This window comes from Salmo salar, chromosome ssa23 (assembly GCF_905237065.1).
Source record: "Salmo salar chromosome ssa23, Ssal_v3.1, whole genome shotgun sequence".
Lineage (NCBI taxonomy): Eukaryota > Metazoa > Chordata > Actinopteri > Salmoniformes > Salmonidae > Salmo > Salmo salar.
In genome coordinates this window covers 12336310-12465201 of record NC_059464.1, presented here as the reverse complement: position 1 = coordinate 12465201, position 128892 = coordinate 12336310, and the positions used below count along the sequence as shown (strand labels likewise).

General features: G+C 42.4%; 3 protein-coding genes across 3 annotated transcripts in view; 2 read left to right on the top strand and 1 right to left on the bottom strand.

Moving 5' to 3' along the window:
* LOC106584068 (adenylate cyclase type 1) overlaps positions 1–19488 on the top strand; it is an 80153-nt gene extending 60665 nt beyond the window's left edge. The window contains exons 15-20 of the mRNA XM_045706355.1: positions 7426–7542; positions 9858–10004; positions 11984–12082; positions 14758–14872; positions 16041–16165; positions 16367–19488. Coding sequence (XP_045562311.1) covers positions 7426–7542; positions 9858–10004; positions 11984–12082; positions 14758–14872; positions 16041–16165; positions 16367–16672 — 909 coding nt within the window. The 3' untranslated portion in view covers positions 16673–19488. The remainder of the gene's footprint in view (positions 1–7425; positions 7543–9857; positions 10005–11983; positions 12083–14757; positions 14873–16040; positions 16166–16366) is intronic.
* Positions 19489–62879: 43391 nt separating this feature from the next.
* Positions 62880–65103, top strand: igfbp-1a2 (insulin-like growth factor binding protein 1 paralog A2). The gene is made up of 4 exons (NM_001279137.2): positions 62880–63380; positions 63635–63807; positions 64207–64335; positions 64940–65103. The coding sequence occupies exons 1-4, from the start codon at positions 63002–63004 to the stop codon at positions 65048–65050; spliced, it is 792 nt and encodes a 263-aa protein (NP_001266066.2). The 5' UTR covers positions 62880–63001; the 3' UTR covers positions 65051–65103.
* Positions 65104–73066: 7963 nt separating this feature from the next.
* Positions 73067–128533, bottom strand: igfbp-3a2 (insulin-like growth factor binding protein 3 paralog A2). Its single transcript, NM_001279157.1, is given in 4 exon segments — positions 73067–73192; positions 104226–104345; positions 105053–105327; positions 128170–128533. Coding segments are annotated over 4 exon segments (885 nt in total).
* Positions 128534–128892: the final 359 nt, after the last annotated feature.

Below are 128892 nucleotides of genomic sequence, written 5' to 3'. Positions count from 1 at the left end.
ATATGAGTATGTCCACATCACTGTCAGACCATTTTGTTGGTAAACCAAGTGGTAATGTAAAAGTTTTTTTTGTGATCCAATATGTAATATATTACACTTATCATACTTTTTCTAACCTCTATGGATTACAACAAAATTATCTAAATCCTCTACGAGGATGTGGAGGGATCCAAATTGTGGATTTAAAAGAAAACATGAATCATCAGAGTACAATGCCCTGGATTTCTAGCCCCTTGATATTATTGTTGGATCTGATTTTATTCCGATGGCCATAATAAATAGATATGCCGATTGTGGACAACTTTAATTTACTCCTCTTGACAGTTTACATTTTTCCACAATCGTTTAGACACGTTTGCTGAATCTTTGGGCCATTTTCCCAAAATTCTAAACACAAAACCGCAAACACAAAATGCTAAACTGTACAACTGTCAAAACTGTTTTATCTCTTCCAAATGTTTTTTTTTTGCATCAAAATGACACGCGTCATATGAATAGATCTGTCTACCAACCAACAACAATCACGATCTACTGGTTGATCGCGGAGTGCTTGCCAGTCGATCGTGAGATTTTTATTTATTTAATATATATATATATATAATTATACATCCACTAAAATTCAGCCACACAAATCAATGCCTATAATCGACAGTCCTCCATTCACAGCAATGTCTGAAAAGTCATGTGATTTACATAAAATATGACCATTCCCTGCCCACTTATTGACGTATGCCTAGTTAGTGCGGTCAGATGCCACCCGCCAACTCCAGGTCGAGGTCACGGTGATGCCAGGCAGGTAGCTAGCTAGCTAACTTTGTAGCCATATTCGTTCTTAAGTTGTGTGGTCAACAGCAGCAATAATGAGTGAAGGAAAGGATACAAAAAAACAGAAAACGTATCATTTCCACAAGGAATGGGAGGTGGATTCTATTTTTGTCATGTCAAACTCAAAATGTGTTTGCCTCATCTGCCATAATAGCATCGCTATCCCAAAGGAAGGTAAAAGAACAACATTTTAAAACCACACACAAAACCCAGAAAATAGATTTTCCAGCAAAGACTGAATTACGAAGAAGAAAGGTACAAGAATTAAAAAATCTACTTGCAGCGCAATTTTCACAAGGCCTGTGACCAAAGGGGTGGCGGCAACCATAGCATCTTATCGTGTGAGTCACGTTCTTGCTAAGCATAAAAAGATGGGGAGTTGGATCAAGGAAGCATTTATTGAGGCTGCCGACTTGCTGTTTGGAGATTTTAAGAATAAGACTGAAATTATGGCTGCCATCAATGACATTCAGTTGTCCAGAAATACGGTGACAAGAAGATGTGAGGGAATAGCGGAGAACCTCAAGGATCAACTGAAGAAGGATATCGACAACTGCGAGTGTTATTCCCTCCAGTTTGACGAGTCCACAGATATGGTAGATGTGGCATAGTTATGCACTTTCATCAGAATGGTATTTGACAACATGAGTACAAAGGACGAACTACTCACCATTTTGCCACTGAAATGACATACAAGGGGCGAAGATATTTTTCAAGCTTTTATGGAGTTTGCTAAGTAATTCCAACTGCCCTTTTGTAAGCTTGTCTCCATTACTACCGATGGTGCACCCGCTATGGTAGGCCGCGTTAGTGGGTTCATTGTATTGTGCAAACAAGATGATTCTTTCCCGGACTTTCTTAGTTATCACTGCGTAATTCATCAGCAAGCTTTGTGCAGGGAGATGTTAAACATGAAAGAGGTGATGGATGTTGCGATGAAGATTGTGTGTTCTATTCGCGCAAGAAGCCTACAGCGGAGGTTATTTCACGCTCAATCAGAAGAGACTGAAGCGGAGCACACAGACCTGCTGCTGCACACAGATGTGCGGTGGCTGAGCCGAGGGAACTTTTTAGAGAGATTCAGTGAGTTGTTGCCTGAAATCGAGGAGTTTCTCAAGGTCTCCAAACATGCAGACTATGCACAGCTAGAGGACACACAGTGGCTCCTGGATTAGCTTTTCTCACTGATCTAATTTACATGCTGTCATGAGAATTTTCAATCCCAATGATGATAACTAACAATTATTTAAGCTTTGTCCAATCCCCGAGGTTTGTAAGACCCTGGGTTTAATAATAATTAGGCAAAGACTCAGCTTCTGCAAAAGGTCCGTAAGGTTTATTCAGAGAATGTTCTAAAAATCATATAATGCGCACAGCCTTTTATATAACTCCTACAAGCGCCTACAAGTCTACAAGCGCATCTGTTCCTCCCTGGGTGGAGGAACTTTATCTCCTGTCCTTGGTCACACAGTACCAAAACATGTCTGTTGTACGTTCCTCTTTATCACACACAAACACAATGTTCCCACTGTCTCACAATATTCTAGTATTATGTCTAAACACATTGTCTAAGCGTCTGTAACTATTAGGGTGAAATACTTTAGTCATTACAATTAATGTCATTCAGATTCTCTTATCATTACTTTAAACATATACATTCCCTTATCACATGCTTAATGAATTGAATGTAGAGCTGCAAGGAAAAGGCAAACGTAATCGACATGATCAGCTCTGTGAACACTTTTAAATGCAAACTACAACTGCTCACAAGAAAGCTGCAACGTAAGGACCTGCACTTCTTTCAACACATGCATTCAGAACATGAACGCCAGGGCAAGGATACAGCACAGCTTGACAGTGCACGTTACGTGGAGCAAGTCCAGAGCATCTTATCTGAGTTTGACAGTCGTTTCACTGACTTTGCATCACTTGAGCCTATTGCCACTTATATGTGCTTTCCGTTTGGCACAGACATAAATGTGGAAGTCATTGCCTCCAAAATGGGATCACTTTTTCAGTTGAACACAACTATAGCAGAAAATGAAATTCTCACCCTTCAAAATGACATTCAGCTGAAATCCAAGGCAACCACTGAGATGAAGGAAGTGTTCTGGGAGCTACTGCTAGAGGAGAAGTATCCCAACATAAGAAAATGTGCTCTCAACTTATCAGCCCTTTTTGGATCAACCAACGTCTGTGAGTCTGCACTTTCTCATATGAAGATAATAAAGTCCAAGTATAGATCTACTATGACTGATGACCACCTTGTGGCCTGCATGAGACTTGCAACAAGCTGCTACAGCCCTGACTATGGAAAAACTACTTGCCTCCACCCAATGCAAAAAGTCACACTAAGGTAGGAAATGAAATTAGTTGCACTTATTTGTGGAAAACATGTTATTGGTCCACATATTTGGATGTCATAGCGGCAGGTCCATACTCAGTGGTTTGTTGCGTTTCATACATTGTGTTGGTTAGTTTAGATTTAGAGACTGGTAGATCTCATCATGCTGGCAAATGAAAAAGTAGATCTCACGTCAAAGAAGGTTGGGCACACCTGCTGTAGCCGGTTGTAAAAGATTGTTACAGTAATGTATACCTACTCAAATATACATAAATAAACACACAAAATGCAGTATTTTTGAACACTTGTGTTTTGTATGTAACACTTTCCATACCCAACAGGAGAAAATCAGGAAAAACAAACAGTAAGATAAAGTGTTTTCTGTACAAAAAACAAATATGAAAGTGTCTCATTCTTTCAAAACTGTAAACACAAAATGCAAAAAACACATACAAAATGTAAGAAAAAAGACATTAGGCTGCATCCTGCCTCATATTTTCGTCTGGCGATGTTCTCCCTGGCTAAACAGCAGAATCTTCTGGAGTGACGGATCCAGCCGCCGAAAGCCCCCACATCAACTTCACAACATGCATCTTCCATTGCCTGGAGAAGAGGCATGCGTGCGAGGGGATGGTGGTCATACACCTTCCATCGCCATTCCGGAAAAAAAACTCTTCAATTGGGTTTAGGAATGGGGAATATGGTGGGAGGTATAGAACAATAAATTGTGGGTGGTTGTTGAACCAGTTGCGGAACATAGAATCCTGGTGGAAACTCACGTTGTCCCAGATGACAACATACCTGGGCTGCTCTGGTCCACCCCTCTGCTTGGCTGGAATGAGGATGCCATGTGTGTCCAGGAATGTGATGAAAAGGGCGGTGTTGTAGGGACCAAGGTTGGCATGGTGATGGAGGACGCCTTGCTCGCTAACGGCTGTGCACATAGTGATATTCCCTTCACGCTGTCCATGGACATTCACAATGGCATGGTGGCCAATAATGTTCCGTCCCCATATTTTGGCTAGGTTGAAGCCAGCCTCATCAATGTAAATATAAACGTGCTGAATTGCAGCGGCATCCAGCTCCAAGACTCTCTGAAACAGACAACAAGACAATATGTGACATAGACCTAGAGCAGTCAATATGGTGAGGCACAATACACTGGATTACAGTACTGTAATGTGTCTATACAGTGCTGATATGATAGTAAATTCACAGTATAGTATTTACTTGCACATATTCATAGCGCTGTTCTTTAACCCTCTCTGAGTTTCGCTCAAATGGCACCCTGTAAACCTGTTTCATCCGGATTTGGTTGCACTGTAATACACGATCCAATGTAGACATGCCCAGCTGGTGAATGTTATTGAATATTGGGTTGTCTGCAATTATGTGGTTCTGGATTTCTCGTTGTCTAATGGTATTGTTTGCCACCACCGTGTTCACAATAGCAGTATCCTGTTCTGGTGTGACCAGCCGGTGTCTCAGTTCTGCAGAAGATCCACAAATATATGATTGATTACACTAAGCTAAAATAATCTATTTTCTTTCAATATGAAATTACATTACTGTAACATTGGCCAACAATCACTGAGTAACATAGGCCTACTGATATGTCGGACTGCAGTATACTACATTATACATACATAAAGAGCATAGTGTAGATGGTAGGTAACTTACCAGTTGTCATTTCTGAATGTACGGATGATGGATGCAACCGTGTAGCGGCTCAGGTTGGGCTGAACTCTCTGCCCAGCCTCCCTCATACTCAATCCATGGTTGAGCACATGGTCAACCAATGTGGCCCTGATCTCATCTGAGACAACTGTCCTTCCTCGTCCTCCTCTTCCTCCTATTACTCTCACTCCTTCACCTCTAGCTCTTGCTTCCATTTTTCTCCAAAACAGGAGAGCTCATCTGTGGCCTTTTATAGTGCTAAAGCTCGGATTTCTAAGTGAACAATTCAGCAACTAGTGTTTACACCTGTGAGGAGTGGGTGTTGCCAATTGGTGTGTAGAGCTTGGCATTGTGATTGGCGTTGCTTTCCAAAGGGACTACAGAGATTTTAATTTTGAATGTTGTGCCTAATGTAGAGAACTGTGTGTAGTGTTTTGCAAAAAGTGTGATATAGAATTGAAAACTGAGTGTAAAGCCGGAATTGTGCTTGAAATTTTGCAGACTTGGTTTAGGGATTTGGTACATGAGTTTCAGGTTTCGGTGATTGCGTTTCAAGTTCCAATTTTAGTGTGTAAACAATTGGGAAAAACTGTAATACTTTCTGAGAAGTAGCCATTATTGAATATTTTACACCTAGGGTTATTTTACACCTAAGTGATTCTCCAAAATGGAAATATTCCTTGCATTTATATAGAAGTTTGTCATACTTTATCAAAAGCCTTTTCAAAGTCAGCTATGAATACCAGGCCTGGTTTCCCAGATTTTTCATAGTGTTCTATTGTTTCCAGTACTTGTCTTATATTATCTCCAATGTATCGTCCATGTAAGAAACATGGCTGATTAGGATGAATAATATCCAACAATACCTTTTTTAATTCTATGCACTATGCATTTTGCATCACAACACTGAAGTGTAAGGGGCCTCAAATGTTTTAAATGGACTGGATCTTTATATTTACCTCTTGGGTCCGGCCTGTTTCAGTAGTAATGAAATCAGACCTTCTTGTTGAGTATCTGATAATCTAGCCTTTTTATAGGACCTCTACAGGATCGGTGGGTCTCCTATGGAACGGTTGAGCTAACGTAGGCTGTGATTAGCATGAGGTTGTAAGTAACAAGAACATTTCCCAGGACATAGACATATCTGATATTGGCAGAAAGCTTACATTCTTGTTAATCTAACTGGACTGTCCAATTTAGAGTAGCTATTACAGTGAACGAATACCATGCTATTGTTTGAGGAGAGTGCACAGTTATGAACTTCAAAGTGTATTAATAAACCAATTAGGCACATTTGGACAGTCTTGATACAACATTTTGAACAGAAATGCAATGGTTTGTTGGATCAGTCTAAAGCGTTGCACATACACTGCTCCCATCTAGTGGCCAAAATCTAAATTGTGCCTGGGCTGGCATAATACGTTTTGGCCTTTCTCTTGCATTTCAAAGATGATGCCCCCCCCCCCAAAAAAAACATGTTTTTTTTCTTTGTATTATCTTTTACTAGATCTAATGTGTTATATGCTCCTACATTAATTTAACATTTCCACAAACTTCAAATCGTTTCCTTTCAAATGGTATCAAGAATATGCATATCCTTGCTTCAGGTCCTGAGCTACATGCAGTTAGATTTGGGTATGTCATTTTAGGCGAAAATTTAAAAAAGGGGTGGATCCTTAAGAGGATTTATAGGACTGGTTAAAACATACTAATAAAGGTCCTCTAAGTACATCAAAAAAGGTTTGCTATACCTCAACTGGTATGCTAGCCATCCCTGGAGTTTTCACAAACTTAAGGGCTTTAATTGCATCAAGAAGTTTCTCCTCAGTAATTTGGCCTTCACATGACTCTTTCTGTACAGCTGTTCATTTTACATTATTAACAGAAAAAAAATCCATACAATTATCTTTGGTTAGTGGAGATGGAGGAGACTGAAACAAAAACATATGCTTAATGTACTTTGCTACCTCTTTCAAAATATGGTTTGGTGAATTGTAGGTGACTGTGATTTGTAACAAGTTTCAGTAAAATATTTTTAGTATAATTTCTATGTTGAAGACATATTCCATCCAGTTCACTTTATTTTTATAATAGACTACACTTGATCTTTCTTTAAGTTCCTCCATTGCTTTTAGTTTGTCCTCTAACTTATTGTGTGTGAGTCATTACCCCCCTCTAGTGATGAGGAAAAGCTATTACAGCTGAAATAGAATAATTGAAAAGTCCTCTCAGAGCTCCAAGTGAAAACGAAGCCCCATTTATGGAAATCTGTACAAACTTAAAGGACTATCACTCTGTTATTCTGTCTGTATCCAGATGTGTTGGTTATTTATTGGTTTATTCTTAGCAGAAACCCTGATGAAGGAAGCTCGCAGTTCCAAATGGCACCCTATTCCCTATGTAGTGCACTATTTTTTTTCCCAGAACCCTATAGGGGGTCCTGGTCAGTTAGGGGTTCTGGTCAAAAGTAGTGCACTATTTAGGAAATAGGGTGCTATTTGGTATGCAAACTAATACATTGCATCAGAGCAATAGAGATGTGGGGCTATCTTAGTTTTCACTCTGTGTATTTTGTGCAGGCAGAGGAGGAGAAAGGCGACATGGAGAAAGTCAAGCTGGACAACAAGAGGATCCTGTTCAATCTCCTACCTGCACACGTAGCCCAGCACTTCCTTATGTCCAACCCCCGCAACATGGTGAGTCTCACCCCGTCCCCCCTCTCCCCTGTTCCCGAATGGGTCCACCAGCAGGACTGGGTCATCTCATGTTTGTGTAGCGGTGCACTAGAGTAGCTGGTGTAGTTGGATTGTTTTGAGGTCGTGTTTGGGTTGTATTGTGATCGGACCGCATCATGACGTGGTCATGTTTTGAACAGGGTGTTAAGAATTGCTTCTTTGACCTCCAAGGTCGTACAGTGGTTGCGGGTGTGGTTGATGTTTGGTTGTTCTCTGTTGCTGTGTCCATTGATTGATCAATATCCATCTTACTGATGTCTGCCCCCCCTCTTCTCAGGAACAGGAAATTATGAAATCAAACATCCTGGAGACTTCCCAACCAGGAAATGTGTATTCCTGTTACAAGAACAGGATTGTTTTGTAAACAGTGGAACCAGGAAGTGTCTTTCCGGAAACAGTGATGACCCTAAGACCCTGGAATGTTGTAGGATCCCATGTATCCCTATGTCCATCAGTGCACTGTACTAATATGGCAGGGTGCTGTAGATGATACATTGTTGCAAATATAAGGTACACAGTGCAGAGAAATGCACAAGAAGGCCACATCAGTCCAATGTCCTAGAATATGTACTGGTAGCCTTAAACAACTGTCCCAGGACCAGTATGTTAGCCGTATCTAACTTACATACACTCTCTGCCTCTCTGCTCAAGGAAACTGTGCCCTGTATCAACTGTTCCTAGACCTGTGTATTAGCCCTATCTAACTACTAGTTCATTGTCTACCTCTATTCTTGAACATGTACTGTTAACCCTCTGTAACTGTCCCATGACATGTGTATTAGCCCTATTTAACTCCTAGTTCCCTGTCTACCTCTGCCTCTGTTCTAGGACCAGTACTGTTAACCCTATGTAATAACTGAACCCCACTGATCTAGGACAGGTACCGTTAAATCTGTAATAACTGTTCTTTTCAGGGTGATGAACCATCTAACATGAAGTTGTAAAATCCAGAACTTCCTCCTCAACCCTTTGTAACAAATCAAATCAAATTCTATTTGTCACATGGGCCAAATAGAATTTGTAGTAGATGTGTAGTAGACCTTACAGTGAAATGCTTACTTACAAGCCCTTAACCAACAATGCAGATTTAAGAAAAACAGTATTAAAGTATTTACTAAAATAAACTGAAGTAATAAATAAAAAATTGAAAAATAACAAATAATTAAGGTGCAACAATAAAATAACAATAGCGAGGGTATATACAGGGGGTACCGGTACAGAGTCAATGTGCGGAGGCACCGGTTAGTCGAGGTAATTGAGGTAATATGTACATGCACTGTAGGTAGAGGTAAAGTGACTATGCATGGATAATAAACAGAGAGTAGCACCAGCGTAAAAATGGGGGGTGGGGACAATGCAAATAGTCTGGGTAGTCATTTGATTAGCTGTTCAGGAGTCTTATGGCTTGGGGGTAGAAACTGTTAAGAAGCCATTTGGACCTAAACTTAGCGCTCCGGTACCGATTGCCATGCGGTAGCAGAGAGAAGAGTCTGACTAGGGTGGCTGTACGCACTACCCTCTGTAGTACCTTGCGGTCGGAGGCCGAGCAGTTGCCATACCAGGTGGTGATGCAACCAGTCAGGATGCTCTCGGTGGTGCAGCTGTAGAACTTTTTGAGGATCTGAGGACCCATGCCAAATCTTTTCAGTCCTGAAGGGGAATAGGCATTGTCGTGCCCTCTTCACGACTGTCTTGGTGTGTTTGGACCATGATAGTTTGTTGGTGATGTGGACACCAAGAAACTTGAAGCTCTCAACCTGCTCCACTACAGCCCTGTCGATGAGAATGGGGGCGTGCTCGGTCCTCCCTTTTCTGTAGTCCACAATCATCTCCTTTGTCTTGATCACATTGAGGGAGAGGTTGTTATCCTAACATCACACTGCCAGGTCTCTGACCTCCTACTTATAGGCTGTCTCATCTTTTGTCGGTGATCAGGCCTACCACTGTTGTGTCATCGGCAAACTTAATGATGGTGTTGGAGTCGTGCTTGGCCATGCAGTCATGGGTGAACAGGGAGTACAGGAGGGGACCGAGCACGCACTCCTGAGGGGCCCTGTGTTGAGGATCAGCGTGGCAGATGTTTTACGTACCCTTACCACCTGGGGGCGGCCTGTCAGGAAGTCCAGAATCCAGTTGCAGAGGGAGGTGTTTAGTCCCAGGGTCCTTAACTTAGTGATGAGCTTTGAGGGCACAACTGTCCCAGGGACTTGTTAATACCTGTTAATACTTGTGTAATATTCCTTTCATCTTAGGTTCCCTGTCTGAATTTGTTTCAGGACCTGTACTATCAGTCGTATTGTCAGGTAGGAGTGCTGTTTGCTTCCATTGCTAACTTCAACGACTTCTACATCGAGCTGGACGGCAACAACATGGGAGTGGAGTGTCTCAGGCTTCTCAACAAGATCATTGCAGACTTCGATGAGGTGTGTCCCAAATGGCACCCTATTTTCTAGTGCACTACTGTTGACCACTGTCCAAATTGTAGCCTTTTCCCTATATAGTCCACTACCTTTGACCAAGTCTATGGCATCTTATTTCCTTTGTAGTTCATTACTTTTGACCAAAGTCCTATGGGTGCTGGTCAAAAGTAATATATTATATTGGGAATATGGTGCCAAATGGGATGCAATCAGTGGCCCAACACCTCATCAAAGTTCACCTTTTACTGTTCCATGTGTACTGACAGTGTTAGCTGGTCAGAGATCAGAGTGGTGGTGTGATCCTAAAGTTAATCTCAACCTAGCTTCACCTGGAATGCTTTTCCAACAATCTTGAAGGAGTTCCCACATATGCTGAGTAATTGTTGGCTGTTTTTCCTTCACTTTGCGGTCCAACTCATTCAAGGGTTTTTCTTTATTTTTACTGTTTGCTACATAATAGTAATAGTGAAGCCATCAAAACTATAAAACAGCACATATGGAATCATGTAGTAACTAAAAAAGTGTTAAACAAATCAAAATATATTTTCTTCAACGTAGCCGCCCTTTGCCTTGAAGACAGCTTTGCACACTCTTGGTATTCTCTCAACCAGCTTCACCTGGAATGCTTTTCCAACAGTCTTGAAGGAGTTCCTACATATGATGAGCACTTGTTGGCTGCTTTTCCTTCACTCTGCGGTCCAACTCATCCCAAACCATCACAATTCGGTTAAGGTCAGGTGATTGTGGAGGCCCGGTTATCTGATGCAGCACTCCATCACTCTTCTTCTTGGTCAAATAGCCCTTACATAGCCTGGAGGTGTGTTGGGTCATTGTCCTGTTGAAAAACAAATGATAGTCACACTAAGCGCAAACCAGATGGGATGGCGTATCGCTGCAGAATGCTGTGGTAGCCATGCTGGTTAAGTGTGCATTCAATTCTAAATAAATCACAGTCAGTGTCACCGGCAAAACACCCCCACACCATCAAACCTTCTCCTCCATACTTCACGGTTGGAACCCCACATGTGGAGATCATCCGTTCACCTATTCTGCGTCTCAAAAAGACACGGCGGTTGGAACCAAACATCTCAATCAGGCCAAAGGACAGATTTCCACCGGTCTAATGTACATTGCTCGTGTTTCTTTGCCCAAACAAGTCTCTTGTTCTTATTGGTGTACTTTAGTTGTGGTTTCTATGCAGTAATTCGACCATGAAGGCCTGATTCATGCAGCCTCCTCAGAACAGATGATGTTGAGATGTCTGTTACTTGAACTCTCTGAAGCATTTATTTGGGCTGCAATTTCTGAGGCTGGTTACTCTAATGAATTTATCCTCTGCAGCAGAGGTAACTATAGTCTTCCATTCCTGTAGAGATCCTCTTGAGAGCTAGTTTCATCATAGCGCTTGATGGTTTTTGCAACGTCATTTGAAGAAACTTTCAAAGGTCTTTACATTTTCCATACTGACTGACCTTCATGTCTTAAAGTAATGATGGACTGTCATTTCTCTTTGCTTATTTGAGCTGTTCTTGCCATAATATGGACTTAGTATTTTACCAAATAGGTCTATCTTCTGTATACCTTGTCACACCACACCTGATTGGCTCAAACGCATCAAGAAGGAAAGAAATTACAGAAATGTACTTTTAACAAGGCACACCTGTTAATTGAAATGCGTTCCAGGTGACTACCTCATGAAGCTGGTTGAGAGAATGCCAAGAGTGTGCAAAGCTGTCATCAAGGCAAAGGGTGGCTACTTTGAAGAATCTCAAATATAAAATATATTTTGATTTGTTTAAGACTTTTTTGGTTACTACATGATTCCGTATGTGTTATTTCATAGTTTTGATGTCTTCACTATTATTCTACAATGTAGAAAATAGTATAAATAAAGAAAAACCATTGAATGAGTCAGTGTGTCCAAACCTTTCACTGGTGCTGTATATCTAATTTTCTCTCTCTCTCTGTCTGTCTGTCTGTAGCTGATGGATAAAGAGTGCTACAGAGACATTGAGAAGATCAAAACCATCGGCAGCACATACATGGCTGCAGTAGGCCTAGTACCTACAACTGGCTCCAAGGTGCACTAAACTACAGCATGGCATAACGTGTGTGTTTGCACAAGCATGTGAGTGTGCGTGCGTGTTTACATACAGTGGGGTCCATAAATATTGGCAACCTTGATAGCCTAGCAAGTAGCCTAGTGATTAAGAGTGTTGGGCCAGTAACCGAAAAGTCGGTGGTTTGAATAACTGAGACAGCAAGGTGGAAAGATCTGCCGTTCTGCCCTTGAGCAAGGCAGTTAACCCCCAACAACTGCTCCCCGGGTGCCGATGACGTGGAAGTCGATTAACCTGTTGGGGCTACAGGTTAGCAATGAACCCCGAGTCGGGATTGCTAACAAGGCTGGAAATTCAAAACATCAAAAATCTAATAATTTCAATTTCTCAAACAATCAACTATTTTACACAATTTAAAAGATAAACATCTCCTTAATCTAACCACATTGTTCGATTTTCAAAGAGGCTTTACGGCAAAAGCATAAAGTTAGATTATGTTAGGACAGTACATAGCCACAAAAGTACAAACATCCATTTTCAATTCAAGGTCAGGCGTCACCAAAAGCAGAAACCAGCTAGAATTATGCACTAACCTTTGTCAATCTCCATCAGATGACACTCCTAGGACATTATGTTATACAATACATGCATTTTTTGTTCCATCAAGTTCATATTTATATCCAAAAACAGCATTTTACAGTAGCGTGAAATTCAGATTTTTTCTTCTCTGAAATGCTTCCGGTGAACATAACAAAATTACTATTCGAAAACATTGGTAAATTATAATATTGTCATTCAAAGAATAATATATTATCATCTCGTAATTGCTACCGAATGGCCAGATCTCAAAATAACTTTACTGGGAAATCACATTTTGCAATAAACGGGGTGCTATGCTAAGAACAATAAGCTATGCTATACAGTTAGCATCATCTAATATCGATAATAACATTGTAAATATCCCCTTACCTTTGATTATCTCCATCAGAAGGCACTGCCAGGAATCCCAGGTCCGGAACAAATGTGGTTTCTTTTGACAAAGTTCATAATTTATGTCCAAATAACACCAAGTAGTTAGCGTTCATTATGCTCCCACAAAACGTGGTGGTGGGGGTGTAAAATCACGCCGAAAAGCTAAAAAAACCTAGTAAATAATCTATTTACGTTCGTTCAAACATGTCAAACGTTGTTTAGCATTAATCTTTTGGTCCATTTTTAACATTAAACATCAGTAATATTTTCACACAACCTATCCTATGTCTAGATAAACAATAATGACAAACTCACGCTTCTCAGATTTATGCGCAGGCGCAAAAGAATGAAGTGACGACATGTCAACTTCCTTGCATTCTAATTTGCTCTCTGTTTATCATAGACGCTTCAAACAACTTTATAAAGATCGTTGACATCTAGTGGAAGCCGTAGGTGTTGCGAAATGAATCCTTTTTCAGTATGGTATCTATAAAACAATGACACTAAATACTACAGTCACAAAATTCACATTTTTTTAAAATCTATTTTTCACAGGTTTTTGCCTGCAATATGAGTTTTGTTATACTTACAGACACCATTCAAACTGTTTTAGAAAATTCAGAGTGTTTTCTATCCGAATGTGTTAATAATATGCATATCCTAGCTTCTGAGTTGGTGTAGGAGGCAGTTAAAAATGGGCACATATTTTTTTCAAAATTTCTCAATACTGCCCCCGAGCCCCAACAGGTTTTAAGGCAGCCCCCCCACACGTCTCTGATTTAGAGGGCTTGCATTAAATGCAAAAGACACATTTCGGTTGCATACATTCAGTTGTGCAACTGACTAGGGAAACGTGTATAACTAATAAGTTGAATTCATTCAACCAAAATGTGTCTTCCTCATTTAATCCAACCTCTCCGAATCAGAGAGAGGCAGGGGACTGACTTAATCAACATCCATGGCATCAGCACCTGGGGAGCAGTTGTTGTTTGGGGTAAACTGCCTTGCTTAAGGGCAGAACAGCAGTCTTTTTTAATCCACCTTGCTGGTTCAGGGATTCAAACCAGCGACCTTTCAGTTACTGGTCTAACGCTCTAAATCTTTTTGAGATTTTTTTTATTACTTGTTAAACAAAATCTCTTTCTCTGAGCAATTAGTATAGTATATAAGTATAAAATAATATAATCTTCACATTTTTTTTTTGCATACAATATAGCTCAGAATTTGTATTATTTACTTAGTCTTTTTTGCTCATCATTATCAAGGGTCCCATTAATTATGGACCTCACTGTATGTGCATGTCTAAAAATGTATTGTTACCTCAATATAGACTACTTTATGAGTCCCAATTCTAAGGGTCTTCAGATACCTTTTTATTTGCATGCTGTCACATTTCCACTCTCAAAATTCTCCATGAGAGCAGAGAGAGAGAGAACGTGAAGAGAGCGAGAGAGCAAATGAGCGAGAGTTAACTGTTACTGTGGTGTCAGCATATCTGCCTTTTATAAAACAAACTTCTGGCTTCACGTTAAACCCTCTAAGGTGCTCAAACAAAACAGCCATTTTAAAACTTACAGGATGTGCAAGCTTTACGCGAACCTCACAGTTCGTGAGCCAGCATGACTTTTAAATCCTTATGGTGTTGACTGCATCAGCTGCATTAAATAACTTCTGTGTTAACTAATTTTTGACTTATTTCTCTCTTTTTGTCTTGTGATTCCGAGGCTAAGAAGTCCACCTCCTCACACTTATGCACAGTGGCAGATTTTGCTATTGAGATGTTTGATGTACTGGATGCCATCAACTATCAGTCTTACAATGACTTTGTCTTGAGAGTCGGTGAGTGAAAACACACGCACGCTACACATGCACGCACACTGACACACACACACAGGACCACACAGTTCTGATAATATAATGGAGCCAGAGGGAATGGCAGGCCGTTTTACGGGCTCCTGTCCAATTGTGCTATTTGGTGTATTTTTTGGCACTGATCTTAACTTTTTTTGTACATAATATTTCCGCCATAATTTCCTGTGACCGAAAATAACTTCTGGACATCAGAACATCTATCACTAACTCAATGAGTCGGAGATGAAAGACATATTGAGATACTGGGATGCGGAATAAACCACATCCCAGACACTCGAAGAAGGAGGAGATGTCGCTATAGAGGCCGAAGTGCGGAATACCTGACGAGACTACGTCGGAGAGTGGATAAATCACCTTTACCCTCCTTTCTATTCACTGGAGAATAAAATGGATGAGCTCCGTTCGAGACTATCCTATCAACGTGATCTGAAGAACTGTAATATGTTTCTCAGAGTCATGGCTGAACAAGAACATGGTAAATATAAATCTAGCTGTTTTTTCTATACATCGGCAGGACAGAACGGCTGCATTAGGGAAGGTCAGAAGAGTGTGTCTCTTTGTTAACAATAACTGGTGCGTGATCTCTAACATTAAGGAAGTCTCGAGATTCTGCTCACATGAGTTAGAATACCTCATGATAAGCTGTAGACCACACTATCTACCAAGAGTGTATCATATATATTTTTTGTAGCTCTCGATTTACAACCACAAACCGATGCTGGAACTAAGACCGCACTCAACAAGCTGTATAGGGCCATAAGCAAACAAGAAAATGCTCACACAGAGGCGGCACTCCTAGTGGCCAGTGACATTAATACAGGAAAACTGAAATCCGCTGTCCTTGGTTGCAGCTCTCACAACCGAGTTCCAAACTGTCTCTGGAAGCAACGTCAGCACAAGAACTGTTTGTCGGGAGATTGCTAATGATGCTCTTGTGGCTAAATGGAAGCAAGTCCCCACAGCAATGTTCCAACATCTAGTGGAAAGCCTTCCCAGAAGAGGGGAGTCTGTTAAAGCAGCAAAGGGGGGACCAACTCCATATTAATGCCCATGATTTTGGAATGAGATGTTCGACAAGCAGGTGTCCACATACATTTGGTCATGTTGTGTATCTGTTCTGGCATGTGTGGTGTAGGTGTTAACGTGGGTCCAGTGGTAGCAGGAGTCATCGGAGCGCGGAGGCCTCAGTATGATATCTGGGGGAACACAGTCAACGTGGCCAGCAGGATGGACACCACCGGACTACCGGGCAAGATACAGGTTCACTACCCCAAATACTCACACACATGAACGTATTCACGCAGTCGCGCACGGACACAGACGAACGAACACGCGCGCGCGCGCGCACACACACACACACACACACACACACACACACACACACACACACACACACACACACACACACTATACAGGTGAGCATTCAGTTGTTGTTTATCATGTGTCCTACATCACCCCCAGGTGACAGAAGACGTGCACTGCATCATCAGGGGTCACTATGACTTTGTGTGCCGCGGTAAGGTCAGTGTTAAGGGCAAAGGACAGATGCTCACCTATTTATTGGAGGGGCGGAACCTGGATTGTTCCCGGACCATTCGGTATAACCGTTCAGCCAATAGCAACATCCACACCAAACTGAGCCCCGCCCCCGCCGTGACCGCCTATGCCACTATGCGGAACCCCGGCACAGTCCCCGCAGCAACCATCTCCACCAACAGCACCATCCTTTACCTGCCATCTGTGGCTGATCCCAAGGCGAGTGCGTGACTTCGAGACTGTCTCCAAGGTGACCAAGGAACTCTCCTTGACAAGGAGAGAAGATAGAGATAGAGAGTGGAGTAGATAGGAAGTGACTAAAAGTGAAATATGGGTGAGAGGGAGAGAGGGAGGAAGTGGGTTCCACTTTTACTGGACTATCACTAGGTCCCCCTCAGAGAGAATGTGGTTCCACAGTGCAGACTGCTAGAGATATAGCCCTGGATCCTGTCCTCTTTCTCTCTGTGAGGAGGAGATGGAACTTAAGGAGTTTGGCCACTACCCAGCTGGGTGGTAGACAACCATTTCTACTAGACAAGGATCCAAAATCCGTACCATGCAAATTTTACTCGCTGGCGGGCTATTTTGACACATTTTCTACTAGCCCAGTCTGAAAAGTACTAACCTCATTGTAGCTGAATTTCCATCCCTGAGGAGGGGTGGATACAGTAGTTGAGTGAAGGGTTCTTCTGTATGTTATTACTATAACACTACAGCTTTTTGTCTGTGTGTGGACCTCTGGGCCTCAGGAAGACTTCCACACCTGGTCTGACTGGATCTGAGAATGGGATGGATCTGTCCCACCGGGTGTGGACTGGATCTGCATGTCCCAATCTTCTCCTTCTAACTAACTGTTTAAGTTTAACTAGCTAACTACAGGGTTACTACATTAACAGATCGCTCGATGTAACCTGGCTGTTCTCTTCTAAATAGCGAGGCCACGGATGTACTGTCATGTATTGTACTGTACTGCACAGTCAATGTTTTCACAGCAGACCCTCCCACCCTAATCCACAACCAAGATGACAACAAAAGCAACAGAGAGCATTACGTTTAACTACATTTAACTATCATTCAACTAATTACAGCTTCTACCGTGCTATATGCAACACACAATTCCAGAGTAAAACCAGTAAAAGCCAGCCTGTTACCTAACCTAACCATTAGTTTGCCTTACCTAACCTTCATTCCCTCTTATGCATCTTATATCAGAGCTGTTGCCTTAGCGACGGGCCACTCTACAGGCCGAGTTTACTGAAAGCTTTGTAATTATATTGCCTTTCAGATCAGATGTAGATTGCATCTACGTGTATGCATGTCACAGACAGGGCATTTCCTAGACCATATATTTCTCCAAAAGAAACTGCCAAACCACATTGTCTATTGCAAAGTAAAGGAGCCTTTATTACAGCTTCTTAAATGTACAAGACTTTGAATTTTGAGAAGGACAGCTATTCTCATAGAGATGGGGAATTGCCTTGTATCAGTTGGGATTCAGCGATGCTCACCAGTATTGTTGGATGCATGATGACATATTAGTGTCCAGTTTGCTGTGTGTTTTATATTAGAGTGGATAACTGATGCTTATAACTTCCAGAATCTTCCTTCCGTCACTCCGGTAAAAAATAAAAAACAGTAACATCAAAAGGGATGCTAAACAACGCCACAGAGGAAAGTGGACTGATCGAAAAAAACTATACTTCCGGGCGGCCAAGGCGTTTCTGTAGCTACTTCTAAATAAAAGTTCATACATTAGCAATAACACAGCTTGTGTTCTGAAACAGAACGTCCCCTTCCCTGCCCTGTCTGCATGCAGTAGCAGTGTTGACAACTGTTTTTGAGTGAGCATCACTGTTGGTTCTTTGATTTGTTGCTAGAAGTCCTTAGATTAAATGTGGACGTTGCCGCAACGTCAGCTGGCTCAATGTGCTGTTAACTGTAAGAGCATCCTGATTGGAGACCTGTTTGTTGTATGAGCATCCTTGATTGGATAGCGCTGTTAAAGAACATCCTTATTGGATATTCTTGAATGGAAAGTGACGTTAACTGTTAGAGCATCCTGATTCCTGATTGGATAGTGCTGTTAACTGGATCATCCTGATTGGATAGTGCTGTTAACTGGATCATCCTGATTGGATAGTGCTGTTAACGTGTAAGAGCATGGATTGCCAATAAACCAAGTCTGTATTTCTGTGCAAAACTGAAAACATGGCATAAGCTAGGTTTCCATCCAATTTGTGACAGTTTTTCATGCAAATATTCTAAAATATGCATGAAACAATATGCCCATTTTCCCACCAGAGATGTGTTTCCATCAAACTGATCTATTGCAGATAAAAGGCTGTGCGTGATGACGTAGTGCACATAAAAATTACTTTTGAGGTTAAATTCCCATGTACCGAATAAAAATACAAGTTAAATGGGTTTCCATCGCATTTTTAACTCTACTGATGGATTTGTGACAAAAATGTTTGCGTTATATAGCAAATGTGTCCACTCTGTTCTTGATATGTGCGCTCTAGCTAACATCTTGCAGATCCAGTGCAGATAGGCTACCTACATTATGAGATTATTATAGATAAGAGCAACATGATTTTTATTTGTCAAACGGCAACCAAGTATCGATCATCGGTCACCAAAATAAGACCCTCGATATTTATTGGACAGGAGCATCAAGCTCATCACCTTGCACATTCACCACCCTGTGAAGTTCATCAAAACTTATTTCATCTGTAGCCTGATAAACTGCATGCCTTCCTGAGTCGTAGTGGGAGGACCACACAACATATCATCGCGTGACTCCAAGTTTACTTTGATATGATGGTTATTATATCAATATTTGCGCTTAAAGGCGTTTCCACCACTATTTCTTGCATAATTAATTTTACAAACACAAAATTATCCCACCATGTCAAACAAACATTGTCTGTCCCAATTTATTAAATTGTACCGGCATTTCCTGTTTCCATCAGTCAGGTCGTGATTTGTGTTGAATGTGGTGAGGTTTCAGTTCTTTGTCAGTTTATATCATAAAGTTTTTTTTTTCAGTTTGTTTTTTGAGTGATATTTTTTATGAAAACAAGCCTGGTGTCCATCTCGTCTGTATGAGGTGAAGACACATCAACACAGATAGACCAACAGACACAACAGACAGACGCTATATTCCTTACTACTTCAGTCCACATGCATGCACAAACTAAGCTAAGGAAAGCAGTGCTCTTGAATCTATTGCGCTTTTGGGCCTGTGACTTATTTTGGGTGCGTTGTACAGTGGTGTGGTCATATGATCTACAATTTGATGTTTGCGGGAGTTGAACAAACGTTTGAAATTGACTTAAGTTTGTGAGATCATGTTGGATCTAACTGGAACATTACAAGATGGGAGGAGGGTGAGAGTTTGGTCATGATGATATGGAGTAGGTGATGAATCAATATGCCAACCTATTGTCATAAACATATCAAACATATTGGCAGTGTCTCAAATGGCACCCAATTCCATATAACGTTTTGGTCAAAAGTAGTTCACTATACATTGTAAACCCCAAGGCATTTTTAACTCAAATGCTTTTAGAAAGTTGAACTCAGTCAATGAAAAGTAATTATTACTTAAAATGTTTGTGGTCCTGACTCAAAACTAAATAAAAAGTCACATCAGCTAAATTAACTTTTTATCCAGCATGTTCTACTGCAGGTAGATTTAAAAAATAAAAATACATGTTTTTAATAGCTGTGTTTTTGCATGTCCATTGAGTGATTGAACTTGTGCTACACCAAAATACATTTTTTTGGGCAACTCCAGTCCTAGGGAGCCTGATTGGTGTCACACTTTTGCCCGAGCTAATACACTTGACTCCAATAATCAACTAATCATGATCTTCAGTTTAGAATGCAATTATACTGAACAAAATATAAACCCAACATGCAACAATTTCAACAATTTTACTGAGTTACAGTTCATATAAGGAAATCAGTCAATTGAAATAATGTCATTAGGCCCTAATCTAGGGGGAGGCAGGCAAAATGAGTTTTTTCCCCACAAAAGGGTTTTATTACAGACAGAAATATTCCTCAGTTTCATCAGCTGTCCAGGTGGCTGGTCTCAGACGATCCTGCAGGTGAAGAATCCGGATGTGGAGGTCCTGGGCTGATGTGGTTACATGTGGTCTGTGGTTGTGAGGCCAGTTGGACATACTGCAAAATTCTCAAAAAAGTTGGTGGCAGTTTTATGCTGTTTAATCAGCTTTTTGATATGCCACACCTGTCGGGTGGATGGATTATCTTGGAAAAGGAGAAATGCTCACAAACACGGATGTAAACAAATTTGTGCCCAATTTTTTGCAAAATAAGCTTTTGTGTGTATGGAACATTTCTGGGATCTTTTATTTCAGCTCATAAAACAATGAACATTCAATTCTCTGGCAACAGCTCGGGTGGACGTTCCTGCAGTCAGGATGCCAATTGCACGCTCCCTCAAACTTGAGACATCTGTGGCATTGTGTTGTGTGACAAACCTGCATATGTTAGAGTGGCCTTTTATTTTCCCAAGCACAAGATGCACCTGTGTAATGATTACCTGTTTAATCAGCTTCTTGATATGCCACACCTGTCATGTGTATGGATTATCTTGGAAATGGAGAAATGCTCACTAACAGGGATGTAAACAAATTTGTGGCCACATTTTTTGCAAAATAAGCTTTTTTGCATGTGGAACATTTCTGGGATATTTTATTTAAGCTCATGAAAGATAGGACCAAAACTTTTTATGTTGCGTTTATATTTTTGTTCAGTATAGTTTAATCAGCTGTGTTTGCTAGGGATGGGGAAAAAGCGTGACATCACTCCAGGCCCCGATGACTGGAGTTGCCTATCCCTGCCATACAGGGTCATAGTGACTCTTACCGGTTTGGGTAATGACTACAAAATCACTTTAAGTATCTGTACTCAGATATATTAAATACAACAGGTTTCCTCAAAAGTTGAGTAGAGACAGCACATTGGGGTTTACAGTGTATAGGGAGTTGGGTGGCATTTGGCATGGTCCCATTCAGTGCTCATCTGTAGCACCCAGACCTGTGGCTATGGGGTTTCACTGATAACTTTCTCTGTTTGATAAACGTCTGCAATTTTACTGTTTTTATTTGTCATTTATTTAAAGGAGCTCTCAGTGCTTTTGTAACTCAAAAGACAAAAACAAGTATGTAGAACACTGTAGCACGATCAATAATACATGTATTTTATTAACATTAAAGTAATTCTGCATATCATATCAACCAGTACACCTGAGTACACAGTATATCTGAGTGCACTTTCCAGTTCAAAAAGGTTCCTTGAGAAACCCCTGTGTAAGGGCTCTAACAGGAACCTTTTTGTGCTAATAATATATTGTTGGCAGCCTATCAGAAGATTGGAGGTGTGGCTTATTGGAGGCATGGCTTTCAGATTGTTATTTCTCACCACCCATTAGAGTAAATAACGTTCCTCTTCATCATGGTAAATCAGAACTGCACCTGCTGAGTTGGGCTGTGGTTCAAACTCATAAAAGAAACACCTGTTACCATCTTGGACGGCGGTCCAAATGATTAGCTAAGCAAGGGAAGTTTGTAGTTGAGTTTGCGAGTATACAATTATGTACTGAAACTCCCCATTATTCAATTTGCGACGATTGTACATGCGCTAAGAAAAATCCGCCAAAAATGTAAACCTCAACGTCAATATATGGAGTCACCATACAAGTGTAAGTAAAAACAAATGTAATAAGTTAGAAATTGTGTTACTAATGCACATGACGGGACATGCACGTCTCATAAAAGTCATGTTTTTGATTGGTTAGCTTTTGGAAATTGTAGAAATAAAACATTTTCCTTCTTCAGAAGTTCCAGCTAGGCAGGCTAATGTTATTTAGCAAATTAATTTTCTAGCTATCATACAGTAGGCGTATATTAATAATTGCATGTCTACTTACATTAAATATATAATCATAATTGTCTGTAGCGCATATAAGGCACCCACAAGCTACCGGTGGCTAAAAACACAATCATAGCGAGATGAACGAGTGACGAATTTCCGGGCAAAGGCGGTCCATTTAAAAATCATTCCTTCCTCCCTTGCCCTGCAAGAGTATACTCGTCAGACGTCATGATACGTCATCAGAAGTGTCCACTTAATTTGAGGGCTGAGGGGATAGGGTGGGTCTTTAAAGTGTTTGGACTGCTGCCTTGGTCTTGCTTTTTTGGCTTGCTCCTCAAGAAATTCTGGCAGCCATTACCAAAGGCAGTTGGCTTTTTTAAACATTTTAATCATTTAGCAGACGCTCTTATCCAGAGTGACTTACAGAAGTAATTAGGGTTAAGTGCCTTGCTCAAGGGCACATCAAAAGATTTTTCACCTAGTCGGCTCAGGATTCAAACCAGTGATGTTTTGGTTATTGGCACAACGCTCTTAACCACTAGGCTACCTGCCACCACCAAGACACACCACCAAGAGTTCAATAACTACAGGCAGATGTATGGTGAGATGGCAGAGGAAACTTTGAATAGGTCAGTAGCCTACAGATTATTATGAGAAGAATATGTACATATTTATGTAGATATTCTAAACAAAGTGTTTTGATATCTTTCAAATGTAGTAACAAGTCCATGTAGAATAAACAACCCATTAGATAATACCATAGAAGCAGCGTTCTGCTAATATAACAAATCAAATTGTATTTATCACATGCTTCGTAAAACAACAGGTGGAGACTTAATTACAGGTCATTTTTCAACAATGCAGAGTTGAAGATGAAATAGTGACATAAGGAATAAATACACAGTGAATAACAATAACAAGGACAAATAACATGGCTATATACAGGGAGTACCAGTACCGAGTTGATGTGCAGGACTACGAGGTAATTGAGGTAGCCATGTACATAGAGGTAGGGGTAAAGTGACTAAGAAACAGTGAGTGTTGAAGTGTGTGTGTGTGTGTGAGGGGGGGGGGGCGTCAGTATGCTTGTGTTATGTGTGTGTGGGTAGAGTCCAGTGTGTGTGTGCATAGAATCAGTGCAGGACAGTCAGTGCAAAAAAGTGTATGTTTGTGTTGAGGGGTTAGTGTATCAAAGCAAATCACATTATAGTAATCTAACAATTCTCCAACAACTACCTAATACACACAAATCTAAAGGGATGGAATAAGAATATGACCAACATAAATATATGGATGAGCGATGGCCGAGCGGCATAGGCAAAGTGCAATAGATCTTGTAAGGTACAGTATATACATATGAGATGAGTAATGTAAGATATGTTAACATTATTAAAGTGGCATTGTTTAAAGTGACGCGTGATCCATTTATTAAAGTGGCCAGTGATTTGAATCTCTATGTAGGCAGCAGCCTCTCTGAGTTAGTGATTTCTGTTTAGCAGTCTGATGGCCTTGAGATAGAAGCTGTTTTTCAGTCTCTCGGTCCCAGCTTTGATGCACCTGTACTGACCTCGCCTTCTGGATGGTAGCAGGATGAACAGGCAGTGGCTCGGGTGGTTATTGTCCTTGATGATCTTTTTGGCCTTCCTGTGACATCAGGTGCTGTAGGTGTCTTGGAGGGCAGATAGTTTGCCCCCAGTGATGCGTTGTGCAGACCGCACCACCCTCTGGAGAGCCTTGCAGTTGAGGGTGTTGCAGTTGCCGTACCAGGCCCGACAGGATGCTCTCGATTGTGCATCTGTAACAGTTTGTCAGGGTTTTAGGTGACAAGCCAAATTTCTTCAGCCTCCTGAGCTGTTGCGCCTTCTTCACCACACTTTCTGTGTGGGTGGACCATTTCAGTTTGTCTATGATATGTACGCCGAGGAACTTAAAACTTTACACCTTCCCCCCTACTGTCCCGTGTGGCTCAGTTGGTAGAGCATGGTGTTTGCAACGCCAGGGTTGTGGGTTCGATTCCCACGGGGTACCAGTACGGAGAAAACATTTATGAAATGTATGCATTCACTACTGTAAGTCGCTCTGGATGAGAGCGTCTGCTAAATGACTCAAAAGCTGCCGTTACTGTCAATACTACTTGCCAACGTGCAATCATTGGACAATAAATTAGACGAGGTACGATCATGAATATCCTACCAACGGGACATCAAAAACTGTAATATGCTATGTTTCACGGAATAGTGGCTGAATGACGACATGGATATTCAGCTAGCGGGATATACCCTGCACCGGCAAGATAGAACAGCACACTCTGGTAGGACGGACGGGGGTCTGTGCATATTTGTAAACAACAGCTGGTGCACGAAATCTAAGGAAGTCTCAAGATTTTGCTCGCCTGAAGTAGAGTATATTGTGATAAATTGCAGGCCACACTACTTGCCTAGAGAGTTTTCAGCTATACTTTTCGTGACTGTTTATTTACCACCACAGACAGATGCTGGCACTAAGACCGCACTCAGTCAGCTGTATAAGGAAATAAGCAAACAGGTAACCACTCACCCAGAGGTGGCGCTCCTAGTGGCCGGAGACTTTAATGCAGGGAAACATAAATCAGTTCTACTAAATTTCTATCAACATGTTAAATGTGGAACCAGAGGGAAAAAAATTCTAGATCACTTGTGCTCTCCCTCACCCTCCATTTGGTAAATCCGAACACAACTCTATCCTCCTGATTCCTGCTTACAAGCAAAAATTAAAGCAGGAAGCACCAGTGACTCGGTCTATAAAAAAGTGGTCAGATGAAGCAGATGCTAAACTACAGGACTGTTTTGCTATCACAGACTGGAACATGTTCCGGGATTCTTCCGATGGCATTGAGGAGTACACCACATCTGTCACTGGCTTTATCAATAAGTGCATCGAGGACGTCGTCCTCACAGTGACTGTATGTACATACCCCAACCAGAAGCCATGGATTACAGGCACCATTCGCACTGAGCTAAAGGGTAGAGCTGCCGCTTTCAAGGTGCGAGACTCTAACCCAGAAGCTTACAAGAAATCCTGCTATGCCCTGCAACGAACCATCAAACAGGCAAAGCATCAATACAGGGCTAAGATCGAATCATACAACACCAGCTCCGACTCTCGTCTTATGTGGCAGGGCTTGCAAACTATTACAGACTACAAAGGGAATCGCAGCCGCGAGCTGCCCAGTGACACGAGCCTACCAGATGAGCTAAATCACTTCTATGCTCACTTCGAGGCAAGCAACACTGAGGCATGCATGAGAGAATCAGCTAGTCCTGACGACTGTGTGATCACGCTACCCGTAGCCAACCTGAGTAAGCTCTTTAAACAGGTCAACATACACAAGGCTGCGGGGCCAGACGGATTGCCAGGATGTGTGCTCCGGGCATGTGCTCACCAACTGGCACGTGTCTTCACTGACATTTTCAACATGTTCCTGATTGAGTCTGTAATACCAACGTGTTTCAAGCAGACCACCATAGTCCCTGTGCCCAAGAACACAAAGGCAACCTGCCTAAATGACTACAGACCCGTAGCACTCACGTCTGTAGCCATGAAGTGCTTTGATAGGTTGGTAATGGCTCACATCAACACCATTATCCCAGAAAACCTAGACCCACTCCAATTTGCGTACCGCCCAAACAGATCCACAGATTATACAATCTCTATTGCACTCCACACTTCCCTTTCCCACCTGGACAAAATGAACACTTATGTGAGAATGCTGTTCATTGACTACAGCTCAGCGTTCAACACCATAGTACCCTCAAAGCTCATCACTAAGCTAAGGATCCTGGGACTAAACACCTCCCTCTGCAACTGGATCCTGGACTTCCTGACGGGCTGCCCACAGGTGGTAAGGGTAGGTAACAACACATCTGCCACGCTGATCCTCCACACTGGAGCTCCCCAGGGGTGCATGCTCAGTCCCCTTCTGTACTCCCTGTTCACCCACAACTGCATTGCCAGGCATGACTCCAACACCATCATTACGTTTGCAGATGACACAACAGTGGTAGGCCTGATCCCCGACAACGACAAGACAGCCTATAGGGAGGAGTGGTTGTGCCAGGTGGTGCCAGAATAACAACCTATCCCTCAATGTAACCAAGACTAAGCAGATGATTGTGGACTACAGGAAAAGGAGGACCGAGCACACCCCCATTCTCATCGACAGGGCTGTAGTGGAGCAGGTTGAGAGCTTCAAGTTCCTTGGTGTCCACATCAACAACAAACTAGAATGGTCCAAACACACCAAGACCGTTGTGAAGAGGGCACGACAAAGCCTATTCCCCCTCAGGAAACTACAAAGATTTGGCATGGGTCCTGAGATTCTCAAAAGGTTCTACAGTTGCAACATCGAGTGCATCCTGACTGGTTGCATCACTGCCTGGTACGGCAATTGCTTGGCCTCTGACCACAAGGCACTACAGAGGGTAGTGCGTACGGCTCAGTACATCACTGGGGCTAAGCTGCCTGCCATCCAGGAACTCTACACCAGGCGGTGTCAGAGGAAGGCCCTAAAAATTGTCAAAGACCCCAGCCACCCCAGTCATAGACTGTTCTCTATACCTCCGGCATGGCAAGCGGTACCGGAGTGCCAAGTCTAGGACAAAAAGGCTTCTCAACAGTTTTTACCCCCAAGCCTTAAGACTCCTGAGCAGGTAATTAAATGGCTACCCGGACTATTTGCATTGTGTGCCCCCCCAATCCCCCCCAACCGCCCTTTTTATGCTGCTGCTATTCTCTGTTTATCATATATGCAAAGTCACTTTAACTATACATTCATGTACATACTACCTCAATTGAGGTGACCAACCAGTGCTCCCGCACATTTGCTAACTGGGCTATCTGCATTGTGTCCCGCCACCCGCCACCCATCACCCGCCAACCCCTCTCTTTTATCCTACTGCTACTCTCTGATCATCATATATACATAATCACTTTAACCATATCTACATGTACATACTACCTCAATCAGCCTGACAAATCGGTGTCTGTATGTAGCCTCGCTACTTTTATAGCCTCGCTACTTTTATAGCCTGTCTTTTTACTGTTTTATTTCTTTACTTACCTATTGTTCACCTAATACCTTTTTTGCACTATTGGTTAGAGCCTGTAAGTAAGCATTTCACTGTAAGGTCTACACCTGTTGTTTTCGGCGCATGTGACAAATAAACTTTGATTTGGCCCGAAAAAAGGATCCGCTTCGGGAAAGTCGTATTCCTGGTCGTAATGTTGGTAAGTTGACGTCACTCTTATATCCAATGGTTCTTCTCAGCTGTATGTACTATCACTTAAGATTTTATGGGCTAACAATGTAAGAAATAATACATAAAAAACAAAATACTGCATAGTTTCCTAAGAACTCGAAGCGAGGCAACAATCTCTGTTGGCGCCATCATCATTCTCAGCTGATACAGATACAGTGCCTATCGGCATTTTGTCTGGTTGTAATGGAGCTAGAGTGGTCATACCTTCCTGTGTGGTGTCCCATCTACAACAGGGGTTCCCTGATCCTGGTGCAGATTACACAGGGTTTCTCACTCCCCATATTGACTGATACCATTCAGTTCAATAATAAAACAAGACAATACAAGTAAAAGTTGTGTCTAGTAAAAATGTTATGCAGAGTGCTAGGTCTCGCTCCATCTCTCTCAAGCCCGTATGTCAGTCTGGACTTCATAGTCTTGCAAGTCTCCAGGTGCTGGCTCCATACATGTCTCTCTGAACACATACACACATAATCACTTTTCTATTACCAATGGCAGTTAGGATAGGTGATATCTGACAAACAAACAAATATTATGTGGAAGTTTGAACAGGTCAGATAAAACCTACCTAATTCTGGTCTCCCCATCGTTGGTGAGCAGGCAAGAGTTGAGGATGGAGGTAAGGTCTTTGCCAGCGCCCAGTGGGCATAGCAGTGTAGATCAGCTCCTGGCCCCTTATCAAAGATACTGGCCGGTCACACACACACACACACACACAGATCACTGATTACATTATCAATGGTGGTTATGATTAGCCTTGTGAAACCAACCTGATCGCTGCGTTCACCTTTCGATTTCACTTCAGATATAAAATGTGAAGTGAAATAGAATGGTCACCACAGCAATCGGGCTGGTTCCACCAAGTCAGGTTATACCCCGGACATTATAGGCATCTAGGAAGTAGAAAATAAGCAACAAATAATGTCAGTTTATATAAATTATGTCTTACATTTGGGTTATCAAATGTATCAACGTAATGAAGCTTCTGTATTTGTATAAAATGAGGAGCCTGTGAAAGCTGTTGCCGCTGAGAGGTGAAGGTTGCTGGCTGAATACTTGCCAACATGTGGCTGACTGTTCCATACCTAGGAATTAGGGTTTCATATTTTCCCGGTATTTGACAAATGTTCCATCCCGAGAATAAATCACTTTTACGTATATCTCCCTCACTAACTGCTGTCAGATCAGCTTACCGATCGCTGCAGCTGTACATAGCCCATCCAACTACCTACCTCATCCCAATATTTGTTTTAGTTTTTCTGCTCTTTTGCACACCAGTATTTCTACTTGCACATCCTCATCTGCACATCTATCACTCCAGTGTTAATTGCTAAATCGTAATTACTTCGCCAATATAGCCTATTTATTGCCTTACCACCTTACTAAATTTGCACACACTGTTCATAGATGTTTTCTATTGTGTTATTGACTGTGTTTGTTTATCCCATGTGTAACTCTGTGTTGTTGTTTTTGTCGCACTGCTTAGCTTTATCTTGGCCAGGTTGCAGTTGTAAATGAGAACCTGGCCTACCTGGTTAAATAAAGGTGAAATATAAAAGACAGGTGTGTGTGCCTTTCCAAATCATGTCCAATCCATTGAATTTACCACAGGTCAACTCCAATCAAGTTGTAGAAACATCTCAAGGATGATAAATGGAAACAGGATGTACCAGAGCTCAATTTCGAGTCACATAGCAAAGGGTCTAAATGCTAATGTAAGTAAGGCACTTCTGTTTTGAATTTTTTATACATTTGCAAAAATGTCTTAACCTGTTTTCGCTGTGTCATTATGGGTTATTGTGTGTAGATTGATGAGAAAAACAAACATATTTAATCAATTTTAGAATAAAAATGGTCTTCAGCTTGGCGCAGTGGTCTAAGACACTGCAACTCAGTGCAAGAGGCATCACTGCAGTACCTGGTTCGAATCCAGGCTACATCACAATTGGCCGTGGTTGGGAGTCCCATAGAGCGGCACACAATTGGCCCGTCTGGGTGTGGCCAGGGTAGGCCGTCATTGTAAATAAGAATTTGTATTTGGAGCCAGCACAAGGAGACTGGCAAGATGTGTGTACTGACACGTGATTGATACTGATGTCTCTGAATAAGGAGAGACCTGGCACTCGGAAGTAAAATTTCACTAGACACGACCTTTACTTGTTTTGTTGTTTTTATTATTGAATGGTAACAGTCGATATTGGGAGGAAGAATCCCTTTTTTTCTGCACCAGGATCAGGGACCTCCTGTTATATATTGGACAATACAAAAAAATATATATTTCGTTTTTTTTTTGTCACTTACAACAGATAGGTGCAGTGAAACGTGCTGTTTTACAGGGTCAGGAATAGTAGTTTGTTACCCCTGGAGCAAACTAGTATTAAGTGACTTGCTCAAGAGCACATCAACAGTTTTGTTTTACCTTGTTGGCTCAAGTTTTCAAACCAGTGACATTTCGTTTTACTGGCCCAACGCTCTAACTGCTGTCCGCAGGAAGGTATGACCACTCTGACATGTTTTCCAAGGTAGCTCCATTACCACCAGACAAAATTCCGATAGGCACAGTATCTGTATCGGCTAGGAATTACAATGAAATATTAAATGTGTACATTGTTATATTAGCAGAACACTGCTTCTATGATATTATGTTAAGGGTTGTTTATTCAACATGGACTTCTGGCATCTCACCATATATGTGCCTGTAATTATTGAACTCAACCTGCAGGAGCATTGTTTCATGTGAATGAGTGGGGGGAAACAGCTGCGGGCAAGGTTCTGACAGATTGGTGTGACTTGGTGGTGGTAAAGACACACCTGAGAATCACCCACATCAAACCATACCCCCAAACCAACTCATGTTTGGCTTCGGTCATGGCCGCAAGCATTTCTTGAGGAACGAGCCAAAAAAACGTGTCCAAATCAGCGGGTGCAGTTCCCCTTTCTCTAAGAACTCTTCAACTAACCAAATGTGCAAATATGAACCATTGACTAGCAATGGTCCCTTGAGGAACTGCAGGGGTCCCTTGCGGATCCGCTAATTCTAAGAGTGTATCCTTAGGGGAACGTTCAAAACTGTCTTTCTCTATCAGATTTAATATATCTTCATATCATCATAACAGTTTCTGAGAGAAAAAACGAACATATTTGATATACCTTTGCTTTTGACAGCCAGTGACGTTGATGGACAGGTGTTCTATATTTCCTGTTAATTAGATATTGATATTTTCATATATGATACAGGTTGAAATATTGTGATATGTTTAGGTGTTACTGACTATGTGGAGACATTACATACACACCTGAATGATGATCAAATATTTTCAATGTTCAATATTTATTTTGGAAAATAAATAATATTGATTGATATGTTTTATGTGAATGTACATTTCTTTTGGAGAAACTATTTTACACTATAAGTGTTTTCACAGCTATGATGATGTTGATGTAATATGAAATACTAATCGACACAAGATCTTGCGTCAGTCTCCTCTACCCTGTGTGTGTGTGTCCATGTGTGTGAGGAAACCAGAGTAGTTGCATATGGAGAGGTTACTCAACTCATAACACATAAAGTTACATAATGCTCAGCCCAGCAGAAGAGAAAAATATATTTAAGGAGAGAGAGGGGGAAAACAACACAACATGGGGTCTGAGGCTATAGGTCATAGGAGGCCTCTCTCCCTGTGTTGTGGTTGGTTGTGTTGTAACAGTCGGTGGACTTCAAATGGGACAAACACTGACAACATAACAGGAATCTTGTCCAGAGAAGAGAGAAATGTCACTGATGTCACTGATCTCCATTAGCATAGCATGAATCTCCATTCTCACACCATACTATTTATGCCACTCAAGGGCAGAATTGCCAAGAGATCTGCAAATATGGGGATAAACAAAACACATAGAGACACACACATTCTCCATTTCTCTTACAAACACTCAAACCCACACTCTGTCTCTCTCTTTCACATGCACGTACACTTCCCGTATGTGGGGCAGAGCCAGCAGCTTGTGTGGTTAGGAGTGTGTGAATGGTGCCAACAAAGTGTTCCAGTTAATGTGTGCATGTGCATGTGTATGAAGAGAGCTGAGGGGATGTTTTTAAGTCCTGCTACAGGAAGAGGCTCCCTCCAAACATCCAGCACAGATTGGGAATGTTACACTTGCTGTGCGTGTTTTGTATTTCCATTCAACAGTCGGAATTGAACAGAATTAGGTCCTTCCTTCACCTACATTTTTCCTACTTCACCAACATTATCCCTCCACCTATAACTCCTCCACCTACATTATCCCTCCACCTACATTGGCTTGCGAAAGCATTCACCCCCCTTGGCATTTTCCTATTTTGTTGCCTTACAACCTGGAATGAAAATAGATTTGTTGGGGGTTTGTATCATTTGATTTACACAACATGCCTACCACTTTGAAGACAAGAAATAAGACAAAAAAACTGAACTTGGGCGTGCATAACTATTCACCCCCCCAAAGTCAATACTTTGTAGAGCCACCGTTTGCAGCAATTAGAGCTGCAAGTCTCTTGGGGTATGTCTCTGTAAGCTTGGCACATCTAGCCACGGATTTTTGTCCATTCTTCATGGCAAAATAGTTCCAGCTCCTTCAAGTTGGATGGGTTCCGCTGGTGTACAACAATATTTAAGTCATACCACAGATTCTCAATTGGATTGAGGTCTGGGCTTTGACTAGGCCATTCCAAGACATTTAAATGTTTCCCCATAAACCACTCAAGTGTTGCTTTAGAAGTATGCTTAGGGTCATTGTCCTGCTGGAAGGTGAACCTCCATCCCAGTCTCAAATCTCAAAGTCTGAAACAGGTTTCCCTCAAGAATTTCCCTGTATTTAGCGCCATAGTTCAATTCTGACCAGTTTCCCAGACCCTGCAGATGAAAAACATCCCCACAGCATGATGCTGCCACCACCATGCTTCACTGTGGGGATGGTGTTCTTGGGGTGATGAGAGGTGTTGGGTTTGCGCCAGACATAGCGTTTTCCTTGCTGGCCAAAAAGCTAAATTTTAGTCTCATCTGACCAGAGTACCTTCTTCCAAATGTTTGGGGAGTCTCCCAGATGCCCTTTGGCGAACACCAAACATGTTTGCTTATTTATTTCTTTACGCAATATTTTTTTTTCTGGACACTCTTCTGTATAGCCCAGCTCTGTGGAGAGTACGGCTTAGTGGTCCTATGGACAGATACTCCAATCTCCGCTGTGGAGCTTTGCAGCTCTCAGGGTTATCTTTGGTCTCTTTGTTGCCTCTCTGATTAATGCCCTCCTTGCCTGGTCTGTGAGTTTTGGTGGGTGGCCCTCTCTTGGCAGGTTTGTTGTGGTGCCATATTCTTTCAATTTTTTAATAATGGATTTAATGATGCTCCGTGGGATGTTCAGAGTTTCAGATATTTATTTATAACCCATTCCTGATCTGTACTTCTCCACAACTTTGTCCCTGACCTATTTGGAGAGCTCCTTGGTCTTCGTTGGTGCCGCTTCCTTGGTGGTGCCCCTTGCTTAGTGGTGTTGCAGACTCGGGGGCCTTTCAGAACAGGTGTGTGTATATATACACTGAGATCATGTGACAGATAATCTGACACTTAGATTACAAACAGGTGGACTTCATTTAACTAATTATGTGACTTTAAGGTAATTGGTTGCACCAGATCTTTTTAAGGGCTTCATAGCAAAGGGGGTGAATACATATGCACGCATCCTTTTTCCGTTTTTTCTTTTTTAGATTTTTTTGAACGATTCTTGATTTTTTTTCACTTCACCAATTTTGACTATTTTGTTTATGTCCATTAAATTAAATCAAAATAATAATCCATTTATATTACAGGTTGGTATGCAACAAAATATGAAAAACGCCAAGTGGATGAATACTTTTGCAAGGCACTGTAGCTCCTCCACCTTGATACATTATCCCCAATTCACCCCTGCTTTATCTCTGAGGATGCACAGACCTGAGTGACATGGCAGGTGGTTGTCATAGTGACACGACCTGACCTGATATCAGGGTTTTGTTATTCAGAGTCAATGGATGTGTTCCAAATGGCACCCTATTCCCTATTTAGTGCATACATGATTAAAAGTAGTGCACTACATAAGAAATAATGTGCAATTTGGGACAATTATTAACAACATTATATGAGTTCCCATTGACCATGGTTTGCACCAAGGGATGGGGTCTGTGATCCATTACAATAATAAATAACATTTCAAGAACATGCATGCAGACATGCACAAACACAGACACACACATTTTGGTAACACTTTACTTGACACCCAGCGTTATTTTATGTCTGGTTATGACACCTACATAAGAATGTCAAAACAGACATTTATTCAAATTAGTTTTTTCCCTGCCAAAAGTTGTGGTTTTTGCAACTTTACTTGAAGAAACTTTCAAAGGTCTTGAAATGTTCTGCATTGACTGACCTTCATATCTTAAAGAAATGGACTGTCATTTCTCTTTGCATATTTGAGCTATTCTTGCCATAATATGGACTTGGTCTTTTACCAAATAGGGCTATCTTTTGTATACCACACCTACCTTGTCACAACACAACTGATTTGCTCAAACACATCAAGAAGGAAAGAAATTCCACAAATTAACTTTCAACAAGGCACACCTGTCAATTGAAATGCATTCCAGGTGACTACCTCATGAAGCTGGTTTGAGAGAATGTAAAGCTGTCATCAAGGCTAAGGGTGGCTACTTTGAAGAATCTCATACAGTTGAAGGTCGGAAGTTTACATACGCTTAAGCCAAATACATTTAAACTCCATTTTTCATAATTCCTGACATTTAATCCTAGCAGAAATTCCCTGTCTTAGGTAATTTAGGATCACCACTTTATTTTAAGAATGTGAAATGTCAGAAAAATAGTAAAGGGTGATTTATTTCAGCTTTCATTTCCTTTATCATATTCCCAGTGGGTCAGAAGTTTACATACACTCAATTAGTATTTGGTAGCATTGCCTTTAAATTGTTTAACTTGGGTCAAACGTTTTGGGTAGTCTTCCACAAGCTTCCCACAATAAGTTGGTGAATTTTGGCCCATTCCTCCTAACAGAGCTGGTGTAACTGAGTCAGGTTTGTAGGCCTCCTTGCTCACACATGCTTTTTCAGTTCTGCCCACAAATTTTCTACAGGTTTGAGATCAGCGCTTTGTGATGGCCACTCCAATACCTTGACTTTGTTGTCCTTAAGCCATTTTGCCACAACTTTGGAAGTATGCGTGGGGGTCATTGTTCATTTGGAAGACCCATTTGCGACCAAACTTGAACTTCCAGACTGATGTCTAGATGTTGCTTCAATATATGCACATAATTTTCCATCCTCATGATGCCATCTATTTTGTGAAGTGCACCAGTCCCTCCTGCAGCAGAGCACCCCCACAACATGATGCTGCCACCCCCGTGCTTCACGGTTGGGATGGTTTTCTTTGACTTGCAAGCCTCCCCCTTTTTCCTCCAAACTTAACGTTGGTCATTATGGCCAAATAGTTATATTTTTGTTTCATCAGACCAGAGGACATTTCTCCATTTCCCCATCTGCAGTTGCAAACCATAGTCTGGCTTTTTTATGGCGGTTTTGGAGCAGTGGCTTCTTCCTTGCTTAGCGGCCTTTCAGGTTATGTCGATATAGGACTCATTTTACTGTGGAAATAGATACTTTTGTACCTGTTTCTTCCAACATCTTCACAAGGTCCGTTGCTGTTGTTCTGGGATTGATTTGAACTTTTCGCACCAAAGTACGTTCGTCTCTAGGAGACAGAACACGTCTCCTTCCTGAGCAGTATGACGGCTGCGTGGTCCCATGGTGTTTATACTTGCGTACAATTTTTTTGTACAGATGAATGTGGTACCTTCAGGCGTTTGGAAATTGCTCCCAAGGATGAACCAGACTTGTGGAGGTCTACAATACTTGGCTGATTTCTTTTGATTTTCCCATGATGTCAAGCAAAGAGGCACTGAGTTTGAAGGTAGGCCTTGAAATACATCCACAGGTACACCTCCAATTGACTCAAATGATGTCAATTAGCCTATCAGAAGCTTCTAAAGCAATGACATCATTTTCTGGAATTTTCCAAGCTGTTTAAAGGCACAGTCAACTTAGTGTATTTCAACTTCTGACCCACTGGAATTGTGATACAGTGAATTATAAGTGAAATAATCTGTCTGTAAACAATTGTTGTCAACATTACTTGTGTCAAGCACAAAGTAGATGTCCTAACCGACTTGCAAAAACTATAGTTTGTTAACAAGAAATTTGTGGAGTGGTTGAAAAACAAGTTTTAATGACTCCAACCTAGATCTATGTAAACTTCCGACTTCAACTATATCTAAAATATATTTTGATTTGTTTAACACTATTATTCTGCAATGTAGAAAATAGTGAAAATAAAGAAAAAACCTGGAATGAGTCAGTGTCCAAATTTTTGACTGGTACTGTATGTCTTTGTGAGAGATGGGAAGGAATTCCCTCTGATGGTAAAAATGATGCGACCATATCGAGGTAAGATACGCTAAATACCTGTGACTATACATATGATGTGAAAATTATACACATGTAGATGTCATAATTATATGCGTCACACAAAAGTGATATGGCATCCCAGTAAGAGGATGGGGGCCTACAGTATGTCCAAAGCCTTACAGTACACATTTGATAGCCTTCATTTTCCCGTTCAATAAAGGCATCATCAAGGTTCTTCTGGCCTTGGTGACGCCAAGAAAATCTACAACTACCAACACTCAAGAGCCAGGGAACTGCTTTGGGATCCTTGCAGCAAGATGGAGGATCTTGGGACGAGCCCTTGAGTTTGCCCCAGAGAACGCTAGGACCATTGTGAGGGCCTGTGTGGCCCTCTACAATTACCTTTGCACTACAGACACTGACAACACAGCGTCATCAACATAATATATCCACCCCACGTTTGTTGACCACTCCACACCCACTGGGAGGCAGCATCCAGGAGAGAGGAGACAGGTGGTACAAGAGGACACCAGCTTCCTGGACCCAAGAAACATGTCGGCAGACAGGGCAACCAGAGTTGCTATAGATGTGCGCAACAACCTTAAGGACTACTTGTATCTTTCATGGATGCTGCTATTACGCGTGGCACCCTGCAGTAAATGTTGACATGTGATTTGGAAAACGTGCGCACATATGTTCTCTTCTGGTTGCTGTTGGTTTGTATGTCATCATGTTGTGTTCTACACTTGGTTTTGCTGTTTTTCTTATTCACACTTTACAAATCACAATAAAGTCTACCATAATGACTGTCACTTCATCCTTGTTGTTTTAGTTTGTCATTTATCCTTTACCTAACCTTGTGTTGTGTAGTGACCTTTCAAAGAGGCCTTTCCTGCAATGGTACATGGGTGAGAATGGCTGTTCAACTGTAGACAACAAGGTTAGACGCTCAAGTCATTTACCTAATCAACATAACACAAGGTTGTACATGGTCATGTGAAGTGACCTTTCAATAGAGCCCTTCCTGCTTTGGTACATGGGTAAAAATGAGTTTCCAGTTGTAGACATTAAAGATAGACCCCCAAGATATTAACCTCATCTTTCATGGTTCCACCGGTCACCAGAGGGCAGCAGAGACCGTCTTAGAGACATTAACGACACTCAGGTGTGTCCTATTTACTCGTTATGATTTCCTTGTTAAAAGAGTATGTGTTTTCTGTTGTCCTTTGCAGAAGCTTGAATTGGTTACCATGTGCGGTTGGTCCATGAGTAAGGTGCCGAGACTTAGTCTTTGTTGTTTTTCAAGTGTACTGTGATCCTGTGGCTACCATTTTTCTGTAAAGTATTATGTTTATCCGTAACCACTGATTCCTTATCTAGTCTCTTCTCTGCACCTGGGTCCAACCTCACCACGTCACATCATCTACATAGCTCATGTACAAAGCAGTACTACTGAGTGACTGATTCAGAACAGTAATATTTTATGCCACAAGTACAAATAACCAGACAAATACATAGATATTTGTTTCGGAAAATAGTGCAATGTAAAACAATGTAATACACAGGTGAACAGTGTGATGAAAGGGGAAATAAGTGAAAAAAACACAAAGTAAACATCAGTAACATATGAATTAGGAAATAAGTAGATATTTTTTTTTTTAAAGGCGCCACCCTAACATGTGAATAAGAAGAGGACACAAGGTCCGGACCTCGGTGTCTTCATATGTAGCTACGGCCCTGATCAGAAATAAAGGTCAAAGTGACATTGAACATTATCAAACTGGATTGTGTTAACTACAGAGAAGAGTTAATGCGAAACAGGACTGATGTCACACACACACACAGCCACACACACAAACACACCTGTCACTAAAGGATTAGTTTCCATTTATGGTAAGGTAAAGTTTTTGCTTGTGTATGATGTAGTAGCGAGGGTATCTGATGACAACCACCCAGAAAAAAACTGATGATCTAACATCAACGCACACAAAAACATGCACACATACGAACATGGGCACACACACACACAGTCACACACACTAACCCTGACTCTAACCTTAATCCCTAACCCAAACTCTTGACCCTAACCCCAAAGGTCTTGCATAGTGAATTGTGCACTTAAATGTGTATGTATAGATGTGTGTGTGTGTGTGTGCCCTTATGTGTGATTGTACACTCGTGTGTGGGAAAACCGGAAAATCAAGGCTCCCATGCTCCAGCATGTGTTTGGTTTCCTCTCTCCCTCTCTCTGCCTCTCTCTGCAACAGCTCTAATCAAATCAAAAATGTATTTGTCACATGCACCGAATACAACAGGTGTAGACCTTACTGCGAAACGCTTACTTACAAGCCCTTAACCAACAATGCAGGTCAAGAAATATAATTAAGAAAATATTTACTAAATAAAGTCAAGTAAAAAAACGAATAATAATAATTCTAAAAGTAATGTAAATAGTAAATAGTCCAGGTGGCCATTTGATGAATTGTTCAGCATTCTTATGGCTTCTAGGAGCCTTTTGGTCCTAGACTTTGCGCTCCGTTACCGCTTGCCGTGCAGAAGCAGAGAGAACAGTCTATGACTTGGGTGACTGGAGTCTTTTGACAATAATGAGAGAATGATAGAGATAGACTGAGAAGAGAGAAAGAGATATTTATCCTTCAAGATGGAGAGAAATTATAAATCGAGACCTTAATCAAAAATGATTTACTCACATATAATTGATCTTTAGATGGTTCTTCACATGTCTATGAAGTTAGATTAGAAAAATAGAATATAAAAAAATATATTTTTACTACAAAGTTCAATCTTCATAAACCCGTTTGAACTTTGTGCTATAAGGTTCTATCTGAAATCCAATCACAAACCTGAACAAATACAGATGGACCAATCAGAAAATGTCTTTGCCATCTCCCTCTAAGTATGGTGTAGGCTATTCTAGCCAGCGATAATGGTACACAAGCAAAAAAACAACGCTGTCAGAAACCGTAAAGTAAATCATGTCACATCATGACAGGAATTTGTCTGATGTTTATAATATATTTCTTAATGTGATGATGTGTTCTGACTATCTTGGTAAAATTGTGTTATTCTATCATTTATGTATTCACATATCTACAGTTTTCTTAAAAACAGAACATGTCTAATTCAGAAATGTCAGCTAGAATATTTTGGCTGAACCCAGATTGACATTTCAGAGCCAGAAGTTTCTATCTGTGATTGCTCCCCCTTTAGAAAAACTGATTGACAAATGTTTCGGGATTTTCATACTCTGCACTTTAGGTTTGTTTAACGTGAGGACCTTAATGGGCTATGAAAGATAAATTCTTTACAAAACAGTTCTGAGATCTGGTATGTGAAAACATTGATGCTCAATATCTCAGAACTATGCTTGGCGCAGATATGACCTAATAGTCCCAAGGTCACGAAATGACACTACACCGAATTAAGACTACCTAATGCCAAATGCCTATTTAGACCCAATCACCATCTCTTCAAAGTGAGTTAGTGAATATAGTCCAGTTTGTAACACTCTATGAAATTGACTATTAAATTATGTGTCATTTAATGTAACCAGCTTTGAAACTATTGATGTATGTCCATTTTAACGTGGTTAAAATTCATTGAAATGTTGATGTGTTGAAGTGTTTGACATTATGTTCACTTTTTGAAAGTACTAATAATAATGGACGAAAATACCACAAATCTCAAAATTGATAGGTAGATGCAACAAAAAAAAGGCATTTCATCCTGTCGTGCATGGCCCAAGCATTCAACAAGAAAATGATTTTTGAAAAAGGTCAAGTTATTGCTGTAAGCCAGGATTGTTTTCCCACAACGCGGGTGGGCTGTGACGTTCTATCTGATACTGACTGGGAGCCGGGGTCTACCAGGTCACTTTGCTCAGGTTACTATGCTCTGGGTCTGGGCCCGGTTGCGAAGGAATTTAGGCTTAGGAGTGTTTCGGCAATGTATTGGAAAAAATTACAGCCAAAGATGTCACACCCGTTTTAGAAAACACCACACAGTGCACTCGTTGCAAAGTGAAACTTAACTGTATCGTTACAAGAGCTGTCCCATGCTGATAATGATTCCAGAATATAGGCTAGAGCAGGGGTTCCCAAACCTCTCCTCGGGACCCCCAGCCGTTACATATATAGCATTTTAACTATTCCACGGCTAGCACATCTGATTCAAATTACTAACTAGTCATCAAGCCCTTGACTAGGTGAATCAGGTGAGTTAGTTCAGGGCTACAACTGTGAAACGTCTGGGGGTCCCCAAGGAGAGGTTTGAGAACCACTGGGCTAGAGCTCACTGTAGCTCTTAAATAACTTACGGCTATTCAAAGTCATCTATTGTTTTAAAACACATTTTTCCATCAAGAGAATAAATGTTCTGTAGCTTATTATGTATTATGTTTGTGTATTCTAAGCGTTTTCTAGTGCTATTTTGCTTGATTATGTAAATTCTGCATTTCTTCAGTTTGTGTAAACTGTGAGCAAGAATGAATAAAGCCAAATTCAAAATCGCTGGTTCCCTCGTCGTCGCTATAGAGAATATCAATGATGACAATGGTTTCTTAACTGGGGTGGCAGGGTAGCCTAGTGGTTAGAGCGTTGAGCTAGTAACCGAAAGGTTGCAAGTTCAAATCCCCGAGCTGACAAGGTACAAATCTGTTGTTCTGCCCCTGAACGAGGCAGTTAACCCACTGTTCCTAGGTCGTCATTGAAAATAAGAATTTGTTCTTATTGGTTTGTCTGACAGATGTTATTTCTATGTAAAATATTCTATAACAAGTGTTGTTTTTGTGCTCAATGCTGGATCTATTCATAATTATTTAAGAGATGATGTAAAATATTCTGTAACAAAAAAGATTACTTCTATGGTGTGTGGTCATCCACACCCCCTCCCAAAATAAATTTTAAAAAAAGTTCAAAAAAAGAAGCTCAACAAATCATTGTAGCCTAATGGCAGGCAAGAATGGAGCTTCAAGTAGACCTACAGATGTTCTACAATGACTTTTTAAAAATAATTAAACATTAAGTAGCAAGTTAAACGACATTGCCATAGATCTAATATGTTGACCTTTAGGTTATTGGTTAGGCTACAGTGAAATGTGTGGGCTTTTAGATAATAGTAGCCTATTGGCCAAATGGGTACGAATATTGAAGCGGCTCGGATGGCTTAATACTACAGTACGTAGGTCTATCGATTGCACATACATGAAAGTGATGGCAACATTTAACAAATTATATAATAGCTAGATTATTAGGCTATCTCAGTTTTCTTAACAAAAAAAAGGTTTTCTTGCTTCGCTTGTTAATAACATTGCAAACTTTTTAGGCTATTTATATTCAACTATGACATTTTCGACAGTCACAGAGAGACTGTTGTCAACTTCCGATCAAGATGATCCAATCACTATTTGATAGAGATTTTGTCACAAGCGTCGTATAGAGGAGACCAAGGCGCAGCGTGTTGCGTGCTCTTAATATACACTGCTCAAAAAAATAAAGGGAACACTTAAACAACACAATGTAACTCCAAGTCAATCACACTTCTGTGAAATCAAACTGTCCACTTAGGAAGCAACACTGATTGACAATACATTTCACATGCTGTTGTGCAAATGGAATAGACAACAGGTGGAAATGATAGGCAATTAGCAAGACACCCCCAATAAAGGAGTGGTTCTGCAGGTGGGGACCACAGATCACTTCTCAGTTCCTATGCTTCCTGGCTGATGTTTTGGTCACTTTTGAATGCTGGCGGTGCTTTTACTCTAGTGGTAGCATGAGACGGAGTCTACAACCCACACAAGTGGCTCAGGTAGTGCAGCTCATCCAGGATGGCACATCAATGCGAGCTGTGGCAAGAAGGTTTACTGTGTCTGTCAGCGTAGTGTCCAGAGCATGGAGGCGCTACCAGGAGACAGGCCAGTACATCAGGAGACGTGGAGGAGGCCATAGGAGGGCAACAACCCAGCAGCAGGACCGCTACCTCCGCCTTTGTGCAAGGAGGAGCAGGAGAAGCACTGCTAGAGCCCTGCAAAATGACCTCCAGCAGGCCACAAATGTGCATGTGTCTGCTCAAACGGTCAGAAACAGACACCATGAGGGTGGTATGAGGGCCCAACGTCCACAGGTGGGGGTTGTGCTTACAGCCCAACACCGTGCAGGACGTTTGGCATTTGCCAGAGAACACCAAGATTGGTAAATTCGCCACTGGCACCCTGTGCTCTTCACAGATGAAAGCAGGTTCACACTGAGCACGTGACAGATGTGACAGAGTCTGGAGACACCGTGGAGAACGTTCTGCTGCCTGCAACATCCTCCAGCATGACCGGTTTGGCGGTGGGTCAGTCATGGTGTGTTGTGTCATTTCTTTGGGGGCCGCACAGCCCTCCATGTGCTCGCCAGAGGTAGCCTGACTGCCATTAGGTACCGAGATGAGATCCTCAGACCCCTTGTGAGACCATATGCTGGTGCGGTTGGCCCTGGGTTCCTCCTAATGCAAGACAATGCTAGACCTCATGTGGCTGGAGTGTGTCAGCAGTTCCTGCAAGAGGAAGGCATTGATGCTATGGACTGGCCCGCCCGTTCCCCAGACCTGAATCCAATTGAGCACATCTGGGACATCATGTCTCGCTCCATCCACCAACGCCACGTTGCACCACAGACTGTCCAGGAGTTGGCGGATGCTTTAGTCCAGGTCTGGGAGGAGATCCCTCAGGAGACCATCCGCCACCTCATCAGGAGCATGCCCAGGCATTGTAGGGAGGTCATACAGGCACGTGGAGGCCACACACACTTCTGGGCCTCATTTTGACTTGTTTTAAGGACATTACATCAAAGTTGGATCAGCCTGTAGTGTGGTTTTCCACTTTAATTTTGAGTGTGACTCCAAATCCAGACCTCCATGGGTTGATACATTGGATTTCCATTGATTATTTTTGTGTGATTTTGTTGTCAGCACATTCAACTATGTAAAGAAAAAAGTATTTAATAAGATTATTTCTTTCATTCAGATCTAGGATGTGTTGTTTAAGTGTTCCCTTTATTTTTTTGAGCAGTATATTTTAATGAAAAACTAACACTTATACAAAAGAAACAAAACGACAGCAAACTGTTCCGTCAGGCAACATACAACTAAACGGAGAACAACTACCCATGAAAACTAAAGGAAAAAAGGCTGCCTAAGTATGGGTTCCAATCAGAGACAATGATAGACAGCTGCCTCCGATTGGAAACCATACCCGGCCAAAACATAGAAATACAAACATAGAATGCCCACCCTCTATCACACCCTGACCTAACTAAACAGAGAAAAAACAGCTCTCTAGGTCAGAGCGTGACAGATTTGTTGCGTCTACACATGATAATTAAATGTGTCTCTTATCTGGCCACTGCGTCCGCATTGTGACCAGATTCCCTGGTTCCTCCATGTACTGTATGCTAATTAATCCTACCTGCCTTGGACCTCCCCTTATGACAAACTATAGTCCACATAAAACAGTGCACTTTCATAGTCAATAATTTTATACTTTCATCATTACAGCCTAGTTTTGTTATCCAACGATTTAAGACTGGTCGTAATACTGTCCCAGTAACCTCAACATGTCCACAGCTGTACAAATCAATATTCAGCGAATCTCATCCATAAAAAAAGTCACCACACAAATGAGAATATCTGGATGTGTGTACAAAAAAAATGGATGCACATTATAAATAAAAATTACACTTAGGCCCTAATGCACACAATAGAAACAGAAACAGGTTAAGTTGCGGAGTAGGTAGGCTACAGTCCATCTCCGAATGGTGCAAAGCATCTATCCAAACAGGTCTGGACAGGGTTGATCTTTACGCATTGATGTTGACATATGTTGTCTTTATATTACTGTAATCTTGTATTGTAAAAAAATTGCACTTTTAATGGCACTCCAATCGAAATTAGATAATGCAGAAATAAATATACACTGGAAACCGTGAATTTGACAGTAGCTTACAGGCAGCTCGTGGCAAGTAAAATTCAGTATTTCATATTATAGTACACCTACTGTAATATAAATATGGTATCAAAGAAAGTACTGTGTAATGACACAGTACAATAGCATAAAATTGACAGAATTATACTGTAAAAAAGTACATGCTACCATAAACAGAATTAATTAATGAATGGATGAATGAAATTTGATGAGGGAAGGGGACATTATTTTACTGTAATTACAAGGGATTGGTGCAAGCAGGTTGGCTGCTAGGCAAAGTGTTCACAAACATTACAGCATATGAATGGATATTTGTTGTTTTATATCACTTGTAGTTTTAGAGGCCTTTACAAAGCCTTCCAAATTAGCAGCTACTACAGGGCAGAACAGACCAAAAGAGACATGGACAAATTCTGTGGGGGGTATTTACAGTACTATTTGAAATACAGCAATTATTTACCCACCCACAACATTTTCACACAGTGCACCATAATGTACAATATTCTGCAGTAAAACATACTTTACTGTTGATAATCAAAACATTTACCGTATACAGAAATGTACAGTTTTGCGTTACAGTGCATCTTTTTATTTCGTTTTGTCATTTTTCTTTTTCGGAGGGGGGTTACAGGTACAAAAACAATCAAATAACTGACAGCATAGGTTTCAAGTATCATGCTAGATAGTCTTGGGTGTTAGCCTGGGAGAAGTTACAGGAGAGATTGTGTTACTTTCATCCCACCAATGTAAACTAATGACTTGGAATAAAATAAAGTTTAAGCACATGTCATTGTGTCTTGTACTTCCTATTGCTTTTATAATTTTAGCAAAATATCAACAAGTGACTGAATGTTTGAAAATTATATATGACAAAATTAGAATTATGCCTTAATCAATTGACTTGATCGATCAGCTTCTCACATAAGCTTTTATCGGCAGGTTTGTGGTTAAAAATATATCTTTATGATTCTGGGGGTCAATTACCTTATGTCAACCCATGGAAATGTGATAAGCATGATGAGTTTGCCGTTTGTGGAGAGAATAAAGATGTTTATTCTATCAAGACACGAGGAGCATGAATGACATGGGCCCATGATCGGTATGGCCTATGCATGAATAGTCATTCAAAATGGTGAAAAACACTCCTACTACATTCTCATTAAAGTGAGGTGAGAAAATTATGGTTAATATAGCTATTATATGATCCATTTTAGTCAAATTAATATTGTAAGGCAAAATATTGTGGTTGCGCAACATTGCAATGTTTGACGCATGGTTCATTTCCATAAATATCAAACCTATAGCATTAATTATTCAAATCGACACAAACATGAAATTATGGCTGATAGCACATTTGTTGAAAGTAACGAGCATTACAAACCAGAAGCATGGCGATAAGACAGATATTGTGCCCTTCTCGCCAGTTGTTACTTCTGTCCCAAGGCAGTGTTACCCGCCGGCAGGTACAAAAGTAACTTTGCCGGAGTTCTGTTCATGGTCTATTTCATTTCAACTCATTTACCCTAGAAATGTAATTATAGTCGTTAATTGTTGAGAACACATATACTGCAAGTAGTTTCTCATAAAATAGGGTGTCTCTAGCTCTATAAATTTCTGAGTAATTAGGAAAAAAGCTAAAAGTGTTACTTTTGTGCTGGTTCTCCCCCACAAGCATAGTGGCAGTGGTTGGAACCTAAATCATTTTCCAATCGTTTAGTTCTGAACAGAACCATTATTGTTGTTCATTTCGTTCCACTGTTCCGACCAGCAAAATAAAGTTCTTGACAGGGTTGAACGCCAGAAAAGTTATTACATTACTTCACCAATGGATAGAGCAGCATGGTATGGAGCGGGAAAGTTATTCAATTTTGCGGGTGAGAAGAGCTGGGCATGAAGAGCTGGGCATGTTGTTGTAATGACACTATCTGAATTAGGCCCACAGACTTATACCTATGGAGGAGCAGCTTCTATGAAGGCACTTTGAATGTCTTTGAACTTCAGAGAGTTGGCTTAACTAACGTTTGACCAGAGCTATCCCTTGATCATGACTAAGATCCAATACATTACACATAATGGCGCCTAGAGTTTGAGAGGTAGACCAGAGCTAGCTAACAAGCTAGCTAACAAACTTGTATGTGCAGAGCGGCACCAGAATTTAAATAAAAACTTGTCTTACCCTTTTGTACTTAATAAATCCAATGTGAAACATGATAACTATAGTATCCTTAACTAGCATTGAAAAAGTTAATCCATTGTTTTCTAATAAAAAATAGATTTCCCTAATTTCTGAATCACGCCTGTAACATCAGCAGAATATACATGCTTCAGAGAGAGGGGGAGGGGCAGGTAGCCTACACACTGGCAAAGACTTTCAGCTGGCATGCAGGCAGACACTGGAATATGTTTCTGAGTGACTGTCACGTCCTGACCAGTAAAAGGGGTTATTTGTTATTGTAGTTTGGTCAGGACGTGGCAGGGGGTATTTGTTTTATGTGGTTCGGGCTGGTTGTGTTAGTAGTTGGGTGTTTGATTTATTATTCCGGGTTTTGGGGGTTGGACTCTCAATTGGAGGCAGGTGTTTTCTAGTTGCCTCTGATTGAGGGTCCTATAAATAGGTATGTGTTTGTGTTAGTATTTTGTGGGAGATTGTTCTTGTTTAGCTATGTGTGCCTGACAAGACTGTCAAGTTCGTTTTGTGTTTTGTGCACGTTTTTGGTGTTTTTCCTTCTTCACATAAATAAAAGAAGATGAGTGTACATTTTCCCGCTGCGTCTTGGTCTCAACCCTACGACAACCGTGACAGAATCTCCCACCAAACACGGACCAAGCAGCGAAGGAAGGAGCAACAGGTGGACTATCAGGGGAAATGGACTTGGGAGGAAATCTTGGAGGGAAAAGGCTCCTACACATGGGAGGAGATCCAGGCTGGAAGGGATCACCTCCCATGGAGACAGGTGGAAATAGAGAGGGAGGAACGGCGAAAGTGGAGCGAAGACCGGGAACACGACTGGCGTCTAAACCGGAGAGGCAGACCCAATAATTTCTTTGGGGGGGCACACGGGTAGTTTGGCTAGGCCAGGCAGTAGACCTAAGCCAGCTCCCCGTGCTTATTATGGGGAACGTATGGAGTGGAGAGCGCCGAGGTATGCGGAAGTGCGCACGATCTCGCCCATGCGCACACACAGTCCGGTGCGAGTGATCCCAGCCCCTCGCAAGTGCCGTGCTAGAGTGGGCATCCAGCCTGGAAGGAGGATGCCTGCGCAGCGCATCTGGCCACCGGTGCGCCTCCTAGGTCCAGGCTACCCTACGCCTGCTCTACGCACGGCAACCATCAGGCCCCTGCACAGCCCAGTTTGCCCTGTGCCAGCACTTCGCTCGTGCAGGGCTACTAGTTCCATCCAGCCAGGACGGGTTGTGCAGGAGGTGAGATCGAGACCACCAGTGCGCCTCCACGGCCTGGTATATCCAGTACTAGCACCGCGCACCAGGCCTCCAATGCGTCAGCCCAGTCCTATTCAGCCTGTTCCCGCTCCTCGCACGAGCCTTAAACTGCATGTCTCCAGTCTGGTACCTCCACTACCAGCCCCATGCACTAGGCTTCCAGTGCGTCAGCTCAGTCCCGAGCTTCTGACGACAGTACTCCGTCCAGAGTGTCCGACGACAGTGCCCCGTCCAGAGTGTCTGAAGACAGTGCCCCATCCAGGGTGTCCAACGACAGTGCCCTGTACAGAGTGTCCGGCGACAGTGCCCCGTACAGAGTGTCCGGCGACAGTACCCCGTCCAGAGTATCCGGCAACAGTGTATAGTCCGGAACCGAGTGAGACAGCCTACAGTCCGGAACCGAATGAGACGGCCTACAGTCCGGAACCGAATGAGACGGCCTACAGTCCGGAACCGAATGAGACGGCCTACAGTCCGGAACCGAATGAGACGGCCTACAGTCCAGAACCGAGTGAGACGGCCTACAGTCCGGAACCGAGTGAGACGGCCTACAGTCAGGAACCGAGTGAGACGGCCTACAGTCAGGAACCGAGTGAGACGGTCTACAGTCAGGAACCGAGTGAGACGGCCTACAGTCAGGAACCGAGTGAGATGGCTCAACCCTACGACAACCGTGACAGTGACAGTTAATGCTTACATAGGTACCTTGTTGCATTTTTTTGTGGGACTGGAAAAAAATTCCCAGAATGTAAAATAGCGTTATGAACCTCTAAGCCATTGGGTGGGTACTAAGCTAACATATGGAATTGTTTTAAGATTATCATTTAGTTATTGGATTTAGAAGAAAATAAATCTGCATTGTTTGTAACTTATTTTGTACATAATGTTGCTTCTACCATCTCTTATGACCGAAAATAGCTTCTGGACATCAGAACAGCAATTTCTCACCTCACACTGGACAAAGCTTATTTATTTAATGACGCCGATGCAAAGGATATACTGCTTATGCGAGACCAGGACTAAAGAAGAAAAGATGGAGATACTGAGGGCGGAGGTCAGGGGGCCTTGTGAGAATTCATCAGCCAGTGGGTAAACCACTACTACCCTCCGTCTCCATCCAATGTGTAATCACTGGAAAATAAACTGGATGATCTATGATAAAGACTATCCTATCAACGGGACATTAAAAACCGTAATATCTTGTGTTTCACCGAGTCATGGCTCAATGACAACACGGATAATATAGAGCTAGGTGGATTTTCCGTGCATAGGCACGACAAAGCAGCTACGTCTGGCAAGACAAGGGGCGGGGGTGTGTGTCTTTGTCTATTTGCCTATGTCTAATATTAAAGAAGTCTCGAGGTATTGCTTGTCTGAGGTAGAGTACCTGATGATAAGGTGTAGACCACACTATCTACCAAAAGAGTTCTCATCCCTATTATTCGTAGCCATCTATTTACCACCACAAACCGATGCTGGAACTAGGACCGCACTCAACGAGCTGTATAAGGCCATAAGCAAACAAGAAAATTCTCATCCAGAACTGGCACTGCTAGTGGCCCGGGGACTTTAATGCAGGCAAACTTAAATACCTAATTTAAACCAGAATGTTACGTGCAACCACAGGGGAAAAGAATTATAGACCACCTTAACCCCACACACAGAGATGCATACAAAGCTCTCCCTCGCCCTCCATTTGGCAAATCTGACCATAATTCTATCCTCCTGATTCCTGCTTACAAGCAAAACTAAAGCAGGAAATACTGGTGTCTCGCTCAACACAGAAGTGGTCAGATGATGAGGATGCTACGCTACAGGACTGTTTTGCTAGCACAGACTGGAATATGTTCCAGGATTCATACAATGGCATTGAGGAGTATACCACCTCAGTCACCGGCTTTTTCAATAAGTGCATTGACGATGTTGACCCCATAGTGACTGTACGTACATATCCCACCCAGAAGCCATGAATTACAGTCAACATCCGCACCGAGCGAAGGGCTAGAGCTGCCGCTTTCAGGGAGCGGGACACTAATCCGGACGCTTATAAGAAAACCCGCTATGCCCTCCGACGAACCATCAAACAGGCAAAGGGTCAATACAGGACTACGATTGAATCCCACTACACCGGCTCGTCGGATGTGGCAGGGCTTGCAAACTATTAAAGACTACAAAGGGAAACCCAGCTGTGAGCTGCCCAGTGATGCAAGCCTACCAGATGAGCTAAAGGCCTTTTATGCTCGCTTCGAGGCAAGCAACACTGAAAAATACATGAGAGCATCGGCTGTTCCAGACGACTGTGTGATAACGCTCTCCGTAACCGATGTGAGCAAGACCTTTTAAATAGGTCAACATTCACAAGGCCGTGGGGCCAGACGGATCATCAGGATGTTTACTCAGAGCAAGCGCGAACCAACTGGCAAGTGTTTTCACTGACATTTTCAACTTCTCCCTGACCAAGTCTGTAATACCTACATGTTTCAAGCAGACCACCACAGTCCCTGTGCCCAAGAAAGCGAAGGTAACCTGACTAAATGACTACTGCACCATAGCACTCACGTCAGTGGCCATGAAGTGTTTTAAAAGGCTGGTCATGGCACACATCAACACCATCATCCCGGAAACCCTAGACCCACTCCAATTTGTATTCCGCCCCAACAGATCCACAGATGAAGGAATCTCAACTCCACTCCACATCTGCCCTTTCCCACCTGGACAAAAGTAACACCTATGTGAGAATGCAGCTCAGCGTTCAACACCATAGTGCCCACAAAGCTCATCACTAAGCTAAGATTCATGGGACTAAACACCTCCCTCTGCAACTGGATCCTGGACTTCCTGACGGGCTGCCCCCAGGTGGTAAGGGTGAGCAACAACACATCTGCCATGCTGATCCTCAACACTGGGGCCCCTCAGGGGTGCATGCTCAGTCCCCTCCTGCACTCCCTGTTCACCCACGACTGCGTGGCCTAGCACAACTCCAACACCATTATTACGTTTGCTGACGATACAACAGTGGTAGGCTTGATCACTGACAATGATGAGAAAGCCTATAGGGAGGAGGTCAGAGATCTGGCAGTGTGGTGCCAAGACAACAAACTCTCCCTCAATGTGAGCAAGACGAAGAAGCTGATCGTGGACTACAGAAAAAGGAGGGCCGAACAGGCCCCCATTAACATCGACGGGGCTGTAGAGGAGCGGGTCGAGAAATTCAAGTTCCTTGGTCCAAACTATCATGGTCCAAACACGAGACTGTCATGAAGAGGTCACGACAATGCCTTTTCCCCCTCAGGAGACTGAAAAGATTTGACATTGGTCCCAAGATCCTCAAAAAATTCTACAGCTACGCCATCGAGTGCATCCTGACTGGTTGCATCACTGCCTGGTATGGCAACTGCTCACCATCCGACCATAAGGCGCTACAGAGGGGAGTGCGTACGGCCCAGTTCATCACTCGGGCCAAGCTTCCTGCCATCCAGGACCTATATACTAGGCGGTGTCAGAGGAGCGCCAAGTCTAGGTCCAAAAAGCTCGTTAACAGCTTCTACCCCCAAGCCAGAAGACTGCTGAACAATTAATAAAATGGCCACCAGGTCTATTTATATTGACACCGCCCCCAGTTTTTACACGGCAGCTACTCACTGTTTATTATCTATGCATAGTCACTTTACCCCTACCTACATGTACAAATTACCTCAACTAACCTGTACACCTGCACGTTGACTCGGTACCGATACCCCCTGTATGTAGTTTTGTTATTGTTATTTTGTTACTTTTTATTTAATTTTTTAATTTAGGTAAAAAATTAATGCTGCTGCATTAATTGTAATTTGTCTGTGTTACCGTGTGCTGACGCTGTTCCTGTCTCGTTTTATGTCCGTTCCATATTAAATGTTTGACTCCCCATACCTGCTTCGCCTCTCTAGCGTCATCCCTTGACAGAATGCAGCAGCGGAGATCAGAGCTGGGGAACTGACAAATATAGGAGAGGTAATTAACAGGTGATGAGTGAGTCCAGGTGAGTCCAATATCGCTGATGCACGTGACGAGGGAAGGCAGGTGTGCGTAATAGATGATGGCAGGAGTGCGTGATGCATGGGGGAACAGCAGGAGCAGGCGTGATAACGTCCTACCGAAAGCACTCTCCACCAATCCATTTCACAAATAAACAACTGCAATGTCAGAATTGCCTCGTCCAAAGCAAGTGACATCACTTCCGCACCTTCAGTCTGTCCAAAAAAACTCCATAACTAGAACTTTGATTCTCCTTGCAGTTGATGTGTCTGACATTGGTGGCGGTGCGTGGGTAAAATCACTAGGGATGCCAGAAAAAGAAGCCGTATTACAAACTATGGGTTGTCATAATTGCGTTGTTTGCTCTATAACCTGTTAGTTCTCATATGCCTTGGGACCGTGACACAGTATATAAGCCTAAAGCCCGAGACAATAAGAAAGTACTGTTGCAGAATACATTCAACCACACCTTTGTTTCATCACAAAACCGGAGAGCAACCTCTGTCCAAACAGTTACATGATCTACAGTATGGTCAAGGAAGTTAATGTTTCCGACATTTTTGTACCACTAAACAACTATTGATTTCGAACCACAGAGTTACCACAAGTCGCGAAGAAAACAGGAGCTGCCTCCACTATTCCAGCACCATTTAAACTTCAAAATTTAAACACCATCAAATCACCTATGCTGAGTCTATTACAGTGACAACTAAAAGTTACCAAAAACTATTTAGTCCAATCAACGTAAGCTAAATATGATATGGCTGTCCATGGTTCTGATTTGTGTGTGTAAGTAGAAAAAACATGTTGACTCATACTTGCAGAGTAACGGCAACACCATCCTCCTCTCTTTCATGTTGACGAAACATTCTATCACTCTGTCATACAGTACACGCTTTTATTTTTTTGCTGTCCTAGGCTACCTGGCAAAAATGCTTGCTCGCTAGCCTAACTTCCATTGATGGGCAGCATTAGCTAGTTAACATTAACCTTCTACATCTAGCTACATATTTAACTTCCATCCTCTCAGGCCAGGGGAACAATGTATGAATTAATGGCTGTTGTAATCATTGATCAGTTCATAGAATTAATTAAAACGACAAGTTAAATTCCCTTTCTTCATCCATGGCTAATTTAGGAAGGCGCCAATTTTTTCTGGCTATCTAGCCTCCGGAGGACAACACAACAAGATGCAACAATTCAAGTTGTTTCTGTCAATGACTTATGCTCTCCATGTTATTTGATAGGAGTGAGAACAAAATACAAACTGGCTTTCCTTGACACGCAACACTTTTTTTGGTGCACGGGGACCATTCACAGTTGAGCTCACTCAGTTTAGCTCAATGCTGATTGGTTATTATTTCAAACGTTTTTAATAGAGGCCAAATGCTCGCTGGATTTGACGGCAACAATGTCATACTCTTTTGGACCAGACAGCATCAGATAGATGGCCTACACATACAGAGACAGAAGGGCTCTGTTTCGCTCGCTTGGATGCTTTTTCCGGTGAGATACATTGAGCATCTTGCAAATTGAGAAATAACAAGAAATAAGACAAAAAAACTGAAAACTTGAGCATGCATAACTATACTTTGTAGAGTCACCTTTTGCAGCAATTAAAGCTGCAAGTATCTTGGGGTATGTCTCTATAAGCTTGGCACATCTAGCCACTGGGATTTTTGCCAATTCTTCAAGACAAAACTGCTCCAGCTCCTTCAAGTTGGATGGGTTCCGCTGGTGTACAACAATCATATCACAGATTCTCATTTGGATTGAGGTCTGGGCTTTGACTAGGCCATTCCAAGACATTTAAATGTTTCCCCTTAAAACATTCAAGTGTTGCTTTAGCAGTATGCTTAGGGTCATTGTCCTGCTGGAAGGTGAACCTCTGTCCCAGTCTCAAATCTCTGGAAGACTGAAACAGGTTTCCCTAAAAAATGTCAGTGTATTTAGCGCCATCCATCATTCCTTCAATTCTGACCAGTTTCCCAGTCCCTGCCGATGAAAAATATCCCCACAGCATTATGCTGCCACCACCATGCTTTCACTGTGGGGATGATGTTCTCGGGGTGACGAGAGGTGTTGGGTTTGCACCAGACATTGCGTTTTCCTGGCCAAAAAGCTACATTTTAGTCTCATCTGACCAGAGTATCTTCTTCCATACGTTTGGGGAGTCTCCCACATGCTTTTTGGCGAACACCAAACATGTTTGCTTATTTTTTTCTTTAAGCAATGGCTTTTTTTTCTGGCCACTCTTCCGTGTATGGCTTAAAATGGTCCTATGAACATATACTCCAATCTCCGCTATGGAGTTTTACAGCTCTTTCAGGGTTATCTTTGGTGTCTTGTTGCCTCTCTGATTAATGCCCTCCTTGTCTGGTCCGTGAGTTTTGGTGGACGGCCCTCTCTTGACAGGTTTGTTGTGTTGCAATATTTTTTCAATTTTTTAATAATGGATTTAATAGCGCTCTATGGGATGTTCAAAGTTTCATATATTTTTTCACAACCCAACCCTGATCTGTACTTCTCCACAACTTTGTCCCTGACCTATTTGGATAGCTCCTTGGTCTTCATGGTGCCGCTTGCTTGGTTTTGCCCCTTGCTTAGTGGTGTTGCAGACTCTGGGGCATTTCAGAACAGGTGTATATATATACTGAGATCATGTGACAGATCATGTGACACTTAGATTGCACACAGGTGGACTTTATTTAACTAATTATGTGACTTCTGAAGGTAATTGGTTGCACCAGGTCTTATTTAGGGGTTTCATAGCAAAGGGGTGAATACATATGCATGCACCACTATTCCATTTTTTTTGTTGAATTTTTTAAAACAAGTAATGTTTTTCATTTCACTTTACCAATTTGGACTATTTTGTTTATGTCAATGACATGAAATCCAAATAAAAATAAATTTAAACTACAGGTTGTAATGCAACAATATAGGAAAAACACCAAGGGGGTGAAAACCTTTGCAAGGCACTGTAACAGACACATCTCAGCATCAGCTGTTCAGAGGAGACTGCATGGTTGAATTGCTGGAAAGAAACCACTACTAAAGGACACCAATAAGAAGAAGAGACTTGCTTCAGCCAAGAAACATGAGCAATGAACATCAGACGGGTGGAAATCTGTCCTTTGTTCTGATGAGTCCAAATTTGAGATATTTGGTTCCAACCGCTGTGTCTTTGTGAGACGCAGAGTAGGTGAACAGATGAGCTCTGCATGTGAAGCATGGAGGAGGAGGTGTGATGGTGTGGGTGTGCTTTGTTGGTGACACTGTCTGTGATTTATTTAAAATTCAAGGCACACTTAACCCGCATGGCTACCACAGCATTCTGCAGTGATATGCCATCCCATCTCATTTGCGCTTAGTGGGACTATCATTTATTTTACAACAGGACAATGACCCAACACACCTCCAGGTTGTGTAAGGGCTATTTGACCAGGAAGGAGAGTGATGGAGTGCTGCATCAGATGATAAGCAGTGGCTTATCAACAGATGGTTTGTTGATGGTCATACTATCTGAACAGCATCTACAGATGGCTTTTCGGACTATCCAAATAATGTGTGACCGATTAGATAGATAGACAGATGGATGGATGGATAGATGGATAGATGGATAGATAGATAGCTCACCACCATTGGACTCTGGAGCAGTGGAAACGCATTCTCTGGAGTGATTAATCACGTTTCACCATTTGGCAGTTTGACAGACGAATCTGGGTTTGGTAGATGCTAGGAGAATGCTACCTGTCACAATGCATAGCGCCAACTGTAAAATTTGGTGGAGGAGGAATAATGGTCTGGGGCAGTTTTTCATGGTTCAGGCTAGGCCCCTTATTTCCAGTGAAAGGAAATCTAAACACTACAGCATACAATGACATTCTAGACTATTCTGTGCTTCCAACTTTGTGGGAAGTTTGGGGAAGGCTTTTTCCTGTTTCAGAATGACCATTTTTTATATTTATATAGCAAGGCAGTTAAGAACAAATTCTTATTTACAATGATGGCCTAGGAAGAGTGGGTTAACTGCCTTGTTCAGTGGTAGAACAACAGATGTTTACCTTGTCAGCTCGGGGATTTGATCCAGCAACCTTTTGGTTACTGGCCCAATGCTCTAACCACTAGGCTACCTGCCTCCCCAATGCCCCTGTGCACAAAGCGAGGTACATACAGAAATGGTTTGTCGACATCTGTGTGGAAGAACTTGACTGGCCTGCACAGAGCCCTGACCTCAACCCCATCGAACAACTTTGGGATGAATTGGAATGCCGACTGTGAGCCAGGCCAAATCGCACAACATCCGTGCCCGACCTCACTAATGCTCTTGTGGCTGAATGGAAGCAAGTCCCCACAGCAATGTTCCAAAATCTAGTGGAAAGTCTTCCCAGAAGATTGGAGGCTGCTACAGCAGCAAAGAGGGGACTAACTCCATAATAATGCATATGATTTCGGAATGAGATGTTCGACGAGCAGGTGTCCACATACTTTTGGTCATGTTGTGTGTGTGTATATATATATATATATATATATAGAATAGTGAACGATATATATGACTGGTGTTTTGCGGGCAATGTTTAATGAAGCTGCCAGTTGAGGACTTGGGAGGCATCTGTTTCTCAAACTAGACATTCTAATGTTAATATAACTACACTGTCCATTTTACAGTAGCTATTACAGTGAAAGAATACCATACTATTGTTTGAGGAGAGTGCACAATTTTGCACATGAAAAGTTATTAATAAACAAATTAGACACATTTGGGCAGTCTTGATACAACATTTTGAAAAGAAATGCAATGGTTCATTGGATCAGTCTAAAACTTTGCACATACACTGCTGCCATCTAGTGGGCTGGAATAAACCTGGGCTGGAATAATACATTATGGCCTTTCTCTTGCATTTCAAAGATGATGTTAAAAAAAATACAAAAGAATAGTTGTTTTTTTCTTTGTATTATCTTTTTCCAGATCTATTGTGTTATATTCTCCTACATTAATTTCACATTTCCACAAACTTCAAAGAGTTTCATTTCAAATGATATCAAGTATATGCATATCCTTGCTTCAGTGCCTGAGCTACAGGCAGTTAGATTTGGGTATGTCATTTTAGGCAAAAAAAAATTTAAAAGGGGCGGAACCATTAAACCTCTTAAGGATTCGCCTAGATTAGCTCAACCATCCCGTGGAAGGGGCACTGATCCCAAAGAAGTTATTAAGAGGTTAAGGATTCACGTGAGGCTGGTTTATACTATTGACATCTCTGTAGACAGTTGCCGCAGTGACATCATTAACATTTTATCGTCGTCAGACATCAATCTTGTCATTGTCCTTTTGAAAAAGTATAAACACAAAAATAAAAGACTGCCTGACATCAGCAGCCTGGTGGTAAAAAATAGCATAACTGGTGTATTTTAACGCTAACACACCCATCAGTTTAAAAAGGAATTTAGGATATGTCAATCTAGCAAACCATGCAACTAAAAGCAACTTTCTGAACAATGTTTTGTTCGTTTCTAGCTTGTTAGCTACAAACTAACATTGTTAGCTAGCTAGCTAGTTCAAATAATGACCATATCACAGCTGACAACGTCATTCGTTTTGCAAATTTGTATTCATTATTACAGGAAAATAAACTCACAACAAGATCATTATTTCCAAGTTAATGACGAGCCAATTACAGACAATAGCTTACGGTTGTGGGTGTGACAAAATAAAAGCAGGGCATTCTACCGGAGAAATTTAGAACTTCGAAACTGTCTCATTGGCCTAAAGGTATATCCTAATTTGACTTTGATGCAGGGCATGTTGTTCTTTGCATTACTGTCTCTGGTAAACTCACACAATATCAAATAAAAGCAATGTTTATTTGTCACATGCAAAGAATATAGACGGTGTAAAAGGTACAGTGAAATGGTTACTTGCATAGCTAGCTAGCTAAACACAGAACCATAATCCTGACTCATAACATTACTACCATGCATGACTTTATTTTCAGAATGTGAAATGTCAGAATAATAGTGGAGATAATTATTTATTTCAGCTTTTATTTCATTCATCACATTCCCAGTGGGTCAGAAGTTTACATACACTCAATTAGTATTTGGTAGCATTGCCTTTAAATTGTTTAACTTGGGTTAAATGTTTTGGGTAGCCTTCCACAAGCTTCCCACAATAAGTTGGGTGAATTTAGGCCCATTCCTCCTAACTGAGTCAGGTTTGTAGGCCTTCTTACTCGCACACGCTTTTTCAGTTCTGCCCATAGATTTTCTATAGGATTGAGGTCAGGGCTTTGTGATGGCCACTCCAATACCTTGACTTTGTTGTCCTTAGGCCATTTTGCCACAACTTCGGAAGTATACTTGGGGTCATTTTCCATTTGGAAGACCCATTTGCGACCAAGCTTTAACTTCCTGACTGATGTCTTGAGATGTTAATTGAATATATCCACATAATTTTCTATCCTCATGATTCCATCTATTTTGTGAAGTGCACCAGTCCCTCCTGTAGCAAAGCACCCCCACAAAATGATGCTGCCACCCCCGTGCTTCACGGTTGGGATGGTGTTCTTCGGCTTGCAAGCCTCCCCCTTTTTCCTCCAAACATAACGATGGTCATTATGGCCAAACAGTTCTATTTTTGTTTCATCATACCAAAGGACATTTCTCCAAAAAGCACGATCTTTGTCCCCATGTGCAGTTGCAAACCGTTGTCTGGCTTTTTTATGGCGGTTTTGGAGCAGTGGCTTCTTCCTTGCTAAGCGGCCTTTCAGGTTATGTCGATATAGGACTCATTTTACTGTGGATATAGATACTTTTGTACCTGTTTCCTCCATCATCTTCACAAGGTTCTTTGCTGTTGTTCTCGGATTGATTTGCACTTTTTGCACCAAAGTACATTCATCTCTAGGAGACAGAACGCGTCTCCTTCCTCAGCAGTATGACGGCTGCTTGGTCCCATGGTGTTTATACTTGCGTACTATTGTTTGTACAGATGAACATGGTACCTTCAGGCATTTGGAAATTGCTCCCAAGGATGAACCAGACTTGTGGAGGTCTACAATTGTTTTTCTGAGCCCTTGGCTGATTTCTTTTGATGATCTCATGATGTCAAGCAAAGAGGCACTGAGTTTGAAGGTAGGCCTTGAAATACATCCCCAGGTACACCTCCAATTGACTCAAATGATGTCAATTAGCCTATCAGAAGCTTCTAAAGCCATGACATCATTTTCTTACCCTTACCTCCCTTATCTTACCTCATTTGCACATACTGTATATAGACTTTTTCTACTGTATTATTGACTGTATGTTTGTTTATTTCATGTGTAACTCTGTGTTGTTGTATGTGTCGAACTGCTTTGCTTTATCTTGGCCAGGTCGCAGTTGCAAATGAGAACTTGTTCTCAACTAGCCTACCTGGTTAAATAAAGGTGAAATAAAAATGAAATAAAAAAAATAAACAGGTCACCATTCACAAAGCCGTGGGGCCAGATGGATTACCAAGACGTGTACTCAAAGCATGCGCGAACCAAGTGGCAAGTGTCTTCACTGACATTTTCAACCTCTCCCTGACTGAGTCTGTAATACTGTACATACATGTTTCAAGCAGACCACCAAAGTCCCTGTGCCCAAGGAAGCGAAGGTAACCTGCCTAAATTATTACCGCCCCGTAGCACTCACGTCAGTAGCCATGAAGTGCTTTTAAAGGCTGGTCATGGCTCACATCAACAGTATTCCCCTGGATACCCTAGACCCACTCCAATTTGCATACCACCCCAACAGATCCACAGATGACGCAATCTCAATCGCACTCCACACTGCCCTTTCCCACCTGGACAAAAGGAACACCTATATGAGAATGCTGTTCATTGACTAGAGCTCAGCATTCAACATCATAGTGCCCTCAAAGCTCATCACTAAGCAAAGGACCCTGGGACTACACACCTCCCTCTGCAACTGGATCCTGGACTACCTGACGGGCCGCCCCCAGGTAGTAAGGGTAGGCAACAACACGTCTGCCACGCTGATACTCAACACTGGGTCCCCTCAGGGGTGTGTACTTAGTCCCCTCCTGTTCTCTCTGTTCACCCACGACTGCGTGGCCAAACATGACTCCAACACCATCATTAAATTTGCTGACAACACAACAGTGGTAGGCCTGATCACCGACAACGATGAGACAGCTTATAGGGAGGAGGTCACAGAACTGGCAGTGTGGTGCCAGGACAACAACCTCTCACTCAATGTGATCAAGACATAGGAGGTGGTTGTGGACTACAGGAAAAGGCGTGCCGAACAGGCCCCCATTAACATCGACAGGGCTGTAGTGGAGCGGGTCGAGAGTTTCAAGTTCCTTGGTGTCCACATCACCAACGATCTATCATGGTCCAAACACACCACGACTGTGGTGAAGAGGGAACGACAAAACCTTTTCCCCCTCAGGAGACTGAAAATATTTGGCATGGGTCCCCCGATCCTCAAAAAGATCTACAGCTGTACCATTGAGAGCTTCCTGACCGGTTGCAACACCACCTGGAATGGCAACTGCTCAGCATCTGTCCATAAGGCGCTACAGAGGGTAGTGCGTACGGCCCAGTACATCACTGGGGCCAAGCTTCCTGCAATCCAGTACCTATATAATAGGCGGTGTCATAGGAAAGCCCATAAAATTGTCAGAGACTCCAGTCACCCAAGTCATAGACTGTTTTCTTTGCTACCGCATGTCATGCGGTACAGGAGCGCCAAGTCTAGGACCAAAAGGCTCCTTAACAACTTCTAACCCCAAGCCATAAGACTGCTGAACAATTAATCAAATGGTCACCGGACTATTACATTGACCCCCACCCACTCCATTTGTTTTGACACTGCTGCTACTCGCTGTTTATTATCTATCGATAGTCACTTCACCCCTACCTACATGTACAAATGACCTCTAACCTGTACCCCCACACACAGACTCGGTACCGGTACCCCATGTATACAGTATAGCCTCGTTATTGTTATGTTATTGTGTTACTTTGTATTATTTTTTACATTTGTTTATTTGATAAATATTTTCTTAACTCTTCTTGAACTACACTGTTGGTTAAGGGCTTGTAAGTACTGTAAGTATTTCAAGGTAATGTCTACACTTGTTGTATTCGGCACGTGACAAATAAAGTTTGATTTGATTTTTGAAGAAGTGATGTGTGAAGTACAACTAGTTTACTGAAACGATTCACATTTGAGTGTCTCGGATTCACTTTTACTACATTATGTCTAGTTTATGAGATCAGGCTGGTTATTTTGGCAATAGCGTGAGAAAACAGAATTGCTTTTCCCACTTGCAACATCAAACAGCTTCACTGGTTGATGTTGTGCCTACACTCTTAAAAGTCAAATCGAAAACCAAATAAGGTTATTGAGTGCAATGCCATAAGGGAACCATTTAAGGGTCTCTGAAGAACCATAAATGGGACGGTTCTTTGAAGAACCATAGAAAAATCCCAAACCAGAAATGTTCTGGCCCCTCCAGGATCAAAATTGAATAGCCCTGATGTAAGGTTTCAAGCCTTATTTATATATTTCCCAGGGTGCCTTTTGAGTGAATTTTAGAGTTACCAGTGTCACCTGTGACTGTGTTTGCTAGTGACAGAGATGTTGTTGTTGCATTCATTCATAAACAGTTCTGTGGCCCTGGAGCAAATGAGATTTTAAGTGAATATCTTCTCATTAAAGTCTTTAAATTATTAAAATATACATTTCACAAGTTTTTTGTTGTTGTTAGGAACAGGTTTCATTGTAACACAGAGACCTGAAACTCATAGTTTACAAGCTACATCAGACCTGCAAGTCTCATTATGCTGGTTTGCGAAGTGATGTGAGGATATCCACCATTTGGATTTTTTATTCACCATCAACCTGCATTCAGAAGGACTGCCAGGGTTAGAAGGACTAAGGTACGAGACTACCTTAAACAAATCATCTGGAATAACCATTTCTGTAACGAGGGCAATAAATCCAAGTCACAGATTGAAATAGTTTAGAAAAATGTATGCCATTTATATATAGAACATAGATATTGGAACAAACAATTCTAAAACTCAACCTGTAGTAGAGCATGCTGGGAAATATGATAATGATGGGCATGGTTTTGGTTGAACTATTGTATTAACACTGGGGTTCTTTTACACCACTGAGTATTAATTTAACTACAGTGTTAATTTAACTCTTGACTCAACACTAGAAATGTGACACTGAAAAATCAAAACTAGTTAACACTGGCCAATTTTCTGTGTGCTATGAAAGTGACACATCTGCAGGCTTTATACATTTCAATAACATTTCAAAAATCTGAAGCACCATAGATGTCATGTCAAGAACCCCACACTTATCTCAAATGTTCTTTATCAGGAAAAGCTATCCAAGGAACCTTAAAACTTCTACAGGATCGGTGTGTCCCCCGTGGGATGGTTGAGCTAAAATGCGCTAACGTGATTAGCATGACGTTGTAAGTAACAAGAAAATTTCCCAGGAAATTGTGACATTCCTGTTAATCTAACTGCAGTTAATCTAATGCTGACATTCTTGTTAATCTAACTGCACTGTCCAATTTACAGTAGCTATTACAGTGAAAAATACCATGCTATTGTTTGAGGAAAGCGCACAGTTATGTACTTGAAAATGTATCAATAAACCAATTAGGCATATTTCCGCAGACTTGATACAACATGTTGAACAGTAATGCAAAGGTTAAACTTTACACATACACTACTGCCATATAGTGGCCAAACTCTAAATTGCGCCTAAACTGGAATAATACATTGTGGCCTTTCTCTTGCATTTCAAAGCTGATGAAAAAAAAAGCATGTTTTTTTCTTTGTGTTATCTTTAACCAGATCTATTGTGTTATATTCTCCTACATTAATTTCACATTTCCACAAACTTCAAAGTGTTTCTTTTCAAATGGTATCAAGAATATGCATATCCTTACTTCAGGTCCTGAGCTACAGGCAGTTAGATTTGGGTAGGTCATTTTAGGCGAACATTTTTTAAAAAAGGGTCCGATCCTTAAGGCTGAAGAAGAACCATTTAACTACCTTTATTTTTTTTCAGTGTACATAGAGCGCGACATGTGGCCACGGTCTGTTCCAATATAAATATTGAAGTGTTGTTGTATAGAAATAAGCTCGCTGATCGGACGAACGAGGGCCAATCAGAAGCCCTCAGATCAGTACACCTTCTTTTCAGAAATCATTCATAACGCCGATGCGTCAAACGTTTTTACGAGGACCCTGGTATAAATATGGCTGGAGTAGTTAGTCATTTTTCCAAAATAAAAGGATAGAAACTAAGGAACAGAAACGAGTCCTGCTTATGTGTCCTTTACCTAACCTTTGATAACTACTTTTATTCCTTGTTCCATATTTAGTCTACCAGACTCTCCGTTTACAATGAGTGGATTATTTCTGAAAAATATATTGGTGGCAGCAGCAGTATGTTGCTCGGTGCTGGTCACGGCGGCACTGGGGTCCCCAGTGTTAGCTCAAGAGCCGATCCGATGCGCCCCGTGCGCGCCGGAGAAGCTGAGCGAGTGTCCAGTGGTGGCGCACGGCTGTGTGGAGGTTCTGAGTGAGCCGGGTTGCGGATGCTGCCTTGTCTGCGCCCTGATGACGGGGGAACTGTGCGGAATCTACACGGCGCCATGTGGGTATGGACTGAGGTGCACCCCAATACCCGGCGACCTCCAGCCGCTGCACTCCCTTATTCGCAGTCAGGCGGTGTGCATGGCGAACCCCGAGCCCGAAAGGAGCGCTAAACCCCCAAACCCAGGTATTCAACCCCATATTGCAGAATGCTTTGCCTATAGATATCTTATACATTGCATATATGTCATATATCTGTAATAGACCTATGATAATAGTAGCCAATGTGTTTTTATCGTTTTAATAGCTGATTGATAATGATAGGCTAATAATAATTAGATGGTATATTATTCATAATTTACAAATGTATTTGTGCAGAAGTGCAATACTGTGATTTCTGCTTTTCCCCTTCTTGACACTCTCATTCCCTCATTTCTCCAGATCAAGGAGAGGTGGACGCTGCCGAGACATATAACGCTGCCAGAGTGTCAGACCCCTGCTTCACGATCTACCTTCCTGGCCACAACAAGTCCTTCGATCCCCCGTCTGCCGCGGACGCGCAGGAGAGCATGAAAGCCAAAGTCAGCGCAATTAGGAAGAAACTGGTGGAGCAGGTGAGCGGTCATGGAACATTTACTAGCCGTTTTGCAACTATAATTTAACATGCTTAAAACCAAAGGATGTTTGGTTGGTGGCTATTAAGCGTCATACCGCAAGGGGGCGTTCGAGTGCCTTTGAAGTTCGTGTGTGTGCGCGCGCGCGCGTGCGTATGTGTGTTCTTTAGCCTACCTATGACCTATCATGGAACTATTTGACTAAATAGGCTACCAGTGTTTTGCCACAACAGGCCTTGACTGTGTGGGTTGATAGGATAGAACAGCAGCTCTAGATGACTAGTGAGACGCATTTAGATGCGAATGAACATAGATAAAACACTTAAAATAAACAGAAAGTCCCCAAATATACAGAAAGTCCCCATCTCAAGTAAGTGACCCCCTTCTCTCTCCTCCCAGGCTCCCTGTCAAATGGAGTTGCAAAGAGCTCTGGAGAAGATCGCTAAATCACAGCAGAAGCTAGGAGACAAACTGACCGGGTTCTACCTGCCAAACTGTGACAAACACGGGCTCTACAAAGCCAAACAGGTATTATTAACATTATTACCTTATCTGGGTGTGTGCACTTGGCATTGGTGCCCAATTCATGATCCCTGTCAGTGTGAAATAATCTCACCTGATTGTGTGTGTGTGTGTGTGTGTGTGTGTGTGTGTGTGTGTGTGTGTGTGTGTGTGTGTGTGTGTGTGTGTGTGTGTGTGTGTGTGTGTGTGTGTGTGTGTGTGTGTGTGTGTGTGTGTGTGTGTGTGTGTGTGTGTGTGTGCAGCCAATATTGTGCCAACTACAGCTCCATAAAGAATAATGTGTATTCAGGCAGAGATTTGTATAGCAATGTTTACACCTTTGAGCACATTCAGCTATATTCACTTTGATGTCATCGCCTTGGCGCAGTGTGACTATACACGCGTATGCCTTTCTGTGTGTGCTCCCGTACATTCGTGTCTTGGAGTTGGTGTGTGTTTACCTCGTACTGTAGGTTGCGGCTGCACACAGATGAGGGTCATAGCATATCTGAAAAGGTGGTTAGGTGGAGGTGTGTTAAGTTGTGTAAAAAAGACCCAGGGATTCTAATCTCTCTCTCTCTCTCTCTCTCTCTCTCTCTCTCTCTCTCTCTCTTTCCTTTTCTCTCACCAGTGTGAGTCATCTCTTGATGGACAGAGAGGCAGGTGTTGGTGTGTGTCCTCCTGGAATGGAAAGAAGATTCCAGGATCCACTGCTCTGTCTGTAGATGCAGACTGTTCTTAAGAGATCAACCACTGATGCAGAACACACCCACACTAACACACACACACACACACACACACACACACACACACACACACACACACACACACACACACACACACACACACACACACACACACACACACACACACACACACACACACACACAGTAAACCACTGATTTTCTTTTGATACGTGTTATTTATTAATTGTCCATGGTGGTGTTTGATATTCAGGTACACACTATCACTGTGGGACTGATGTCCCCTGACCCCTGACCCTCAATCCCTGAATCCTGACCCCGTCCCTCCCCACCAAAGAGAAAATCCATTTTTTTCTGAAAAGGAGATTTTTATATTTTAATGTATTTTCTTAAACTCTACAGCCTTACTTATTTCACATTATGTACTGTATGTATTCATTTGTAATTGTATTTTAATATTTATATCATTTAGCCTTATTTTCATTATTATTATTTTTTGTGCATTATTATCAGTGTGTAAAGTGTGTATATGTATCGACGCCCTGAGTTACTCCATGTTGCTCTGGGCCCGGTTTTCCAAAAGCGTCTTAAGGCTAAGTTCATCTTTAGAACATTCATAGGAGCATCGTTAAATCTCCGAACTGTTTCCCAAAACTATCATTACTAAAGTTGCACTTGAAAACACTCATTATTTACCAACTGCCTCAGACCACTCATAGAACAGCTGTGTCATTAGATGTGTTTTTCACTTTATACACAGAAGATCTCTGCTAAACATAGAATCAAGATGTTTATCTGTCTCTCTGTGACCGCCGATAACGTCACAACGAAGTTGACTACAAATAGAAAGTTGCAGATGACTGCATGAAAAGATAGCCTTCCTACAGTATATTCTACAAAGGCCTATATTTCAATGATATTGAAATCTATTTCATGTTCATTCAATTGAGTTTTGCTTTGCTATTTGGTACATTTTGACTCAATATATCTCATGATATGTAGCCTAACATGTGATCTGCCAAATCTTGACAGTGCATTATTAAGGGAACGGGAAAGGGGAATAGTGAATCAGTTGTACAACTGAATGCATTCAACTGAAATGTGTCTTCCACATTTAACCCAACCCCTCTGAACCAGAGAGGTGCGGGGGGCTGCCTTAATCGACATTCACGTCTTCGGCGCCTGGGGAACAGTGGGTTAACTGCCTTTCTCAGGGGCAGAACGACAGATTTTTACCATGTCAGCTCGGGGATTTGACCCAACAACCTTTCGGTTACTTTATAGGGTAATTAGAATAAGCCACTTCAATATTTGCAGCCATAGGTGATACTATCTCTCTAGGAGCTGATCCGTTGTCAGTATTGTGTAATAATTATAATGACCTTGGCCGTTGCAGGAAAGATGCATCCTTAAAACACTCATAAGCCTAAATTCCATCGCTATCGGGAAACTGGGTCCAGGTCTTTAGGAGTTTGTCTGGTGGTTTACTTTTGAAACGAACCAAACAAAAACAAAAGCACTGTGTGACCCAAATTCATTTTAGAAGGTTTTCTAAATCTTATGTGACTTTTAATTGTTTTTCATGTTCACTGACATGGTTTTGTTAGTTTTTATTTCTGATATGATTCATACATGATGACACTTGGCTACATCAGTGAATGCAGAAAACGACTAATTTGGACATTCTTACCTTTCAAGAAACTCAATGTGGGTTTTGCAGAATTGCATGATGGGTAATGCTCCTGCATTGTCCCTTGTTCTGACGGGTGTCTACCTTGACCTACCTCTCTTTACTGTTCTTTATATAACATGAACGCATTATGAGAGAGAGGGAGAGATTATTCCAAAGTGACTGACTGCTCACTCATGTATGTACACTTTTGTAATTGAGATGTGTTGTAAAAAAAGAAGAAGATGTATTTAATTAAAACGTTTAACCCCAAATATGTTATCTTGGTCATATTGTTGCCAAACAAGACTACATTGAAAATAAGCCTTCTGGCTTTCTGTTTTTATCCTCAATCATTAATGTATGTAATGTTGGCTTTGGCTGGAGCAGCGTACTATTTTTAATGATCAAATACATTCAATCAATAAATCAATCAGTCTTTATGCTCCCTTACCAGAAGCCCTGTTTATACCTGCCGTTAACATGCGTCCTTCTTCCTGATTTTGTCCCGATCTTGACATAATCTTGTCTGTTTACACTTCTAAGATCTGATCACAATCAGATCACAGTGCATCTTTTAATTGTCTACTGACAAAAATGAGGACACAATCAGAGTGTGGACAAGATCCGTAAAAAAGGCTACATGCTTGAATCAGGTATAAATAGGGCTAGAGAGAGTCATAGCTCAGCCCTGCCCTCCGCTCTCTCTCTCTGCCTTTTGACCCGCTCTGTTTGTATTGGTTGAATGCAGGTATTTCCCTCAATGTGCCCACTGCCAGCCTGCCTGGCACCACCACATTCATTTGAGTTTATTACAAATTGACCTATCGTTTTATCTATCATCTTTGTAACATTCCAGGGCTGGCTGGCTGGCTGGCACAGAGAGAGAGAGAGAGAGAGAGAGAGAGAGAGAGAGAGAGAGAGAGAGAGAGAGAGAGAGAGAGAGAGAGAGAGAGAGAGAGAGAGAGAGAGAGAGAGAGAGAGAGAGAGAGAGAGAGAGAGAGAGAGAGAGAGAGAGAGAGAGAGAGAGAGAGAGAGAGAGAGAGAGAGAGAGAGAGAGAGAGAGAGAGAGAGAGAGAGAGAGAGAGAGAGAGAGAGAGAGAGAGAGAGAGAGAGAGAGAGAGAGAGAGAGAGAGAGAGAGAGAGAGAGAGAGAGAGAGAGAGAGAGAGAGAGAGAGAGAGAGAGAGAGAGAGAGAGAGAGAGAGAGAGAGAGAGAGAGAGAGAGAGAGAGAGAGAGAGAGAAAGAAACTATCCCAAAAAATTCCTCTGGTCATCTTTTTGGTTGCCAACTGTCTCCCCATCTGCTCGAACATTTGATGTAAACAGTTTATTGAATGTAGGCCTACTTACTATAACTCTGAATTAGACAGTATTGAGTGCTGAATGTACTACTCAGCTCTCTGAGGTAATATAGCCTGACTCGTAAAAACGCCCTCAAGCCGTTCAACAGTAAATACAAATTGTGTTTATTTTTTATTTAAAAAATACGTTCAATATACATTATATTTGAACAAAATAATTTTCCATTCTCAAAGGAAAGAATAGCTGTGTGATTTTCTAGTTTAGTAACATGAAAAGCTTTTATTCTTTAAAGAATCAAAGCTCTTTAAATGATACAATTTGAATAAATAAATACATTTTAAAAAAAGTACAATTACCCGTGAACAACAGAGAGATTCTTATGTGACCAGTGGACCCAGACTGAGACAGAATGGCATGGCGTGCACGCTGGCTTGGCGTGCACGTTGGCGTGCACAGAGAGAAGTAGTGGAGTAGTGACCGACTGACTGACAGAGAGTTCCACTGGATGACAGACCCATAGGAAAACACAACAGGATTGGGTTTAGCCACATTGTCAATTCAGGAAGTTAACATTTTGAAATTAACATTTTCCTCATTAAGAATTTCAGAATACTGTATTGAGTGCATTGAAACAATAATGACCCCAACTCTGTTATACACCTATTAGACAGACCAGTGACCTGAGTGACTGACTGATAGTTACCATGGGCAACAGACCCGGAGATGTATGGAGTTTACAAAATAATGACACTGCTGAGAAACAGAAGAAAGAGTGTTAATTCAAATATAAACATTAATTAGTAATTATATTATATAACTTACACTTGGTTGTAGGGGAGAGTGGGGTAAGTTGAGACATGTTTTACATTCAACATCACTTGAATGTAATCACACATTAAGGGAAATATATAGTATTATATCTTACAAAGATATCTACATATATTTCAGGATGTTGTGTGTCCACAGAAATAATCATAATTCATGTAAACATTACAGCTTTGAAAACATAGCTTCTCCAAAAATAGTGGTCTTTGGCACAACTTACTGAGGTAAATTGAGCCGCAGGACAGGGTAAGTTAAGCCTCCTGCAAATTTCTGTACTGAATTAAATATTTCCACAACTTCTTTAAAACCACATCTATCTTTATTTCCCAAAAACAAATCAACACAATCCCTTTTTTGTCTTTTAACCACAGGTTTAACCTCTAACAAACACTTTGTACTTTTTTAACATAGGCCCTGTTGTTGCCTCTTATTCCGGCGATAATGCCTTGCATTACACCTTACACTTCAATATCCTCAACTTGCCATTGGCTCAACTTACCCCAAGGCAACATTTTTACTATATTAGCCAACACAGCTACAAGGACACACTTTTATGCTAGGTTAAAGACCTCATATTGAAGCTTATAGAGACCCCAAATTATGTATAGAACAATCTTAAAAGTATGTACTTTGGTTTAGATACAAGCATCATAAAACGTTTAGCTCAATAAATTCATTTGACTTGGTGAAAATCTGTTTTTTGGACGTAACTTGCTCACCACTTTTTCCATGTGGTTTCTTCCTTCACAGACTCCATGAAATGATTACCTCTTCCTAAATATTTGTTCAAATTATTAATTTTGTGTATATTGCCTAGACTTACCCCAATCTCCCCTACTATTGGAAAGTCACTGAATCCTTTATAAGAAAATAAAACGTAGTTTGGATCAGCTTTCAATTATTTCTTAGATAAATTACTTCTTTATTTACTTCGTTTTATGTACAGTACATACAGTGCCTTCGGAAAGGATTCAGATCCCTTGACTGCTTCCACATTTTGTTACGTTATAGCCTTATTCTAAAATGGATTAAATACAACTATTTTTTCAGAAATCTACACACAATACCCAATAATGACAAAGCGAAACAAGGTTTTTAGAATTGTAGCTAATGTTTTAAAAATAAATGTACTTAAGTATTCAGAACCTTTGCTATGAGACTCGAAATTGAGCTCAGATGCATCCTGTTTCCATTGATCAGCCGTGAGATGTTTCTACAACTTGATTGGAGTCCACCTGTGGTAAATTACATTGATTGGACATGATTTGGAAAGGCACACACCTGTCTATGTAAGATCCCACAGTTGACAGTGCATGTCAGAGCAAAAACCAAGCCATGAGGTCGAAGGAATTGTCCGTAGAGCTCCGAGACAGGATTGTGTCAAGGCACAGATCTGGGGAAGGGTACCAAGAAATTTCTGCAGCATTGAAGGTCCCCAAGAACACAGTGGCCTCCATTATTCTTAAATGGAAGAAGTTTGGAACCGCCAAGACTCTTCCTAGAGCTGGCCGCCCGGCTAAACTGAGCAATCAAGTGAGAAGGGCCTTGGTCAGTGAAGTGACCAAGAACCTGATGGTCACTCTGACAGAGCTCTAGAGTTCCTCTGTGGAGATGGGAGAACCTTCCAGAAGGACAACCATTTCTGCAGCACTCCACTATTCAGGCCTTTATGGTAGAGTGGCCAGACGGATGCCACTCCTCAGTAAAATGCACATGACAGCCCGCTTGGAGTTTGTCAAAAGGCACCTAAAGATTCTCAGACCATGAGAAACAAGATTCTCTGGTCTGATGAATCCAAGATTCAAATCTTTGGCCAGAATGGCAAGCATCACGTCTGGAGGAAACCTGGCACCATCCCTACGGTGAAGCACAGTGGTGGCAGCATCATGCTGTGGGGGTGATTTTCTGCGGCAAAGACTGGGAGACTAGTCAAGATTGAGACAAAGATGAACGGAGCAAAGTACAGAGAGATCCTTGATGAAAACCTGCTCCAGAGCGCTCAGAACCTCAGACTGCGGTTAAGGTTCACCTTCCAACAGGACAACAACCCTAAGCACACAGCCAAGACAACGCAGGAGTGGCTTCGGGACAAGTCTCTGAATGTCCTTGAGTGGCCTAGCCTGAGCCCGGACTTGAACCCGATGGAACATATCTGGAGAACTGAAAATAGCTGTGCAGCAATGCTCCCCATCCGACCTGAAAGAGCCTGAGAGGATCTGCAGAGAATGGGTGAAACTCCCTAAATACAGGTGTGCCAAGCTTGTAGCGTCATACCCAAGAAGACTCAAGGCTGTAATTGCTGCCAAAGGTGCTTCAACAAAGTACTGAGTAAAGGGTCTGAATACTTATGTAAATGTGATATTTCTGGGGTTTTTTGCAAAATGTTCTAAAAACCTATTTTTGCTTTGTCATTATGGGGTATTGTGTGTAGATTGATGAGGGAAAAAAAACGATTTAATCAATTTTAGGATGAGGCTGTAACCTAACAAAATTTTGAAAAAGTTAAGGGGTCTGAATACTTTCTGAAGGCCCTGTATGTCTATTCAGACACATAGCTTCCAGGAAAAAAATTATAATAATTACGAAGACACACAAATAACAGGGAAGGGGACAGGGCAATAGCTTAAACATACTTTTATGCAACTCGCCGTAAATGAAGTGCGCTAACAAAATGTCATATAGTACCAGCGGGTTGGTTGGTTTGAATTTTTTTTTTTAAAGTTACTTTGTAACTGATTCAGTGTAACCAAGCTACTGGGCTAGCATTCCTTCTTGTGCACTCTCCACTGTTAAAGTCTGCATCTGAAACATTATCCAAATATGGTGCCATTTTGGACACAGGATATGTGAAAGTGTCATAGAGGAAGCAGGAAGCACCTCTAGGAGAACCACACCCCTTTCCTCAGACCCCCGTCTGCATCTTGAGTGCATATTTGGTGCTGTGTCCATCTTGTGGAGTTGTTGGAAAAAGATCATACAAGCATCTCCAAGAACAGTATAAACGAAAAGCAAACACACTTTGCATTGAATGTAAATTCTGAGGAGTGCTGTTTGTTTACTCGGCTGAGTAAGTTCACTGTCTGAAGTCCTGGTGTAGCATATATATATATTTTGTTGTTGTTGATTGTAGTTCTTGTTGTTTTGTTCTAGAGTGCTATAAACCTTGTCAAATGTTGCCACTATGGAAAAGGTACAGAATTATTGCTATGCTATGGGAGGCAGGTAGTCTAGCGGTTAGAGCTTTGTGCTAGTCCGAAAGGTTGGTAGCTTGAATCTCCAAGCTGACAAGGTGAAAAATCTGTTGATGTAAACAAGGCACTTAACTCTAATTGATCCAGGGTTGCCATTGATAATGGAAGACATGGCATTGACCTCACTCTCCGAGGGTGTCTCAGGTGGAGTAGGGATATGCAAAAAACACATTTCCAATTTCACGTGTATAATACACACTTGTATAAAAAACAGGACTATGGGAAAGGGAGGGATAGGGGTTAGGGATGGGGGGAGAGAGGGCGGAGAGGGTGAGGGGGGCAGTGTGGGGTTTTAAGGCGCCTTTATTGGGCACTGTCTCCATTCGTTCCCCCCTAAACCAGTAAATGTGACGCAGCACATCGGGTTGGACAAGCTGGTTGCTTTGGAGACAGTGGGGAAGGCCAGTGTTGTCCAAGATGGCATGAAAGAGATCAGAGGCTGGCCAAACCATAAGCCTTCACTTCATAATGATGGACCCTGAGAAAGAGGAGGAGTTTCTGCATGACAGGATGGAAGGGGGCTGAATTTGGGTTTGGGTGTTCTAACATCTCTAAACTGATCTTAGTGAAAAACAGCATTTACACACGCATACACACACAAACACACATACACACATTGAGTTGGGTCACAGTCACTCACACTTTAAATACAGTGGAAAAGTCCCTCCTTCGTCTCTCTCTAAAAGAATAGTGCAGATGATTAGTTTCTCTCTCTCTTGTTTTCATACAAGGTGAGAAGGTTCCCATAGCACAGAGCAGATAACTGTAGATGATGGACAGAAGGCTTGGCCTATAGGCTGTGCTCCCCCAGTCTTCTCCCTCCCTCCCCCCTTTGTCCCCCTCCCTTCCCTACCCGGCAGTCATGTGACCTGAGGTCAACAGTCTGGCGCTCTTTTGACTGTGCTTTGTGAAGTGCCGGAGTGAAAAAAAGTCTCCCTCCTATTCCTCTCTCCTCCTTCCTTTGTTCTTTCTCTCCATCCATCCATCCATCCATTCTCTCTGCTTCTCATTTGTTCTCCAGGTTGTTGCACTGGGATTCTCCTCTCTCCTTTCCATCGTAGCTGGAGAGAGGCTGACCGTACTTATCCACACACCAGCAGTAACCTCGCTTCCTCCCTTTGGATGGACGGCACTGCAGAGAGAGAGACAGAAAGAGAGTGAGAAATAAAGAAAGATAGAGTTACATTTAATTCAATAAAACAACCAACCATCTATCATATAAAACGCTTTTCAACTTTGACAAACTAGAAAGGGAGTTTTTTCTGTCAGACGTGTGCAGCCTTCACCAAGCTGTATCTCATAGGCAGGTAACACCAGTATGGGAAGGACTAACACACTAACACCATTCAACTAGCCCTGGCAGCCTAGAAACACTCAGAGAGTGAAAGAGGAGAGAGGGATAGAGAGAGAGAGACAGAGTAACCTCCTGCCAAATGTATGGCCATATTAGAGAGACATATTTCCCTCAGATTACACAAATCCACAAAGAATTCGAAAACAAACCCAACTTTGACAAACTCCCATATCTACTGGGTGAAATACCACAGTGTGCCATCACAGCAGCAAGATTTGTGACCTGTTGCCACAAGAAAAGGGCAACCAGTGAAGAACAAACACCATTGTAATACCCATATTTATGTTTATTTATTTTCCCTTTTGTACCTTAACCATTTGCACATCGCTACAACACTGTATAGACATAATATGACATTTGAAATGTCTTTATTCTTTTGGAACTTCTGTGAGTGTAATGTTTACTGTTCATTTTTATTGTTTATTATCTATTTCACTTGCTTTGGCAGTGTTGACATGTGTTTCCCATGCCAATAAATCCCTTGAATTGAATTGAGAGAGAGAGAGCTTTTACAGAGAGGGGGAGACCGGCCGACAGGGTAAAGGGTAGAAAGACACAGGGGATAGGGTAGAGAGGGACGAAGTAAAGGGGGTGAGGACACAAAGGGGGTGAGGACAGAGAGAGAGGGTAAGAGGACAGAGAGGGGGTGAAGACAAAGAGGGGAAAGAGGACAGAGAGGGGTTGAGGTAAGAGGACATAAAGGGGAAAGATGATAGAGGGGAAAGGACATCGATTTGAAACAGATTAGCGTTTTCACGGAGAGCATATAAATTGTTGATCCAACTCAAGGTGTCAGAAAAAAATGATGCACCCCCCTCCCCAACGTAAAAAATATTTTACATTTAACACACTCTTCCGGTTGCTGACAATGATCAGCTAGGGGGAAATTATAATTATAAATATAGGAAATATATGCAATCAATTTTCCACCAACAGGTTTCTGTGCCAATGCACCAAACAACCAATAAACAAAACATACAGACATGGTTTGCATTTTCAACACCACAATAAATAGACTATCAATCTGGACAAACAGAAAACACATCCCTCCCTACTCTGTAGGATTACCCGGTACTGAAAGCTTGGCTTGACAATCTATGAATGTCATTCAACTTTTTGCTGTTTTGTAACAGATGTCTCTTTCCATTCATCAAATTGCCTCTGCATAGTTTGGATTGATTGATTTATTTGTCAGTTAAAAAACACTACATGCACAGGAGGTTGGTGGCACCTTAATTGGGGAGAACGTGCTCATGGTAATGACTGGATTGGAATGGTATCAAATACATCAAACACATGGTTTCCATTCCATTTTCTCCGTTACTGCCATTATTATGAGACGTTCTCCCCTCAGCAGCCGCCACTGACCACATGACCATGTGGACACCTGCTCGTGGAACATCTCATTACAAAATCCTGGGCATTACTATGGAGTTAATCACCACTTTGCTGCTATAACAGCCTCTGCTCTTCTGGAAAGGCTTTCCACTCGATGTTGGTACATTGCTGCGGGTACTTGCTTCCATTCAGCCACAAGAGCATTATTGTGGTTGGTCACTGATGTTGGGGGATTAGGCCCCTAACATCCCAAAGGTGTTCGATGGGTTTGAGGTCAGGGCTCTGTGCAGGCCAATCAAGTTCTTCCACACTGATCTTGACAAACCATTTCAGTAATGACCTCGATTTGTGCACGGGGGAATTGTCATGCTGAAACAGAAAAGGGCCTTCCCCAAACTGTTGCCACAAGGTTGGAAGCACAGAATAGTCTACAAAGTCATTGTATGCTGTAGCATTAAGATGTCCCTACACTGGAACTAAGGGGCCTAGTGCAAACCATGAAAAACAGCCCCAGACCATTATTCCTCCTCCACCAAATTTTGCAGTTGGCACTATGCATTCGGGCACTATGGATTTGGGAAGGTAACGTTCTCCCAAACCCAGATTCGCCCGTCGGACTCCCAGATGGTGAAGCGTGATTCACCACTCTAGAGAACACGTTTCCACTGCTCCAGAGTTAAATAGCAACAAGCTTTACACCACTCCAGCTGATGCTTGGCATTGAGCATGGTGATCTTAGGCTTGTGTGTGGCTGTTCGGCCATTGAAACCCATTTCATGAAGCTCCCGACTAACAGTTATTGTGCGGATGTTGTTTCCAGAGGCAGTTTGGAACTTGGTGGTGAGTGTTGCAACCGAGGACAGACAATTTTTACTCGCTACGCGCTTCAGCACTCTGCGGTCCTGTTCTATGAGCTTGTGTGGCCTACCACTTCGCGGCTGAGCAGACCTACTTATGAGCAGACCTACTTTATTGTCAAATGGCAGCCAAGCATCGATCATCATGTCACCACAATAAGACCCTTGATATTTATTGAAAGGAGCATCACCCTCATCACTGTGCACTTTCACCACCCTGTGAAGTTCATCATAACTTAATCTGTAGCCTAATAAACTGCATGCTTTCCCATGATGTGGTGATACATTTTACCAGACATGTAGGCTACTTTACTCGCATGAAAAGGTTGGATGGAAACCTGGTTAATGTCAAGCCATTTTGAGAATGCTGGAATTATATTTTGGACGAACGTGCGCATGCCTACATGAGACTTTTGAAGTAGCCTGATCAGATTAAAGCATGTGTATGCCACACATAAAAGGTAATTTTAAAAAAAGTCATAAAAAAAAACCATTTATGCTAAATATTTAGGCTATATTGTAGCGGTAGATTCTAGGTGCATGAGGAACAGCTGCTCGGATTGTTCTGGACGACTGTGTGATAACGCTCTCGGTAGCCGATGTGAGCAAGATCTTTAAAGAGGTCAACATTCACAAAGCAGTGGCGCCAGACGGATTACCAGGATGTCTACTCAAAGCATACGCGGACCGACTGGCAAGTGTCTTCACTGACATTTTCAACCTCTCCCTGACTGAATCTGTAATTCCTACATGTTTCAAGCAGACCACCATAGTCCCTGTGCCCAAGGAAGCAAAGGTAACCTGCATAAATGATTACTGCCTGTAGCACTCACATTGGTAGCCATGAAGTTCTTTGAAACGCTGGTCGTGGCTCACATCAACAGCATCATCCCGGATACCCTAGACCCACTCCAACAGACGACACAATCTCAATCGCTCTCCACACTGCCCTTTCCCACCTGGACAAAAGGAACACTTATGGGAGAATGCTGTTCATTGACTACAGCTCAGAGTTCAACACCATAGTTCCTACAACGCTCATCACTAAGCTAAGGACCCTGGGACTAAACACCTCCTTCTGCAACTGGATCCTGGACTTCCTGATGGGCCAACCCCAGGTGGTAAGGTTAAGCAACAACACATCTGCCACGCTGATCCTCAACACGGGGCCCCTCCTGTACTCCCTGTTCACCCATGACTGCGTGGCCAAGCGCGACTCCAACACGATCATTAAGTTTTCTGATGACACAACATTGGTAGGCCTGATCACCGACAACGACGAGACAGCCTATAGAGAGCAGGTCAGAGACCTGGCCATGTGGTGCCAGGACAACAACCTCTCCCTCAATGTGATCAAGAAAAGGAGATGATTGTGGACAACAGGAAAAAGAGGACCGAGCACGCCCCCATTCTCATCGACCGGGCTGCAGTGGGGCAGGTTGAGAGCTTTAAGTTCTTTGGTGTCCACATCACCAACAAAACTAACATGGTCCAAGCACACCAAGACAGTTGTGAAGAGGGCATGACAAAACTTATTCCCCCTCAGGAGGGAAGGTTCTACAGCTGCACCATTGAGAGCATCCTGACTGGTTGCATCATTGTCTGGTATGGCAACTGCTCAGCCTCCGACCACAAGGCACTACAGAGGGTAATGCGAATGGCCCAGTACATCACTGGGGTCAAGCTTCCTGCCATCCAGTACCTCTATACCAGGCGGTGTCAGAGGAAAGCCCTAAAAATTGTCTGTTTATAGTCTCGCTTTTGTTATTTTACAGCTGCTCTTGAATTACTTGTGACTTGTATTTCTTATTCTAATCCATATTTTTTTAAACTGCATTGTTGGTTAGGGGCTTGCAATTATACTGTAAGGTCTACATCTGTTGTATTCGGCGCATGTGACTAATAAAAATGTGATTCGATTTCATTATCGCATATTGAGCAACAACTGTCCTGGTTTAGGGACACCGATCCCGTAGAAGTTAACTCTGTCTTGAACTGCATTGTTGGTTAAGGGCTTGTAAGTAAGCATTTCACGGTAAGGTCTACACCTGTTGTATTCGGCGCATGTGACAAATACAGTTGATTTGATTTGGTTTGAGAGCGTGTGTTAAGCTTTCCTGAATAACTGGGCCTGCTGGGAGGATATGTGGCCCCATTATTGTAGGTCGACTTGGGAGAATGATGACTTGCAACATTCAGTATCAGAAGTAAAAATACAGCCAGACTGTCCTGCTATTGCGTCTATCTAGACCTTATAAACTGTAGAGAGTAGACCCACGACTGATCCAAATCGACTGAAACATTCAAATCCAAAAGCTTTTGCGTCGTTATTCAAATTACATTTTCACTGCAGCCTAGAATTTTGTACTCACATGAAAACAATAATGCAATTATTCATTGCATTTTGCTGTTGTATTGTTCCTAAACAAGATCAATAGGAGAGCTTTTTGAACTGTGTATTTAATGTCTTCTCTGTACATTCATGCATAATGATGCACCTGGCGTGTCCGCGGCCTATCAGCTATTCCTATTTGTTCTTGTTGATTCATATAAAAAAATGTATGCAGCTTTGAATATTTGTATGTGTGGTATGACTGCTAGTTAGTCTATTGCAGATCTGGACAAACAATCCACCTACCACTATTGTCACTATGAGGGCAGGATAGACCACTGGTAGACTGTATTGACCTGTGGTATAGTAAAAGTTAGCACATTGAAAAGCGTAGTACATAAGGGAAGTACCAAAACACATTGATATAGGAGAGGAGCATGCAAGCTGATGAGGAAATTTGGCTAGGATGGAAGAAATTAACCAGGGAAAAAACACACAACCCTCCCCTGTGCCCAATGAAAAAAAACACACAACCCTCCCCAAAGCAAAACAAAAAGTTTGACAACCCTCCCTATTTTGGACCACCCCTCCCCCCCCAGTAAATTGCGATCCGTCCCTAATGTAATAATAACACCTTTTCTCCACAGCCACCTGCCAGACTGTGTGTGTCCTATTGCTCCACTCCTTTCTTCCCCTGTTTGCTGACCTCAATTTATCTCTCTCCTCTCCACCCACCCTTATTTTCTCTCTTTCTTGCCTTTCTCAACTTGGATGTTATTCAAAATCGTGTGCAAGCCAGGCTTCAGCAGAACTCAAACATCACGTTCACGGATAAAAATGTGTGTGTACATGTGTGCGCGTGTCTCTATTTCTCTCTGAAAGGATCTGTGTATCAGGCTTACAGGGTACTACAGTAAGGGTTCTATTCAATCTGTAAAGCTGAAGAGTGGCAGATTCTGCGATACAAATGTAAAAGTCATTTTCGATTGAGCGGACATATAGAGCGAGGAGAGGATACGGCGTGAGCGAGTGAGAGTGAAATAGTGTGATGGTAAACATGGAGTTGCTATAATGTTTGTCAGGGCCAGTTGGAGGGCCATTGGGAAAGGAGCACTGCTATTTTGGGCATCTGGCACACGCTCAAAATCATCTGGAGCTGATTATGGCCCCCCCACACAAACACACACACCCACACAGACACAGGTACTTAGCCAGCCAGCCTACCAGTCAGCCAGCCAGCCATTCAGAAAACCTGCTAGCCAGCAAACTAGTCAGCCAGTCAGCCATCCAGCGATCCAGCCAGCAAACCAGTCAGCCAGCCAGCCAGTCAGTCAGTCAACTGCCAGCCAGCAGCCACCCACCATCCATTCATCCAGCCAGCCAGCCTCCCACCCAGCCACCCACCTACCCGGTCAGTCAGCTACCAGCCAGAGACCCACCCACCCACCATCCATTCATCCAGCCATCCAGTCAGCAAGCCAGCCAGTCAGACAGTGAGTCAGACACCAGCCAGCCTGCCAGCCAGCCAGCTGAGTACTAGGATCAAAGACTGCTTTATGGAGAGGAAAACAAATTAAAATACCTGCACCAACTGCAGGACTCTGTCTGCTTCTGAAATTGCACCCTATGCCCTATATCGTGCACTACTTTAGACCAAGGCACTATAAAGGGAATAGGGTAACCCCATTCTCACAGTACTGTCATCTTGGCCCACAGAATGACCTTCCTTCCCATCATTCCTTTTCCTCTTTTTCTCTTTCACCACAGCTCCTCCTTCCCTTCTTCCCTGCCTTGCTCCTCTCCTCTCCTCTGGGGCAGGTTCTATTTCTTCTATGACCAGCGGACGAGACAGGGGAAGAGAGCTTAACATTGTGTTCCTGAGATGGTTAATGATGATGGAGTCCTGGGAATGTGTGTGTGCATGCGTGCGTGCGTGTGCATGCGTGCGTGCGTGTGCATGCTTGTGTGTGTGTAGGTGTGTATGTGTGTGAGTGCGTTTCTGTGTGTGCATGCGTGCATGTATGTGAAGGGGGAAGATTGTTTTTGCGGACTGTAGTGTTTTGCTGATATTACTGTTGTATTTACTACAGTGTTTTTTTGCAGTATAGTAAACATTATATTGCAAGTACTACACATGCTCGAGGGATAATACAGTGTGTAGTTGTCACGACTTCCGCCGAAGTCAGTCCCTCTCCTTGTTCGGGCGGGGTTCGGCGGTCGACGTCGCCGGCCTTCTAGCCATCGCCGATTTACTTTTCATTTTCCATTTGTTTTGTCTTTGTCTTACACACCTGGTTTCAATCCCCCAATTACCTGTTCATTATTTACCCTCTGTTCCCCCATGTTTGTTTGTGAGTGATTGTTTCTGTGTAGGAAGGTCTGTTATTGTGGGCTATGTTTTGTATTGCATTTATTATATGTTGAGTAAAATACGGTTATTTACTCATATCGGCTGTCCTGCGCCTGACTCCTATACACCAGCTACACACAGACTTACTTACAGTACTATAGTATTCTACGGTATACAACAGTTTACCACAGAATTCTATGGTAAGTACTGTAGTATTCGTTCATGTGGCTCAGTATGTGGGAAAGAGAGAGACGGAGAGAGAGCGACAGTAAGCAAGTGTACATGTGTGCATTCCCTACTTTCTTGGCTACCTGTGAGTTCCGTTCAGTCTCTGTTTTATCTGTGAACTATTAGCAGTGTCATCTCCACTAGCTACCATGTAGTCTTTCTCTCTCTCTTTCTTTGCATCTTCTATCTAAACCTCCCTAGCCCGGCCTGATCCCAAATGGTACCCTATTCCCTATTAAGTGAACTACTTTTGACCAGGGCCAATAGGGATCTGACCAAAAGTAGTGTACTATATAGGGAATATGTTTCCATTTGGGACAAACTCCCTATATGAAACAGACTGAGGGAAGAGGAGGAACTTTAACAACGAAAAAGCCAAAAAAGGAATCACTTTATTTTCCCTTGGAGGAGAGATGCTGGCATGTTTCGGTTCTTCAGCCTAAAGACTAAACTTATTTATTGGCACTGTCTGTGAAAGAGTCTGCCTGTCTCCCTCCTTTCCACATCTTGAGTCTGACCCTGAGTGGGGATTCATAGACCCTAAACCCTAGCACCTAAGCCCTAAATGCTAAACCATAGCCCTTGAGCCCTTAAACCCTAAATGCTAAACTCTACTCCCTTGAGCCCTAGCCACTGAGCCTTAGCCCCTGAGCCCTAACGGTGTCCACATGGCCGATGCTAACAGAGCACACTTCATCCACCCCACACATTCATAATGCTGCATTTATAGGTGTGTGTGTGCATGCGTGTGTGAGTGCTCATAATGCTTCCTTTATGGGTGTGTGAGTGTGTTGTGTGCGTATATGAGTGTGTGCACTTATAATGCCCTTTTTGGGCTAATAGTAGCGCCACCGAGCGTCACGGACATTAAAAAGAGCCTGGCTGACCACAGGGTAAACACAGGCTCGTAAAACATGTGTGTGTGTTTGTGTGTGTATGTGTGGGTGTGTGTATATATATGTGTGTGTGTGTGTCGGAGTAACTCCCTGGCCTGCAAATGGCTGCAGGATATTGCTTTTCTAAATAAAGCTGGGCTAATGAGAGCCTCAGTGCAGCTACTCTGAAATGAGCACAGAGCACAGGCGTACATTCACAAGTAAAGGACTCACTTGCCACAACCAGATCTACCTATTTCTCCAACATCATAAGGAATGAACAAGGAAACCCAAGAGTGCTCTTCTCAACCATCAGCAAACTTCTCCGCCTATTGGACAACCCCTCTCTCACAATCACCACCGACCTCTGTGACAGTTTTCTGGCCTTCCTTCAAAACAAAGTGGAGGCTATCTACCAACAGCTGCAACAGTCTGCCCCTTCATCTGCTCCCCCCGACAGGACTACCTGACTCACTACCTGTGAAAATACTTAATGCATTCTCCCTTGTCAATGAAACCACCATTACTAAACTCTTTTCTAAATCCAAAACCACAACCTGCTCCCTTGACCCCATGCCCTCTGCCTTAGTTAAGACATGCCGCCCTGTTCTCTGCCCCCTGGTGGCCAAGACTGTAAATGCATCCCTCACATCTGGCATTGTTCCTACTCTGAAAACAGAGGCTATAACTCCCATCCTTAAAAAACAGGGCCTGGACCCTGAGATCCTCAACAACTACCAGCATATCTCAAACTTCCTCTTCCTCGCCAAAGTGCTTGAGCGAGTGGTAGCATCACAAATCCAACAACACATGGCCTCTCATAAACTTTTTTAATCCCTTGAGTCGGGCTTCAGGGCTATGCATGGCACTGAAACTGTCTTGTTAAAGGCAGTGAACGACCTTCTCTATACTGCTGATGCTAGGAACATCTCCATCCTCATCTTCCTGGACCTGTCTGCAGCATTTGACATCGTCGTCAGATTTTAACTGACCGCATGGAGAGGCTTCTTGGAGTTTCCGGATCACCCCTTGTCTGGTTCCACTCCTATCTATCTGATAGAAATAAGTTTGTCTCCCTTGGCAACTGCAGGTCTGCCCCAGGTATCACACACGGCTCAGTGTTAGGTCCATTACTGTTTAGTATTTACATGCTACCCCTTGGTCAGAGCCTCCATCAATTTGGACTCAAATTTCCCTGTTTTGCAGATGACACACAAATCTAGATCCACACAAAACCCAACTCCACTCTGCCATCCCCCTCTGTTGTTGACTGTCTCCGTGAAGTGAAAACTTGGATGAGCAATAACTTTTTAAAATTAATAGATGACAAAACAGAGATCATGCTCATGGGCCCCAACTCCCTCAACATGACAGTCGACGACTGCACCATCCACTCCAAGTCCGCAGTCAGGAACCTTGGTGTTACGTTTGACCCCACTCTTTCATTTGAACCCCACATCTAGAATGTCACCAAGTCAGCTTTCTTCCACCTCAAAAACATCTCACAACTCAGACCCTATCTCACTGACCCACTGCTGAAACCCTCATTTACGCCTTTGTTTTATCACGCCTGGACTACTGCAATGCCATTCTCTACAGACTCCCCGGAAAAACACTGGACAGACTTCAACATATTCAAAATTCAGCTGTGCAAATCACACACACCAGACCTTGGAACCACATCACCCCTAACTGCATCAAACTCCACTGGCTCAATACAGGATCATCTTCAAATTGTTCATGCTTACCTACAAAGCACTCAATGGACTGGTGTCCACATACTGTAAGTGCTGTTATTGTGAAGTGGAAATTTCTAGGAGCAACAATGGCTCAGCCATGAAGTGGTAGGCCACACAAGCTCACAGAACGGGACCGCCGAGTGCTGAAGCGCGTAGCGCGTAAAAATCATCTATTTGCAACATCTGGTTGCAACACTCACTATCAAGTTCCAAACTCCCTCTGGAAGCAACATCAGCACAAGAACTGTTTGTCGGGAGCTTAATGAGCTTAATGAAAGCCTAAGATCACCATGCAAAATGCCAAGGATCGGCTGGAGTGGTGTAAAGCTCGCTGCCATTGGACTCCGGAGCAGTGAAAACGCATTCTCTGGAGTGATGAATCACGCTTCACCATCTAGCAGTCCAGGAGAACGCTACCTGCCCCAATGCATAATGCCAACTGTAAAGTTTGGTGTGGGAGGAATAATGGTTTGGGGCTATTATTCATGGTTCAGGCTAGGCCCCTTAGTTCCAGTGAAAGTTTTTGTGCAGATATTCTTCAGTTTCTAAATCAAGTCAAACCAAATCAAATGTTATTTGTAACGAATACAACCGGTGTAGACCTTACAGTGAAATGCTTACTTACAAGGCCTTAACCAACAATGCAGTTTTGAGAAAAATAAGAGTTAAGAAAATATTTACTAAATAAACTAAAGTAAAAAAATATAAAATAGTAACACAATAAAATAACAATGATAAGTGCATTCTGAAAGTTTTCAGACCCCTTGACTTTTTCCACATTTTGGTAGGTTACAGGCTTTTTCTAAAATTGATTCAATTGGATTTATTTCCTCATCAATCTACACACAATACCCCATAATGACAAAGCAAAAAGAGGTTTTTCGAATTAAAAAATTAAGAAAATTAATAAAAATTAAATATCACATTTACATAAGTATTCAGACCCTTTAATCAGTACTTTGTTGAAGCTCCTTTGGCAGCGACTACAGCATCGAGTCTTCATGGGTATGAAGCTACAAGCTTGGCACACCTGTATTTGGGGAGTTTCTCCCATTCTTCTCAGCATATCTTCTCAAGCTCTATCAGGTTGGATGGGGAGCGTTACTGGTTAGACATTTTCAGGTCTCTCCAGAGATGTTCGATCAGGTTCAAGTCCGGGATCTGGATGGGCCACTCAAGTACATTCAGAGACTTGCCCGAAGCCACTCCTGCGTGGTCTTGGCTGTGTGCTTAGGGTCATTTTCCAGTTGGAAGGTGAAACTTCGCCCCAGTCTGAGGTTCTAAGGGCTCTGGAGCAGGTTTTCATCAAGGATTTCTCTGTTCTTTGCTCCGTTCATCTTTCCCTCGATCCTTACTAGTCTCCCAGTCCCTGCCGCTGAAAAATATCCCCACAGGATGATGCTGCCACCACCCTGATTCACTGTAGGGATGGTGCCAGGTTTCATCCAGAAGTAACACTTGGAAATCAGGCCAAAGAGTTCAGTCTTGGTTTCATCAGACCAGATAATCTTGTTTTTCATGGTCTGAGAGTCTTTAGGTGCCTTTTGGCAAACTTCAAGTGGGCTGTCATGTGCCTTTTACTGAGGAGTGGCTTCCGTCTGGCCACTCTACCATAAAGGCCTGATTGGTGGAGTGCTGCAGAGCTGGTTGTCCTTCTGGAAGTTTCTCCCATCTCCAAAGAGGAACTCTAGAGCTCTGTCAGAGTGACCATCAGGTTCTTTGTAACCTCCCTGACCAAGGCCCTTCCTCCCATTTGCTCAGTTTGGCCGGGCGGACAGCGCTCGGAAGAGTCTTGGTGGTTCCAAACTTCTTCCATTTAAGAATGATGGAGGCCAGTTTGTTCTTGGGGACTTTCAATGCTGCAGACATTTTTTGGTACCCTTCCCCAGATCTGTGCCTCGACACAATCCTGTCTCGGAGCTCTATGGACAAATCCTTTGACCTCATGGCTTGGTTTTTGCTTTGACATGTACTGTCAACTATGGGACCTTATATTGACAGGTGTGTGCCTTTCCAAATCATGTCCAATCAAATAATTTTACCACAGGTGGACTCAAGTCAAGTCGTAAAAACATCTCAACGATTATAAATGTAAACAGGATGCACCTGAGCTCAATTTCAAGTCTCATAGCAAAGGGTCGGAATACTTATGTAAATGAGGTAATTCCGTTTTTTATTTTCAAATTAAAAATTCTAAAACACTGTTTTCACTTTTTCATTAAGGGGTATTGCGTGTAAATTGCTGAGGATAATTTTTTAAATCCATTTTAGAATAAGGCTGTAACGTAACAAAATGTGGAAAAAGTCAAGGTGTCTGAATACTTTCCGAAGGCACTGTATACATGGGGTACAGGTACCAAGTGTGCTGAGGTACAAGTTAGTAGAGGTAATAGAGGTAATATATACATTAGCAGTCAAAAGTTTGGACACAGCTACTCATTCCAGGGATTTTTTTAGACATCAAACAACAAAATAACACACATGGAATCATGTAGTAACCAAAAAAGTTTTAAACAAATCAAAATATATTTTATATTTGAGATTGTTCAAAGTACACAACCTTTGCCTTGATGATAGCTTTGCACACCCTTGGCATTCTCTCAACCAGCTTCACGGGGTAGTCACCTGGAATGCATTTCAATTAACAGGTATGCCTTGTTAAAAGTTAATTTGTGGAATTTCTTTCCATAATGCGTTTGAGCCAATCAGTTGTGTTGTGACAAGATAGGGGGGGTATACAGAAGATAGCCGAATTTGGTAAAAGGCCAAGTCCATATTATGGCAAGAACAGCTCAAATAAGCAAAGGGAAACGACAGTCCATCATTACTTTTAGACATGAAGGTCAGTCAATCCAGAAAATGTCACGAACTTTGAAAGTTTCTTCAGGTGCAGTCGCAAAAACCATCAAGCGCTATGATGAAACTGGCTCTCATGAGGACCACCACAGGAAAGGAAGACCCAGAGTTACTTCTGCTGCAGAGGATAAGTTCATTAGAATTACCAACCTCAGTAATTGCAGCCCAAATAAATGCTTCACAGAGTTCAAGTAACAGACACATCTCAACATTCGCTGTTCAGAGGAGACTGCGTGAATCAGACCTTCATGGTTGAATTGCTGCAAAGAAACCACTACTAAAGGACACCAATAAGAAGAAGATTCTTGCTTGAGCCAAGAAACAATTTACATTAGACCGGTGGAAATCTGTTCTTTGGTCTGATGAGTCCAAATTTGAACTGGCCTCCACAATCACCCGACCTCAACCCAATTGAGATGGTTTGGGATGAGTTGGACTGCAGAGTGAAGGAAAAGCAGCCAACATGTGCTCAGCATATGTAGGAACTCCTTCAAGACTGTTGGAAAAGCATTCCAGTTGAAGCTGGTTGAGAGAATGCTAAGAGTGTGGAAAGCTGTCATCAAGGCAAAGGGTGGCTACTTCGAAGAATCTAAAATCTAAAATCATATTTAGATTTTTTTAAACACTTTTTTAGTTACTACATGATTCCGTATGTGTTATTTCATAGTTTTGATGTCTTCACATTATTCCATAATGTAGAAAATAGTTCAAATAAAGAAAAATACTTTGCTGGTGACACTGCCTGTGATTTATTTAAGAAATCTAGGCACACTTAACCAGCGTGGCTACCACAGCATTCTGCAGTGATACGCCATCCCATCTGGTTTGCGCTTAGTGGGACTATAATTTATTTTTCAACAGGACAAATACCCAACACACCTCCAGGCTGTGTAAGGGCTATTTGACCAAGAAGGAGAGTGATGGAGTGCTGCATCAGATGACCTGGCCTCCACAATTACCCGACCTCAACCCAATTGAGATGGTTTGGGATGAGTTGGACCGCAGAGTGAAGGAAAAGCAGCCAACAAGTGCTCAGCATATGTCGGAACTCCTTCAAGACTGTTGGAAAAGCATTCCAGGTGAAGCTGGCTGAGAGAATGCCAAGAGTGTGCAAAGCTGTCTTCAAGGCAAAGGGTGGCTACTGGTTCATGGTTTCTACATGATTCCATATGTGCTGCTTCATAGTTTTGATGGCTTCACTATTACTATAATGTAGCAAACAATAAAAATAAAGAAAAACCCTTGAATAATTAGGTGTGTCCAAACTTTTGGCTGGTACTGTGTATGCAGGTTGATGTCAAGTGACTATGCATAGATAATAAACAGTGAGTAGCAGCAGCATAAAAAAAGGTGGGGTCAATGTAAATAGTCGGGGTAGCCATTTGATTGGCTGTTCAGCAGTCTTATGGCTTGGGGGTAAAAGCTTTTAAGGAGGCTTTTGGAGCTAGACTTGGCATTTTGGAAATTTTTAGGGACTTCCTCTGACACCGCTTGGTATAGAGGTCCAGGATGCCAGGAAGCTTGGCCCCGGTGATACTGGGCCGTACACACTACCCTCTGTTGCGCCTTGCAGTCGGATGCCGAGCAGTTGCCATACCAGGCGGAGATACAACCAGTCAGGATGCTCTCGATGATGCAGCTGTAGACCTTTTTGAGGATCTGAGGACCCATACCAAATCTTTTCAGTCTCCTGAGGGAGAAGAGGCATTGTCATGCCCTCTTCATGACTGTCTTGGTGTGTTTGGACATGATACTTTGTTGGTGATTTGGACACCAAGAAACTTGAGGCTCTCGACCTGCTCCTCTATAGCCTCGTTGATGAGTATGTGGGCGTGTTAGGCCCTCCTTTTCCTGTAGTCCACGATCATCTTCTTTGTCTTGATTACGTTGAGGGAGAGGCTGTTGTCCTGACACTACACTGCCAGGTCTCTGACTTCCTCCCTGTAGGCTGTCTCATCGTTGTCGGTGATCAGGCCTACCACCATTGTGTCATCTGCAAACTTAATGATTGTGTTGGAGTCATGCTTGGCCACGGAGTTGTGGGTGAACAGGATGTACAAGAGGGAGCTAAGCACTTACCCCTGAAAGGCACCATGTTGAGGAACAGCTTGGCAGATTTGATGTTGCCTACCCTTACAACTTGGGGGTGGCCCGTCAGGAATTCCAGGATCCAGTTGCAGAAAGAGGTCTTTTTTCCCAGTGTCCTTAGCTAAGTGATGGACTTTGAGAGCACTATGGTGTTGAATGCTGAGCTGTAGTCAATGAACAGCATTCTCACATAGGTGTTCCTTTCGTAGCCTTCCCTGTGGCTCAGTTGGTAGAGCATGGTGTTTGCAACGCCAGGGTTGTGGGGTCGATTCCCACGGGGGGCCATCAGGAAAAAAAATGTATGAAATGAAATGTATGCATTCACTACTGTAAGTCGCTCTGGATAAGAGCATCTGCTAAATGACTAAAATGTAAAATGTACTGGTGGGAAAGGGCAGTGTGGAAAGCTGTCATCAAGGCAAAGGGTGTCTACTTCGAAAAATCTAAAATCATATTTTGTAAACTTGTTTTAGTTACTACATGATTCCATATGTGTTATTTCATAGTTTTGATGTTTTGACATTATTCCATAATGTAGAAAATAGTTAAAATAAAGAACAACACTTTGCTGGTGACACTGTCTGTGATTTATTTAAAATTCTAGGCACACTTAACCAGCGTGGCTACCACAGCATTCTGCAGTGATACGCTATCCCATCTGGTTTGCGCTTAGTGGGACTATAATTTATTTTCAACAGGACAAATACCCAACACACCTCCAGGCTGTGTAAGGGCTATTTGACCAAGAAGGAGAGTGATGGAGTGCTGGACCAGATGACCTGGCATCCACATTCACCTGACCTCAACCCAGTTGAGATGGTTTGCGATGAGTTGGACTGCAGAGTGAAGGAAAAGCAGCCAACAAGTGCTCAGCATATGTCGGAACTCCTTCAAGACTGTTGGAAAAGCATTCCAGGTGAAGCTGGCTGAGAGAATGCCAAGAGTGTGCAAAGCTGTCTTCAAGGCAAAGGGTGGCTACTGGTTCATGGTTTCTACATGATTCCATATGTGCTGCTTCATAGTTTTGATGGCTTCACTATTACTATAATGTAGCAAACAATAAAAATAAAGAAAAACCCTTGAATAATTAGGTGTGTCCAAACTTTTGGCTGGTACTGTGTATGCAGGTTGATGTCAAGTGACTATGCATAGATAATAAACAGTGAGTAGCAGCAGCATAAAAAAAGGTGGGGTCAATGTAAATAGTCGGGGTAGCCATAGCCAATTTTTAGGGACTTCCTCTGACACCGCTTGGTATAGAGGTCCAGGATGCCAGGAAGCTTGGCCCCGGTGATACTGGGCCGTACACACTACCCTCTGTTGCGCCTTGCAGTCGGATGCCGAGCAGTTGCCATACCAGGCGGAGATACAACCAGTCAGGATGCTCTCGATGATGCAGCTGTAGACCTTTTTGAGGATCTGAGGACCCATACCAAATCTTTTCAGTCTCCTGAGGGAGAAGAGGCATTGTCATGCCCTCTTCATGACTGTCTTGGTGTGTTTGGACATGATACTTTGTTGGTGATTTGGACACCAAGAAACTTGAGGCTCTCGACCTGCTCCTCTATAGCCCCGTTGATGAGTATGTGGGCGTGTTACACTACACTGCCAGGTCTCTGACTTCCTCCCTGACTTCCTCCCAGGTCTCATCGCTGTCGGTGATCAGGCCTACCACCGTTGTGTCATCTGCAAACTTGATGATGGTGTTGGAGTCAAATCAAATGAAAATGTATTTGTCACGTGTGCCGAATACAACAGGTGTAGACCTTACAGTGAAATGCTTACTTACAGTGCCTTGCGAAAGTATTCGGCCCCCTTGAACTTTTCGACCTTTTGCCACATTTCAGGCTTCAAACATAAAGATATAAAACTGTAATTTTTTGTGAAGAATCAACAACAAATGGGACACAATTATGAAGTGGAACGAAATTTATTGGATATTTCAAACTTTTTTAACAAATAAAAAACTGAAAAATTGGGCTTGCAAAATTATTCAGCCCCTTTACTTTCAGTGCAGCAAACTCTCTCCAGAAGTTCAGTGAGGATCTCTGAATGATCCAATGTTGACCTAAATGACTAATGATGATAAATAGAATCCACCTGTGTGTAATCAAGTCTCCGTATAAATGCACCTGCTCTGTGATAGTCTCAGAGGTCCGTTTAAAGCGCAGAGAGCATCATGAAGAACAAGGAACACACCAGGCAGGTCCGAGATACTGTTGTGGAGAAGTTTAAAGCCGGATTTGGATACAAAAAGATTTCCCAAGCTTTAAACATCCCAAGGAGCACTGTGCAAGCGATAATATTAAAATGGAAGGAGTATCAGACCACTGCAAATCTACGAAGACCCGGCCGTCCCTCTAAACTTTCAGCTCATACAAGGAGAAGACTGATCAGAGATGCAGCCAAGAGGCCCATGATCACTCTGGATGAACTGCAGAGATCTACAGCTGAGGTGGGAGACTCTGTCCATAGGACAACAGTCAGTCGTATACTGCACAAATCTGGCCTTTATGGAAGAGTGGCAAGAAGAAAGCCATTTCTTAAAGATATCCATAAAAAGTGTTGTTTAAAGTTTGCCACTAGCCACCTGGGAGACACACCAAACATGTGGAAGAAGGTGCTCTGGTCAGATGAAACCAAAATCAAACTTTTTGGCAACAATGCAAAACGTTATGTTTGGCGTAAAAGCAACACAGCTCATCACCCTGAACACACCATCCCCACTGTCAAACATGGTGGTGGCAGCATCATGGTTTGGGCCTGCTTTTCTTCAGCAGGGGCAGGGAAGATGGTTAAAATTGATGGGAAGATGGATGGAGCCAAATACAGGACCATTCTGGAAGAAAACCTGATGGAGTCTGCAAAAGACCTGAGACTGGGACGGAGATTTGTCTTCCAACAAGACAATGATCCAAAACATAAAGCAAAATCTACAATGGAATGGTTCACAAATAAACATATCCAGGTGTTAGAATGGCCAAGTCAAAGTCCAGACCTGAATCCAATCGAGAATCTGTGGAAAGAACTGAAAACTGCTGTTCACAAACGCTCTCCATCCAACCTCACTGAGCTCGAGCTGTTTTGCAAGGAGGAATGGGCAAAAATTTCAGTCTCTCGATGTGCAAAACTGATAGAGACATACCCCAAGCGACTTACAGCTGTAATCGCAGCAAAAGGTGGCGCTACAAAGTATTAACTTAAGGGGGCTGAATAATTTTGCAAGCCCAATTTTTCAGTTTTTTATTTGTTAAAAAAGTTTGAAATATCCAATAAATTTCGTTCCACTTCATGATTGTGTCCCACTTGTTGTTGATTCTTCACAAAAAATTACAGTTTTATATCTTTATGTTTGAAGCCTGAAATGTGGCAAAAGGTCGAAAAGTTCAAGGGGGCCGAATACTTTTGCAAGGCACTGTACATGCTCTAACCAATAGTGTGAAAAAAAAGGTATGTGTGTGTGTGTGTGTGTGTGTGTGTGTGTGTGTGTGTGTGTGTAGGTAAGTAAAGAAATAACGCAACAGTAAAAAGACATTTGAAAATAAGAGTGGGGGGGTGGGGGGGGGGCACAATGCAAATAGTCCGGGTAAGGTAGAGCAGCGTGGCAGATGTGTTGCTACCTACCCTCACCACCTGGGGGCAGCCCATCAGGAAGGCCAGGATCCAGTTGCAGAGGGAGGTGTTTAGTCCCAGGTTCCTTAGCTTAGTGACGAATTAAACATTTAGTTAACCTTTTTGTTCGCTATTTCATGACTGACATTGCACGTTTGCACATGTAAAATAACACAAATAGCTAATAAGAAGCCAGAAGAACACTTGGCTGTCACCCAGAAGTGATGTCACACTAACCTCTCACCTCTTCTCTGCAGTCAAAATGAAAGCAACTCGTTTCTGTCTGTTAATTTGTTGTGTTTTAAAAGGTTTCTAACGTGCCAATGTAAATACACATGGCAAACTGCACAGTTAATTAAAGTACTTAGCTTTAAATGCTTTATGAATGGGAAAATATATTAGACTTTACTTTGACTGCATATAATTCATACATAGACCCTTCATGTGTGCGTTATAGACCAGTATGACCAATTTACCCCTAATTGGTATGTGGAGGAGGGCTGTTAATGATTTCCTAAAGAATTAGGATATGACCCTCAACTACACAATTTGATAGGTAAAATTTACCCTGAGAATTCGACCCTGTGGAGATCTTCATGCACCATTGACCTCAGTGAGAAGGAGAAATTAAGTCACAGGCTTATTTCAGGCAATGGGGGAAATGGGGCTAGTATGCTAAAGCGCATTCGGAAAGTATTCAGACCCCTTACCATTTTACACATTTTGTTACGTTACAGCCTTACTCTAAAATGTATTACATTAAAAAAATGTTGTCATCAATCTACACACAATACCCCATAATGACAAAGCAAAAACAGGTTTTGAGAAAACAGAAATACCTTATTTACATAAGTATTCAGACCTTTTGCTATGAGACACAAAATTGAGCTCAGATGCATCCTGTTTCCATTGATCATCCTTGAGATGTTTCTACAACTTGATGGAGTCCACATGGGTGAAGGTTCACCTTCCAACAGGACAACAACCCTAAGCACACAGCCAAGACAACACAGGAGTGGCTTCGGGACATGTCTCTGAATGTCCTTGAGTGGCCCAGCCAGAGACCGGACTTGAATTCGATCAAACATCTCTGGAGAGACCAGACAATAGCTGTGTAGCAACGCTCCCCATCCAACCTGACAGACCTTGAGAGGATCTGCAGAGAAGAATGGGATAAACTCCCCAAATACAGATGTGCCAAGCTTGTAGCGTCATACCAAAGAAGACTCAAGGCTTTAATCGCTACTGAAGGTGCTTCAACAAAGTGCTGAGTAAAGGGTCTGAATACTTATGTAAATTATATTATTTCCGCTTTTTTTTGTTGATATAAATTTGCTAACATTTCTAAAAAACTGTTTTTCCTTTGTCATTACGGGGTATTGTGTGTAGATTGATGAAGAAAAAAACCCAATTTAATCAATTTTAGAATAAGGCTGTAACGTAAAAACATTTAGAAAAAGTCAAGGGGTCTGAATACTTTCCGAATGCACTGTATATTTCAGTATCATTTTCTAAACGTGTTTTGGCCTTTTGCCATATTCACTAACACTGGTATGACAGAAGCACACTTTTGAGAACAGTCATAATGATGACACAGCTGTCATTGTAAGGATGCATCCATTAATAAGATACCTAAATATGAGCACTTGTATAACATGACATTAATGTGCTATAGATATGCTATGGATATATTTAGTTAATCTTTAATAATGCAGTTGGGACCTGTTATAACACATTCGTGAAATGCTTACAGATGTGTAATAAATGTGCTATGGATATGCTGTCAAACAAAATCGTTACCTGTTTCTCTCACATATTTTGCAATCTGTCGATATCCTTTTGCTATGCATCTCTATCACAAATACAGTTGCTTTTTTCTCCAGGTCCTTTCTAACCCCACTTGTTGAATGATTCCCTGTGCATCAGAATGCATGGCCTAGGGGTAGCAGCTCTCTCTATCTCTCTCTCTGTTAATTGTAATCATAATAATAGATTTTATTTAAGCGCTTTTCATGTCACTTTACATACAGAAGAAAATCAGTAGGATGAAAAGCAATACAATCACACATTAAAAAAGTAACTATACAAAAGTACACTAAACATAAGTACAGACTAACCAAGGAGACCACTACACGTGACGTCAGACTAACCAAGTAGACCACTACACATGATGACAGGCTAACCATGGAGACCACAAAACACGATGACAGGCTAACCATGGAGACCACAAAACACGATGACAGGCTAACCATGGAGACCACTAAACAGGATGACAGGCTAACCATGGAGACCACTAAACATAAGGACAGACTAACCATGGAGACCACTAAACAGGATGACAGGCTAACCATGGAGACCACTAAACATAAGGACAGACTGACCATGGAGACCACTAAACAGGATGACAGGCTAACCATGGAGACCACTAAACATAAGGACAGACTAACCATGGAGACCACTAAACAGGATGACAGGCTAACCATGGAGACCACTAAACATAAGGACAGACTAACCATGGAGACCACTAAACAGGATGACAGGCTAACCATGGAGACCACTAAACATAAGGACAGACTAACCATGGAGACCACTAAACAGGATGACAGGCTAACCATGGAGACCACTAAACATAAGGACAGACTGACCATGGAGACCACTAAACAGGATGACAGGCTAACCATGGAGACCACTAAACATAAGGACAGACTAACCATGGAGACCACTAAACAGGATGACAGGCTAACCATGGAGACCACTAAACATAAGGACAGACTAACCATGGAGACCACTAAACAGGATGACAGGCTAACCATGGAGACCACTAAACATAAGGACAGACTATGTAATGGTCGTCGTAGTGAATGGACCAAGGCGCAGCGGGTACGTGAATGCTCATGTTTATTTTACAAAATAAAACACGAAAACAATGAACAGACTACAAACAGTCTTGCAGGCAACACACAGCAGTGCAAAGAACAACTTCCCACAAACCCCAAACAAAACACACCCCTCTATATAGGACATTCAATCAGAGGCAACGTGGAGCAGCTGCCTCCAATTGAAGGCCAAATCAATAAACTAAACATAGAACTACAAAGACTAGACTAGAACATAGAAATATACTAACATAGAACATAACCCAAAAACCCCAGAAAACACTAACCAAACACCACTCTACATAAACACACACCCCGAACCACATAAAACAAATACCCCCCTGCCACATTCTGACCAAACTACAATAACAAATAATCCCTTTACTGGTCAGAACGTGACAGACTAACCATGGAGACCACTAAACAGGATGGTAGGCTAACCATGGAGACCACTAAACATGATGACAGGCTAACCACGGAGATCAAAAAACATGATGACAGACTAACCAAGGAAGAGAACTACACAGAGGATAAGCTAAGACAACAGCAAATCTGGGTAAGCCTGTGTGAAGAGGTGTGTCTTTAGTGTGGACTTGAATATGTGTATGGATTGTGAGGTTCTAATATGGAGAGGCAGGGAGATCCAGGTTAATAATGTACAGTTGACCGGGGCAGCTCTAGCAGGGCAGAAATGTTACAATCTGACTTGTTGGAAAGGTGGCATCCTACGACAGGTGCCACTTTGAAAGTCATTGACATCATCAGTAAGGACATTCTACTGCCATTGTTTGTCTATGGAGATTGCATGGCTGTGTGCTCGATTTTATACACCTGTCACCAAAGGGTGTGACTGAAATAGCTGAATCCACTAATTTGAAGGGGTGTCCACATACTTTTGTATATATAGTGTTTCATTCTTGTGCAATTTATATCTATAGACTACATTGAGGTATTTTAGGCTTTCTGGCATTAGTGTGTAAGCTTAACCTGTTGGGTCTAGGGGGCAGCATTTGCACGTCTGGATAAAAAAAATGTACCCGATTTAATCTGGTTACTAATCCTACCCAGTAACTAGAATATGCATATACTTATTATATATGGATAGAAAACACTCTAAAGTTTCCAAAACTGTTTGAATGGTGTCTGTGAGTATAACAGAACTCATTTGGCAGGCAAAACCCTGAGACATTTTCTGACAGGAAGTGGATACCTGATGTGTTGTATTGACTTTAAAGCTATCCCATTGAAAAACACAGGGGTTTAGGAATATTTTGGCACTTCCTATTGCTTCCACTAGATGTCACCAGCCTTTACAAAGTGTTTTGAGTCTTCTGGAGGGAGATCTGACCGAACAAGAGCCATGGAACGGTGATGTCCCATTAGACACCTGGCGCGCTACTTCATGTTGGGTACCCTCGTTCCAATACGTTATAAAAGGCTATGCATTCGTCCACCTTGAATATTATTCATGTTCTGGTTAAAAAAGGCCCTAATGATTTATGCTATACAACGTTTGACATGTTTGAACGAACGGAAATATATTTTTTCCCCTCGTTCATGACGAGAAGTCCGGCTGGCTTACATCATGTGCTAACGAGACGGAGATTTTTGGACATAAATGATGAGCTGTTTTGAACAAAACTACATTCGTTATGGACCTGTGATACCTGGAAGTGACATCTGATGAAGAGAATCAAAGGTAATGGATTATTTACATAGTATTTTCGATTTTAGATCTCCCCAACATGACGTCTAGTCTGTATCGCAACGCGTATTTTTCTGGGCACAGTGCTCAGATTATTGCAAAGTGTGATTTCCCAGTAAGGTTATTTTTAAATCTGGCAAGTTGATTGCGTTCAAAAGATGTAAATCTATAATTCTTTAAATGACAATATAATATTTTACCAATGTTTTCTAATTTTAATTATTTAATTTGTGACGCTGACTTGACTGCCGGTTATTGGAGGGAAACGATTTCCTCAACATCAATGCCATAGTAAAACGCTGTTTTTGTATATAAATATGAACTTGATAGAACTAAAAATGCATGCATTGTCTAACATAATGTCCTAGGAGTGTCATCTGATGGAGATTGTAAAAGGTTAGTGTATCATTTTAGCTGGTTTTATGGTTTTGGTGACCCTGTCTTTGACTTGACAAAACATTACACACAACTCTTGTAAATGTACTGTCCTAACATACTCTAAATTTATGCTTTCGCCGTAAAACCTTTTTGAAATCGTAAAACGTGGTTAGATTAAGGAGATGTTTATCTTTCAAATGGTGTAACATAGTTGTATTTTTGAAAAATTTGAATTTTGACATTTATTTGGATTCAAATTTGCCGCTCTTGAAATGCACCTGCTGTTGATGGAGTGCACCACAGTTGGCACGCTAGCGTCCCACCTAGCCCCAATTAAGGGCCTAACTATACACGCGCCAAATAGCCTACACACCAATCGCCAAATGCTTTTGTGAGCAGGCAGAAAATGTTAGCGTCATTCACGTAGGCAAAAAGGATAACGTCAGAGTATAATTCAATAAGAGAAAAGCTGTGAAACGGAGAGTTGAAAATAAAGCGAAGGGAGAAAAGTAATTCCAGAAAAGTAATGTTCAGGAAAGATTTGGTGAAGTGGTAAAAGAGGATGATGGCAGTGTCGGCTATGTTATGTGTGATGAATGTTATATGATGAATGCTATACAAATTCGACAGTCACAACACTTGGTCTTCAAATAGGGACGTTCAAGGGAACTGTAGCCTTCTGTTCATATGGGTTAAATGGAAAGTGAAATCTGACTGTAGGTCTATAACCTCTCACATAGACTTAATATTAACTCCTACAGAATTAAGCATTTCTTGCAGTAAAATGATATGCCAAATGTTAGCAAAATGTTGACTAGAGAACAGAAGTGGAAAGATATGATTTATTTCTTTCAGTATCTTGAGAGAATGTGAACGCTCAGTTAGATACCGTCTGTAGAGGTGCTATCTTATCAGCATCATAAACGCTGATTATATTTCAACCACTTAAAATAAGCATCCAAGCCAAACTGCAATCTTATCAGAAACATGTTGGGTCATTTTCACAGCTTTCTATTTCCTTACAACTCTTGGACATTTTTCAGAGAAAATCTTTGACGTTTTTTTTGTTGTTATTGCATTTTCTCCCAGGTCCCAAACATCTGCTCCGCGAAAGAAGATAACAGAGAAACTTAACTGATGTCAACTACATTGAAGCATTCATTCTATTCATCTGGTGAGCAAGGGTTTATTTAGTCTTCTAGGGCAACATATAATGACAGAAGAGAAGCGGCACGTATGTAATTATAGACAAGTTGACTAACAAATAGCCTACAAAAATTTTGAAAATTATAAGCAGAAACTAAATCCGGCAAAATAAATCCTGCACCCCCTGTCAAAAAATTGTTCCGCTGTCTTTGACTGTACCCTACTGCACATTTTCTGTATTAGCGGGTTAGGGTTGGGTGCGGGCATCAGATTTTCACTTCATCACATACTGTGCATTTGGAAAGTATTCAGACAACTAGACTTTTCCACATATTGTTATGTTACAGCCGTATTCTAAAATGGATTAAATTGGGGGTTTTTCCCTCATCAATTTACACACAATACCCCATAATGACAAAGAAAAAACAGTTTTTTTGCAAGTTTATTACAAATAAAAACCTGAAATATCACATTTACATAAGTATTCAGACCCTTTATTCAGTACTTTGTCGAAGCACCTTTGGCAGCGATTACAGACTTGAGTGTTCTTGCGTATGATGCTACAAGCTTGGCACACCTGTATTTGGGGAGTTTCTCCCATTATTCTCTGCAGATCCACTCAAGCGCTGTCAGGTTGGATGGGGAGCATCGCTGCACAGCTATTTTCAGGTCTCTCCAGAGATGTTCGATCGCGTTCAAGTTCGAGGTCTGAATGTCAAGGACATTCAGAGACTTGTCCCGGAGCCAGTTTTGCGTTGTCCATGCTGTGTGCTTAGGGTCATTGTCCTGTTGGAAGGTGAACCTTCGCCCCAGTCTGAGGTCCTGATCACTCTGAATCAGGTTTTCATCAAGGATCTCTCTGTACATTGCTCCGTTCATCTTTCCCTCGATCCTGCCTAGTCTCCTAGTCCATGAAAAACATCCCCACAGCATGACTCTATGCTTCACCGTAGGGATGGTGCCAGGTTTCCTCCAGATGTGATGCTTGGCATTCAGGCCAAAAAATGGACAAAAATGGACAAAAAATGAGTTTTTCTGTGTTTTTCTACATTTCTAAGTGACCCCAAACTTTGAACAGTAGTAAAAGTATTCAGACCCTTTGCTATGAGACTCGAAATTGAGCTCAGGTGCATCTTGTTTCCATTGATCATCATTGAGATGTTCCTACAACTTAATTGGAATCCACCTGTTGTAAATTCAATTGATTGGACATGATTTGGAAATGCACACAACTGTCTATATAAGGTCTCACAGTTGACAATGCAGGTCAGAGCAAAAAACAATCCATGAGGTCGAAGGAACTGTACGTGGAGCTCAGAGACAAGATTGTATCGAGGCACAGATCTGGGGAAGGCTACCAAATCATTTCTGCAGCATTAAAGATCCCCAAGAACACATTGGCCTCCATCATTCTTAAATGGAGAAGTTTGGAACCAGACTCTTCCTAGACTCTTCCTAAAGCTGACCGCCCGACCAAACTGAGCAATTGTGAGGAAGGGCCTTGGTTAGGGAGGTTACAAAGAACCTGATGGTCACTCTGACAGACCTCCAGAGTTCATCTGTGGAGATGGGAGAACCTTCCAGAAGGACAACCAGCTCTGCAGCACTCCACCAACCAGGCCTTTATGGTAGAGTGGCCAGACGGAAGCCACTCCTCATTAAAAGGCACATGACAGCCCGCTTGGAGTTTGCCAAAAGGCACCTAAAGACTCTCAGACCATGAGAAACAAGATTCTCTGTTCTGACGAGTTTCAGAAGAAAGGTCTTTGTTTCTGGACATTTTGAGCCTGAAATCGAACCCACAAATGCTGATGCTCCAGATACTCAACTAGTCTAAGGAAGGCCAGTTTTATTGCTTCTTTAATCAGAACAACAGTTTTCAGCTGTGCTTACATAATTGCAAAAGGGTTTTCTAATGATCAATTAGCCTTTTAAAATGATCAACTTGGATTAGCTAACACAACATTCCATTGGAACACAAGAGTGATGGTTGCTGTTAATGGGCCTCTTTATTCCTATTTAGATATTTCATTAAAAATCATCCGTTTTCTGCTACAATAGTCATTTACAACATTATTGATGTCTACACTGTATTTCTGATCTATTTTATGTTATTTTAATGGACAAAAAAAAATTGCTTTTCTTTCAAAAACAAGGACATTTCTAAGTGACCCCAAACTTTTGAACGGTAGTGTATGTAAATAGGGTATTTCTGTTTTGTGTTTTTTAGAAATAAAAAATGTCTAGGAACGTGTTTTCGCTGTGTCATTATGGGGTATTACAGTATGAGTAGATTGATGAGGAAAAATACTTATTTCATCAATATTAAAATAAGGCTGTAATGTAAGAAAATGTGGAAAAAGTAAAGGTGTCTGAATACTTTCCGAATGCACTGTATAGTCAGGTGGTTGCAGATGGGTTATTAGCAATTGCGGTCGGGTGCTGGTGAACAAACAGCTGACCCTCACACCACTAACACACACACACACACACACACACACACACACACACACACACACACACACACACACACACACACACACACACAATTCCATGACTCTACTCCCTCCCTCCTTCCTTCTTTCCATTCCTCTCTTCCCATTCTTTCTAATCCCCCCCTCCTTTCTCCTTTTCTCAGTAATGTCACTCAAGTCTAGACTGTTCACACGGTCTCCTCTTCACTGTGTTTTCCGGTCTTAAACGTCTGGAACACACCATGACCGCACATTCCCCTCGATTGGTATACCACAACACCCCTGCCGGCTCGCCCGTACCTCTAGCACTACCCCCTATTCCCCTGCGCCCTACTCCCCTCTATCTATCCACACCGAGGGGGGCTGGAGCACGACTTAACATTTACAGATTCATATAAACTCCCACCCAGTCATCTGAGGGACACATGTTTCTAAGAGAACATCTTAGTAGGACAAAGGTTAACAGACAGAGAGGCCAGGCTATAGAAGCTACAGAGAGACAATGAGAGACAGAGAGAGACCAGGCCACATAGTACTCGTAGCAGGGCTCTACAGTGAGACCATTTTACACGCCTATGCACCTAAAATAGATGTGTTTGAACTGAGAAAGTAAAGTTTGAGCACATGTGCGAGTTGTGATTTATAGGAAAAACAATTGCTGCCGTAGCTATTTTCAAAGTATTTCTGCCATTTTGTTTCATAGGTGTTAGCTACTCACACAAAGAACTACGATTCCAATATAGCTATCCCACCTCGAGCAGCAACAGTTCCTGGGGGGCTTTGCGCACTGTGAGTGAAGTGCTGAAAGATACATTTTTAGAAGCGCACAGGCATAGAATTTACCCGAAAGTCTACTCAAGTTTGACTTTGTCCTCTTGACTATTTACATTGTTTTGTTAACACGCTAGGTGGTTTTTCAATGTTAGTTTGAGCTTGCTCAACTGCTAACGAAGACAGACATTGGAGAATCTCATCTCTCACAGTCAGTAGTGATGTGAAGTTCGTGAACGATTTGTTCTTTTTAATGACTATTTTTACTGACTAGTGACTCATGATTAGTTTTTCTAAGTGACTCGTTTATTTTAGTTGTACAGCAGGATTGATACATGCTCCTCTGGCTCAGCAGCTCCAGAGACGTGCTCCGAACAAAACAGCTGTCTGTCATGTATGCCCGCAGGAAAATAGATCATGCTGCAGGCAGCATAGAGAAGAACAATTCATGTTTAGAACTGATAATTGATCTCATGGTGCAAGAATGAATGCAATTCATTGATTATTTAATGTTAAGATGGACACAACTTTGTATAACCAAAACATACACAGCCTCTGCTCAATAAACTCGAACTTAAGAACAAATAATTTGGGGGGCTAAAGTTAGTGAACTATATTTTGCTTATCACCCTCATAGCAGTCAAGCAATGCATTCCTCCAACAGTCATTCTCAATCTAGTCCGGTTGCGGCCACAACTAGACCTCCTTTCAAATGTATCAAGAAATAATCGCATTTGTAATCCTAGCAATCAACAAATGTGGCCTACATTGTTTAAAGCACACTTTTACACTTGTCTCAGTCAGAAATGACAGCTCCAAAAAGCCCCCTATAATGAACAACGTGAAGGAGAGGCTTGTAGAATCATGACTCTTTAGAGTTTTCAGTTCATCGTTCGCTGATAGGGGGTCCTGCGTGCTCTGGGCATTACTAACTCAAATGAACGAAATGAGTCGAAAGGTTTGTTCTTTTGACTAAACGAGTCGAAAACTGAACGAGTCAGTAAAAAGAGTCAAACTTCCCATCACTAACAGACAGACATGCGAGTCCCACCGTTACAATGGTAACTGCCCGCCCATTAAAGGGGCAGCTAAACATTTTTGTCTCACCTAAGTGACTCAAATATTTAGTATATTGAGCAGTCTTCCTCAAACACTTTCATTGTGCTCCTAAATTTCTTTGTGTGCTCCTTACTTTTTCAATTTAGGAACGCATGCTCCTTGTAAAAAAAATCATCATGGAGCCCTGACTAGTAGGTTACTGCCATAGTGGCTACAGCCCCAATCTAACTACACTCTCTCCAACCAAACCAGACTTATACTGAGCGTCGAAATCAATTCACATATCCAACTGTCACTGCATGTACAGTGTGTGTGTGTGTGTGTGTTTTGTGTATGAAATACTTGTAATTAACTTCAGTATTCCATAGTAACATCTGAGAAAAATATCTAAAGACACTGAGGTAGCAGACTTTGTGAAAATTAATATTTGTGTCATTCTCAAAACTTTTGGCCATGACTGTATGTGCGTGTGCGTGTGGTGGGTTCCAATTGTCTCTGAGCCACGGTGATGTTAAAGGGGGGTTATAATATGACTCATTCCATTTCTCAGAATCGTCAGAGACCATTTCTCAGACCTTCTGCCACTGGGAAGTGGGATGATAGGGGTATTTACTGGGTTGGATGGTGTGTGTGTGTGGACCACCCCCCTCCATCCGTCCAGTAGGCTGTTGCATCATATCCTCTCCATATGGATAACACATTATGTAATAATATGTATTGTCATTAAATGTAATGTATTTACAATTGATATGAAGCATATTGTATGCCCAACACAAACCCAGCCTTCTGCAAATATCGGATGTATTTTCTACTCCCTCTGTTCTCCGTCAGTGTATAGACCATGGGTGGCCGACGTCTGTCCCGCCACAGACATTAAGAACAACACCAGTGGTAGTCTCTGTGTTTTCTCTAGTGAGACCTCCCATCGCCCTCACCAAAATACTTGCTTTCTTTGCTCTCCACCAGATGCATGCCAGACACACTCCTCCTCCACCACATCTAGTGTCACACACACGCTCAGACCACACTCACATCCTCTCTCTCAAACACACACTCACTTAAAGGGACATTTCTAGAATGTTCTACCTAATATTCATCATCTCAGCACCAGCCCAACATCAACATACTATATGTGAGAAATGGTTTCTATGTTTTGTAGTAAAAAAAGATGGAGGAAGATAAGTGTTCCCAATGACATCATCAAACAATTAGTAGACAATTAGTAGGCAACGCCTACTCATAATTAATTAAAATCACGATGCATACCGATGATGTCATTGGAAACACATCTTCCTGTATCTTTTTACTACAAAACATAGAATAGTGCCATTTTCACATATTATGTTGATGTTGGGGTGGTGCTGAAGACAATAGATATCAAGTTGACATTTTTGAAAATGTTCTTTAACAAATTAATTTTCTGTTCCTACACTCTCAAAAATGCTGGGTTGTTTGGTTGACCCAACTGCTGGGTTGCAGGCGTTGGGTCATTAGCTGTTGGGTTGTTTTCTTTAAAAACTTTTGGATTATTGGTGCTGGGTTATTGAGATCTGACCCAATGGGTCATATCTCAAAGACTGGAGGCGTAGTTTAGTTGGGGCGTGGCCTTCAGATAGTTATTTTTAGCCACCCATGAGCGTAAATGTCATTCCTGTTAAGCTGTTCTGCTGTATAGTCATCACATATTAAGATCAAATGTGTATAACCCGCTGCTAAGGCAACCCAGCATAACAGTAAAAAAACATCAACTGATGGTTAAATCACCCATGTTTGGGTAATCCCAATTTGTTGGGTTATTCACTCAAGTGTGTGTTCACACCCAGTGTGTGTTCTGGCCAATATTTAGTGCTAGGTTACCAAATAATAAGATGTTTTTAAACCCAGAATTGGTAAGAGTGTAGTGAGTCAGCAGAGTGCAGTTGTCGCTGTAATACCTGGTTATTATTTATGTTGATAATGCTGTTTCTGTCAAGGTAATGTCAAAGAATGCATTGGGGGGCCTGGGCGAGGTTTCTTTTCAAAGCCTGTATAATGAGTGTGTGTGTGTGTGTGTGTGTGTGTGCCCTTTTGTGGTCGTGTATGTATTTGTGTGTGTATATATAATACCTAAAGCAGAGCGAGACTCACTTGTTTTTTCTTGTAGAAGCCTTTTTTGTCACAGTTGGGGATGCGGACACCTCTGGGGATGAGCACACTGGAGATTTTAAGACTGTTCAGAATGCTCTCCATCTCTCTCCTGCATGGGTCCTGCATACACAGCACACAACACCTCAATAGAACTGTACTAACACCATACTAACACCGTACTAACACCGTACTAACACCATACTAACAGCACATAACACCTCTTTAAAACTGTACTAACACTGTACTAACAGCACATAACACCTCTATAAAACTGTATTAACACTGTACTAACACTGTAGCAACACAGTACTAACACAGTACTAACACTGTACTAACGCAGTACTAACGCCGTACTAATGCAGCACGAACACTGTAGCAACACAGTACTAACACATTACTAACATAGTACTAACACAGTACTAACACCGTAGCAACACAGTACTAACACAGTACTAACGCAGTACTAACGCAGTAAGAACACAGTGCTAACACTGTAGCAACACAGTACTAACACAGTACTAACACAATACAAACACTTTACTAAAACTGTACTAACACTGTAGCAACACTGTAGCAACAATGTAGCAACACAGTAGCAACACTGTAGAAACACAGTACTAACACAGTACTAACATGAGTGTGTTTCAGTAAAGTATGAGTGTGTGTCAGTAAACAGATGAGGGGAGGGGGTGGGTCTGTGTGTGTCAGTAAACAGGTGGGTCTCTGTATGTGTTGGGTATGGTCGTTTGTACGGTATGTGAGAAATAGGGGTGGTAGGTATTAGTTAAGTATCTATGTCCATGGTGCTAGACGGAGTCATTACTTACATACTCGGTCTCCCTCTTGTCCTCCAGAGAAAACCTGGGAATGTTGGTTTTGACTCCCCCAGATCCTGACTCCATCTTGTAGCTCTGGCTCTTCTTATTCTGCTCCTTCTTGATCACATCCAGCTTGGTGTGCAGCGGCGGTTTGGCCTCTAACGCCACTCGGTGTTCGCCGCCTCCGCCTTCAACAACAACCACACCCACCGCCATGGTCGTCATCACGGTGGCATTGGTACGCCACTCTTCCCCCGTCACCACCTTCTCCCTGCCTGCGTTCTCTGTCAAAACAACAGAAAATTATATCATGGTTTCAAAATGAAGTCCAAAAAGCTTGAGGGATAATGTGTGTTGTTAGATTTGTCATAGAGTATGACCTTTGTACTGGTAAGGAGACAGAACACTATTATATTAGCCTTAGGAAAAGTTTTACTGACATTATGGTGCTTTCAGATGCTATCAGAGTTTTCACATATAAAGTTGAAGTCGGAAGTATACATACACTTAGGTTGGAATCATTAAAACTCGTTTTTCAACCACTTTTTCAACCACAACCACTGCATGACACAAGTAACTTTACAATAATTGCTTACAGACAGATTATTTCACTTATAATTCACTGTATCACAATTGCATTGGGTCAGAAGTTTACATACACTAAGTTGACTGTGCCTTTAAACAGCTTGGGAAATTCCAGAAAATGATGTCATGGATTTAGAAGCGTCTGATAGGCTAATTGACATTTGAGTGCCTCTTTGCTTGACACATGGGAAATCTAAAGAAATCAGCCAAGAGCTCAGAAAAAAAAATTGTAGACCTCCACAAGTCTGGTTCACCCTTGGGAGCAATAACAATAGTATGCAAGTATAAACACCATGGGACCACGTAGCCAGGGTGGCAGGTAGCCTAGTGGTTAGAGCGTTGGACTAGTAACCGAAAGATTGCAAGATCAAATGCCTGACCTGACAAGATAAAATCTGTCGTTCTGCTCCTGAAAAAGGCAGTTAACCCACTGTTCCTAGGCTGTCATTGAAAATAAGAATTTGTTCTTAACTGACTTGCCTAGTTAAATAAAGATAAAATAAAATATTGCTCAGGAACTAGATGTGTTCTGTCTCCTAGAGATGAATGTACTTCGGTGCAAATCAATCCCAGAACAACAGTAAAGGACCTTGTGAAGATGCTGGAGGAAACAAAATGATCTATATCCACCGTAAAACAAGTCCTATATCAACATAAACTGAAAGGCTGCTCAGCAAGGAAGAAGCCACTGCTCCAAAACTGCCATAAAAAAGCCAGACTACGGTTTGCAACTGCACATGGGGACAAAGATTGTACTTTTTGGAGAAATGTCCTCTGGTCTGATGAAACAAAAATAGAACTGTTTGGCCATAATAACCATCGTTATGTTTGGAGGAAAAAGGGGGAGGCTTGCAAGCCGAAGAACCCCATTCCAACTGTGAAGCACGGGGTGGCAGCATCATGTTGTGGGGGTGCTTTGCTGCAGGAGGGACTGGTGCACTTCACCAAATAGATGGCATCATGAGGCGGGAAAATGATGTGGATATATTGAAGCAACATCTCAAGACATCAGTCAGGAAGTTAAAGCTTAGTCGCAAATGGGTCTTCCAAATGGACAATGACCCCAAGCATACTTCCAAAGTTGTGGCAAAATGGCTGTAGAAAATTTGTGGGCAGAACTGAAAAAGTGTGTGCGAGCAAGGAGGCCTACAAACCTGTGTCACGACTTCCACTGAAGGTGGCTCGTCTCCCTGTTCGGGAGGTGCTCGGCGGTCGTCGTCGCCGGCCTACTAGCTGCCACCGATCCATTTTTCCTTTTCGTTTGTGTCTGTCTGTTTTGTTCACACCTGTGTCTTATAGCCTTGGTTTCTCAAATGATTGCCTCGCCTGGTTCACCAACTACTTCTCTGATAGAGTTCAGTGTGTCAAAAAGGAGGGCTTGTTGTCCGGACCTCTGGCAGTCTCTATGGGTGTTCCACAGGGTTCAATTCTCGGGCCGACTCTCTTCTCTGTATACATCAATGATGTTGCTCTTGCTGCTGGTGATTGTCTGATTCCACCTCTACGCAGACGACACCATTCTGTATACTTCTGGCCCTCTTTGGACACTGTGTTAACTAACCTCCAGACAAGCTTCAATGCCATACAACACTCCTTCCGTGGCCTCCAACTGCTCTTAAATACTGGTAAAACTAAATGCATGCTATTCAATCGATCACTGCCAGCACCTGCTCGCCCGTCCAGCATCACTACTCTGGACGGCTCTGACTTAGAATACGTGGACAACTACAAATACCTGGGTGTCTGGTTAGACTGTAAACTCTCCATCCAGACTCACATTAAGCATCTCCAATCCAAAATTAAATCTAGAATCGGCTTCCTATATCGCAACAAAGCATCCTTCACTCATGCTGCCAAACACACCCTCGTAAAACTGACCATTCTACCGATCCTCGACTTCGGTGATGTCATCTATAAAATAGCCTCCAACACTGAACTCAACAAACTGGATGCAGTCTATCACAGTGCCATCCGTTTTGTCAGCAAAGCCCCATACACTAACCACCATTGCAACCTGTACGCTCTCGTTGGTTGGCCCTCGCTTCATACTCGTCGCCAAACCCACTGGCTACAGGTTATCTACAAGTCTCTGCTAGGTAAAGCCTCGCCTTATCTCAGCTCACTGGTCACCATAGCAGCACCCACTCGTAGCATGCGCTCCAGCAGGTATATCTCACTAGTCACCCCCAAAGCCAATTCCTCCTTTGGCCACATTTCCTTCCAGTTCTCTGCTGCCAATGACTGGAACGAACTGCAAAAATCCCTGAAGCTGGAGACTCATATCTCCCTCACTAGCTTTAAGCACCAGCTGTCAGAGCAGCTCACAGATCACTGCACCTGTACATAGCTCATCTGTAAACAGCCCATCTATCTACCTACCTCATCACCATACTGTATTTATTTATTTATCTATCTTGCTCCTTTGCACCCCAGTATCTATACTTGCACATTCATCTTCTGCACATCTACCACTCCAGTGTTTAATTGCTATATTGTAATTACTTCGCCCCCATGGCCTATTTATTGCCTCAACTTACCTCATTTGCACTCTGTATATATACTTTTTGTTTTCTTTTGTTCTACTGTATTATTGACTGTATGTTTTGTTTATTCCATGTGTAACTCTGTGTTGTTGTATGTGTCGAATTGCTACGCATTATCTTGGCCAGGTCGCAGTTGCAAATGAGAACTTGTTCTCAACTAGCCTACCTGGTTAAATAAAGGTGAAATAAAAATAAATACAAAATAAATTAGTTGATTTCGGTGGGTTTATTTACCCTGTGGAGAGCTTTGCGGTTGAGGGTGGTGCAGTTGCCTTACCAGGCTGTGATACAGCCCGACAGGATGCTCTCGATTGTGCATCTGTAAAGTTTGTCAGGGTTTTGAGTGACAAGCCAAATTTCTTCAGCCTCCTGAGGTTGAAGAGACGCTGTTGTGCCTTCTTCACCATTGCAGCTTGTCTGTGACGTGTACACCGAGGAACACAAAACTTTCCACCTTCTCCACTGCTGTCCTTTCAATGTGGATGGGGGGTGCTCCCTCTGCTGTTTCTTGAAGTATACAATCATCTCCTTTGTTTTGTTGATGTTGAGTGAGAGGTTGTTTTCCTGACATCACACTCTGAGTGCCCTCACCTCCTCCCTGTAGGCTGTCTCGTTGTTGTTGGTAATCAAGCCCACTACTGTTGTGTCGTCTGCAAACTTGATGATTGAGTTGGAGGCGTGCATGGCCACACAGTCGTGGGTGAACAGGGAGTACAGGAGGGGGCTGAGCACGCACCCTTGTGGGGCCCCAGTGTTTCGTGTCAGCGAAGTTGAGAAGCAGTTGTTTCCTATCTTCACCTCCTGAGGGCGGCCCGGATAGGGTAGGTGAAAACAAATATCAGATAAGTGCTACGCGCTTCAGCACTCGGCGGTCCTGTTCTGTGAGATTGTGTGGCCTACCACTTCATGGCTGAGCCGTTGCTGCTCCTAGACGTTTCCACTTCACAATAACAGCACTTACAGTTGACTGGGGAGCTCTAGCAGCGAACTAACCTGTTGGAAAGGTGGCATCCTATGACCGTGCCACACTGAAAGTCACTGAGCTGTTCAGTAAATCCATTCTACTGCCAATGTTTGTCTGTTGAGATTGCATAGCCGTGTACTCTATTTCATAAACCTGTCAGCAACGGTTGTGGCTGAAAAATCCCAATCTACTCATTTGAAGTTCTGTCCACATACTTTTGTATATATAGTGTATACCTCTTTTTGCCAACCCTCCTGTCGTGTCTTTGGCTATGCCGGATTAAGTGATATGACATGCTATTCTATAAAATAATTTCTCTGTAATTAATATTACCTGATTAAGCTAATCATGTCAATGTAATTAACTACAAAGTCGGGGCACCATGAAAGAACGTTCATAGAGCTGTTATCTTCCGAATATACTCATAAAGACCTATTAATCTTTTACATCAATAGCAGTCAATATTTAATCCTCGCCTTATTTAGTCTCATCTGAAAGTTGTAAATTCTTGGTTATCTTCACGAACCCTGGCTAACAAGTTGAATCAGCAATAGAAAATTTGGTTTAATTATTCATTTTCTAAATACCTAAATAATCACACAGAATTACATCTACACAGAATGGATCATACATTGATTACAAATTATGTCATAAAGGAAAGCGTCCCTAGCGGACGGAACAGATATGACAGCTGGTTACACAAAGAAAGGGGGTTGGGTTTGAGTGAAAGAGCGGGAAGACTGAGGAGCAAAAAAGGTTTTGTGTCTCTATCGGGCCGTAGGCAGCTATGCTATCGTAAATACAGTATCCTATGCATTCTAAATAACCGCCCATTTGAAAAAAGGAGAATGCAATAAATATTTACTCTGAGCTGCGCTTCGGTAGATTGGTCGTTGATAGAAGGCGAGTTGGTCCAGCATGGATCTCTGGTCCTCTAAAGAATGTCTCTGGTGGTAAACTGGATACGTTGTAGTATCGTTGTGTGTTAGACTGGTTACATCGTCTGTCCTTTCCTAGCCCACGTTTACAGCGACTGCTGCTAACTCAATGGCTAGGAGGTATCACTTCTGGAGTGAATAAGAGTTCAAAGTTCATACCAAGTTGCCATAATTTTAACTTCTTTGGGATAGGGGGCAGTATTTTCATGGCTGGATAAAAAACGTACCCGATTTAATCTGGTTACTATTGGATAGAAAAGACTCTAAAGTTTCTAAAACTGTTTGAATGGTGTCTGTGAGTATAACAGAACTCATATGGCAGGCCAAAACCTGAGAAGATTCCATACAGGAAGTGCCCTGTCTGGCAATTTGTTGTCCTTCTGTTGCATCTCTATCAACATTACAGCATCTGTGCTGTAACGTGACACTTTCTAAGGCTTCCATTGGCTCTCTAAAGCCGCCAGAAAGTGGAATGGGGTGTCTGCTGTCTCTGGGCAAAGTACAGCAGCAGAGTTTGTAAGTGGTCAGCCTGGGGACAGTGAGACTGGAGATGCGTGTTTCACGAGAACTCGCCATGTTTTTCTTTCAGTGTTTGAATGAATACAACGTTGCCCGGTTGGAATATTATCGCTATTTTACGAGAAAAATTGCATAACAATTGATTTTAAACAGCGTTTGACATGCTTCTAAGTACAGTAATGGAATGTTTTGAAATATTTTGTCACGAAATGCGCTCGCGCGTTACCCTTCGGATAGTGACCTGAACGGACGAACAAAACGGAGGTATTTGGATATAACTATGGATTATTTGGAACCAAAACAACATTTGTTGTTGAAGTAGAAGTCCTGGGAGTGCATTCTGACGAAGAACAGCAAAGGTAATCCAATTTTTCTAATAGTAATTCTGAGTTTAGGTGACCCCGAAGTTGGCGGATGTCAAAATAGCTAGCCGTGATGGCCGAGCTATGTACTCAGAATACTGCAAAATGTGCTTTCGCCGAAAAGCTATTTTAAAATCGGACATAGCGATTGCATAAAGGAGTTCTGTATCTATAATTCTTAAAACAATTGTTATGTATTTTGTCAACGTTTATCATGAGTAATTTAGTAAATTCACCGGAAGTTTTCGGTGGGTATGCTAGTTCTGAACATCACATGCTAATGTAAAAAGCTAGTTTTTTTATATAAATATGAACTTGATTGAACAAAACATGCATGTATTGTATAACATAATGTCCTAGGAGTGTCATCTGATGAAGATCATCAAAGGTTAGTGCTGCATTTAGCTGTGGTTTGGGTTTATGTGACATATATGCTTGCTTGGAAAATGGCTGTGTGATTATTTGTGTCTATGTACTATGCTAACATAATCTAATGTTTTGCTTTCGCTGTAAAGCCTTTTTGAAATCGGACAATGTGGTTAGATTAACGAGAGTCTTATCTTTAAAATGGTGTAAAATAGTTGATTGTTTGAGAACTGAATTGTGGTATTTTAGTTGGTTTTGTATTTCGTGCCGTGCGATTCCATTGGCTGTTGGCTAGGGGTTCCTCAGGCGGAACGGGGTTCCGTCAGCGGAACGTCTGTCCTCAACAGGTTAAGCTCATGCTATATTCTGGCTGGTATAGTCAAAATTCGTCCTTTCAGTGTGTTAACCATCATCTTCACGTTGAAATTCGATGCTAATTTTGTTAGGTTATTATCTGAGCCCTTTTAACGTAGGACTGTCGCCCTAACCTCCTCGGAACAGGAAGTTACATTTTCGTAAAGGGGCTTATATAGGGTTGGGAGAGAGGGCCATAGTTGACAACGAGTGTCTGTTCACATGGGCGGGGCCACTGAGTTGACCATAGTTCACTCATGAAAACCAATTCTCTCATTTAGGAGCTAAAATTACATTTCATCTTTTCACAAATAGTTTCATATTTAAACATTTAAATTGCACAACAATTTCCATGTGAATCTGATAACTAGAATGTGTAGACTTTCCAAGATACAGTGTATGTTATCCTATCATCAGTAATAATGTCTCAGACGCCAACTGATCTGACATCATATTCATTAAGTACCAACGCATATTTTAACTGGTTGGATTACCAGACTCTCCATGTTAACAAAGGGATTTTCAATAGTCACATCGGTAGTGTAGAGAGAGGAAAAAGGGGAAAGGTATTTATGGGGGTCATAAACCTCCCCCATCAGGCCAACGTCATGACACTCCTCACCACATCGCTTCACTCTACACTCAGCTCCTTCTCGGCGGTCATCACTGCACCTGCCACCACAATTACTTCACCCTCACCCTCGTCACATTCATTCATTCTCTAAATTCTGTGCGATCCTCCATTCCATATTCCATCATAACTTATTCCACTTTTCTCCTTCTTTCCTTATCTATCATCTTCTCCTTTACTTGATCTTCCAGAAGGATTTTACAATTCCCCACTCAATATTTATTCATAATATGTTCTACTACTTTCTTCCTTGTCCGCCATCTTAACAACTTCCTTCAACCCTCTTTCCTCAAAAGCACATTTCTAGGATTCATTCCGGTCCCTCGAAAGCAACAAGACAGTTTTACAGTAACAATACAATTACTGTAATCCATTGACATTACCATTACTGGTACTGGAATCTATTGTAAGGATTGGGGGAGGGGAGGGGGAAAGTTGGTTGAATTCAGGCTAAGTGATACAAATCACCTAATTTCCACAAGGGGCCTGCATTTATGGTGTTTGCAACGCCAGGGTTGTGGGTTCGATTCCCACGGGAGACCAGTACGGAAAAAAATCAACGACGTCAACTTAACAACATGACGAAAAAGAATACGACTTTCCCCGAAGCGGATCCTCTGTTTGGACCACCACCCAGGACAATGGATCTAATCCCAGAAGCCGACCCAAAACAACGGCGCCGCAGAAGGGGCAGAGAGAGCGGCCTCCTGGTCAGGCTCCGTAGAGGTGCACATCGCCCACCGCTCCCGAGTATACTACTTGCCAATGTCCAGTCTCTTGACAACAAGGAAGACAACATTCAAGCTAGGGTTGCCTTCCAGAGAGACATCAGAGATTGTAACATTTTGTTTCACGCAGGGGCGGAAATCCCGGGGGGGACGGGGGGGACACCGACCCCCCCATCCTGGGAAAAATATGATTTGTCCCCCCCAATATATCACTGAAACATAACTATGTCATTTAAATAATATTAATAATACGCAATGAAAGCAATTGTGCTGATTATAGACACTTAATAGCGCGTTTTTAAGTTTCAAAAGATTGCAACCCCCCCACCCTTTGCCTCACAATGGTTTGATTCACTGCCAGTTCCTTAGCTTGCTACGTAACTGACGTGAGGTTAATCCAGTCAATCACGCACACACCCTAGCTGAATATGCAGAGCTAGCACGCAAATATTAAATATTAAGCTAGCTAGTACCTATTCCATTTATGTGGCGTCGTCAAAGACCCTAACCCATGCAGATGATCTAAGTTAGTGCTTCAAAGTCCCTGTGATAAGGTTAGCGATAAACTGAAATCCAAACTGAACAGAACTACACTCTCTTCTACCATTGTCTTAAATATATTTAATGGTCTCGTTGCAAAAGCTAAATTGTCGCAAGTGAACTTTTATTTATTTATTTTATTTCACCTTTATTTAACCCGGGTAGCAAAGATTATAGCAAACACCACTGAAACTGAATTGGTGCTCGCTAGCTTTGCAAATTCAGCTATTGTTGGAAGCCAGCCAATATGAAACAAACTATTAAAATTACAAAAGGTTGCAGCATATGTTGTGTAAATGGTGAACTCATACAGCTGTCAACTCTTGTCATTTTAATCCGTTTCACATTTGCTAGCTACCTTTTAGATCGAAGCCCAAATAGAATGATTGAAGATGATAGAAGCCCATCTCCTACTGTAAATAACCTACACACTGTGTGTGTGTGTGTAGCCAGCCAGCCAGGTAGAAAAATGGCAGAAAAATAAAAGACGGACATCAGAGTATTTTTCAATACACCAAAACGCATAGTACGAACCCTAGTTGCCTAATATCTCAAAGACTAGTTGATAAAATGTTCATAAGAAAGAAATGAAATTCTAATGGAAATGTTTCACAATGATGTCATTAGGCAGAGCAGGCAACAGATGGCACACAGACAGCAGAGTTGGGGACAGATATGCAGGGACAGACTGGCAGAGACAGGGAGTCTCAGGTAAGTTTGTTGAGTCTTTGTTTGGCAACATTATGAAAGGTTCTCAATTTTTTTGACTTGTAAAATAGGAACATAATTGGAAAATGCCATGGATACCCCCACTCTCAACTTAAACTGGTGACTGAACTAAGATTTGTTAAAGGCAATGGTATTGCTGTTGTGATTAGTTGTGTAGTTTTGGGTACCGGTAGTTAGGAGTATGGCAAACACCTTATTTCTTTGGTTCCTCAATATACATTTACCATATTACAATGTAGGCTATGTGTTACAGCACTACTTTTGGTGTCCCCCTCAGGAATTGCTCTTGAGAAAATTTCATGTAATTGTCCCCTCAAAAGTTGATATCAGATTTTCGCCAATGGTTTCACGGAAACATGGCTCTCTCAAGATATGTTGTCGGAATTGGTTCAGCCACCGCGCTTATCCATGCATCGCGCAATGAGAGATAAACACCTCTCTGGGAAGAGGAATGGCGTGGGTGTATGCTTCATGATTAACGACTCATGGTGTAATCAAATGCCTGCCATATTACCACCCGAGAGAATTCTCGTTAATTATCGTCAGAGCTGTGTACATTCCCCCTCAAGCAGACACCACGACGGCCCTCAAGGAACCTCACTGGACTCTATGTAAACTGGAAACCATATTGTATATCCTGAGGTTGCATTTATTGCAGCTGGGGATTTTAACAAAACAAATTTCAGAACATAGCCACCTAAATTCTAGCAGTATATTGATTACAGTACTCGCGGGGATAATACACTCGCTCACTGCTACTCTAACTTCCGTGATGCATACAAAACCCTCCCCCGCCCTCCCTTCGGCAAATCTGACCACGACTCCATCTTGCTCCTACCGTTTTATAGGGAGAAACTCAAACAGGATGTACCAGTGAATAGAACCATTCAACACTGGTCTGACCAATCGGAATCCATGCTTCAAGAGTGTTTTGATCACACGGACTGGGATATGTTCCGGTCAGCCTCAGAAATCAACATCGATCTATACGCTGACTCAGTGAGTGAGTTTATAAGGATGTGCATTGGAGATGTTGTACCCACTGTGACTATTAAAACCTACCCTAACCAGAAACTGTGGATGGATGGCAGCATTCGCACACTCAGCCACCGTATTTAACCATTGAAAGAGGTCTGGGAATATGGCTGAATATAAACAGTGTAGTTATTCCCTCCGCAAGGCAATCAAACAAGCGAAATGCCGGTACAGGGACAAAGTGGAGTTGCAATTCAGCAGCTCAGACACAAGACGCATGTGGCAGGGTCTACAGGAACTCATGGACTAAAAAAAGAAAACCAGCCACGTCACGGACACCGATGTCATGCTTCCAGACAAACTAAAAACCTTCTTTGCCCGCTTTGAGGATAATACATCGCCACCGTCGCGGCCTGCTATCAAGGACTGCGTTCTCCCCCTCCCTCCTTCTCTGTGGCCGACATGAGTAAAACATTTAAATGTGTTAACCCTCGCAAGGCTGGAAGTGACGGTATCCCTAACCGCGTCCTCAGAGCATGCGCAGACCAGCTGGCTGGTGTGTTTACGGACATGTTCAACCTTTCACTATCTCAATCTGTGGTCCCTATACATGCTTCAAGATGGCCACCATTGTTCCTGTACTCAAGAGGGCAAAGATAATTGAACAAAATTACTACCGCCCCGTAGCACTCACTTCTGTCATCATGAAGGGCTTTGAGAGACTAGTCAAGGATCATATCACCTCCACCTTAACGGCTACCCTAGACCCACTTCAGTTTGCATACCACCCCAACAGGTCCACATACGATGCAATCGCCATCACACTGCACACTGCCCTATCCCATCTGGCCAAGAGGAGTACCTATGTAAGAATGCTGTTCATTGACTACAGCTCAGTATTCAACATCATAATACACTCCAAGCTCATCATCAAGCTGGAGGCCCTGTGCAATTGGGTCCTGGACTTTCTGACTGGCCACCCCCAGGTGGTGAAGGTAGGAAACAACATCTCCACTTCGCTGACCCTCAACACTGGGGCCCCACAAGGGTGCGTTCTCAGCCTCCTCCTGTACTCCTACTTCACCCTCGACTGCATGGCCATGCACGCCTTCAACTCAGTCATCAAGTTTGCAGACGAAACAACAGTAGTGGCTTGATTACCAACAACAACGAGACAGCCTACAGGGAAGACGTGAGGGCACTCGAAGTGTGGTGTCAGGAAAACAACCTCTCACTCAATGCCAACAAAACAAAGGAGATGATCTTGGACTTCGGGAAATAGCAGAGGGAGCACCACCCTGTCCACATTGAAGAGACAGCAGCGGAGAAGGTGGAAAGTTTTACGTTCCTCGGCGTACACATCACAGACATACTGAAATGGTCCACCCACACAGCCAGTGTGGTGAAGAAGGCGCAACAGTGCCTCTTCAACCTCAGGAGGCTGAAGAAATGTGGCTTGTCACTCAAAACCCTGACAAACTTTTACAGATACACAATCGAGAGCCTCCTGTCGGGCTGTATCGCAGCCTGGTACAACAACTGCTCCGCCCTCAACCGCAAAGCTCTCCACAGGGTGGTGCGGTCTGCACAACGCATCAACGGGGGAAAACTACCTGCCCTCCATGTCACCTACAGCACCCGATGTCACAGAAAGGCCAAAAATATCATCAAGGGCAACAACCACCCGAGCCACTGCCTGTTCACACCGCTACCATCCAGAAAGCGAGGTCAGTACAGGTGCATCAAATCTGGGACCGAGAGACTGAAAAACAGTGTCTATCTCAAGGTCATCAGACTGCTAAACAGCAATCACTAAATCAGAGAGGCTGCTGCCTACATAGAGACCCAATCACTGGCCGCTTTAATAAATGAATCACTAGTCACTTTAAACAATGCCACTTTAAATAATGCCACTTTAATAATGTTTACATATCTTACATTACTCATATCATATGTAATGTTATACCATCTATTGCACGTTGCCTATGCTGCTCGGCCACCGCTCATCCATATATTTATTCGTACATATTCTCATTCACCCCTTTAGATTTGTGTGTATTAGATAGTTGTTGGGAAATTGTTAGATTACTTGTTAGACATTATTGTCGGAACTAGAATCACAAGCATTTCGCTACACTCGCATCAACATCTGCTAACCATGTGTATGTGACCAATACAATTTGATTTGATTTCAACTTCAATAGAGCAGGAACATCCATAGGATTTACAGTATACAAATACAAAGTATTTGCAATTGTTACATACAAGTGAAAGACACAATTACAACCAAATGACTGCATTGAAGATATTCTCCGGTACTTTTGTATACATTTTTGCCAGTAGTTCCGAAAGTAGCACTCACGAGCCAAAAGTGGTCCCCGAAAATTGCGTATCACATCACAAATGTTCAGATATTTTTTTATTTATTTATTTCACCTTTATTTAACCAGGTAGGCAAGTTGAGAACAAGTTCTCATTTACAATTGCGACCTGGCCAAGATAAAGCAAAGCAGTTCGACAACATACAAAAACACAGAGTTACACATGGAGTAAAACAACATACAATCAATGATGCAGTAGAATTATTTTTTTTTAAATAAGACTATATACAATGTGAGCAAATGATGTGAGATAAGGGAGGTAAAGGCAAAAAAATGCCATGGTGGCAAAGTAAATAAAGTATAGCAAGAAAAACACTGGAATGGTAGATTTGTAGTTTGAAGAAAGTTCAGAGATAAAATATAAATAATATGGTGCAAAGGAGCAAAATAAATAAATACAGTAGGGGAAGTGATAGTTGTTTGGGCTAAATTATAGATGGGCTATGTACAGGTGCAGTACTCTGTGAGCTGCTCTGACAGCTGGTGCTTAAATCTAGTGAGGGAGATAAGTGTTTCCAGTTTCAGAGATTTTTGTAGTTCGTTCCAGTCATTGGCAGCAGAGAACTGGAAGGAGAGGCGGACAATGGGAGGAATTAGCTTTGGGGGTGACCAGTGAGATATACCTGCTAGAGCGCGTGCTACAGGTGGGTGCTGCTACGGTGACCAGCGAGCTGAGATAAGGGGGGACTTTACCTAGCAGGGTCTTGTAGATGACCTGGAGCCAGTGGGTTTGGCGATGAGTATGAAGCGAGGGCCAGCCAATGAGAGCGTACAGGTCGCAGTGGTGGGTAGTATATGGGGCTTTGGTGACAAAATAGTAAAAATAAAGAAAAACCCTTGAATGAGTATGTGTGTCCAAACGTTTGACTGATACTGCATATGTCAGTCGTTTTTCTCTATGACCCCGACAAGCGTCACGGGACTCATCTGAATTCAGTAACGCTGATCGGCCAACTTCCATCTGTCGTGTCCAAACGGTTTGGACTACACATATGATCCCTCTATGGAAAGACTCTAGAGCAGGGGTATTCAACACTTAGCATATAACATCCGGAGCCCGCTGGTTTTCTGTTCTACTTGATAATTAATTGCATCCACCTAGTGTCCCAGACTTAAATCAGTTCCTCATTAGAAAGGAACACTGAAAATATGCAGTGGAATTGAGGTCCAGACTATATTTGTAGCTATAATGAGACAACTGTATGAGATCCTTATGAGCCTATGCAAATCCCAAAGTTGGGATGCTTACCACATTACTACAATATGTAAATACTAATGTTATTAATATTATATTAAAACATGTAATGTACAAACCTATTTATTGCACATTTATATTTGCATTGTACCAACTTATCAGCAAAAATGAACTATCTGAAAGCCACACCCGTAGTAAGCCAAATCTCCTGAATATAACCTACATTAAAAAAGACACAGCTGTTGGTTCAACCCAGCATGAACGTCAATATAACCCAATTGATGGTTAAATTACAACACAGCATGTTCGGTTATTCACCCAACCCAACTGGCTTGGTCAAAATAACCCAGTGTGTTTTCAGTCCAATATTTACCCAGTGCTGGGTTACCAAATAACCTAAAAGTGTAGTAACTGTTACAGATTACATTTACAAATTCACTTACCCAACCCTGCACATACTACGTGCACACACACATACAGTACGCATGCATGCACCTACACAAACAAACAAACAAACACACACACATACAAGCAGTCACGTATTCAAATACACACACGACCACAAAAGGGCACACACACACACACACACACACACACACACACACACACACACACACACACATAGTTACGCATACAAATTCACACACATGCACACACAAACACACACACATGTTGTAAGGATTAAGTAGAACCAGATGTTGTGTTGCAGAGCCGTGAACAGGGAGGGGCAGGTGGCACCCCACCCCACCCTGACAACTTGATCAATTGGTAACCATGGTAACCAGGCAGCACACGCTCCCACATGGGTCAAATTGTTTCCCACATCAACGTAACTGTTAATAACGCCATGGCGACAACAACATAAAAAACAACATGTCCACAGAATAGATATAGATGCTTCGTCCGTCACCTTCACCCAGAAATTAGGCAAATCGCTTCGACTAACTCCTAAAAAAAAACACTGAAAAAAGTGTAAAGGATCCAAGGGGAGAGACCAGTCTATTTTTGGATTTCTGAAGAACATCAATATTTATATGCAATGTAAACCTCTACTGCAAATTTTTTCTGATAAACATCTTACGCAATTAGTTTTTCCAATGGCAGTGGGTAAACAGCTGAGAGAGAGAGAGAGAGAGAGAGTCGTAATCTCCGTCCCAAATGACATTCTATTGTATTTCAGTTCTGTGTGCTCTGGTCAAAGTAGTGCACTATATAGGGAATAGGGTGCCATTTGGGATTCAAGCATACAGCATGGGCATATACCTCTATTCAACAGGCATTTCATCTATATTGCCTGTCAGCAAACACACCTGAACACTTTACCCCTCAGAGGAAGAGATCCCAATCATGGCTGCCTTTACATTATCATTTTGGCTATAGAATGATCTGAATCTGTAACCTTCACATGCAGTAACACATAATGGCTCGTAATTATTCCTCTTTCACCCCAGCTGCCAAACTAACCCTGATTCAGATGACCATCCTGCCCATGCTAGATTATCGAGACGTAATTTATAGATCGGCAGGTCAGGGTGCTCTCGAGCGGCAAGATGTTCTTTACCATTTGGCTATCAGATTTGCCACCAATGCTCCTTATAGGACACATCACTGCACTCTATACTCTTTCTTGAACTGGTCATCTCTGTATACCCGTCGCAAGACCCACTGGTTGATGCTTATTTATAAAACCCTCTTAGGCCTCACTCCTCCCCTATCTGTGATATCTACTGCAGCCCTCATCCTCCACATACAACACCTGTTCCGCCAGTCACATTCTGTTAAAGCTCCCCAAAGCACATACATCCCTGGGTCGCTCCTCTTTTCAGTTCGCTGCAGCTAGCGACTGGAATGAGCTGCAACAAACACTCAAACTGGACAGTTTTATCTCAATCTTTTCATTAAAAGACACTCATACTGACAGTTGTGGCTGGATTGAATGATGTTTTGTTGTCTCTACCTTCTTGCCCTTTCTGCTGTTGTCTCTGCCCAATAATGTTTGTAACCTGTTTTGTGCTGCTACCATGTTGTGCTGCTGCCATGTTATGTTGCTACCATGTTGTTGTCATGTGTTGCTGCCATGCTATGTTGTTGTCTTAGGTCTCTCTTTATGTAGTGTTGTGTTGTCTCTCTTGTCGTGATGTGTGTCCTATATTTTTCTTTAATTTATTTGTATTTTTAATCCCAGACCCCATCCCCACAGGAGGCCTTTTGCCTTTTGGTAAGCTGTCATTGTAAATAAGAATTTGTTCTTAACTGACTTGCCTAGTTACATAAAGGTACAATATATATATACACTGCTCAAAAAAATAAAGGGAACACTTAAACAACACAATGCAACTCCAAGTCAATCACACTTCTTTGAAATCAAACTGTCCACTTAGGAAGCAACAGTGATTGACAATAAATGTCACATGCTGTTGTGCAAATGGAATAGACAACAGGTGGAAATTATAGGCAATTAGCAAGACACCCCCAATAAAGGAGTGGTTCTGCAGGTGGGGACCACAGACCACTTCTCAGGTCCTATGCTTCCTGGCTGATGTTTTGGTCACTTTTGAATGCTGGCGGTGCTTTCACTCTAGTGGTAGCATGAGACAGAGTCTACAACCCACACAAGAGGCTCAGGTAGTGCAGCTCATCCAGGATGGCACATCAATGCGAGCTGTGGCAAGAAGGTTTGCTGTGTCTGTCAGCGTAGTGTCCAGAGCATGGAGGCGCTACCAGGAGACAGGCCAGTACATCAGGAGACGTGGAGGAGGCCGTAGGAGGGCAACAACCCAGCAGCAGGACCGCTACCACCGCCTTTGTGCAAGGAGGAGCAGGAGGAGCACTGCCAGAGCCCTGCAAAATGACCTCCAGCAGGCCACAAATGTGCATGTGTCTGCTCAAACGGTCAGAAACAGACTCCATGAGGGTGGTATGAGGGCCCGACGTCCACAGGTGGGGGTTGTGCTTACAGCCCAACACCGTGCAGGACGTTTGGCATTTGCCAGAGAACACCAAGATTGGCAAATTCGCCACTGGCGCCCTGTGCTCTTCACAGATGAAAGCAGGTTCACACTGAGCATGTGACAGACGTGACAGAGTCTGGAGACGCCGTGGAGAACGTTCTGCTGCCTGCAACATCCTCCAGCATGACCGGTTTGGCGGTGTGTCAGTCATGGTGTGGGGTGGCATTTCTTTGGGGGGCCGCACAGCCCTCCATGTGCTCGCCAGAGGTAGCCTGACTGCCATTAGGTACCGAGATGAGATCCTCAGACCCCTTGTGAGACCATATGCTGGTGCGGTTGGCCCTAGGTTCCTCCTAATGCAAGACAATGCTAGACCTCATGTGGCTGGAGTGTGTCAGCAGTTCCTGCAAGAGGAAGGCATTGATGCTATGGACTGGCCCGCCTGTTCCCCAGACCTGAATCCAATTGAGCACATCTGGGACATCATGTCTCGCTCCATCCACCAACGCCACGTTGCACCACAGACTGTCCAGGAGTTGGCGGATGCTTTAGTCCAGGTCTGGGAGGAGATCCCTCAGGAGACCATCCGCCACCTCATCAGGAGCATGCCCAGGCGTTGTAGGGGAGGTCATACAGGCACGTGGAGGCCACACACACTACTGAGCCTCATTTTGACTTGTTTTAAGGACATTACATCAAAGTTGGATCAGCCTGTAGTGTGGTTTTCCACTTTAATTTTGAGTGTGACTCCAAATCCAGACCTCCATGGGTTGATAAATTGGATTTCCATTGATTATTTTTGTGTGATTTTGTTGTCAGCACATTCAACTATGTAAAGAAAAAAGTATTTCATAAGATTATATCTTTCATTCAGATCTAGGATGTGTTGTTTAAGTGTTCCCTTTATTTTTTTGAGCAGTATATATTTATATATATATATATATATATATATAAGACAGGCAGCCCAATTCTGATCTTATTCCCACTTATTGGTCTTTTGGCCAATGACATCAGATCTTTTCACATCAGATATTTTTCAGAGCTGATCTGATTGGTCAAAAGTATCAGAATTGGGCTGCCTGTTTAAATGCAGCCAATGTGTCCCTGATGGTATCCTATTGCCCATATAGTGTTCTACTTTTGACCAGAGTAAAGCACTTTATATGGAATAAGGGACCCATTTGGGACCCATTTCCAGTCACACCTTAACACTTTACCCATCTCAACCATGATAAACACAAAGTACAACAGGAAGATAGAGACAGGTACGCTGGCCTAGAGGCTGTTCTGGGGTCAGTTTGGGCCGTAATTGTTATAGTCATGGACAATGGGCTATAGCTTGCAGTCAACACTGGACAGACCAACCCACTGCTTCCCTGCTCTGAGTTTGTTACATAATGACTAATGTTATGACTAATGCGTGTCCCAAATGACACCCTATTCCCTACACAGTGCAGTACTTTTGACCAAGGTGCACTGTATAGGGAATAGGGTGCTATTTGGGATCCATCCTTTTATTTTATTTCACCTTTTTTTTTAACTTGGCAAATATACCCTTTTCCTCATGATAATGCAAGGTGGAGAAAGTATTGGTTCACATGGATGTGATATGTGTGCCAAGTCTATATTAGTATGTGTGTGTGTCAGCTACTATATGGCCCCTAAGCCTTCTGCATGGGTTCCCACCCTCCCTGGTTCCTACCGCCTTGTTCTGCTGCTAATAACCGCGCGCTCCCGTCATCCCTCCCCGGTTCACACCGCATCATTAAGAAGAACTTTTTATGCCACAATAACTACCGCCCTGTAGCACTCACATCTGTGAAGTGCTTTGAAAGGCTGGTTATGGCACACACCAACTCCATCATTCTAGACACCCTAGACGAGGGGTCTCCAACCTTTTATAATGTGACAAGCTACTTTTTTTAAATGAAACATGTCACAAGCTACAAATTGTTTCCTAGCTGTCGAATAGGCACATTCTTCTCTTCTCCGCTCACCTGCAACTCTTCTCCAGGTACAAGATAATGTAGTGCACTATGTCTTCTGTCAATATACCTGTTAAAATAATGCTTCATAAAAACTCTAAGGGGGCCCTATAAAATCTGTGATTTTTCTCCCCAGATGATGTTTTATATTTTTCTATTGGTCACATACACGTGTTTAGCAGATGTTATTGCGTGTGTAGCGAAATGCTTGTGTTTCTAGCTCCGACAGCGCAGTAATATCTAACAAGTAATATCTAACAATTTCACAACATATACCCAATACACACAACTCTAAGTAAAGGAATGGAATTAAGAATGTATAAATATATGGACGAGCAATGTCCGAGCGGCATAGACTAAGATACAGTGGAATAGAATACAGTGTATACTGTACATATGAGTAATGCAAAATATGTAAACATTATTAAAGTGACTAGTGTTCCATTTATTAAAGTGGCCAGTGATTTTAAGTCTATGTACAGTACAGTATATACAGTATATAGGCAGTATATAGGCAGCAGCCTCTAATGTGCTAGTGATCAACTGCTAGTGATGGGCATTCCAAGTCTTTTCTGTGAGCCGGGTCTTCGTTCATTAATGCTTAGAAATTGAACTAAGTAAATTGAAATTACCATCTTCAGAGAATGTTTTTAGAATTTATCTGCAGATAATTGATGTCTGGAGCTAAAAAAGCAATAGTAACAATATACAAATCCGGGAGGCAAATGAACAGCTCTTTCACATATGCGATTCGGTTCCCGACGTTCACCAAAAGAGCTGTTCAAAAAGAGCTGTTCGTTCGCGAAAGACCAATCATTACTGGCTACACACAGAGTGATAGACAAACCCAGACCACAAGGGTCAATATTGCTGGAAATGAATTGGCAGATCCTGTGTTCGGTTTGGCCTTTCAGCCAATAGTGACTAACCAGTGGGGATAATGTCAATGTAGAGTTGGTTAGATATAGTAGCTGGGACCTTGCGGTGTCTTATACTTGTGAGATTTGTTTATGACAGTTTGTGGTGGAACACATGAAAATTGCATGTAGGCCTACTTTCAGAATTGTTTGGCGAGCTACTCATAGGTGGTCTGCAAGCTACTGGTAGCTCGCAATCGACCTGTTGGAGACCCTACCCTAGACCCACTCCAATTTTCATACCGCCCAAACAGATCCATAGACGACGCAATCTCAACTACACTCTACACTGCCCTCACTCAGCTAGATAAAAGGAATGCCTATGTGAGAATGCTATTCATTGACTACAGATCAGCATTCAACACCATTGTCCCCTCCAAGCTCCTCACCAAGCTTAGGATCCTGGGACTGAACAACTCCCTTTGCAACTGGACCCTGGACTTCCTGAAAGGCCAACTCCAGGTGGTGAGGGTAGGAAATATTACCTCCGCCACGCTGAACCTTAACACGGGGGCCCCACAGTGGTGTGTGCTAAGTCCCATCCTGTACTCCCCCGACACGACGGTGGTAGGCCTGATCATGACGATGATAAGTATTCAGACCCTTTAGGCAGTACTTTGTTGAAGCACCTTTGGCAGCAAAGACAGGATTGAGTCTTATTGATGCTACAAGCTTGGCACACCTGTATTTGGGGAGTTCCTCCCATTCTTTGCAGATCCTCTCAAGCTCTGTTAGGTTGGATAGGGAGCGTTGCTGCACAGCTATTTTCAGTTCTCTCCAGAGATGTTCAATCGGGTTCAAGTCTGAGCTCTGGCTGGGCCACTCATGGACATTCAGAGTCTTGTCCCAAAGCCACTCTTGCGTTGTCTTGGCTGTGTGCTTAGGTTTGTCGTCCTGTTAGAAGGTGAACCTTCGCCCCAGTCTGTGGTCCTGAGCACTCTGGCGCAGATTTTCATCAAGGATCTCTCTGTACTTAGCTCTGTTCATCTTTGTCTCAATCCTGACTAGTCTCCCAGTCCCTGAAAAAAATCCCCACAGCATGATGATGCCACCACCATGCTTCACTGTAGGGAAGCATCCTGAAGACTCCTGATCAGGTAATCAAATGGCTACCCGGACTATTTGCATTGTGTGCCCCTCCAAACCCCTCTTTTACGCTGCTGCTACTCTCTGTTTATCATATATGCATAGACACTTTAACTATATATTAATGTACATACTACCTCAGTTAGCCCGACTAACCGGTGCCCCCGCACATTGGCTACCCGGACTATCTGCATTGTGTCCCGCCACCCACCACCCACCACCCGCCAACCCCTCTTTTAAGCTACTGCTACTCTCTGTTTATCATATACGCTTAGTCACTTTAACCATACCTACATGTACTACCTCAATCAGCCCGACACTGTCTTTTTTACTGTTGTTTTTATTTCTTTACTTATGTATTGTTCACCTAATACCTTTTTTTTTTACTTAAAAATTGCACTGTTGATTAGAGCCTGTAAGTAAGCATTTCACTGTAAGGTCTACACCTGCTGTATTCGGTGGACGTGACAAATAAACTTTGATTTGATGGTGCCTGCTTTCCTCCGGACGTGACGCTTGGCATTCAGGCCAAAGAGATTCATCTTGGTTTCATCAGACCAGAGAATCTTGTTTCACATGGTCTGAGAGTCCTTTAGGTGCCTTTTGTGCAACTCCAAGGAGAGGGGACTGGTTGCCAACAGCCAACACTAACTTTTACTGAGGAGTGGCTTCCGTTTTGCCACTCTACCATAATGTCCTGATTGGTGGAGTGCTGCAGAGATGGTTGTCCTTTTGGAAGCTTCTCCCATCTCCACAGAGGAACTCTAGAGCTCTATCAGAGTGACCATAGGGTTATTGGTCAACTCCCTGACCAAGGCCTTTCTCCCCCGATTGCTCAGTTTGGCCGGGCGGCCAGCTCTAGGAAGAGTCTTGGTGGTTCCAAACTTCTTCCATTTAAGACTTATGGAGGCCACTGTGTTCTTGGGGACCTTCAATGCTGCAGACAGTTGTTGTGCACCTTTCCCCAGATCTGTGCCTCGACACAATCCTGTCTCAGAGCCCTACAGACAATTCCTTCGACCTCATGGCTTTGTTTTTGCTCTGACATGCACTGTCAACTGTGGGACCTTATATAGGCAGGTGTGTGCCTTTCCAAATCATGTCCCATCAATTGAATTTACCACAGGTAGACTCCAATCAAGTTGTAGAAACATCTCAAGGATGATCAATGGAAACAGGATGCACCTGACCTCAATTTTGAGGCTGTAACGTCAGAAAATGTGGATAAAGTAAAGGAGTCTGAATACTTTCCGAAGGCACTATATACAAATACCTAGCAGCCAACCTGCTTGCGCTAATACAATCTAATTAGACTAATATACTGTAATATACCAGCACGCTGTCAGCAGCATTTACTTTCATACAAAACATACAGCTAACTTTAAAGTATTGTTCTGTGTCATTGCACTGCATTTTCCAGTAACCTCAAAGAAGTAGGTGGCAAGTTACTATGAACATTATAGAGACATACTTTACACTAACTAACTCATTACATAATTACATTCAAAAGGTATTTTACCAAAAATTAAAGCTATTATGAAGACCAATGTATGCTTAACTACAACAACATTCCCTGTAACGGTTACAGATACTTAGACAGCTACTACTTGGTATGACTGTGATATGTGTTTTTTTATCAACCTTAGCTGAATGCACTGACTATGCTCTGGACAAAAGCATCTGCTAAATGATCAAAATGTAAATGTCTAACGAAAACTTGCAAAGCACACTGCTGGGTATTATTCTAATGAGCTCCTTCCTCAAACTATTTGTATTCTGATCAAATGTGCCCTTGTTTGGGGATTAAGGTCATTAGAATAATAACCAGCAGTGTGTTTTACAAGTGTTCATTTTTACATTTACATTTTGATCATTTAGCAGACGCTTGTATCCAGAGCGACTTACAGTCAGTGTATTAAACTAAGGTAAACAATAATATACCACAGTCATAGCAAGTAAAAAGAGGATGTTACCATTACCGAGAATGTTGTAGTTGAGCGGTCTACTTACAAATTTAGACTTAGTATACAGAATATTAAGAACACCTTCTTAGTATTGAGTGAATTGAACCATGCGTTGCAATTTGCAACAGTCACCCGAACCTGAGAGAGGGGGTGCAGGGCTACTGCCCAGCACTCATAGAAAGCAGGTCACAAGGCAGTCACAGTCCGCTGAGTTGCTAGATACTACCGATTGCCATGAATTAATAGGTCATGTAACTTAAGTGTGCGAATGTTGATAGAAAGAAGTGCCCTGCTATATGCACCAACACCAAACTGCAGGCTATAGTCCTATAGGGATACAGTAAGGGAAACACACCAACCCAGGCACCCAGCTCAGTCCCTTCACAGAAAGAGAGACACAAGACGGGGCTTACCTTGTTTCTGTGTGGGGAGCAGAATGGTGCTGAGTTTTTTGGACGCGACGCTGGAGCACGCTCCCCGTCCCTCTAGCAGGGCTTGTAGTGGTCGGGTCTCCCCGGGTTGGTGCTGACAAGTCAGCCCGGAGCCACAGCGCCCGGTGTACACTCCACACGCCTGACCCTCCGCAAGGGCGCACGTCAGACAGCACCCACAGCCAGGCTCCCGTACGCTGTCGGCGCAGTCTTTTGCCAGAGGCTTGCACTGCATGAGAGCCACGGTGTCACACGGCTCGCATCGGACCACCGTTCCCACGGTCTCCGCGAACCGGGTGAATGCAGCGAGCACGGCAGTGAGACAAAACAAGCATAGACCGGGCATTCTGCCGAAAAGCTGGTCACAAAGGGACAGTATGCGAGTTGTCAACTAGGCTTAAGGGGACTCTTCGTGTCAAAGAGTGCCGGATAGCCTTCTCCATCTATTTTATTTTACGCGAACTTGTTGTTTTATACAGGCTGAAAAAAAAACAGCCAACAAGTCACACCCTTCGTATGAATAATGTAAACGGAGAGCCCAGATCCCGAGGTACCACAGACATCGACACACAGGCTCCTATAACCTATAACTCCTAAGTGTTTATTTATGTTTATTTACACATTGTCCTGTTTAGAGTGCATTTAGTCATTAGAAATTGATGTGACTTTCCATGCCTTTTATTCAGATCAGTGTTAGGAATGTCT

Excerpts from the sequence above, each read along its gene's own strand:
- igfbp-1a2 (NM_001279137.2), top strand. The coding sequence starts at position 63,002 with ATGAGTGGATTATTTCTGAAAAATATATTGGTGGCAGCAGCAGTATGT. Across the intron at positions 63,808-64,206 it reads GGAAGAAACTGGTGGAGCAG|GCTCCCTGTCAAATGGAGTT; the intron begins GTGAGCGGTCAT and ends CTCTCCTCCCAG. Across the intron at positions 64,336-64,939 it reads GGCTCTACAAAGCCAAACAG|TGTGAGTCATCTCTTGATGG; the intron begins GTATTATTAACA and ends TTCTCTCACCAG.